General features: G+C 39.1%; 1 protein-coding gene across 1 annotated transcript; it reads right to left on the bottom strand.

The window, feature by feature from the left end:
• Nucleotides 1-34419: 34419 nt before the first annotated feature.
• On the bottom strand, nucleotides 34420-35718 carry LOC149211454 (F-box/kelch-repeat protein At5g15710-like). Its single transcript, XM_089388395.1, has one exon. It carries the CDS (start codon nucleotides 35716-35718, stop codon nucleotides 34420-34422), a length of 1299 nt encoding a protein of 432 aa, XP_089244521.1.
• Nucleotides 35719-144179: the final 108461 nt, after the last annotated feature.

Raw genomic sequence — 144179 nt, 5'->3', positions numbered from 1 at the left:
ACATGTTTTCTACTATTTGAAGAGGATTCATGACACTTCCATGCCCTCTCCAACTCCTCACCAGTCTCAAGACTCATCATTACACCTAATCTAAAGTATTAAATCACTTGCCTACCTCGCCCCATAGAAACCTCTACAAAACTGAGTTCATTCCCCGGATCCAAAACTGCCTTTCACATCTGATCCAACAAACCACCATAAAACTCAATCAAACTCCTCTGAGCACATACCTAGCCTAAAATTAGTCTTTATATCAGTCATCTCAAGCTTTATTGGCCATATTTTCTTGACATTGACAAGGAGAGAGCCCTCTCCCGACCTGGTAGGGCTAGCTACCAAGTTAAGCGTGGTTTGATGTTACCCTAGACCTGCCTTTCTTAGCCTGAGGTAGATTTAGGGCATAACATATTGGTGACCATACTGGGGAAGAAAATTTTGTTTGTTATTATTGTTTGCTTCATAGACTACATAAGGAGCCTGAAGTTAGCCAGGTAGCCTTCGAACTACTCTTGCTTTGCAAGTGCATAAGTAGATGAATGCTGCTTCAATTAATCTCCGGTTTAGTTTATGAAATGAACATCTGAACTGAAAACTATTATCCCAGTATCTTAATGCAAATCTAAACTTTCGGATGATGAGTTTAGAATTTGATAGGCTGACAAATTGGTAATGTCCATTTGATTTTTGGGAATAATTCAACACACTGGCTTCCAGACGATACACTAGGGCCAATCCTGATCCTAATCCTCCTCCCGTGTATGAAAACCCAAATCTCATTCCAAGAATTCTCCGGAAATCAAGTTCTGTGATACCGGTTTCAGATCTCATTCATGTCTAGTTGTTTTTGAATACCTTGAAGATCTTGAGTTTGATGAACATTTTGATCTATCGTTGTTTGAAACTAAATCTGAAAGTGCAGTTGGTTCTACTGTTCTAAATCCGGAGTTTGTCAAAGATCTTAAAACTGAAAGGGCTAATAGATCAATTGATGATTGTATCTTGAATCTTCAAACTTCCATTGTGGCTACAAATATTCCCAAGTTCTTAGAATTTGCATCCGCAACTCTTGGTTCATCTACTGTTGTATCTAGTTCAAAAATTCCTATTGAAACTCCTTTTATCCCCACCATTCCTTTGCAGCCCACCATATCTGATTAGAGACCCGTTGTCCCTTCTCCCCCATCAACCCCTTCAACATCTCAAACATCTCACATTTCTTCCCCTCCTTCTACACCTCATACACCCATTACATCGACTGCTATTGTTGTTCCAACTCCTCCTACATCCCCATGGCCAGTTTCAAATCCACCTAGAGCAATGGCTGCCCGATATGCACCTCTCGTTTTGCCACAAAACTTGGATGCTATGCCTGCTGATTACCAAAGTAAAATTCCATTGTTTGATTCTACCCAAAGTATCACAGTGCAATGGCATGTTGATAGGATGAACGATTTCTTTGACCTTCATGAGATAGATGAAGAAAATGTGACTATGATATTATTTGTACAAACTTTTGGAGGTGAAGTGTGAAAGTGTTTTAGAGCATTGCTAGCTAGGACTATCAACACATTGGTGGTTCTTCATAGACAATTTCTGGATCGTTGGGAGGTAAAGAAAAATCCACTCCAAATCCTTTCGGAGTATGAAAACATAAAAAGGAATGTTGGTGAAAGTGTCCAAGATTATTGTGTTAGATTCAATACTGTTTATAATACTATTCCTGCTGATATAAAGCCACCGATGGGGCTGGGTTTGATAAAATTTCCCAATGGATTTGATCCCTACATGGCACATCAATTGAGAGAAAGAGACTCGGCTACATTGGAGGATACGTAGAAAATTGCAGTGAGTGTGGAGGCAAATCTGCTAGCTAAGAGAGCTAGAGCGAAGACCGAGAAGAAGGTGACCATAAAGGAAGAAGCTTCTTCCTCAGATCATTTGCTTCGCAAGATTGAAAAGATGTTTGATAGATTAACTATTGCAGATAAGCCTGAGACACAGATCATAAATCCAAATTTTCGTGGTCAGCAGTACCCACAGTTCAGGATTAAACAATGAGAGCAAAGAGCATAAGACAAAACAGCACAACAGCAAGTTAAACCACCTTTACAGTAGAATTTTGTACATGGCCCAGAATCAGATGATGATGATAATCCGATTGGAGAGGAGAATCACTTTTTTACACCTGATGGTTTGCCAATTTATATCACGGAAGATGAGGAGTATTCAGAAAATCCAGCTGTACAAAAAGATGAAGATTTTATCTTAGCAAATGAAACAATCCTAGAAGAAGAATCAGATGAATATTAGAGGGGATATATGAATGCATTAACAACGCAGCAAAGACAATATTCTCTCAGGAGTAGGGATGTGCCGATCAATCCAATTCAAAAGTGGAAGGAAGCAACACCACCAAAGAATGATTCTCCAAATGTTCAGAAGAAAGGAAAGGAACCAGCAGATCCTACCTCTAGCAAAATGCAATCAGCAAATGAAAAGTCAAATCAATCAAGTGCAGCAAAGGAGAAGACTGAAAAGAAGGATGCTCCACTCAAAGAGGTAGAGAAAACTACAGCCTTTAACTTAGAGAATGAGATTGCTAAGTTAAAAGTGTCAATACCTTTGACAAAATTAATGAAGAATAGCAGTTATAAAGGTCAAGTGTCAAAGATTTTGAATATAGATCCCTCGTCTGGTATGGTTAATGTGGAGGATGACCAGCCCGAGCTTATCTTTGGTACGACATTAGAAGGCCAATATGAGGATAATGATGTAGCCCCTTTTTACATCAGCCTTAGATTGCATGATTATGTCTTGCACAATGCCATGTTTGATTCAGGAGCATCTCATAATTTGATGCCAAAGGCAATTATGGAAAAACTGGGTTTAGATATCACTCGCAAGTATCATGATATTTATTCCTTTGATTCTAGTAGGGTCAGATGTATTGGTCTCATTAAGGATTTGGTTGTCACTTTAGATCATATTCCAGCAAAGAATGTTCTCATGGATGTGGTTGTGGCCGACATTCCCCCTAGATTTGGCATGCTTTTATCTAGATCGTGGGGCGCAAAACTCAAAGGGACATTGCAGTTAGATTTCTCCTATGCCACTATTCCCGTGTTTGGTCAATTGAGGAAATTATATCAGGAGAAAAAGATGAAGTATATGATCACAAGCAACGAGAAACCTTTGAATCATCCAATTAATTATGTACATACAGATTTTGAATCTTTTGTTCTTTATTCTGACAATGGTTTTAATGATGTAAATAGTCAATTAGTTGAAGTTGAAGATATTCCAGAGATAACAAAAAATTTCAGAGCCGTACTTGATCAAGAGAGACAAAGGCTTGATAGTACCGCTGAATAGTCAACATTCCGCCAGCAGCAGAAAATTGATGGACAACAGCCAAAGGTAGAAGAGCAGGCAAAATTTCAGCATTTAGAAGATGAAGCTGGCTTGTGGAGTATGGACTATGATGGAGTAGTAGGTAAGGATGGTGCGGGAATTGGTATTTGGATACGTAGCCCTGTTTTCCTACCAAACAAAGTCCTGAGTAATGTAAGAGTTTGTTCATATAAATTGGCTTTTGATTGTTCCAATAATGAAGCTGAATATGAGGCACTGATTGCTGGTTTGAAAATCCTCAAGAAGTTGAATGCAAAGAGAATTTCAGTTTATGGCGACTCCAAATTAGTAACCAAACAAGTCAAGGGTGAATACCAAGCTAAACATCCTCGAATGAGGGCTTACCATAATGTGGTTTTAGATATTTTGAGGTTGTTTCCAGATTATACTTTGACATGTGTCCCTCGTGTACAAAATGTTATTGCAGATTCCCTTGCTACAGCTGCAAGTAACTTAAAGATCCCGATGAATTCAAACAATAAGTTTGAAATTCATGTGAAACATTGCCCAGATGACCCTGATAATCAAAGATATTGGCAGGTGTTTCAGGATGATAAAGAGATTGAAGAATTTCTGCAAAATGAAGGCAAATATAAAGACATTTTTATAGATGGTGAGCAAGATGATGGTGAACTAGACATAGAGGTAAATCAGATGGAAGTTTTGCAGCTGAAAGACAATGTTATCCCTAAAGGCCTTATACCTTTAGAGGAATTTTTTGATCAAGATGATGTAGCCTGGAAACCAAGTTTGGTGCCGACCGAGAAGGGAGTTGAGGATGTGAATATTGGAACAATCGAAAATCCAAAGATGGTGAAGTTGTCAAAAGCATTACCTCCTCAGGTAAAAGCAAAATACATTAGTTATTGTCTTCATTTTCTGATGTATTTGCATGGGACTATACAGATTTGAAGGAGTATGATAAGAGTATAATTCAGCATATCATTCCAATCAAGCCAAACCAGAAGCCATTTCGTCAAAAGTTGAGAAGTATAAATCCGAAGTTGCTACCATCAATAGATAAAGAGGTGAATTGATTGTACAAAGCTGGTATAATCATTCCAATAAGATTTTCATATTGGATCTCCAACTTGGTGCCCATGCGGAAGAAGACAAGTGAGATTAGATTATGCATTTATTTCATAAATTTGAATAAGGTGTCCTTGAAAGATAATTATCCATTGCCAAAAATGAACTACATACTCCAAAGAGTAGTTGGGGCATCTCATATGTTGCTAATCGATGGGTATTCTGGCTACAATCAAATTTTGGTCCATGAGGATGACAGGGACAAAACAACATTCACCACTCCATGGGGGATATTCCATTATGCCAAGATGTCATTCAGTTTAAAGAATGTTGGTGCAACATTTCAACAGGCCGTGGACATTGCCTTCGCAAATGAAAAAGATGTGTTTCTAGTAGTATATCTTGATGATTTGACTGTCTTTTCAAATTCAGATGAGGAGCATCTTTACCATCTGAAAATTGTCTTTCAGTGTTGTAGAAAATATGGCATATCTCTCAATCCCAAAAAGAGCTTGTTTGCCATGGACGAGGGAAAGCTTCTTGGTCACATAGTATCCAAGGAAGGCATCCACATTGATCCTGCTTGAGTGGAAGCTACTCATAAAATTGATTTTCCTCGTAGTAAGAAAGAGATCCAAGCATTTAATGGTAAGATGAAGTTCTTACGTCGTTTTGTGCCAAATCTAGTTGAACACTTGAGGGAGATTACAAATATGTTGAAGAAGGACAGTGTGGTCAAGTGGACTGAAGAAACCATGAAGTCTTTCAACCTGGTAAAGTTGGCTCTTTCTTCAGTTCCAATTTTAATTAGCCCAGATTATTCTCAAGATTTTATATTGTTTTCATTCGCTTCGGATCATACTATGGCAGCAGTTCTAATGCAGAAAAGAGACTAGCTTGAAAAGCCAATTGCCTTTTTCAGCAGGACAATAAGAGACACAACCTTAAAATATAACATTATTGAGAAGCAAGCTCTTGCCTTGGTGAAATATTTGAAAGATTTCCGGGTATATATTCTACATTCTCATATTCTTGCTTATGTCCCTAACATAGTCATCAAAGATGTTTTAGTACAAACAAATCCGGAAGGGAGACGAGGCAAATGGATTGCAGCTTTGTTAGAATATGACTTGGAGATTAAGCCAACAAAGCTAATCAAGGGCCAGGGTCTAGCAAAATTGATGGTGGAGTCTAATTTGCATGCCTTGTACATAAATCTGATTGCTGCTATGTTCGAAGAAGATGAAGATGGTTCACTTGTTCAGGTATCTGAAATTTTTCTCCATTCTCCTTGGTATTAAGATATTGTAGATGTTCTTGAACACCTTTCACTACCACCATAGATGGCCAAAAATAAAGGTAGAACTCTGAAACTAAAGGTTGCCAAATTTTGTATTATGAACAATGCACTTTATTGGAAAGATCCTGGAGATATTTTGCTGAATTGTTTGGTTGAGGAGGAAGTAAAACAGGTCATGGATGGTTTTCATAAAGGAGACTGTGGAGGTAACCTATTTTGGAAGACGATGGCTAACAAAATTTTGAGAGCGGGGTATTATTGGCCTACCCTTTTCGTTGATGTGTATAAAACTGTCACAAGTTGTCATGAATGCTATATTTTTTAGGGAAGGAGAAAGTTGCAGCCTTTACCTCTCAAGCCATTGGAAGTTAGTGCTCCATTTCAAGAGTGGGGCCTAGATTTTATTGGCGAAATTCATCCTACATCTTTAGCTCAGCACAAGTGGATCTTAACAGTGACATATTATTTCACAAAATGGATTGAGGCGATTCCCACCTGGCAGGCCACCGACTTGGTAATTATTTAGTTTCTTGAAAACAATATTTTGTCACGTTTTGGTTGTCCTAACAAATTGATTACAGATAATGCAGTAGCTTTCAAGTCCAAAAGGATGATTGATTTTTGTAGCAAATACAACATTACCTTGGGACATTCTACTGCATACTATCTGCAAGGTAATGGATTGGCGGAATCTTCAAACAAATCATTGGTCAACATCATTAAAAAGCTGTTGGAAACAAACAAAAAGAGCTAGCATAAGAAATTAGTTAATGCACTATGGGCATATAGAGTAAGTTAGAAGAAGTCAATAGGCATGTATCCTTTTGAGATTGTATATGGTGTTGACATGGTGTTCCCGACATATCTCTCAATCCTGGTTGTTAAACTTCTACAGGAAGCTGGCAGCGAGGAAGATCATTTACAGCGAAGAATAAACCAAATGATCCATTTACAGCGGACGAGAGAGGAATTTTTTTAGAATACCTTTAGGCTGCAAGATAGAATCAAGAAAATCTATGATCGGAAGGCAAAGGCGAATAAATTTCAGATTGAAGACATAGTGTTTAAATGGGATGCTAGAAACGAGGACAAAGGCAAGCATGGCAAGTTCGAGAATATTTGGAAAGGAACATACAAGATTGCTGCATATCGGGGTCAAAATGCCTTTCTACTGAAAGAAATGAATGGGGAAGATTGTCCAAGAGGGTCGGTCAATGGTTAGCTTCTCAAATGGTATAATCTTTGAGAAGTTTTATGTTGTCATAATTTGTCATTGTACATACCATTTTATTTCCTTCATTGCAAAGTGTGTACTGTCATCATTCAATCAGTTTGGGGCCTGAAGTGAAGGCTATGAAACTGAAGGTCTGACTTCAGTTTTTGGTTATTTAGTCTTGTATTTGAGTCAGTTTTCAGTCTTGTAATTGAGTCAGTTTTGAGTCAACATATTGGTTTTAGTTTGCTAAAGTTATTGACTCCATTTTGCCCAATGGAAGAGGCACTGGTCTACTTTCTAGAGATCTGTGGTTCTTGGCACCTCCCAGGAGCTACCATCCCCATTGGAGCCAATGTTAGCGTCGGTATCTTCATCCCTCCATCAGTGATCAAATTTCTCTTTTTGCATGCACAATAGGTGTCTCATCTGATCAGCTACATTCCATTAGAATCATGGATCATCTGATGGTAGTGGTTCATTATCAAAATTTCCCTCATGGTCTTACCTGCTGGCCCATTTTAACAAGTTTAGGTCATTTACTATCATTTTGTTTCATTTCATTTACCAAAATCATTTTTAGGGTTTTAGGTCTCATTAGGTCTAGGGTTTGTCACCATGGTCAACAAAATACTCAATAAAGGGTCAACAAGCACATGAGGAGGTCCAATAAGTTCAAAAAATCAAAATTTTCAATGATGTTATGATCAATAAGTGGTTTTTACCTCAAAACTCTGTTTTGAGGAAAAAACAAAGTTTTTATTTCTATGTACAAAATTTTATGTAATTTCAATTTTTTCTATATGTAATATGTTCATAGCTATTTCCCTAGCTTACCTTGCCAACTCTAGCCACTGCAAACTAAAAAAGAAAAGCATCAAATGCATCAGTGATCAAATGATTAAGAAAAGTCAATTTCAATGGAAAAATAGAGTTGAAAACAAAAAGTGACTTTGACATTAGAAAAGTGGGTTTGAGATGAGTAAAAATTTAAGGTCATTCATAATTAAAGTGAATGAGGTCCTCTTTATCATTTCATTGTGCAAAAATACTCTTAGAGAGAAAAAATCGCGATTTGGGAGCCAAGGAGACAAAACCCTGCTTTTCAAGGCAACTTGGTTTGGCGCTGTGCATTGAGCTGGTTGGGAATTTTGAGGAATGGCTTACATTTTTGGATTCCTCATCAAAAAATATGGAAACCCAGAAAATCTCATGAATTTTGGAGAAGGTTTGGGTCACCTAAAGGGCAAAAAACACCTAAAAAATGCCCTCTCTACCACTTTTTTGACCCACACGAAGCAGTCGTGGGAGAACTGATTTTTTAAAGGGCAAATGGACACCAAATCCAAAACTTCCACTTGTATTAGAAATTAGACAGACAAATATTTCCAACAAGCCATTTTGTAGCTAATTTGGTGAAGGGGAAGGCCTTCAAACTCAACTCGGAAAATGCGCTTCACATCAGGCAGATGGCACTGTGCATTAGGCAAAATTTTGCCAATTTTGCTCAAAAACTCTGTTTTTCATCTAGTTTTCTTCTAGTTTGACTTTTTCTCTCTTATGGTCAAGTTCATGATATGACATGATGTAAATTGATGTAATATGATGTAAAAATGATAAAAATTGACTTGATAAGGTAGATACATCAGTTGTAGGTGGTTTTGAGTTGAATGAATTAGTTTCCTAGGTTTTAGAGAGCAAACATCTTGTAGAACCCCTGCAAACTTCCTATAGAGGCTCACGAATGAGATTTCTCGATAGCCAAACTCGGTGAAACTCTATGGAAGGGTGTTAGGGACCCCTTAGACCCTCTCTGAACCTTCTTGACCTTTCCCAAGAATTTCTTCTTGCATATCCACCTCTTCACAACCCAAAAACAGTTAAATCATATGCATAATAACTCTGGAAACTTATTCAAAAATACAAAAAGATGTTTCTTTCAGATGTTAATGTAGAAGTAGCTTAGGTACATGTATTTACCTTCCTAGAAGTCAATGGCATTTCCTTCAGTAGTTTTCATCCTCTTCTTGGCATCAGTAGAGTTAGCTGGTAGAATTATGGTTTGCTAGGGTTTGCATTTTCTTTTAGCTTTTCACTGTCTTTCTGCAAGTAGATCAGCCTTCTTTAAAGTAGCTTTCATCCATCAATTAAAAAGCTTCTTATCAGAGCCCATATAAGTTGGCTTGAGCCCCTAGCGGACTTGTGCCAGCTGACCAAGTGACAGCTGCAGCAAGAGCTAGTACTTGTGCATACAGCACCGTCGCTTCCAAGTTTGTTACGAACTACCGGGTTGATAAAAGTAAAGAAGGGAGTCCCAGAAGTTGTATCATTATTGCTGCAATACTGGACCTCACCACCGCTTCTTAGCACCGTTGCTGGGTATAGACCGAAGGATGGACTCCTTTCATCTCCTTATAGCTCCAAGCGAAAGCATCTAAATGTTTGTTCAGTAAGCTACAGTGTACACAACTCCTTCTCCTGGGAAGGAGATAGGGAGGAGTTGATATTCAAATTTCTTTCGGGGCCAAACTCCACATTCTTAATTCTAGGAGAGATTGGATCATTCACACAGAGGTCCACTAAGGTGTTGGCTTGGGTATCCTCCACCAATTCCTCTAAGGAAAGTGCACTGGGAGGTGGATTCTGAATCAAGGTCTCAATCAAATAATCCTCGGTTTGAGGACCTCCCCTAGTGGTTTCTATGGTGCACAAGGGTGCAGAGCATACCTCATCCTCATCTCCTTCTTCCAGCCAGAGCAGTAAGTCATGTTCTAGCAGAGGCTGAGCAGGAGGGTATAGGACTAGCTGCTTGGACATAGGACCATTTTTGATGGTCATGTTTCCAGCTCGGCAACTGATGTAAGCATCTGCAGTGGCTAACCAAGGCCTTCCCAAAATGAAGGGGTATCTAGCAAGCTTTGCCTTTGGTTGAAGGACTAAGAAGTCCGCAGGATACTCCCATGAGTCAACTGAGACCAAGACATCCTCCACAATCCCTTCGGGAGTCACGGTGGAGCGATCTGCTAATTGCAGGACTGTTGAAGTCTTCCTTAAGGAACCCTGAAGGTTGAGTTTAAGCATGGTTTCCCTGGTCATCACATTAATGGCAGCCCCTAGATCAATCAAGGTATGGGGGATAATGGTGTGATTGATGTGGACATCAACTACAGTACTCCCAGGGTCCAAATACTTTGGATAGATTACTTGCCCCAACATTAGATCAGACAGTTGTCCTATGACATTGATTGTCGAGGCATCTCTCTTTCTCCTGCTTGGGTGCCTGAAACACTTCTCCTTAATCAATTTGTTGTATATCGGTACATCTTTGATGGCTTGGAGAAGGGGTATTTTCACACACAACTGTTTTAGTTCCCCTAGAAGTTCAGTCTCCTCTGGGTTTGGTTGTGTGGTTACTGTTAGTCGCTCAGGAAAGGGTGGAATGGATTTGGGTTCACTTTCATGTTTCTCTTCCTCATCCTCTGGGGGAGAAGGTTGGCGATCTGGAAGGGTCTTTCTGGATCACAGGTTGATCTCATGGATCTCCACAGCGTAGGTAGGAAATGTTGTTTCCCCAGTGTATACTTGTTGGGCCTGTCATTTGTTGGGGTTTGGGTTCGGTTGGGCAGGCATTTGGGGTTGTCTTGGAGGAGCAGGAGGTAATGGTTGTGGTTGAGCCAGTGGTGGAGGCAGAATGGCAGGAGGAGAGTTGTATTGGGGCCTCCACCCCGGTTGAGGTGCATTCCATTGAGGCTGTGGCTAGACATGTGAGTGAAACGAATGAGCAGTGGGTTGAGAATGGTATTGAGGTGGATAAGACCACGAAGGAGGTGCAAACCAGGAAGGATGAGCAGGGGGACCCCAAGAAGGCACGTGAGCAGATTGGTTGGGGCTATAATAAGCTTGGGATGTCCCTTGCATCCCCTACTGGTAAGGTCTAGGTCCATGCGGTATTTTTTGGTTGAGGAAGTAGAGAGGTTCAGTCGGTGCCTCAGTCACTTGGTACATGGCTTTTAATTCGGGAAAGGTTGGGCATTGGTTTGTAGGGTGGTTCTCCTCACAAACAAAACATACCTCCACTGAGTGCAATGGACACTCATTCTCAGGGTGCTTCCTCGTACATCTGGGACAGAAAATGGCCAAAGCCTTCTCAGCTTCCTCTTTATTTGTTGGATTCGGGAAGTATCAAGTTGCATGGAAATGGTCTGTCTCACCTCACTTTTGAGGTCTTCCAGCTGATTAGCAAACTCATGCTTGGAGAAGGTAGTACTAGCGGAAAGTGGATTCCCCCTACCTCTTTTCCGGGCTGCCCTAGAGTGGTTTCTAAACATAGTCTTTATATCCTCATAAGGTAGTTGGTAAATATCTCCTCCAGCTAGCATGTGAAGGGTATCTAGAAGGTCTTCAGGGACTCCTCGGAGCAGAACCAACTTTAAAGATTCAGGGTCAAGTGTGCACCTGGCCTGTTTATAGCTAAGTTGGAACCTTTCCTCATAGTCCTCTAGAGACTCATCATTTCCCATGGTCATCCGAAAGATTTCCCCCTTGGTTTCCTTTGACCTACAGTAATATTGGTATTTGTTGTTAAAGGCTTGTTGCATCTGAGCCCAAGTAGTGATACTGTTTCCAGGTAACCCCATGAACCAGCATAATGTTGCATCCTTGAGGGTAGAGGGAAAAAGTTTCAACTTTTGCTCATGTTCTGTATAGTCATAAGTTCGACAAAGGACAACAAACTCAAACAGGAAGGTATAAGGGTCTTCAGTGGTCAATCCATGGAAATGAGGTAAGGCTGAGGGACTTATGTTCTTCATTTTCATGTCCTCGTTAGTCTCTCGGATGGGGAAGGTACCTTCTATTCTCTCATCATCGTCTCTACATTTCTGTTGTCAGCCATAGTCTCACAAGGAATATTTTCTTGCTCTTCTTCTGTTATAGGATCTTCGTATATCTCAGAAGGTTCACCTATAGGTTCTTCTGGATCACTGCCACCAAAGAAGAGTGAAGGGTGACTTAGTGAAGTGGTGGGGGTGTTGGGTAGGAATTTTCCGGTATTATCTCTGTTCCTACGAGGCATGAAAGGACTCTGGGTTGTTGTTTCTTTTTTCTACTTGTACCTACAAAACTGAAACAGATGGAATTGCAACTAACTAAAATCTATCTTGCAGAAATGAAAATTCGGAATTGAAATGAAAGCAGGGAAAGACTAATCTATTTTGCTGAAATCAGATTGCGAGAAGGAAATACTAGACTACACTTGCAAAATTGAAATTCTATTCTACGCTTGCAAAATTGAAAGGTTAATCTACGAAAGCAGGAAATGTCTAGTTTACTTTTGCAGAAATGAAATTGTAGAATGGAAATGAAATAAACTACTTAGCAGAAGGCGAGAGTAGGAAAATAGAAGAAAAGCAGCAATCACAAATACTCTGACGCTTCCCCGACAATGGTGCTAAAAAGAGGTGGTGAGCTCCAGTATTGCAGCAATAATGCTACAACTTCTGGGACTCCCTTCTTTACTTTTATCAACCTGGTAGTTCGTAACAAACTTAGAAGCGACAATGCTATATGCACAAGTACTAGCTCTTGCCGGAGCTGTTACTTGGTCAGCTGGCACAAGTCCGCTAGGGGCTCAAGCCAACTTCTATGGGCTCTGAGAAGAATCTTTTTAACCAATGGATGAAAGCTACTTTAAAGAAGGCTGATCTACTTGCAAAAAGACAGTGAAAAGCTAAAAGAAAACGCAAACCCTAGGAAACCCTAATTCTATCAGCTAACTCTACTGATGGCAAGAAGAGGATGCAAACTACTGAAGGAAATGCCATTGACTTCTATGAATGTAAATACATGTACCTAAGCTACTTCTACAATAACATCTAAAAGAAACACCTTTTTGTATTTTTGAATAAGTTGCCAGAGTTATTATGCATATGATTTGACTGTTTTTGGGCTGTGAAGAGGTGGATATGCAAGAAGAAATGCTTGGGAAAGGTCAAGAAGGTTCAGAGAGGGCCTAAGGGGTCCCTAACACCCTTCCATATAGTTTCACTGAGTTTGGCTATCGAGAAACCTCATTCGTGAGCCTCTACAGGAAGTCTGCACGGGTTCTACAGGATGTTTGCGATTTTCTACAGGATGTCTGGAATTTTCTACAGGATGTTCAGAGATGAGGTTTTTGGTGGATGAATAGAGAGGGAAAGGTGAAGGAGTGAGTGTGGAGGTAGGGTGATGGTTGGAGATGGTCTAGAACTCAGCGGATGGAGTTGTGGATAGGTGTGGATGGCGGTATTTGGCTCAAATAAGACTAAAGCAATGTTACACACAAAACTAGGGTTATGAGAGCGAATGGCAAATAGGAGGCAAGGATTCTAAGCAAAGGGTGGAATGGATGGTTCTGATGGTGAATGAATAGATGAAGGAGTGGTACAGGTACTCTACAAGGTTCTTTTTCCAACTGATCCAATGAAGACCTGTAAATTCAAAATCCTAATTATGATGACCTAAATCTGCTAGCTGCCAATAAAGAGAATGGACAGAAGTGTGACCTGCAATGAAACCATGTATTTTGACTCATGCAACTAAGCAAATGAAAGTCTGATATTGCAACCAACTTATACACATGAAAATAAAACACTAGTGATTGCATGGCATGACAAGATTAGTGTTTTTGTGGGTAGCAAAGTTATCCTGATCCCAGCTCCAGATCCTACTGAAGGAGAGGTGAAACCAGAGATGTTTGATGGCCCTTTTCTTGAAGCTTTTTCCTCTTAACAGTTCAACAAAATCTGAGCATTCAAAAGTCTATCTAACCATTTACAGTGACCTATTTAATCAGCAAACTTTAACCTATTTAACAGAAATGTTTTTGCAAATGCATAAAGAACAACTAGCAATACATAGAGGAGGCCTTAACACTCGGGTTGGGCCCAACCCCAAGAGCTGCAGGCTCCTATAAAAGACTAAGATCTGATACCAAGTAAAGCTGCTTATCATTATTCAAAAAATAACCATCATAAGAAAGTTGTACAGCAGTAGCTACAATAAAACAGGCCGAGCAAAATGACAGCACTATAGTGCAAAAATAACAATGGTTCCAAAAGTAAAGTACGAAGGCTAAGGCCTTCCTATTTGTACAATACGAGGGGGCTAGCAGTCCTCCTAGATTCAAGGGACTCGGCTGTCCCAACTGCTAGTGAACAGTCACTCCTCCAAAATCTTCTTGGCTGCCTTTAAAACTCAGTTTGGTGGCCTGTGGAGCTCGATGTTGAGGGTGGAGATTTCGAGGAAGGCCATTTAATTGTTGAAATTTGGTACCGGAGGATAGGTGGTTCCCTTAGGCTTTGATCTTTGGCCTAGGGAAAAGTGTCCAAAAGAATTTAATTTTTCTCCTAAAGTGACTTTATAATTTTATAAAGTTAAATCTAATTTAAAAGTGACTTTAAGTGATAAAGTTACTAAGTCTAATTTTAAGTAACTTTTATAAAGTAAATGAAAAATTAGAAAGGAAAAGTGACTTTGGAAATAAATGACTAAGTGAGTCTTTATTAAAGTGGGGTGAATTAAAAAATAGAAAGTGAGATTTAAATGAGCATTTAATCTCAGCCATTGATCTAAATCTATTTCAGCCATTGGATTTAGAGATCACCCAAAAGTCACTTGGAGTTATATTAAAGGAGGAAAAGGAGGAAAAGGTCATTCATTCTTTCATGAGCAGATTGGGAGAAGGAGAGCAAGAGAGCAAGAGAGATTTCTGAGCAGGGAGGAGAAGGAGACAGCAGCTTGGCACACATTCCAAGGCAACAGTTGAGCAGATTTGTACCGCTGATTCAACACATAGTGAAAGGCAGATTTTTGCACAAAAATCGAGGAGCAGTTTGCTGATTTTTCTGCACACAAAACGGAGGTCGTACAGCATTTATTGCTTTCATGTTTGCTGTAATTTCCAGATTGCTGTGAGGCACGGGAAAGGAGATAAGTTGTAAATTTGCTTGCTGATTTTTGCTGAATAATTCTCACTGTAAAAAGGCAATTTTCAGAAATAAAGAAGAGCTCTCAAACAGGTTTTCCCCAAGAGTTGAGGGGGTTTTTCCAGGGTCAAGTTGACCAAAAATATCAGTGTTTTAATGTGTTTTAATGGCTGTTTTTTATTGTTGATTTTTAATTCTGCAATTTCCAGCATTCTGAAAAATTTCCAGAATTTGTGTTTTTAGCAATAATTTTTTTTTTAGTCTGTTAAATGTATGGTTATGGGAATGGGCATTTAACTACATGGGAGAAATAAGGAGAAACTGAAAACCGGGGTGGGAAAACAGAAATTTCTACATTAATGCAAGAGAAAACCTCCCTACGAATCCTCACCTCAAGCTTGGCTGTCAGCTGACCCATGATTGCTTGGTTTTTCTCAAAAATTTGTCCAAAAATCCTGAAATAACCACGTATTAGCCTCCTAGGTAGAGTGACCACCCTAACATAAACATACTAGGAAAACATGCATAATCTATGAATAATGGAGGATTGAACAAGGATAATTAGGCAAAATGAGCCCAATAGGTTACCAAATTTGGGGGCTCATCAGTCTCCTTCTTCATCCCCTTCATCATCACCCTGTCATCGCATGATTGAACATCTACAACTAAAATCCACTCATGACAATAAGATATCAATTTGAAAAACCCCTAGTCTAACATAATGCATAACAATCCATTAACTGAGTTGAAATGGGGTGAATGGTCGAGGATCATGCTTAGGGATTGTGTAGTTGCGTAGCTCAAAATCCAGGGTGAAGGACTGAGCCTTGAGGATGCACAATGGCAGTTTAGGCTAGTATGATTAGGTCAACTACACAATTGAGGGACTTAAGGAGGCAGGCTGAGGGTTTGAGCATTGCATTTTCCCACTGCACAGTTATGGAAGGAGAAGGTGGCTAGCTGATTACACAATTATGTAGTTAAGGACTGGCTGGAGAAGATAACTGTGAAGTTCTGGAGCTCAGGGGTTGGGCTTAAGCACAAAGATTACATAGGCACAATTCTAGGAGGAAGAGACTGTGCATTACATAGTGTCAAGAGGCAAGGTTGTTGATTGAGGACTGAGACTGCAAAGTGTACAGTTCAGGATGGCTGAATGAGGCTAAGTGGCCCGGTCAGGGAGTGGCTGAAGTGTTGGATAAATGAGATGGAGTTGAATAAAAGAAAGACTTGAACATGATCACACACTTATATTACTTGATGACACAATATGGAACACTCCAAACACATGAAAAACATACTTTTCCTCGATGCAAAAACTTTGCAATGACTTACCCAAACTGTGACACCAAAGATACACTTTACAATGATAGGGCATGACACTTGTGCGACATTGCTTAAAACTTTGAGAATGAGTGAGATACATGTTTACATGGTAACAAAAACCCATTAACATGAAGATCACCCCTTGAAAGAAAACAAAAGCATAGTGAAATGCAGTGCAACACTTGCCTAAGCTAAAAAAAGTCACTTTGATTTTCTTCAAAAGGAACGAGAATACTTAGAGAAAACATGTGCCATGACAATCAATTTTTGTGATAGCAACATGTAAATACGAAGTGGGCTCCGAAATTTAGATGTAGGCCAATGTTTTGGAGGGTGTTGTAACAGCGAAAACACTTGGCGACACACTAGTAGAATTCCATCTTCTCTTCCTTGGTTAATTATTTTGTGTAGGATACAGTTCTTTAGGGAGTATTGATTCATTTTTCATATTACCTCAATTTCCCCACTTATCCCATGCGTAACCTTAGTCCCCCTCATATCTTTTATCAGTTGAACACAAACATAAGGCCAACCATATCTCAATGTTTCGAATCAGAAGAGCCTAATATAGTTCGCGATCTTTAGTTTTTCAGAGTATAGTTTTTATCTCCGGTCTTGCTTTGTTACCGGAAAGCCAGTACACTAATCTGGTGGAGTCACTACAAGAACACAAGCATTTCTCTATTGCTTAGAGTCACTACCAGCAAGCCTAGAAAGTACCCCAATTGAGTTGCTTGATTCACCTCCTTGTGTAGGAAGCCTTTATCTTCTTTCACCCTTTATTTATGTATTTTATATAGGAATGTGCATAGGAACTTATTCATTTCACGAGTGGAATAGGGATCCCAACCTATTGAGGGAAGAAGAGGTTGTTCCTTTAGAGAATCATATATATGACCTCTGATTTTGGTTTTCTTGTTTAAATTCCCCCCTTGTCATTCTCTACTTGATTGAATAACTATGGGAAACATCGAGACATAATGAACTGAATATAGAAATTAGGTTTCCAGAATAGACATATGTATCATGGTTCGACACAAGGATCTCCCTATGCAAGAATCACATTTTCCATCAGAACATCATTGACCAAAATATGTAACCAAGATGAGGAAGAAGGGTCAATGTTTAACCAAATGTTGTCATTTCATAGACTCTTTTTAATTCAGCCACATGCATTGAAGCCAGAAAACATGTTTACACACCACACTTATTTACATGACAAAAAGAAATATAAACACAATAATAAATGAAAGAGAAAACATAAGAACATACTATGTACATAGAGTAGGGCATAACCATAGACCATTATTGAAAGTATCGTTTTAAATCTTAGCCATTAATAGGAAGAGAGTTAGTCTTCCCATACAAATATTGGAGACGATATGTGTGATGGAAAAGGTTCTTGTGCACGATATATGGTCCGATTCATAGAGATTGGGACTTAGTATGTTTATCTTTGCCTTTGTGGGCTTTATCCCACTTCAAGGCTAGGTCACCCACACTAAATTCATTTTTCCCTGAATACTTCTTGTCAAACCATCTCTTGATATGACTCTAATGGAGATAAAAAAATTTCTTTAGCTTTCCTTGTTTCTTCCTTTATTTTGAGATGGGTGTTTATCCTACTCTAAACCAATAGGCTAGGCTTACCCTGCAATTCTTGCGAAAGTTGAAGGGAAGGAAAATATATGTTTGGGGATAGGACAACTTCTTTTTTGTACACCAGGAATTAAGGAGACATATTCAAAGAAGGCTTAGGTGTGACACTGTCAACCCATAGGGTGTTCATCAGAGAAGAGTGCCAAATCCTTTGTTCAAAGAAAACAGTCTTTTTGATTATGCGAATGAGGTTTCTATTGGTTGAATCAACTAGACCATTTTCCTGTGGATCATAATTTGATCCACGAGGATCCTCAAACTGCTCCAAGTTCAAAGGTCTCAGTTGTTCCTAGAAATAGTGCCAAGATATAGAGCTCATTGTGTTGAATCTAGCAGTACGTTTAGTTTCTCATTTAGCCTCCAGATGAAGGAGAAATTTCTCGTTGAAGGTTATGGTGAATAGGTGAAAAAGGGGCCTTGCTAGCCATGTGGCATTCTTGTAGCTCGACACTTGATAATGGTCAAGTCAAAGTCGAGTTTAAGCAGATGGTGAGATTTTGGGTTCTAAAACCTAAACACTATGATGGACATTTATCTACATGGTGAGTATTAAGCCTATGCCTAGCACATTAATCTAAGGTTCATAACTATGGTTTAGAACCATATTCCAAGGGGGCGCAAATATATGGTTTACAAACTATGGTGGTAGGTGGGTTAAAAACTACATGCCAAAACTATATATTAAAAACCTAAATACCATGGTGGCGTAGTTTCAAATGTCAAACCTTATATTTAATATATATATATATATATATATATAGATATATATATATATATATATATATATATATATATATATATATATATATATATATATATATATATATATATATATATGTCACTATGGTGCAAATATATAGTAAATGGTGGGCGCAAAAATGTGATATGGTATAAACCTATGGTGCAAAAACATGTTGAATGACGCATATATCAAACCATAAATGATGGTAAAAAGGTTGGGCTTTCAAAAGGTTAACCATACCAAATCACAAAGAATAATAATAAGAAGAAGAAGAAACAATTTTAACGTCCACGAGGCTAAAGATAGCCTATGGGACATATTACTTCTTCATCTGATTGATGTATTCAACCCTTTTCTGTGAAGCTTCAAAATAAATGCTCCTAGCTTCTTGAGAAACCCCTCACTAAATAGATTATCCCAAGAGCTAGCTGCCATCATATCCACATAACTTTCCCTTTTGTCTTTGAAGGCCTCACATTCTAAAATGAAATGTTTTTTTGTTTCCACTTTTCCGGGAGAACAAAAAATGCATACTCTTTCCTCCCACCCTTCTTTTGGTCTTTTCCAACGCCCTCTTTCACAATGAAGTTGATGAGAATTAGTCCTTAACTGAGGAATAATAATTTTGGTTCTCCAAGAGATATTGGCATCTGTGTCCTTAACTGAGGAATAATAATTTTGGTTCTCCAAGAGATATTGGCATCTATGTATACCTTTGGTTGATGACTATGAGTGGGATTAAACACTTCAACATTGTACTTTTTCTTTCTTCCTAGCTCGTTATCCCAAGTAGGCTTGTGGAACTTATCCATTACAAAATATTTTATCTCTTTGTTGTTTACAGGACACACGTTCAAGAAAATACCCCATTTACTAAACTATTTGTTATTTTTCTGCATCCATTTTTTTTTCTTTTGCACAATCTATCATTAAAGACAAACTTAGGTCATCTACCCTCTTCCATTTTCTCAATTTTTTTTAAATACCTTATGACTCATACCATAGAAATTACTTCAATAGGAGCAACCCCTTTTCACTCAACAAGATGTCATAAGGAATTGCACTTTTAATCTTGAATATGTTTGTAATCAAACGCTTCTGAATTTTCTCAATTTGTCTCCACTGCATGTTGGATGTACTGCTGGCCCATAGTTCACAACCATAGAGAATCACGGGAATCACTAGAAGCCCAAAAAGAGTTTGAGTGGTGTTCCAGACCCATAACTCTGCCTCTCTACACCTATTTTCAAAAGCATAAATGCTTTCCAACCCCCCAAAGTTCTTTTCTTTCTATAATAATACTAGATTAGATTTTTCTTGAAGTCAATTATGAGGTATTTGTAATCTACAACTTCTTCCAGAATGTTTCCTTCAAAGTAGAACTTATGCTAGTTATGTATTCTTTTCTTAGAGAAAACCACTACTTTCGTTTTGCTGATGTTGAATTTCATCCCCACACTTCTATAAAAATTCTCAAGAGATAGTAAGTTCTCTTGCAAACCAAGAGCCGATTTAACAATCAGAATAAGGTCATATGCATACAAAAGAATCCTTATAACAAACTTTCCCAAATAGATACCATCACCCCCTTGTGAATTTAACCACTCCTCAAGCTTGTCGATATATAAACCAAAAAGGGTAGGAGATAGTGGGAAACCTTGCTTGACCCCGATATTTCTTCTAAAATTTTTAGAAATGCCTGGTGAAGTTCTAATTTTGACTTTCACCTCTTCATAGATCATATGCACAACTGCTCTAAAATGTTTAGTAAACCCAAGTTCCTCCATTCTGTGCCAAATCTTATCCCTAGGAATCGAGTCAAACGCTTTTTTGAAATCAACAAAGCAACAAAAGACTTCTTCCTTTTTCTCCCAAACTTTTTCAATGGTGTGCCTTAAAGTTATACAATGATCAACTGTGGAATGTTTAGGTCTAAAACAGGCTTTTCCTTTAGCACACTTATCTCTTTCTTCTACCCACTTTCTAATTTTATTTTCTAGAATGCTTCCAAATAGCTTTGCAAACAAACAGTTTATCATGATGGTCCTATAATTGGAGGGATTATTGACGTCACTGCTTTTGAAAAGAGGTATTGCTAGATTACTTGTCCAATCTGTTATCACAAAATCAGTACTAAGGGCTGCAACCAAGCAAGATTTTATGTAACTCTTTCAACCAGACTTTAGACTAAGGATTAGCCTCCTTAGTCAGAGAGGGCTCTCTCACAGACTTTTGATAAGAATCAATCACAACAACAGATGGCTAACTCTTCACACTTTTATGAAAATAAAGCTGGTTGGAAACACAAAACAACACTTCTTCCATTGGGCTCATGGAGTCATTCACTTCTGCAGTAAACTATTGATCACTTAATCATAGAAGCCAAGGCATATAACGTTTAACACTCAAAACATTTCTCCAAAAAACTCAACTCATAAATAAGCACAGGAAGTCTGAGCACTAGGTGAATTCAGAGTGATTGCATATTTAGTGAGCTGTAAAATACATAAAAGATAATGACAAAACCACACATGTTCTGAGCCATAAACATATAATGAATCTTGGGAAGAAAAAGTAACTCTTGTATTACTGTCAAAGTCTTCTTACACAAGCTGATAAAAACTCTGTTTTTTTATAAAATCTCCAACCCCTATTACATCCTAATCTGATCCCTTTATAGGAATCTATTCTTCTCTCTCTAGAATGGGCTCGAAGGCCCTATTAACTACTCCTACATGCTATTTAACTAATTCATTAATTACAAAGTGCTGAACTGTAATTACACAAAATCCTAATCAAACTAAAACACTAATTCCATTCTCCTCGTATGCTTGATTCTTCTTGGATCCTTGACAGCTGTCCTCCTCTTCGTTCAGCTGAGATGGCATAAGGGGGCATGAGATGGGCAATTAATGTCCCATGCTGGCGTTGAGCACCGAAAGCTTTGATCTGTTCTGTTTTGGCTGAGAGTAACCCTAAATTTTCGGTTCTGGTTCCCCATCACCGAATATGCAGCAGTTGACACCTTAAACCTTTAATAACCCAAGAATATAGGGTATTACCATGCTACTGATATGCTTATTGACATGCTGGGAGCTTCTCTGATGGACAAGTGTGCCAACCGAAACTTTTCATATGTAGCTCCCTCCAAAACCCTAATCACCAAAAATAAAGTGGCTTTATGACCGAAAACTCCAAACTTAAGTTAAAAGATTTCCCCTTTTGTTAAAGGTACACCTGGCATATGTTGATTGGCTGTAGCAGCTTCCTTCGATCTCTTTCAAGTCACTGAGGTGTTCTCTTCACAAAATTTTGATTCTGCCATCAAACTGTTATATGCGTTTCAAAAACACATCTACAGCAGTTTCGCAGTTTTCGTAGCGCGCTGCGAAACTGCGAAACTGTTTTAAACCATTTCACTTTCTCCTGAGATCTTACTGCTCAAAATGCAAACTGGCTTGTTCTGCGTTTAAATCCACACCTTCTGCTGGAGGAAAGCTATGAGCAGTATCACCAACAAGTATGACTCGATCATCACAACAGGAAAACTTTTCAGCAACTTTCATATTTATTCCCATCAACTTTCGCACAGTACTCCCTGTGGATGGTGTAAAGACCTTGGAGGATCCCTGAGAAAAATTGTTAGCATGAAGCAACCAGCAATTCTGCATTCTCCCCGAGACCATACTCAATCCAAAGCAGCAAAAAAAAAAACCTTTGTTTATCCTCTGTAGTCAAAGATACTCTAACCATATTCCTTTGGCTTAAATGGACATTTTCATCCGAGCATTAGCTGAGAAATCTTCAAGATTTAGCCGATAAGTAAGACCACCAAGAGTACCAACTGCAGTTTGCATCACTTTGTTCGGTGGTTGCTCATGTGTGTTTGTAAAGATGTCCCTTGTTGCGCTGACTGCCTTTGTTCCAGGGGGCCACACCAACAAGATAGTTTGGATTTAAGTATGGGGGATTTACGCAGTGCATTATATTAGATATCATTTTTGGGATTCAACTGCGTTAAGTAAGTCATTCAAACGTGTGACCATTTCCATGAGAGGTAGTCGTAACTGACTAATTTCTCATGATTTTTGAATAGTTCACTTAGCACTCATTGCATCGGGTGATGCTCACAGGGGTGAAGAAGTGGGATTGAAACTAGTGAAATGTGGAGAACGAATCACATAGCATCAATCATCACTTCCGGGGCTTGCACCCAGTAACCAGGACTTCCCAGGAGGTCACCCATCCCAGAACTCCTCTGGCTCAAGCGCGCTTAACTGTGGAGTTTTTCCCACAATCAAGCCCACTTAGCTTGCTACCCCATTTGCAAAACCTTAGCAAGTATTGTGCCTCATGAACCATTCAAGTAGAGATCCCTTGACTCTTTTTGAATTTAAGTATGGGGGATTTACGCAGTGCATTATATTAGATATCATTTTTGGGATTCAACTACGTTAAGTAAGTCATTCAAACGTATGACCATTTCCATGAGAGGTAGTCGTAACTGACTAATTTCTCATGATTTTTGAATAGTTCACTTAGCACTCATTGCATCGGGTGATGCTCACAGGGGTGAAGAAGTGGGATTGAAACTAGTGAAATGTGGAGAACGAATCACATAGCATCAATCATCACTTCCGGGGCTTGCACCCGGTAACCAGGACTTCCCAGGAGGTCACCCATCCCAGAACTCAATTGCTCAATTGCATCTGAGTTCTAGATAGTTTGGCTCAATTGCATCTGAGTTCTAGATACGATCATAAGGGTGATCTGGATATCGTAGGGGATCCTTACTTCTGGAACCAAGATTTATTCTTGCAGTAACCTTCAAGAAGAAATCTTCCTCAAAATCTGTTGCACACATTTAATCATTGAGAATGCGCAACTCCAATTGAAACATCTAAAACACACACATTAATACACTAGATGTTGCTCTCAAGATAATTTCTTCAACATATATATCTGTTGCAGTTGCAATTGTTATAGTGATTCAACGCGTGGTGTCAAGATAGAGGTCGAACTTTGGGTATAACTGCCATTTCACTCCAATACAAGGAACACTTAATCTCCAGCTTCTATAAATCTGCATATTCTTCAGCATGCTTGTTAATGCATGGGTGAAAAAACCAGACTCACTGGCCTGTAATTTCTGATATGGCATTTTGAATTTTTGTCCATAACTATTCCCTATCCGGTTTGAAGAGCAAATTTTGGTATATGAACCACCCAGAAAACAGAATTCCAACAAATTCAAATGCACTAGGAATAAGAGGAAGCTTGTCAATTGCTGCGATAAGTCCAGTTGAGGCCCAAAGCACTATCACAGCTGCAAAGCCCAGTCTACCAACGGTGAGTTTGTCATCAGTCTTTTCCCAAGCCTCTTGAACAGGTTTGAGGGCATCCTTCAATGGCTTCACTGGATCAATAGAGGTCTCCCCAGTAGCCATTGCAATTACTCTGCCTCTCCTTTTACCTAGGCGAGTGAATGATGTAGAAGAAACACCAGGCTGATCTGAACGGCATCTCAAAGATGACAGAGAAACCACGTGAGGCGAACAACGACTAGCCAATCTTCCTGCATTATGATATTAACACTGCTTCCAGATAGGTTATTTTTTCCATACAAGCCATGAAGAGAACTCTCTTCAAAGCATTCATCTTCAGAGTCGACAATTATGATGAATGACCCAGATAATTCTTTCGTGCTCTCAAATTGAACACCTTGAGGGGTATTGCAATTAGCACCAATACCACAGTCGGAAAGACCAGAAGTATTAATAGCTCGAAAATAAGAATCTTCTGGACACAAAATTCCATCTTTCTCATTGTAAGGAAATTTCGGGAGATGCAAAATCTTATCATCACCTTGATTTGGTGGAACAACATGCTCAGTCACCAGGCTATTATCTGAGATGGCTGATATACCCAAATTACTCTGATGCGGTATTGTGATTCAAATTAGGTAGTGTTCTCGTTGCATATGTTCCTTGCCTTCTGATTAAAAACATCCTTAGACTCTGCCACAAGGCTGGGCTTGCATTCTCCAGAAGACCGAAGAAATTGTCAATCAAAACATGCCACTACGCTCCCTACCAATCATTCTGCGCACTAAAATTAGCACCGTTTCCATTTCCTTGAGGATCCAATCCATCAAGATACCGACTATGTGGATGCATATAGGTCAACCAGATGGGCAACCCTATATCCTCCAGCGCCATTTGTATTATCACTTATGTTGGCGCCATACAAACAACCTGAAATGGCGGTTCCTATCGAAAAATGGCATTAAGGACACTAGACCTGTTCCTCCAGCTATTCCAACCTGCTCAGTCATGCTGGAGATGTCCATGATCAGCGAATCCCCAATTTCGTAGCGCTACCAGTGCAAGATATGAATCATGCGCTACGAAATCTCCTAAAAGAAGTTGCGCTGCGAAACTGCTAAAAAGGATTCATGCGCTGCGAAAACGCCTTGTCCTTTAAGCTAGGCTAAAAAATTTTGGCAACAGAATTTTCAGTGATAACACAATCTATGGGGATCCCTTGTTGTATGATGTTGTTGAAAATTTTTGTAATGTGAGGTGCAAGGATCTTTGAGTTCCACTTTAGATGTTCTTCTTGGAGTTCAACTAAGTCTTTTTCCTTTCCAACACCCAACTTCTTGATACCCATCTCTACCTCTTGCACTGTGTAATGGAAGCGAAGTGTGTTACATGGTGGATACAACCAAGTATGATGGAATAGGTGGCACAAGTGGTAGTCCAACACTATAGATGGATGGCACCTCCATACATAGTGGAGCAGTTCAGTGGTCATGCCACGAGTTCTACCACTATTGAATAGGTCTAGTCACCATCAGAGAAAATGGTTGTAGAACAACATGTAGGTGGTGGTTATGTGGCACGGAGTAGGTCGAGACTACCAGGGGTTAGGTGCCATGAGGCAAAGTCCTTTTTGACCACCAAGTCATTCACCAAAGATGAAAATGTCATGTCACAAGGTTGAATATTTGGGTTGACCGTAGGGTTATCACTATTCACCAAATGAAATATATTTTTTGCAAGCGTGCCACGAGAAGAACATTTGATACCACCCCCATAATTCATTAACCATATGTTTTTTATTTAATACTATGTGCTCGTTTTATGAATTGTATTAAAAAAATATATGGTTTGTAGACCATATAAAAATGCACCATACCATATGATGTGCTTTGTGGAATTTTTAATTTCCCCATGTAATAGGTAGTCCACCTAACCATAAACTACACACCATGTATAACCTGGGAGGTTTGACCCTGAAACCTGCCCAAGGCATTATAAAATGTTTTCCAGTGCGTGAGAGGCTAAGGGGATGAATAGTGAGTTTCAAAACAAAGTTTTATGTATGCCTCTAATTATTCGTTTAAGCATATCTTGGCCATCCTTGGGCCTTTCTTAGAATGAAGACATGCATTGGAAAGCTGCGATAGAGAGTTTCTTTTTAACAGTAACCAATAGTCCCTGTGTGCATAGTTCAATTGGTGAAATTCCATGTAAATAAACTTTTTGGAGCATTCCTAATATAACAAACGCCCATTGGAAGTGGACCCAGAGACGTAGTCCAAGAGGGACAAACTCCGTCAACAATGTTTGTTGTGTTTGTGTCTTTTATTGCTTATGTTCATTCTTAATTTCAGTTCTCAAAGCTTGATGTTTAAGGATTATTAACAAATTAATTTCCCTCTTTCATGCACTTCAATACAACCTTAGTTAATGTTGGTGGAATTGCGCAAATAATCAATCATGTCGATTTCAAATCATATTTTGGTATCAAAGCGAGGTTGATCATGTTTAAGCCGGATATTTGCCAATGTGAATGTTGACTAGATCTAGGTCGCAATGTGGGGAAGGGAAGCTTGAAGAGTTAAATCCAAAGATTGGAAATAAGAAAGTCTCACAAAATATGGCAGGTTCAAATGAAGGAGAAGCTCCTGAGATAAAGAGTGAGGAGGAATCTCAGTAGGTGTTCCTTAATATGCAAAGGATGATTGCAGAACTTTATGAAGACAAGAAGATTATAGAAGCAACTTCGTCGTCTAAAGGAATGAAAGAGAAAAAGGGCAAGGAAAAAGCTCATGGTATTGAACCTCCTTCTCCTTTATCTTCATCTTCTTCTTCTTCATCTTATGATCATTCAAGTTTAGGTTTAGATTCCGAATCAAAGAAGAAACATAAGAAATCTCCTTTCCTAAATCTTGATGTTAAATTTGAACTGCCCATATACGATGGTGAAATGAATCCTGAAAAGTTAGATAATTGGATTAAACAACTTGAAGTGTATTGTAGAATTCAAAATAGTGTTGATGATTCTACGAAAATTCAGTTAGCCACACTTAGAATGGGGGGAACAACTTTGATTTGGTGGGAAAGTAAAACTCAATTAGATTTGAGGCATAAAGGTAAAATTATATCTTCATGGTATAAGTTTAATAAATCTCTTAGAAATCAGCTCTATCCTTTAGGATATGTGCAATAGGATGTAATAGATTGGTAGCATTTGAGGCAAGGTAAAGGACAGAGTGTGCAAGCGTTTACACAAGAATTCAGGAAAAGGCATTAGCACTTGATTTTCCATTAAACACATGGGAAATTTTGTTAAAGTATATTGGAAGTTGGAATTCTTATTTGCAACATACATTGCTTATGTTTAATCCAACTGACTTTGATGAAGTATGTGTGCAAGCCATTAATATTGAATCAGGTGGTAAACCTTTTCAGTGGAAACCATTCAAGCAATTAGAACACAAAGACTCCAAGAAGGAAAAGGAAAAGGATAAGTTTAAAGGAAAGAAATCAACGAAAACTAAGAAATAAGGAGAAATAGCTACATGTACTCATTTTTAGAGGGCTAGACATGATGTGTCAAAGTGTTGGAAGCTTCATCTAGAACTTAAGCCCAAGAAGTTCCTTAAAGAGAAGGGTGAAATGAAGGCTAATGTTGTAGTCCAACAAGATTTGGGATCTAACTCCAATGGCTCCAATGACGAACAAAATATTACCACAATGTGTCTAACATGTATACTTTATGAAGCTAGTTCTAGTTCTACTTACTCTGCATCATCTTCAAAGACTAATAATGTGATTGATGAAAGAAGAGGGTTGAACTTTTTCACCTAAGGATTATTTCCAAGCACACTAAGACAGACACATTATTTAAAAAGGGATCATAAGAAAACTTAATATCTAAGGAACTAGTAAGGAAATTGGAATTGGAAACTAAAAATCATCCAAAACCTCATCCTTTAGGATGGTTGAAAGAAAACACTCAGATGCATGTCACAAAACAATGCCGATTAAAGTTTGCAATTACAACTAATTTTGTTGATGAAGCTAAGCTAGATGTGATTCCTCCAGATATATGTGGAGTTGTGTTGGGTAGTCCATATCTTTATGATAGACATGCCATTTTTCATAGAAGGGAGAATAAGTATCATATCTTTAAAGAAGGATTTGAATACATTGTCAGGGCACATAGAAGTAAGACAAACTTGGATTTAATCAATGCCAATTATTTGAAAAGGTTAATACATTCAAGTAAAAGGTATTTTCTCATGATTGTTAAAAAACAACCTAAAGGCAAGTATGATGCTTTTAAAGGGTGTGATTCTCAGTACAAGGACAAAATGGCTGAAATAGTAGATTCTTACAAATAATTGTTTAAAGAACCAAAAAGTCTCCTTCCAAAATGAGAAATACAACATGAGATTCAATTACTATTTGTTGCAGCTCTTCTTAATATTCGCGTGTATCATATATCAATCATGAAATTGGATTTAAGAAATGGCTATCATCATATGTGCATTGCTGATGCTTGGAAAACTGCATGTAAGACTAGACATGGGCTTTATGAATGGTTGGTTATGCCATTTGGTTTATGCAAGACTCCAACAACTTTAACGAGAGTGATCAATGATGTGTTTCATCCTTTTCTTGATAATTTTGTCATAGTCTATCTAGATGATATTCTTATTTTTAGTTCAAGTTTGGAAGAACATGTAAAGCATGTTAAACAAGTTTTTGATGTGTTGCAAAGAGAGAAACTGTATCTCAAACTTTCTAAATGTGAATTTGGGAAAACTTCCTTAGTATATCTTGGTTACATAGTTGGAGGATGTCATCTTAAAATAGATCCAACTAAAATTGATGTAATCATTAAGTGGAAAATACCTCAAAATGGGACAGAAGTTAGAAGTTTTTTGGGTCTAGTTCAGTATTGGAGGAAATTAATTTCTCATTTCTCTTTTATTGCATCATCAATTGATGCTTTAACAAGTTCTAAAGTTTCTTTCCAATGGGGAGGAAAAAAACAAAAATCATTTGATACTTTAAAGCAAAAATTGTGACAGCAACAATCTTAGCTTTGCCAGACCTTCAATAGCCATTCGAAATAGAAACTGATGCTAGTGGGTATGCAATGGGTGTATTTTTATTGCAGAAAGGCAAGCCTATTCATTTTCATTCAATTTTTCTTGTTAAGTAGTTACTAACTATCCAACATATGGTAAAGAAATGTTTGCATTAGTAGAAAGTGTTAAGAAATGGAAACATTATTTAATGGGTAAATAAACAATGATTCATACAGATCATTAGCCACTTCAATACCTTCAATCTCAAACAAAGTTGTAGTAGTCTCAAGGTGGAAGAAGTAAATTATCATGTTCATGACAAGTTATTATACCATCTTGGAAATTTGTGCATACCACAGGGAGAAAGAGCGCATGTGATCAAGGAAGCACATTCTTCTCGAGTTTTAAGGTAAGCACGTGCCTCAAATGCCTCCCGAACACATCATAAGCCAAACCCGTGCATTACCATACCTTCTCTATTCATTGCAGGTTGGTTATTTGTAAGCACGTGCCTCAAATGAATGAAACAATTGCTAAGTACATTAAAGGTTGTGTCATGTGTTCAACAAGAAAACCAAGCAATAGAAAGTAGGTTTGTATATGCCTCTTCTAGTTCCTTCTAGACCATGGGACAATATATCTATGGATTTTGTAGGAGGACTTCCTATGTCTAGAAAAGGGCATGATTATTTGTTTGTCATGGTTGATAGATTTAGAAAAATGTGTATTCTTGTTCCATGTAAAAAGAAAGTAACTGTTGAACAGACTGCACATATGTTCTTTTCAAATGTATGGGTTCATTTTGGGTTTCCTACTTCCATCATTTCATATCGAGACTCTTGTTTAATGGGAGAGTTTTGGTCGACTTTGTGGGGACTCATGGAAAATAAGATGAAAAAGAGCACAACTTTTCATCCACAAACAAACAGTCAAAGAGAGGTGGTGAACAAAACAATGGTACATCTTCTCAGGGGCTATTGTAACAAACATCCTAAGTTGTGGAATGAATCTTTGCACTATGTCCAACATGCTTACAACCGGGCCTTGCATTCTTCTACATGTAGATCTTCTCTTGAGACATGTTTTGGGTACCTGCCGAAATCACCAATGGACTTCATGTTTGGTGACGAAGTTCAGGAGGACGGACATGGAGATGCTGACAAAGAAATCAAGTTCATTTAAAGAATCTAGAAGACTCTTGAAGCAGTGCAGGATCAACTGGAGAAAAGTGAAGTCAAGTACAAAATGCGCCATGATAAGCATCGGGTGGATCATCACTTTCAGGTTGGTGATCAAGTATGGGTACACATTAGCAAAGAAAGGATGAAAGGTGAAGGTAAGAAATTTGAAACCTATCAGGTATGGTCCATTTAATATTATTTAAAATATTGGGCACAATGCATTCTAGTTAAATTTTCCTTCATATATGCACATATATTTAGTTGTAAATGTCGAAAATTTAAAGTTGTATGAACCTCCTATGATAATAGATCTAGAGGAAAATGTTCAAATTCCAACTTAGATGATTTTTTACCTAAATACATGACTGAGTTGCAGGAAGATACCATCTTAGATAGGAAGTTCCACACTTCCAAGTGAGGGGATGTTGAGTATTTTCAGGTGGGACTCAAAGGCATGAATCCAAGCAAGGCAAGGTGGATGGAGATCGGAAGGGTGGGGAGTTGTACCCTCACCTCATGTCTTCTTAAAGCCAAACTTTTGCTGTCCAAAAGTTCTAGTGGAGAGGAATGATCCAAGAGGATCCTCAAACTGCTCCAAGTTCAAAGGTCCTAGTTATTCCTAGAAATAACGCCAAGCTGTAGAGATCATTGCGCTAAATTTGGCGATACCTTCAGTTTATCATTTGGCCTTCAGATGAAGGAGAAATTGCCCATTGAAGTTTATGGTGAACAAGTGCAAAAGGGGCCTTGCTGGTCATGTGGCATTCCCGCAGCTCGACACGTGGCAATGATCAAGTGAAAGTCCAGTTTGAGCGCATGGTGAGATTTTGGGTTCCAAATCCTAAACACTATGATGGAAATTTACCTACATTGTGAGTATTAAGCCTATGCCTAGCACATTAATCTAAGGTTTAGAACTATGGTTTACAACCATATTCCAAGGGGGCGCAAATATATGGTTTACAAATTATGGTGGTATATGGGTTAAAAACTACATGTCAAAACTATATATTAAAAACCTAAATACCATGGTGGCGTAGTTTCAAATGTCAAACCTTATATTAAAAACTATAGATATGGCACTATGGTGCAAATATATAGTAAATGGTGGGCTCAAAAATGTGATATGGTATAAAGCTATGGTGTAAAAACATGTTGAATGGCACATATATCGAACCATACACCATGGTAAAAAGGCGGAGTTTCTAAAGGTTAACCATACCAAATCACAAATATATTACAAAGTGTAATGGAAGCGAAGTGTGTAACATGATAGATACAACCAAAGTCCGCTGGCACAGGTGGCAGTCCAACACTGCAGATAGAAGGCACCTCCATACACGTTGGAGCAGTTCAGCAGTGATGCCACGGTTCCGCCAGGGTTGAACAGGTCTAGTCACCGTCGGACAAAACGGTTGTAGAACAATGCGCAAGTGGTAGTTATGTGGCACGGAGTAGGTCAAGATCACTGGGGTTTAGGTGCCACGAGGCAGAGTCCTTGTTGACCACCAAGCCAATCACCATCGATGTAAATGCCATGTCATGAGGTGAATTTTGATACCACCGCCGTAATTCATTAAACACATGTTTTGTATTTGATACTATGCACCTGTTTTATGAACTGTATTAAAAATATATATGGTTTGTATACCATATAAAAATGCGCCATACCATATGATGCGCTTTGTGGAAGCTTTTAATTTCACTAGTCCACCTAACCACAAACTACATACCATGTATCACCCGGGAGGTTCGAACTTGGAACCTGCCTGAGACATTATGAAATATTTTCAAGTGCGCCAGAGGCTAAGGAAATGAATACTAAGTTTCTGAAAGTTTTATGTATGCCTGCCATTATTCGTTTGAGCATATCTTAGCCATCCTTGGGGGCCTTTTTTGAACAAAGACATGCGTTGGAAAGGTGAGATAGAGGGATTCGTTTCTACAGTAACAAAAAGTGAATGCATATGACAGGCACTTTTTGGAAGACCGGGAGCCATCAACAATGTTTGTTGTGTTTGCATCTTTTATCATTGTTATTCATTTTTAATTTAAGTTCTAAAAGTTTGGTGTTTAAGACTTATTAGCAAATTAATTTCCCTCTTTCATTCACTTAAATGCAACCTTAGTTAATGTTGATGGAATTGCGCAAATAATCAAACTTGTTGATTTCAAATCATAATTATATGAGTGTTTTAATATAGTACCATTTTCCAATGCAAAATCATAAAGTTTCAACAATGAAAAATACATTGCATTGTCAAAAACAAGTGAAGTCAGAACGCCAAATCTCGTAATGATATTTTTTCAAGGAAGTTGATGACTTCCTAATCATTCACTTGCTTGAGTGGAACTTCTTCTGTCCACCGTGTGAAGTAATATGTGGCAGTAAGAATATAAAAATGTTGCTTCAATGAATGTAGAAATATGTCACCGATAATGTCCAAACCCCACTGTTGAAATGGTTCTTCTACAACGATAGGCTACAACAAAGCGGCTGACTTCTTCCCTCGACCAGGATACTTTTAATAGACTAGAAAATTTCAGGCATAAGCATGAGAATCCTTGAATAGCGTGGGCCAATAAAAACTGTCCGGCATGACTTGATGCACCATAGTGTCACTCACAAAGTGTCCTTCAGTTGGTCCATCATGAAGGTCACACCACACCTTTTTTGAATTTGGTGTTTCTAAGAATTTGAGTGGGACTCCATTATGGTGCTTTCTAAAAAGCAACCCCATGTACCAACACGTAAAATAAATCTTTCAATCTAAATTCCCTCTTCTATCATGTGGATAAATGGAGAACTAGATATTCGTGAAAGGCAACGATGCAGAGAGGAATCAAAGTATTAATGTAGGATCACGCAAGTTCCAGAATAAAAAAAGCTTGGCTCAAGGGAGACTCTTGTGGGCCAAAATGGATATGTCTCTGTGGTGGCCTGTACAAATTATGGACCATTTAAGGACCGAATTAAAGGTGGATTTCTAGCTCTCTTTTATGGGAGCTGTATTTACGCTTGGGTAGACCCATTTGCACAAACTGAGTAAAGTTTTAAGGGTTCCAATCATTGTGCTTTTGAGAAGGCCTTGGAAGAGGATATGTTACTTCTAAGTTAGATTATGAAATCTTTCGTGGAGCCAATTGGAAATCCCAATCTCGAATAAGAATCATGCATCATCTTGGTCTTGCTGCTCCCCCTGATTCCCATTTTAATATCATGATACATATTCATTATTTTTGGGTTGTCATCTAGTGTGTAGTTTTCGGAAAATAATATGGTCAGTCGAAAACTGAAGGAAATCATCAATGGAACTTTGCCCTTTGGTTTATGATAAAAACAAATTTTCCTAGTTTGCAGGATAGTGTAATTTTAAGTGTCTGGGAAGAGTGAAAATCCTAGGATAAATTTTATATTTATCACATTTATTCTTGAGATATCACTTAACTTTAAAGATGTCAACCAGACAAAGAAAAGTGAACTTAAAATTTTGTCTTTGTCAATCGAACAGTGCAGTGCAACTCTGCTTATTTACTTTATCCTACTCTGTGTGGGTAGAAATACTTTGTGCAAACAAGGCAATTACAACTCAAAAAATTGATGGACAATTTAATAATACTTCGAGAAATGCCTATAAATGACTTTGAGTTTAGTTCAGAAAACATAACTATTTAAGAATACCTCCAGCAATACTAAAAATGACTTTAATTTTAATAGGGTTCGTGTTTAATGTAAACCACCATAATCATTAAATAAAAACTATGTAGGATACACCAAATGTCAAAACTATTAATAATTTAATAAAAAAATATTCTCATACTACGGGACACAATTGAGCTATTCATATATGAAAGAGACCTCGTCAGGACACAATTGAACTATTCATATATGAATGAGATCTCATCAAACTAAAATTAACTGAAACAAAATATTTAAAATTAACTGAAACAAAATATTTAATAGAAAAACCAATATGAAATATTTTAAACTCAAAATTCTAAATATCTAAGGACATTTTATTTTTGATAAACCAATCTGAAATCGCGTTTCACGGGACTTTGATAAGTAAGTTTAACTGAAACAAAATATTTAAAATTAACTGAAACAAAATATTTAATAGAAAAACCAATGTGAAATATTTTAAACGTCAAAATTCTAAATATCTAAAGACATTTTATTTTAGATAAACCAATGTGAAATCGCGTTTCACGGGACTTTGATAAGTAAGTTTGGTTCAACGTCTATAGCTCCATATTCGGCGGCCTTACTGAAGGGACAGCTGGGAAGCCAACTCCATGTGTTATCAATCAAATTGTAAGCAATGATATCATCAATTAAATTATAAGCAATAACATCTCTAGATCTGGATTGGGTATTCCCAAAGAGTGAATGTGCGAAACAAACGTGATGTCCAACTCCTCTGCAATCCCAACCTGAATAATACACTCGTCCAATTTTTGCCATCCATTCCCGGCAAAGGGAGGAAGGCATCTGTGCAATCTTCACCCATTCCCACGCTGGAGAGTTGGACAGAGGCACCCGGTGGCCCTCCTCACTGTTAAACTTGAATTCCCACACACTAATCACAGCCACGACCTCGCGCTTCCTTTGTCCACCAGCGTGTCGAACAGAAACAGAAACGTTGTTAGCAGAGATGACAAGGAGACGGGAAAGGCAAGTGATCATCCGCCAATGTAGAATGTCCTTGTGAAATTTCCGAGGGAATGGTGCAAAATGCATGGGAATGGGGTTGGGCGTTATTTCAGAACCGGTTCCTTCCTCTAAGGGAATGGTGAAACACCCGATACCACCCACTTGTCGCCCCGCATCTTTCCACAAACAGTGTGTGTAGAATGTTCCGTTGCAGTAGAAAAGCTTAGTGAATGTTTGGAACCTTACATTCTCTGGAAGGTATCCCGCTATTTTCCATCCTTTTTGGGACGGTTCGTAAATTTCCACCAACTGTTGTCTTCCCAGCGACCAGCGGGTCCCAACAGCTGCAACTTTGTATGTAGTGCCATTATCTTTCTCATCCACGACAATGCAATCTGAGTAGCGACTTGCCTGTGGGGCTGGAATTTCAACGAACGTCCGTGTATAAGGATTGCAGAGTCTGCGATAGTTATTAAAATAACCGAATTTTCCTCCCGTAACCAAGATGAGTCCTCCCACAGATTGTTTGAAATAACCGATATCTCGCCAGTCCCCGTCCTTAAGGAATGAAAGGTCAAGACAGGAGTTAATCCAGGTCCTTGTGTAAAAACAGAAAGCCATACATGGAGTTTTCATACTGAAATCGCACACAAGCAGCCGAGTCTGATTGCCGTTGTTGAGAGATGCCTCACCCCACCTGGTTAGGAAGTAGTTTGAAGAAAGAAAGTCGTTCCATTGCTTGCAAATCATGCGATAACTATGTACGAATTCCACCGGCATACGTGCACATATCTCCACTTGAAAGTCAAATGGCAATTCGTTCCACCATGAAGCCGCCTTTTCCATTTCCATATTTATAACTCAAGGGACCAATACAAATACAAAGTCGAGGAATAGTTAATGTATGAAATATGACTCCATATCTATATATATATATATATATATATATATATATAGCACAAGTATGAAGATTGAGTCTCATTGAAACAAAATATGGCAAGTCGGTTCAGAGCTTATGTTATGAATAGAAAGTACGCCGACTTCATATAGAAAAATATAATATTATAGATAAATGAAAAGAATCCGGCATTTATAAAATGTATTATTATAAAGGAAACAATAATTTTTCGTGATTAAATTTTCTTTTAATGGGTAAACTCACTGCCCGTATGTGCTAGGCTAATTTCTAGTTTTATTTATAAAATATTATTAATAATAAATAATAATAATTTATTATTATTATTATTATTTCTTAATTAATTATAAATGAATTAATTTATTATTCTATTTTTAATAGTAATGAGTATATTTTATTAGGTTTAATCAGTAATTTTATAGAAACTCTTGCCACTATTTTAGTAAATGTTACATGAGTCAGCATGTTTCGGGAGACTCAAACCCACCCCGGTTACTTGGGACATAACCATTCTGCAATCAAGCTGAAGAATGTAAATCCGATGGTGCAACCTATTAGAGGAATGGCAAGATATTGTCCAATCTATTGAAAATATTTCTTATTGATGTCAAAGGTTGTCCAAATTAAAGAGGAGATTACATAGTCAAAAACTAAACTGTGAGACATTTCCAACTGTATATGGCACTCCCTCTAATTCCATAAGAATAAAGAGATATGAAATATTTTGTTAAGATGACCCAAATAAAATACAAGTAGGATACATTTGGATACCCTATCTTTGAAGGAATTGTTACTCCAATTACTTAGCTCAAATGGGAGCATAGGATATATTATTGGAAAGATTATTCCATGGTGTAGGCTTTGAACTTTTATAAAAATTATTATAAACCTGAACCGCCACAACCAAGTTTCGAATTATAATTAAAAGACGATAGCTTATCCTTATATGAAAGGCCAAGTCCAAGCCTTCTTTTCTAATAGCCACTGAGACCTATGACTATATGTGTAATTGGCACTAGTGCGACCGAAATGATTAGCCCTTGGCAATTATACTATTCCCTCCTCACAATGCAACCACGCCATGAGACCTGGGTCCCTACTCTCTTTATTTGTCAGCGTATGCATGTCCCTCGAGCCATACATGTCCACAACCCTTTTATCTGTGGAGACATGTCACCCAACCTGTCCAAAGATGTGTGCAAACGGAATCCTCCAAGAGACACACTCCAAGGAAACTATCTAGAAGAAGCATCAAAAATGTGGAACTTGCACTGTTCATTTTTTTTTTTATTGGAGTTGTTAATAGATATAGGAAGCTTCACAAGTATGAGTTTTAATATATCAACTTTCTAGGTCCACTATCCAGATCCACTATCAAGACATGGAAAAAATGTGAAGAGCAAAGGAGAGATATATAGTGGGTACTTATGGTTAGGAATCCCTAGGGCTGAGTAGGGTCAAAATGTTTAATATAGATTAAGGTTGTATATTAAATAATAAGCCTTTGAGATATATAATAAAAATATATGGTAGAGATTTGTTTGTCCCTACAAATTTTTAGGAAGTCTAGATCAACTGCTCTTCTTTTAACTAATATTCTTAGATTTTCAAGTGAACAAACCTCATAGTGGATACCCCTTCCATATTGGGCTGAAATTGCAGTATTCATTTTTCTCTAATTCGAGTTGTTAATAGATATAGGAAGATTCATAGATATGAGAATTAATATCGATGTTTCAGAGCCACTATCTAAGTCCATTACCAAGACATGGACAAAATGTGAGGAGTAGAGGATAGATATATAGTTGATACATATGGTTAGGAAACCCTAGGGTCAAGTAAGATCAAAATATATAACATAGTTTGAGGTTTTATATTAAATAGTAAAACTTATAGATATATAATAAAAATTGATGGTCAAGATCTATTTGTCCCTATATGTGAAACTTGTTGGAAGACTTTAATAAAAGAAAACATGGTGTATGATGTTTAAAAATACTTAGCTTAGAAAGCATATTTTTATGGGAAGTGTCTTAGCACTTGCTTCATTCATGTCAGATCAAGAACACGTCTCTCTTATGAAATTATGAGTAGGAGTATTGCGCTTATAGTGAATAATGTAATGAAATTTCAAACCCTATATTGAGATCAAGGCTATAAACATGTCAAAACTAAATGTTGTTGAAAGTCATTGAAATATGATGTAGACCTATCCTCAAGTTTTGTTAGCACACGAAGGCTAGTTGGGAGTGTTTCTAGTCAACAATGGATAAGTTGTCTCTTTTTATTTCCTATGGTAAAATATCATTCAACCCTTGGTGTTAGAGGCTTTCAAGGATTCCTGTTTGTAAGGAGTTTTTTCAGAGAAGGGCTTCATGCGCCACACCTTGATCATTTACAAACAAACTTCTTCAATTTGGATGGAGGTTGTAGCATGACATATTAGTCCATCAACAATGTCAGACCTATAAACAATATCATAGTTGTTCACATGGTGTCTACAGGAGAACCATTGGTTTGGAGACCTTGTACATATAGATCTAAAATACTTATTGTATCCAACCTGTGCGCATGGTTATTATGAAGTGATAGTAAATTTTAACCCTAGGGATGACTTCTTTAAGTGGTAAAATTATGTTATAAATTCATATATACCTAGAACAGCTTACCATCACTAGTTTTTGGGGATGAATACCCAATTTTCGGGCAAGAAAATTCAGAAGAATCCTTAAATTTCAGAGGGACAAGTTAAGTCTCTTTTGAGAGATAACGTATTGGAGATAATCACAACAATTCTTTCAATGGGAGTACATATGAATGGAATTTGATCCCTTTTACCCGGAGCACAAAAACAAATTTATACTAGTTTGGGATATTAAGAGTTGTAGGTGGAAGGAATTTTATCATAATTTTGAATGTCATTGAGAATCATTCTCTACATATTAATACTAAAGATAATATATGAAGGTAAAATAATCGCATTGGTCTCTTTTACTAAAAATACAAAGGTTGGACAAATTGTTCAAAAGGAAAACAAAGTAAGATTTGGGAAGTGTTCAATTGAAAAGAGTGGAAACAATGCCATTAGAGTTATGAAGAATAAAATCATAGCAATGGCTATGTAATTTATTTATTTTTATGGGATTTTTATTGTTGGACAATGATTCATCAATTGACCAAGACTATTATTCCATGAGAGTATATATCAACATGTCCTCGAGCAATTGCTTGATGCATATAATTAAGTCAAATTGGGTGGTATTCTTAATAAACATATATTGTTGGGACCATTGCATAGTCGTTGTTATAGACATATTTGGGCACCGCAACCCCAATATTATATGTCCATAAATCAAGGGCTTCTATGTCCCTAAAAGCATTGTTTCATACCCTAAAGGAACAAGGTCAGCTGATTACATCATCTCCCAGAAGTTCTCCATGAAAAACTGCTCAGAACTGGTCCAAACTGGACCATCTCACCTGCTCCATGGTCAAAGTGTGATGCATCCCACCTAATGCACACGGGGGGTGTGATGCATACTGAAAAGCCTTTTTATGGGGTGCGATGGGTGAGAGTAGACAAATGGTAGAGAGAGTTTGGAAGATGGATGATCATGGAATCTTCCAGAAACTTCTCCTGTGACACTTGCCTCTCTGAATTTGCCCAGGGATGAGTAAGAGATCATGAAATATCCAAGTGGAAGTGAGAACTATCAAAGAAATGACACTAATAAAAAACCCAGAAGTTGACTCACCCACCTGCAAACATCTATATATGGATCCCTCATCCTAGAGATCCAGAGGCTGGAATTTTGCATCTTGTAAGGAAGTGTTGTTGGTTTCTCTGTGGAACATCATAGTGTTGGGTGATCTAGCTTTTCATGAGGTGAAGAAGGGATTTCATGCTGGGAGGATGGCGCTGGATTAGATCAATGGGTTGTAATCCTCTCTTCTACTACTTCTATCAATAAAGCTATTTGAGTTTTCCTCCATATTCTTGTATGTCTTTGAATGCTGAATTGATATATGCATTTGTATGGTCAATATATGTCTGATCCTATATTGTTTATGATTATAGATCTCTATGCTTTGATGGTATTATGCCACTTTGACTCTACAGGTGTTCTCTGAAGTGGGACAAGCGAGTAGGGAGTGGCAAATATTTGTTAAAGGGGAGAGGAAACAAGCAAGGAGCCAAGAGGAAGACTGAGGTTGGTACTCTTTGCTTCTCTCTCATCTATTTTTCATAAAGGAAAACACAAGTAACTTTAGTTTGTTTGTTTCTAAGATAGCTACCCGTCTTAGTGGGACTAACAGCTCTGAATGGACACTAGTTTTCCTGATAGCAAAATGGTGACTCCGCTAGGGAGCGAATAGCTTGTTTGCTTGTTTCTAGTTTGTTTACTTTATAAGCTATAGATGGAGCCTGAAGTTAAGCCAACTAGCCTTCAAACTGCTTTTGCTATGCAACTGCAAAGTAGATAAACGCTGCTTCAGTCAATCTTCGGGTTAGTTTATGAATTAAACATCTGACTTGCAAACATCCTGTTGGCATTATGATACATATGTTGTACTTGATGGCAACCCACTCATCTCAGATGATAAATTATAGTGCAGAAAAGTTCACGCACTTTCATGAAGATAAAAGTTTCTTTCATGTAGAGAAAATTTCACGCACTTTTATGAAGAGAAAAGTTTATTTCATGTAGAGAAAAGTTCACGCACTTTTATGCAGAGAAAAGTTTATTTCATGTAGAGAAAAGTTCAAGCACTTTTATGCAGAGAAAATTTTATTTCATGTAGAGAAAAGTTCACGCACTTTTATGCAGAGAAAAGTTTATTTCATGTAGAGAAAAGTTCACGCACTTTTATGCAGAGAAAAGTTTATTTCATGTAGAGAAAAAGTTCACGCACTTTCATGCAAGGAAAAGCGCGTATATGTTGGAGAACTTACCTTTGGTCCATGGTAGTTAGTCCTTGGTATTTGAACCTATGGTTTTGGACCATGGTACCTCGTCAAAAGTGTGTATATGTTGGAGAACTTACCTTTGGTCCATGGTAGTTAGTCCTTGGTATTTGAACCTATGGTTTTGGACCATGGTACCTCGTCAAAAGTGTGTATATGTTGGAGAACATACCTTTGGTCCATGGTAGTTAGTCCTTGGTATTTGAACCTATGGTTTTGGACCATGGTACCTCATCAAAAGTGTTGATCTCACGCACTTTAATGGTTGGTTCATGGTATTAGTCCGACAGTTTTTTGATCCTATGGTTTTGGTCTGTGGTATTGCATCCAAAAGTGTTGATCCCAAGTATTAAGCCAGTGGTATTGTGTTATTATGGTTTTGGACCGTGGTATTGAGAAAGGAATAAGGTTATAAAAGAGGAAGGAGATCATTTGGCAAAGCATCATCTGAATTATTGAATATCTGATAAAGTGCTAGATCTGGAATATTGTGATTGGGTTATAGTGCAGATCTGGATCTGAGCTAAAGAGAGATCTCACCGGTTGATGGAGAACAAGATCTAAGGATAGATCGGGATCAAATGGTTTGAAATGAACTATCTCTATATATTTGATTATGCTTATTCTAGATCTGTATATTGAAAAATGATCTGAACTGGGTATAACTTAAGTTTGAAATCGCTGCAAGTCATGTTTGAATATTTATAGATCTGTACGTGGGTTGGCTTTGGTGTAAGCGCGTATATATGCAGGTTTGGTTCATTGTAGCAGTGTATACAATTTGAGCTATGATATTTGAAGTCACAGGTGGTTCTGGTTGTTGATGGGTTCTGATGACAGTTTAAAGGTGTCAGTATTCTGCATATCCTGTTTGATTGATTGTGTTTAGCTTCAATATTGATGGATGAGAACTAATATTGGATCAGGATCATAATGACTCATATTTGTGTGTTCTGATGGACTAGATCTGGGTGCTAACACATATATTATCCTTGTATATGTATTGATCTGGTGTTTGGGTGATTCAGAAGATTGATTGATTATGTGCTTCAATGATATTAATGGGTCCAGTATGAAAATTGGATGAAACGTGGCCTTTCAGATTATGTGTTGTGCTTCAGGAATATCCAGTCTGAAAATGCATGAAACGTGGTACTTGGAGGAGAGAAGATTGTAGGTTGGTGCCTACATACTAGTATCTAAGCTAGTACAAGAGAAAAGGGGGTTGTAGCTCCCGTACTGGTATAAGACTGCACCAGTACTAATATTGTAAAAGGATTTTCTTATTAAGAAGAAGATTGAGATGATTTGCAGCAGGTGGTTTTCTCCCACATTGGGTTTCCACCTTATATCATGGTGTTCATGTGTGTGACTTATGTGTGATGATCTGTTCTATTTTACTGCACCAATTGACTGTTAATATGGTTGATAATGTTCTAATGCACTCATTAAGGATCAACTAACTGAATCATAAGAAGTTGTGGAAGTAGCATATATGAATCTGAATATGAAAATGAAAAAGTTTTATTAATGTAATAATACTGATTCACCCCCCCCCTCTCAGTATTATTTCCAACACATCCTAAGTGCCCTGGTGGTGGCTCAAGTAACCTCATTAGATCATCCCCTATGTTTTGTATTTACTGACTATTGTTAGCTCAACCTAAATCCCTGAACTAAGCTGCAAATTGTGACAAAAAACCAAGCCTCGTCTCATCCTTTTGACAGTTTGGATGCATAACACCTCCCCTATGTTGTAGGTGAGATGAATCCCTGTTTCCCTGTGTTATAGGTGCGATGATCAAATAAGATTTTTTCTGCCTCCAGATTTCGGTTTTTCTTCATTCTCTTCAGCTTTATTTAGGAGTTTTGTTGTCTATGATCAGTATACCACTGTTGAAACTCCCTTCCTTTGCATTATTCAACCTCCATTGTACAAAGAATTGTGAATGTTTTTATGTATTTTTCGCCATTTACAGTTATCATTTACAAATAGTAGCTTAATCGAACTTTCGTCTTTTGATTTGAAAGTGTCGCAAGTGTTGTTTTCATTCAAAGAAAAGAATCCTCCTCTTTTTGATAGTCGATTACACTGTTACTCTTGTATTCGATTTGAATTAATAGTATTTCAAGTGTCGAAAGCGGTTTTCAATTCAAAATCGCAAAGTGTCGTCCTTGTCTTCCTTTCGTCTTTTGAAAAGAAAATTGTTAGTACTATCACTTTGAATGAAAAGATAGTTCAGATTTGTACTTAGCATTCTTTTTGTCATTCACACATTAAGAAAGCGGAAAACAAATACATGCATGTGCATTTTCATTTAGACTACTTATGGAGATTGATTTAGGGCAATTCATCTTAGTGTGTGCTCTCTGCTCTATGTTGAAAGAATTTCGTTTCTCATTCCTTAGTAGCTAGGATTTTCATTGCAAAAAGAGAAATAAACGACTGTTTATCATATTAGATTGTATATTTAGGAGTTATAAATCTACATCACGCGGTGAACCTTAAAGGCAAACTTCTTAAGAAAGATCAACTGCAAAATAAATTTCAGTGAACATAAAAATGCTTTGGAACCTAACGCACAACATTTAGAAGTCTATGCTAGAGATATATTCCAATGTCGTAAAGCCTGGTAACTATCGCTTTCATCATAGGTTGGGTGATTCCTCCTCTTTGAGACGACAAGTGTGAGTACGGACTTGTGCTCCCACGTACCGTCGAGTATATATTGGGAGACCACAATAGGATATATCCTTTATCCTTAGGAAGCCATGTCTGCTGCCCTATCGATTGTAATGCACTGAACACAACATTCAGGAAGATTGACTATCGTACTATAAAAAGTATTCTACAGTTTTGCGATTGGTTTGGTAATCCTTTTGTCTAGATTTCTAGAGTAGTCACTTTCGTTCCTTTTCAGACTCCTTAACAGAAAAACTTCATCTGAGCACTTGTCAATTCAGGCCCATTAAAAATCGAAGGCGACTAGAGTCATCTTTAGCTTTTTCTCGACTCTTAAAAATTGAAAAAGCAAGTTGTGTCAAAGCGTCATAAAATTCATTTAATTCGGAATAACATTTTCCCCTTTTTATTTTGAGTTGATCAAGTTATCCACAATCATGGAAGAAAGTCAATCAAAACCCCATCGTTCGTGGAGACTAACGAGCCAACCGTCTTTGACTCTGGAAATGGAACCATTCTGGGCCAAGCGAACTCGTTTAACTGGGGCAAAATCTCTTGGTTTGTTTGAAACTTGTGTTCCAACATCCTCAGAGATTCCAGTTACTCCAACTATTTATGGTATCCCTGCCTCTATAGAAGAAGTTCCGCAGTTACAAGAGGACATTAGAACTGATCCTAGTGTAATGGTTAACACTTCTATTCTTGAATTGGCTCCATCTAGAGCTAATTCAGAAAGTGTCACCCCTACAACATTTGTCGTTGCAGTGTCTACACCTTCTTCGGCACTAGAAATATTTTACGGACCTGACGGTCTACCTCTTCCACCTAGACTAATTGCCATAGAAGAGATTACGAAGGATCTTCCATCCAGTACTCCATTGCATTTTGGAACTGGGATCCACCTATATCCTTCTACTTTAGAAGTTAGTCTCCCTTCATCACAAGTTCCTGTAGAATCGCTAGGAAGTCTTTTGGATAGACTCGATATGTCTAAACAACCATCGACATCTATGATTGTGTCATCTGATATAGCAGTAGTAGAACCTCCTGCCGCCACTTCGACAATGTTCGTTGGTATACCATTTGTTCCAACTAGCTCTCAACCACTAGATGAAGTCCACCCAGGGACTGTTTCGACAGTATGGTCTATTCCCGTTTGTTCGTCCGGAATAATATCTGGAATTTCTTATGTTGAGTCTCAGGAAATTGATCCTTCGCAATAGTATCAATTTGGGTAGTCCGGTCTCCAAAGGCCAATCTCTCCTTTGAGCACTACATTGCCGCTGTATGGGGGGTAGTATGCCCTTTCATTGTTCCCTCTGGGAGAACAACCATACGAGAGTTCACAACATAATTCAGGTCAAGTTGGAATTACATCCAGTGGTTGGGTGCCAATACTTCCTCAACAACCAAGAGTTGTATATTCAACACAACCAAGTCTACCTGTGTCGAATATCCCCACTACACTGGCTATTGTGATGGTATTACAAGTACAAGTGTTTCCTGTTGTATGCCAACCTCAAGTTTCTTAGGTCATAATAAAACAGCCTCTTGTCTCCATGACACAACCACAATCGCCGATTAGTGGCTCCTTAACTGGAGCGACTCAGGCTCAAAAGGGTACTATTACCCCTCATCTTGGTCAGACAACTAGTATTGGACAACATCAAATGGCTTCACAACCATGGCTAGTACAATATCAACAACCGCAATTCCAACAAGCTTACCAAGGACTTGAGAAACAAAGCTTTGCAGGTAATGGGCAGTCGTATATTCAAAACGGTCACCATCAATCATATCATAATGGTTATTCCCATCAACCTTATCAAATTTATCAACATCAAATACATTACGCTGGTATGCAAAGACCCACTTCTCAGGCGATCCCATCTTATCTTGGGTATGCTTCGCCAAACCTGAATCAATAGTTACCCTTCGTAGCAACTTTAGAATTACCAGATCTGAATCGGCTAACAAATGATCCAATTGCTTATGCCCCTTGGTGGCCGGAAATTCCTCATAAGATTCCGTCAAATATTCCTAAATTCAATGGAAATCTAAGTGAATATTCGTCGAATCATGTGATGACCTTTCATCTATGGTGTTCGTCCAACACTCTCAATGATGATTTGATTAGGCGTTGCCTTTTTCAACAAACGTTAACTAGTCCGGCAGCAAAATGGTACATCGAATTGCCTAGAGCTTCATTTGATAACTTCAACGCCCTTGCCACCACCTTTTTAACCCATTTTTAGTTACTGATAATGTATGGAACAGGAACAAATCTTCTTACCAATTTTAAGCAAACGACAGTGACTCACATATCTGATCATATTCATGAGTGGTGGTGTCATCGTCGAATGGTAAAAACATATGTTCCTAATCAACTCCCAGCTGAATGGTTTATTAAGTCATTGTTACCTTCTATTACAGAAGATGTGGCTAAAGGGGGGGTTCTCACTAAAGAGCAAGTCATCGCTCGTGCGCAATATCTAGACTTGATCTATACTCAGTCTAGCACGCTCTATGATAAAATCTTTGATGCTCCTAGACCAGAGTTTTCCGTTCCTCCTCCTCCTAAATCAAACAAAGAATCTCATGCTAGTGATGGCGTGATAGGCACTATAAGCACAAAAACCACAAAGGCTACATCTAAGAAAGCCCACACGGTTTCTGGTCAAAATGCAAATGAAGAACTTCTTACGTCGAAGGTTAATGCCGTGTCGAATGACAAGGGCAAAGACCCAAAGCAACGAGGGGGCAAGAAGAAAGGGAAAAGCAAAAAGAAGAAACAAGACGATTTGTCTACGGAAAAATCTTATGCAAACCCTTCTAGACAAAAGAAACTCAGTCATCCATGCTTTATATGTGATGAGGATCATTGGATGAAAGATTGTCCATATAAAGCTGAGGTTAAGAAATTATTCAAGAACTCAAAGACCTCAGCGGTATTGACTGATTTGTTTCCAAACCCATAAACCAATCTGGTTGCCAGCGACAATGCTTCCCCATCCCAAGTGCTTATGTTGTCCATTTCGAAACAGCAAAATGATGCTTTGATATTGACAAGGAATAAAGATTACGGGAATCCACAACTGTCGAACAACAAGACTACTGATCAACCTAGTAGTTCGACGACAACTTCGACCGAAGTTGTGCCACCCATCATTCTTGAGCTAACGATAAAGCCGCCAAAGGGAGTAGTACACAAATCGACATTTAATCCTCGTGCCAGAGCAGCACAGAATTATAATATAGTAGAGGACCTAGCTCAATTTCCGTCCACTATGTCGACACTTGAAGTACTACAAAATTGCCAGTCCCAAAAGCAGGCTCTATTATCAGCAATAGGTGGGATTGACCTAGCAGATTCCAATCTTGTGGCCTTTAATCATAAAGGATATGAACCTCAGTTACCAGCTCAACTCGCTTTCCTCATTCAAGTGAAAGCCCTCAGCAAAACTATTGATCGAACAATTATTGATGAGGGGGCATCTACATGTATTATGTCAATGAGTTGGTGGAAAAATTTAGGCTCACCACCCTTGTCGCGATCGTCAACAATGTTAAAAGCATTCGATGGATGAACATACACCCCGTACAGGATTTTAAGTAACTTACAAGTTGAACTAGGGGGGAAAACGGTAGAAATTGATGTTGATGTTATTGATGGAAACCTCGATTACAACATCCTACTGGGAAGGCCTTGGATTTATGCTATCGTTGTTGTTGTGTCGACATTCTTCAGAAAGATTGCATTTCCTTTTCAAGGAGGAATTACAATCGTCGACTAACAAAACTTTCTCCCCAACAGTTCACAAGTTACGGGAAGCATCCCGATGATCCACGGAAGCTCTCAATCGCTTCAAAATATTGGAGTAGGCATGCTAAAAGACCCTACATTGATGGGTACTTTTACCCTACCGCCTTCAAACAATCTGGCAGAAGTGGCCACGGTAGGAACCTGCAATATGGTATCTTCTATTTAGAGGATTTCCGAACATGATGTTAGCATGGATCATTGCCAGGTATTGCCTCCAAGCCCAATAGAAATATTGTAGCAATCAATGTTCTCAGCCTGGGTGGCAAACCCAAATCAATGCTCATCGAGTGTTTGGGTAGATAGGTCTAAGGAATATGGTACCTCTTCAGATCCTTGGTTGCATGTACATTCTACAGACGAAGGAATCATTCAGTCGATGATGATAAGAGAGGCACCATGGGAAGATTTCCACCATCATTCCCATCTTCCAGATTACAACGAAGATTCTTCCAGTGACCTTAATCATCCTTCAATTTTTTATTTCCTATCAAATACTGTAAATGCGGTGGATTCCGAGCGAAATCTATCCAATATTGAAGAAACTATCACCATAAATATCTCGACCAAACCAAATGTTGTAGAGAATATTCATGTCAGCAAATCTTGTTCTTCATCAGAGCTGGAAGTATATTACGCTCTCTTTCGCGAGTTTAGAGATGTCTTTGCATGGTCATATGAAGAAATGCCAGGCATTGACTCAAGCATAGTTTAACACGAGATTAAGATGTATCCAGATGTCAAACCGGTACGACAATGGCTTCAACAGGTGCACCCGAAGAAAGCTGCTGCCATTAAGGCAAAAGTTGAGAAACTTTTACATGATGGTTTCATTTACCCGGTTCCTCTAACTGATTGAGTATCGAATATTGTTCCTGTGGCAAAAAAGCAAGGAACAATTAGAGTGTGTGTCAATTACAGGGATGTAAATCAAGCTTGTCTAAAGGAAAACTACCCTACGCCCTTCATCGACCAGATAATTGATGAATGCGCCGGATGTGAAATCTTTTCATTTATGGATGGATTTTCCAAGTATAATAAAATAAATATCCGCCCACAGGACCAGTCGAAGACTACATTTATTTGTCTATGGGGCACATTCGCGTACCGTAAGTTACCTTTCGGTTTAAAGAACGTAGGGGAAACCTTTCAGAGGGAAATGAATTATGCCTTCCATGACATCAAGAACATTGTTCAACCATATCTCGATGATCTTCCGGCTCATTCGTGAAGGCAGACTGATCATTCGCAGCATTTGAGAGCTATATTTCTACGTTGCCGACACTACAAGATACGACTCAATCAGCACAAGTGTGTGTTTTGTGTTGGTTCTGGTCGTTTACTTGGCTTTGTGGTTTCAAAGGACGGGATTCGTCTCGACCCATGTAAGGTTCAGGCAATCATCGATATGCTTCCACCTTCAAATTTGCTTCAGATTCAGAAACTCCAAGGGAAAGAAAACTTTCTGAGGAGGTTCATTCCAAATTACGCTGAACTTGCTAAAGGTTATACGCGTCTTTTGAAAAAAGAAGTTCCCTTCAACTGGGATCAGGTGGTGCAAGCTTCCTTTGATGCTCTAAAGGAATCCCTAATAAAAGCATCATTAATGTATGCTCCTGACTATCAAAAAGACTTTAACCTGTATCTAGCTGCAGTAGATACAACCATCGCGATGGTTTTAGTTTAAGAAGACAACGGAATTGAACATCCTGTCTCTTATTTAAGTCAAAACTTAAATGATACAGAAAGCAAGTACTCCTATGTTGAAAAGTTGGCTCTTTCAGTTGTTCAAGCAATACAGAGATTTCGAAACTATATCCTCTTTCGCAAAACTACCATTTTTTCATATTGCAACCCAATGACTTACATTCTATCGCGTTAGTTGCTTGGGGTCAAATATTCGAAATGGATAGCTATTTTGCAAGAGTTTGATTTGGAATTCGTAAAATCCAAATCAAAGAAATATCTGGTTTTCATGGAGTTACTATGCGACTTCCCATCGTCGTCTAATGATTGTACATCCAAATCATCAATCGTGGATGAATATTTGTTTTTGATATCATCAAGCGATCTGTGGTATGGAGATGTAATCATCTATCTCCAAACCCAAACATATAGGCCTAATATCTCTCGCTCAGAACAATGACGTACTTGATACCAAGAAAAAGACTACATGATCATCGGTGATACACTTTATTGTCGTGGTATCGATATAGTCCTGCGAAGGCGCCTCACCCATGAGGAGGTCGAAAAAGTCCTGAATGACTATCATTCAGGCACGTGGGGGGGGCATCAATCTGGTTACGCTACGGCACAAAAGATTTTACGAGCAGGTTACTTCTAGTCAACAATGTTCAAAGATTTCATAACCACAGTCAGAAGTTGCCATGCTTGTCAAATCTTCGACCACAAAACCAGAATACCACCCGCACCTCTGCATCCAGTAGTTGTTGTTGGGCCATTCACCAAATGGGGCATAGATTTCATGACATGTAACCCCACCTCGGCCGGGGGCATGGGTACATCATAGTCGTAGTTGACTACTTTACAAAATGGGCCGAGGCGATGCCTACATTAAACAAAAGCGGTGAAACGGCTACTCTTTACTTTTTCAATCATGTAGTCTCCAGATTTGGTGTTCCAAAAGCTATAGTCATAGATATGGATCGCATTTCCGCAATCACATGATGGTTGAATTGGTTGCCAAATTAGGACTGTCCCACGACAGCTCTACTCCGTATTATCCGCAAGCTAATGGGCAAGTTGAGGCGATCAACAAAGTCCTAGAGCGCATGCTGCAAAGGATGATTGGAATCCATAAACAAAGTTGGAACCTAATCCTGTACTCGGCCTTGTGGGCATACCAGACATTGGTGAGAAATGTGATCGAATTTACACCCTTTCAGCTGGTGTATGGCCTAGAAGCAGTCTTACCAGTTCAGTGTGAAATTTCATCTCTTAAGCTCGCAGTCGACGTTCTCCCCGGAACTTCAGAGGAAGAGGCTCATTTCTTGGAATTAATCCAACTGGATGAAACCCGTCGTGACGCCACCTTGGCTAACGAAGCGCATAAGAAACGAGTCAAGGCACAGTTTAACAAGAATGTCAAGCCCCGTGTCTTCTCAGAAGGCAACCTGGTCTTACTTTACGATCAGGAATTCGACAAATTGGGAGCAGGTAAGTTCTAGTCTTTGTGGATGGGTCCCTATATTGTTAAGCATGTATTAGGAAAAGGAGCCTACGAGCTAGTATATTACGATGGGATTCCACTGTCGCAACCCCAAAATGGGTTGTACCTTAAGCGTTACTATGCTTGACTAAGCATAGTAATCTCTTCATATGCTTTTGTTACATTTTTGTTTTCGTTAAGAGTAATCGTTTTGGTTAGGTAATTAACTTTTGCATTTGTTGCAGATGTTGAACCTATTGGAATCATGTGTTGGATACGTCGACGGAGCAAGTCGTAGTATGCAGAACCTATCTTCTGCAGCTTGGGGCATATTTGATCCAAGCGGAAAGTTAGTGAGTTTCAGAGGGGTTTGTATTGGTCGGTCAACGAACAACATCGCTGAATATAGTGCATTGATAGAGCTCCTCTCTAATGCCATCGCGCATGGCATATGCCAACTTGTCATCAGACTAGACTCACAACTTGTCATTCTACAGCTTACTGGCATCTATTCCGTTTGGAATCCAGCTATCTATCGCATGTTCCTAAGGGTCAAGATTTTGGAAAGGTAGTTTGATTCTATTCAATATCAACACATTTCCAGAAACTTAAACACATTAACTGATTCATTAGCAAATTATGTGTTAGATAGACATTTGCAACATTTATGAAAGAAAAGCATTTCATCAACATTTGCATCAGGATCATATAACTTAACCAAAATAAAGCTCCGAAAATCAAAAATATATATAATTGTTTATAGTTTTTCACATAATGTTCTGTGTCCAGGACAAAATCAGTCATACGACCCAAAAACTCAAAAAATACAAGGAAGCATCCTAGACTAATGGTGCTTGTGATAACAAGTCACCGCCTGTGCAATCATGTGTAAGAGCCTAGTCCATCGGCTCGGCACGCCAGTGGTATGGCGCTGTAATCTCAGAGGTAACTCATTGGTCCTCACATCCTAGATACCAAGGGTGAGACCCTCGATCTGATCCTGCAATACTGCAAGGGTCTCGGCTACGTCCAGATCGCGAAGGACAACCCTCCCTATAGCCTCTCCCACTGGAATGGTAGCTGCTACTCTCGAGCGCACTGCTGGTCACACTAGTCCGATATCTGCACGAACACATGAGTTTGGATTAGTCTTGATAATATTTAAAAAGCACAAGAACATTATAAAAGCAATGAATAGAGATATGGTCAGATATTTTTACCTATGACACCCCACTAGTCACCAGCTAACAGCACCAAATCTGGGTCACCCCGGAAATCCATCCCGTCATATGGATACTCGGCATAAACCATCTATTGACGGTTGAACCACTCAAAGAAGGCATCAGAGAATGAAACCTATGATTGACCAGCATGTCTTGCCATAAGGTCAACCCATCTCTACATCTGTGGCTTAGTCGGTGGTGGCAAACCGAGTGAAATGTATTGTGGCTGCATTAGTGGGATCTTCTCCAAGGCGAAAGCAGTCAGAATAGAACCATAACCAAAGTTCTTGGATCTTTTGTTTTTCACCTTGGTAAGTTGTTCTTTTATCATTGGAAGTACTGCATCACACCAGTTGAATACCTTTGGTTCAAGGCATTCCAAGGCATACTGCATATAGGACCTGTTGGCTAAGTGAAGAGTTGCACTGCCAGCTAATCTAGCAAAGGTGAATAAGATAGTCCTTAAGGACTAGTCAGTGACATCTATAATACTAATCTTGCCGTCCTTGCTCAGCTAAGATCCATCTCTACAGTATCGGTGAATATAATCCCTCATGGATTCGCCCCCATGGGCAAAACCCAATAGTGAGAGAGGGGCACCACGCCTCGATAAACCGGTCAAAAAGTAGATGTCCTCAACAATCAAAGGGATGAATTTGTCTCTAATCTAGAACACTTGGTTTGTAGGATCCCATGCATCGAGGAAATATTGCAACAAGTTGATTTGTTGCCTCATGCTAGGTATGTGGAAAAACTTGAGCAAGCCACAGTTCCACAATGCAGTTACCATACCCGGATCATGTAAGGCAACCATGTCCTCTTCTTCATGCTCGCATTCACACCATGTAACGACCATCTTTCTCCGATTAATATTTGAAAAACAAACAAGAGAAGAATTAGGATCCTAATTTGGCAAAAAATAGGTGAAATTTCCATTAAAAATCAGTGCAAAAACTTTCCTCCTTGCACCCATCGCACCCTAGCTGTGTACTGGGTGGGATGCATATTGATTGGCCAATGGCTAGCCTAGTATGCATCGCACCATTCGATGTATACTAGGTGCGATGGGGAAAGAACGAAATGTTTAAACCCGAGAGGCTCAGATAAGCAGGAAAACATGCTCAGAATTCAGAAAGGAAAGAATGCAATAGAAGAGCTCAGGTTTAGTTCCTACCTAGTCCAGACGGCGCTAAAAATTGTCCACAGAATCTCTCAGAATCAGCTGATTGAAATTGAGGGGGAAAAGCACCTCTAAAGCTCCAACAATCCCAAATTCAAATGAAATGGTAAAATGAGGGGTAAAAACCACTTTTAAGTTACTTTTCACGTAATTTGAGTAAAGTATTAGTTTTTCAACTCATTTTTCAAGCATGTATTCTCATTTCCAATTAGTTTGATGGAGAAATTGAATAGGTAGTACGACCGTCAAGGGAACATAGTGTTAACGGTGAATCGAGCATCTCTGACAATTATCACGAGCAGTTTTATGCGAAGTTCGAGCTCGTTAAAAAATAAACCTAGCAATGAGCATATGTTCCACCATAGTTTAAGCTCATTAAAAAATGAACCCACCTTCAGTAAATAACCATTGCAATCTCATTATTATTAGCTTTTGAGCCTTGGTCGTGTTCTTACCATCACCTCCACTCCTTTTTAGCCGATCATATACCTCCATTTGAATGTTTACCCCTTTTGAGGAACAGTTGTGACGAGTGATCCTGTTAGCCACCTTCTTTACACTGCCATGATTGAAAAGTTCAAAACCTTACCTGGAACCAGCTGATATCCAAAATCATCACTCGTTCCTCAAAAAACGAGTCTTCTTTAAGCTCTTTTCATCTTACTCAAAAAATATGAAAATATTGCCAAGCAATTGGCCTCTCCAGCTCGTTAAAGTGATTGGAAGTGCCATCCCTCCTCTAGATTTTAATCTTTTTGGACCTGAGAGATTATTGCACAAAAGAATCGAGCGCTTATGTTTTTTGGCTCATTAAAACTATTGAAAAGTCATCCCTTTCGTATTATTTTATACTTTTTCGGACTTAAGGGATTATATTATGAAAAAGCATTGCTACTTTTTTCAGACTCTCTAAATTTGAAAAGGACTGAGTTTTCTTTATCGTTAAACTCGTTAAAACAATAGCGACAAACTTGTCCATGCAGACAAGAACGAGTTTCACTGTCGCTAGGCTCGTTAAAACATTGCGACATGTTTTCTTGAAGGGTAAATTATAGAACAAGCATATGTTATCCTCCTCAAGCTTGACAAAAATAAAGAGGTACTGGTCAGAAATGACTGGGGAAAAATTGGGAAGAAAACCTGACGAAACTTTATTGGTAGCAGGTCACTCTTGAACATGACACTTTCACTCCATCACCATAATTGAGTCGAGTTGGGTTATTCCGTTCATCGATCATATCACCATTGGTCCACTGTACCATCCATTTTTTGGGGTTAATGCTACCAATCCATTTTAGTGTCACCGATATGTTCAACAGAAGTTGCTCAGAGAATTCACCAACCTAGCTTGTGTCTCATCCATTGCAATGCCTTCACCTTTCATTCTTTCATGACCGCCACCCTGAACCTTGTATCATCAGATCGTTTTCACCTCCACAAAATAATTTGCTCCGTTCCGTGTCATAGATGTGGGATTCATTAAGGCCCTCCTATGATGGGTCACTTCTTGTCGACATCAGCTCATTATCCAAGAAGTTGACTTAGGAACAACCCTTTTAGTACTTTGAAGCTTGCATACCTCAATGGCAAGTTTCTCACTTCCGGCGACACATTTACATCAATGGCCTTCGACCGAAACATTTTACGTGGTGTTCGATGCTAAGTCCAATTTTCACACCACGTGAATTGTACTGCTGTACCTTGAGGGTCATCATCATTATCGGTGATTCCTCTCACGCCTATTAATAGCTTACATCATTGGTTGGTAATTAGGCGATGTCTTTCCATGTTCGACTTCAGAACATCCTTTCACATGGATCGACCTGTACTTCAGGTGAAGATTAAATGAGTTTGAAGACCCCGGATCTAGTTTCATCCATCCGGGCTGTGATATATTCAGGAAAATAAAGACATCAAATGTACATCATAGCTGCACAGATGATCATCCAAGCTAAGGGATGATGGCTCTACCAGAATCATCAGTCTGCCATACAGACGATTGTCTGTCCAATGTACATGAAAATGAATTTATAAAGTTGAGCATGGGAATGACTACCTCAACTAGATCATGAAAATATTATGAAGATAATGTATTGTATTGAATCTTATTACAGGTCACCTTCTAGTTTGAAAAACCTCAGACTCTCATGATAAAGCATTTCACCCGACATCAAAAGATTTACGACCTCATGCTTTAGGGGGCAACTGTTATAGACATATTTGGGCATTGTAACCCCAATCTTATATGTCCATAAACCAATGGCTTCTAAGTCCCTAAAAGTGTTGTTTCATACCCTAAAGGAACAAGGTCAGCTGATTACATCATCTCCCAGAAGTTCTCCATGAAAAATTGCTCAGAACTGGTCCAAACTGGGCCATCTCACCTGCTCGATGGTCAAAGTGTGATGAATCCCACCTAATGCACACAAGGAGTGCAATGCATATTGAAAATCCCTTCTATTGGGTGAAATGGGCGAGAGTAGACAAATTCCAGAGATAGTTTGCAAGATGGATGATCATGGAATCTTCCAGAAACTTCTCATGTGACACTTGCCTCTTTGAATTTTCCCAGCGATGAGTAAGAGATCATGAAATCTCCAAGTGGAACTGAGAACTATAATAGAAATGACACTAATCAAAAACCCAAAAGCTGAGTCACCCACTTGCAAACATCTATATATGGATCCCTCATCCTAGAGATTCAAAGGCTGGAATTTTGCATCTTGTAAGGAAGTGTTGGTTGTTTCTCTATGGAACATCATAGTGTTGGGTGATCTAGCTTTTCATGAGGTGAACAAGGGCTTTCATGCTGGGAGGATGGTGCTGGGTCAGATCAATGGGTTGTAATTTTCTCTTCTACTACTTCTATCAATAAAGCTATTTTAGTTTTCCTCCATATTCTTGTATGTATTTGAATGTTGAATTGATATATGCATTTGTATGGTCAATATATATCTGATCCTATATTGTTTATGATTATAGATCTCTATGCTTTGTTGGTATTGTGCTACTTTGACTCTACAGGTGTTCTTTGAAGTGGGACAAGCAAGGAAGGAGTGGCCAAGATCTGTCAAAGGGGAGAGGAAACAAGCAAGGAGCCAAGCGGAAGACTGAGGTTGGTACTCTCTGCTTCTCTCTCATCTATTTCTCATGAAGGAAAACACAAGTAACTTTAGTTTGTTTGTTTCTAAGATAGTGACTCGTCTTAGTGGGACTCGCAACTCTGAATGGACACTAGTTTTCTGGATAACAGTCGTGGATGAATTTTTATAGTTGCATCAATTATACAGAATACAAGTAATCTTGTCCAATCTACCATTATGGAAATACCTAGAGAAACCATAATTATTATGACTATTTTACCCTAAATGTCAAAGGATAGACTGATAATTTCAATCATGTTAATTCTTACATGTTCTCACTTCCATGCCTTAGTATTACTTAAGGAGTGATAAAACTCACTATAATGCAGTATCATTTTCCTTCCTTTCATAGTTCAAGAATCACTAGTAATGAAACCAATGATATGTCGTATGGAAGGCCTATTCCTATGTATAGAAATTGCTAGAAAGTTTTAAAGGACACACTATTGTATGAAGTAGGGGTCTCTTTTACATCAAGATACATAATTAAATTATCCATTAAAGGATATACGTATTTGTTCAAGCACCTAGGGATTCAAAAAGAATTTGCTTCAATAATTTTAGGGTCATCCTTGAGGCATATTCAATAATGCTAGGGTTTCATCATCTTGAACAACGGTACGATTTTATCATTGACATCAATGAAAATTTTTTCGAGTAGCTAGAAAGGACATATAATCCCAAGAATTTTTGGATTGGTAAGAGTTTGCATTCAGTTGGTCCCATAGGACACATCACCCTGAAGCTTCTTCCCTGAGAGTTTTCGAATGATGTGCAAGTGAAAAAGTCCTAGGGTGAATAGACGATGAGACAAGGGGGCATGCAAGTGGTAGGGATAAACAACAAGGTGGCATGTGGATGGAAGGGCCCAACAGTGAGATGGCACCTTTTGGTCCCAATAGGGACATGTAACCTTGGAGGTTTTTCCACAAGAGTTTCCAAAGGAGAGATGGGGAAATTCCCTTCCCATTGCCATTAAAACTTCACATCCTCATTCCATAATTTTTATAAAAAATCCTTTCAAATACGAAGGCCCAAGACCCCTTACTTCTACGTACAAGTGACATAAACCAAAGGTCACATGGTGGATTTTCATTGGAACATAGGATGGTGTGGAGCATAGGTGGGATGATGATGTCAACAAAGATGATATGGAAAAAATATTCAATGAGACAGATCATGCTAATTTAGCATTTTCATGCTCCTAAGTGGGACAAAAATTATTTGCATGTGGTACCACTTAGAGATGCACAAAATGAGTTACATGTGGTACAATTTAGAGTTGGATATGTGGTAGTAGTAAGCATGTGGTGCATTAGTCGTAGACGACACCACCTTGGGGGTCTTAGGTGGAGGATGATGAGAAATGCTTGAGATTTCTACATCTCGGGGAATGGGAATATTTCCTAACATGTTACAGCTCAAGGTTTTTGTCCCGAGATTTTTTTCAAATGATGTCACCCTAGTGATGATGTCACACAAGAATTATTTGAAGGGGTACCATATGAAATAGATGGGGAGATTGACTTCGGGATAAAACTATTTACAACATTTGAAATTGGTATCCCAGATGGTTCTTGAAGAATTATCTTTTCAAAGGAATGGGACCACACAGGACCAAGTGGAACCAGTCTAGGGTAGGAGGAAAGAGTATGAAAACCAATTATTTTCTTACCCTAGACAAGGTGGGGGAAAGGATTAAAGAAAGGATTTTCATTTAAAGGTGCTGAATTGATCCTATGAGGCACTAGATTGGGGATGCTAGGGAAAAGTTTGATCTTGGATATAGGGCTTGGATTTTCTCACAACTCCGCCATTGGAATGGCCTCAAATTTGGAGGAGGTATCGAGGAGATACTGATGTAGGAGATGCTAGGAGATAAAACTTTTTGGAGGGATAATTTGTGAGGAAAATGATGCCCTAGATGAACCAATTTGGTTAGACCTAGGAAAAGGTGAAAAATGTATGATTTTAGGTGACAACCTCTTGGTAGATCAGTGCCTTAGTCTTGGGATAATGGAGTCTATGATAAATTTGAGTGAGTATATTTGGTTCTTAATCAAGGAGGCCTCAAATCCACTTCGCTAGACTTTTAGGTCAAAGAGAAGAAAATCTTGCAACTTTTATACTTCGATGTGAAAAAGCTGATGGCTTATCAAGATAAATTCATTAATAGAATTACCCCTAGGAGATTTCATTCACATTATATGGCTGATACTTTGAGAGATTCTATAATAGAGACAAAATTCCACAATTTGAAGCAGTAAATGCATGAAACAATTAGCCCTAAGAATATAAAAAATCCCATTCCATTGTATATGACGAATTAATACAAGAATAACATTTAAATCATGTACTTACATGTAATAGAATATATCCAAAAATCCATAATTTGAAAAGAGAGAAGCTCCAACATTAGATAGAACAAATGCACACATCAAAATTCATCCGTTTAGATGATGAGAAAATGAAATAATCATATTTATACACTAATGAGGAGTTCGAATTAGTCTCCTTAGCTACATAAGCCCTCCAAATAAAATAATGTGCTAATATTCTAACTTTTGGTGACAAGCCCACCAAACTAACTCAAAAATGAGATATTATGCCTCTTAAGAGGTTAGATGATGAATAATACATATCATATAGCCTTATAAGAGGGCCAATGAGGTGCATGGGTTCCATAATGAAGAGTAGGACCCTCAAAATTGATGGAAAAGGGATTGGCCCCTTGTTATCCAAACAATAAACCTATGGTACTCCCAATGGGTGTGGGGGCACAATAATAACCTCATGGGTCTCCAAATGAAGTTGAAGATGCCTGTAGATAACATGCAAGGGCTCTAATGAGGGTTTAGGGGGTGCCACATTATCCTACAAGTCGTGGGTCAGCTACCAAGTGCATGGTGAATTGGAGGGGCCGGTTGGGCAAAGGTGAACCAGGTGCACCTTCTTCGTCCAATGGGATTTTCTCGAGCATCTCTGACCATCATTGGGGATCCAAGGAGTTTTCTCTACTATTGTGGAGGCCCATGGTTCTGAACACACACCCTACATGTGCCATTGTATCCCTATGGAGGATTAGGACCCTGTATAGGGATACCAAACCTAAGATGGAGACCATCTGCAACCCTACATAAGGTTGAATGTGTCCTAAAAAATGGAACTACAAAAAAAGGGGGCCTTAACCCGCGACTAGAAATGTCGGCGGGTCCGCTCCTTAACATTCCACAGTGCCGATCTCCATTTCTCGTTCTCCGATCCTGAAACCTGATCGCAATCAGGTTCAATGCCAATTACCTGATTTCTGATTTGTTTATCGGCGATTTTTCCATCGGCATATCGGCCATCACTTTTTCATCCGCCTTTGACCTCTCTGACATGCAATCGTTGATCGCATCTGCGCCATCAATATTGAGCCTCGATTCGACAGTTGTGATTTAATTCACATTTCTCTATCACCACTTCTCATTAGCTAGTTCCGATAGGCTTAGTGGGTCATAACCCACATGCCTCAAAATTAATTTGTTAAGGAAATAGGATTTTGATTAACCCAAAAATTTCATTCCCATCATGAATGAAGTAGGGGATGAGAAGGGGAAGCCTCGAGAGACATGTTAGGGTAGAAGGGTAGATAATAAAAGGGAACCCCACACTTGGGTTTATAATGTATAGGAGGGGGATATCGTTGTACATGAGGTGTGTTACACAGTAATTTGTCACTGCTTTTACTTCAGTCTCCCTGCTGTGTCATGGGTCCAAAACCATGCATGCTCTTGACCCCCTGAATGCCAAATGACCCACTTTGCCAAAGTTTCCTGTATCAGCGCGACTGTATAAAAAATAAACGTGCTTATGAGCGCACCCAAATAAAAGGTGTGCGATGTCATCGTGGAAGTACATGTGTTTCCCACGCTGATCCAGTTTGGGCGAGTTTGTTCTAACAGTCGGCCTTCCAGATGGTTCTAGGGCTGGTTGTTGGTCTTGGTTATGTCGCCCTCCCTTCTTTGGCATACCTGCTTCGTCATTTGAGCCACCTTCCATGGAGATAAGCTCATCTTCCCACCATTCATGGAGACTCCTTCTCCTATTTAAGCCTCTACCATTGCTATCAGCTGCTAGTTTGGAACTCTTGGCGTTTGGAGTGTTGTTGATAGTGTTGTGAGCTTAATAGATAGCTGGTGTGCCAAGTGTGGGTTTGTTATAGAGCTTGAGGAAGGTTGTAAGGTGTTTTGATCTTGTGTGAGGCTTGTGAGTGAGAGAGGCTTTGTGTTGGGAGATCTACCTCCAAGGGTGAATGCTTAAGGAGCATGCTGGCTGGACCCTCTTGAGAAGGCTTGTGACGTCAAGACCTGGGTTGTAAGCTTACTCTATTTTACAGTTAATACAATCAATGATTTTCTCCTATATCTTATATGTAATGTATTGGATAGCTCATGATTTCTTGACCTTGTGAGTAAATAGTTCTTTGTTATTATCCAGTTATGCGCTTTGTTGTATTTCCTTGCCTTGTTTCAGGTTGATTACTCATTTGGAGAAGGAAGCTGAAGCTGGAACGACGTAAAGGATCTTCACCGTCCACCGGTTGAGGTAGGCCTCTAATTCGAACTATTTAAGGAGAATTGTTGTTGATTTGTCTTGTTTGTGACTAGACCCACTCTAGGGCTAGAGGGGTTGCCTCTGTCCACAGAGGGAACACTTTCCGGTTTCACAAGGTGCCTCAACCTTGATTTTTCCACCCTTATTTATATGTCTTGTGCTTTTTTACGTTTTTCTTTGATTAACTTCTTTGGGCTCAAGGGGTAACAAAATGATGCATAATATATAGCAATGAATTTCCCCTTTTCAGGTAGGGTGGTTCGTTTCCCACAAAGGGTTGGGACAATCCTGGGTTCCTATATGATGAAGGAGGGTCATAGAACTTGTAGGAATTGGGGTGATGCCAATGATGATGGGGTAGAGCTCATGTATTGGCTTTTTCCCATGTGTTAAATGTGTATGTCCCGACCATATTAGCATTTTTTTGGTACATTTTCCTGTTGAATGTGGCCAAAAATACTTTTGTTTTTATTTTTAGCAGCATCGACATTTGGGCATCAATCTAGGCCTAACCCAAGGTGTGGGTAAGGGGATGAGGTGAGATAACCCTATGTGGACCCAGGTGGGAGAAATGATGAATGGGGTGATAACACTAGTAGAAAATGACTAATTAATTACTAAAAAAGTGACTAAATGCTGCATATAAACGACTATTTTTCGGTTGATGATCAATAGTAGCTAATTTACAGTATCTTATAACGCGACTATCTTTTAGTGATTTTTAGCTTAGTCAATAATTGGTTATCTCAATTTTATTGTCTAGTAATATATTTAGTCATTAATTTAGACATTAAGTTAGACATTAATTTAGTCATTAATTTAATCATTGATTTGGTCATTAATTATCACAATTAATGACTAAATATACAACAAATATATTGCTAAAATATCACCCGAAAAAACTAATTAATGACCAAATAAATATGACCAAAATGTTAGTCGTGTTATAAGATACTGTAAATTAGATACTAATAGTCATATATATGCAAATTTTAGTCATCGTTTGAAACCAATTAATGACCAAAGATATATGACTAAATTTTGTTCATGTTATAAGATACTGTAAATTAGCTACTAATAGTCATATATATGCAAAATTTAGTAATCATTTGTAATCATAAATTTATCATTTGCATTAATCATTTATATTTTTTGATAGTATCATATTCATTATATAAATTACTATTTTAGTAGTTTATATTCATTTCATGTATTTTCATTAACAATCTTTATAAGCAACTAATTTAGTCTTATATTCATTTTATGTGTTCATCATTAATAAACATAAACTCCTAATTTAGTATTTTTAGATTGATTTTATGTTTTCATTATTAATCAACATAAATTAATTAGCATGATTTTGCAACTAAATTAAAAAATAAAAATAAAAAAATTAACATACCATGTAGATGTTCATCCAATAAGTAGGTCCCAACAACTGCAACTTTGTATGTAGTGTCATTATCTTTCTCATCCATGACAATGCAATCTGAGTAGCGACTTGCATGTGAGGGCAGAATTTCAACGAACGTTCGTGTATAAGGATTGCAAAGTCTGCAATAGTTTTTAAAATAATCAAATTTTTCTCCTGTAACCAAGATAAGTCCTCCCACAGATTGTTTGAAATAACTGATATCTTGCCAGTCCCCGTCCTTAAAGAATGAAAGGTCAAGACAGGAGTTAATCTAGGTCCTTGTGTAGAACCAGAAAGCCATACATGGAGTTTTCATACTGAAATCGCACACAAGAATTCGAGTCTAATTGTCGTTGAGAGATACCTCACCCCACCTGGTTAGGAATTAGTTTGAGGAAAGAGAGTCATTCCATTGCTTGCGAATCATGTGATAACTATGTATGAATTCCATCGGCATGCGTGCACATATCTCTGCTTGAAAGTAATTTCGCAATTCATTCCACCATGAAGCTGCCTTTTCCATTTCCATATTTATAACTCAACGACACCAATACAAATAAAAAGTCAAAGAATAGTTAATGTATGAAATATGACTCCAACTATATATATATATATATATATATATATATAGCACAAGTATGAAGATTGAGTACATTGAAACAAAATATGGCAAGTTAGTTTAGAGCTTATATTATGAATAGAAAGTACGCCGACTTCATATGAAAAAATATTAAATTATAGATAAATGAAAATAATCCATCATTTAGAAAATGTAATATTATAAAGGAAACAATAATTTTTTGTGATTAAATTTTCTTTTAATGGGTAAACTCACTGCCAGTGTGTGCTAGGCTGTTTTCTAGTTTTATTTATTTATTTATAAAACATTATTAATAATAAATTATAATAATTTTTTATTATCCTTATTTATTAATTAATTATTCTATTTTTAATAGTAATGAGTATATTTTCTTAGGTTTAATCAGTAATTTTATAGAAATTGTTACCACTATTTTAGTAAATGTTACATGAATCAACATGTTTCAGGAAACTCAAAACCACCCAAGTTACTTGGGACATAACCATTCTGCAATCAAGCTGAAGAATGTAAATCCGATGGTGCAACCTATTAGAGGAATGGAAAGATATTGTCCAATCTATTGAAAATAGTTCTTATTGATGTCAAAGGTTGTCCAAACGAAAGAGGAGATTACATTTGAGACATTTCCAACTGTATATGGCACTCCCTCTAATTCCATAAGCATAAAGAGATATGAAATATTTTGTTAAGATGACCCAACTAAAATACAAGTAGGATACATTTAGATACCCTATCTTTGAAGGAACTGTTACTCCAATTACTTAGCTCAAATGGGAGCATAGGATATATTGTTGGAAGGATTATTCTATGGTGTAGGCTTTAAACTTTTATAAAAATTATTTTAAACCTGAACCACCACAACCAAGCTTTGAATTATAATTAAAAGAGGATGGCTTATCCTTATATGAAAGGCCAAGTCCAAGCCTTCTTTTCTAATAGCCATTGAGACCTGTGACTATATGTGTAATCTTCACTAGTGTGACCGATATGATTAGCCCTTGGCGATTATACTATTCCCTCCTCACAATGCAACCACGGCATGAGGCCTGGGTCCCTACTCTCATTATTTTTTAGCTTCTACATGTCACCCGAGCCATACTTTGGTGCACAACCCTTTTATCTGTGGAGACATGTCACCCCAACCTGTCCAAAGATGTGTGCAAAGGGAATCCTCGAAGAGACACACTCCAAGGAACGAGAATTATTCCTATCAAATAATTTTCCTGGACTTCGTCAAATATTGTCCCCAACCCATTTTAAAAGTGCGAGTAAGTCCTTTATATTTGGGAGGAGTTAGTGGTATTCTCATCCCACTTCACTCAACTCATTCCATGTAATTGGCTTCCATGTCACCTTGGCCTTCTCTATATTGGTGCACTTCCACCTCTGCCTTGTGCTCATAGCCCTGATGAATTCCTTGATGTCCTCCTTTTTCAATCACCTAGACGAAGAACTCCCAGGACACATCACCCTCACGCTCTCCCTTAATGGTTCTTTTGAGGTGACTCTAGTTCTGTTACACCAATGATTGTCAACTGATAGACTCTAACTGGAACTCAAGAAACTAAGTATTGTGCGGCCTGCTTGTGTACTTCATTCTCAACTCTATTAATTTTTGTTGTCTCTCCTCTATGACTCCTACAAGCCTCCAACTCACGCAATCATAAAAGAATAGTCCAGTTATTCCTGCCTTTGGTTACGAGGATTAAATCCAAGTCCCCGACAACACTCTCACACACAAATATGTGTGTGTGTGTGTGTGCGCACAATTAAGGAATGAAAATAGAGACTCAAAAAGGGCTAGTTTACAAGTTCTTTTTATACAAAAATCACTCTAATTATTTGTATTAAATCAATCATTAATTCAATACATCACTATAGCTCGCTCTCTATCCAAACTAATATTGATACATTCTTCCAAAAATTCCTTGCATTTGCCTCCATTTTCGTTCTGCAAATGGGCGCATGTTGAGCATATGTTCCAGATCTTCCATGTGCTAATGACAAAGATAGTAAGGGAAGGGCCCTGAAATCCCCTTTTCTAGAGTAGATCCTAGGTTAGGATCCTTCCTTTACTAACCAACCATAAGAAGTGGGTTACCTTTGTCCACCATCCTCCCTTCCATATTTTTTTCCATATTATATTATGTCTATCCTGGGCTTGCCCTACTTGAAGGTCATATGCTTCTTTGAAGGTGAAGGTTCCTTTTGTATTATGCCCCAATCTCAAGATGTCAGAATCGTCTCGAACCATTAATTGTCTCAATCTCAGTTCTTTGCCTAACTTTGTCCATTATTTAGTCTCAATGGTCTGGCATCAATCTTCCTTCCTTTTCCATTGTCTCCAGCCTCCCCCCTCCTTGTTCTTATTTCCAGAACTGTTCTACCAAATGAATATTCCTATCTCTAGTGTATATATATATATATATATATATATATATATATATATATATATATATATATATATATATATATATATATATATATATATACCTAAGGTCTTTCCTTTGTATCTTTCGTTCTCTTTGTTTCCATGAGTCATGCGAAAATATTGTTGTTTTTCCATTGCGGATTTCCCAAAAAGCATGTTGGTTGATGAGGTTCTTGTTTTGGGCTGCCAGATTCCACACTGTCAATCCTTTAGGAGGGTATGTATATCATATAATATCCTTGGCTCTCTCCCACATGTCATATTTTCTTTTACGTATTTTCTTCCAGAGATCTCCCCCCCTGCACCCTCTATCCATCTCCACCATAATTTCGCGCACATAACTTGATTTAAAGTATATGGATTTTTGAGGCCTAGCCCTCCTTCCAATTTATATTTCATAGGCCTTGCCATGATACCGAAGCCATTTTATAACTTGTTGATCCCCTCCCCGTAGGAATATTTTAAAAATGTCAACCATTTTGGAGCACACTCCTTTCAGGGTAGCCATACCAGATAATTGATAAATGGGTATCGATTGAAGCACTGCTTTGAGAAAAATTGTCCTGCCTACTAAGTTAAGCAATGAAAAAGCCCAACTGCTTAGCTTTCCCTAGAGCTTCCGGAGGATCAATCGCTAGTAGGATGTATTTAGGGAATTATCAGATAGGGGCATTTCTAGATATTTGGATGGGAGGTTCCTCGTGCCAAACCCCAGGATCCTAGAAAGGTAGGTTCGGACATTCACCTGAGTATTAAAAAAGAATATATATGATTTGTCGTTGTTTATCTTCGTCTTTGAGGCCTCCTTGAAGGTGTTAAGAATCTATTTTATTCTCCACACTTCTCTTAGGGAAACCTAACATAATAGAATGATATCATCCATGAATTGCTGGTGAGTAATGGCTAGGTCATTACCCCAAATCCTAAGGCCACTAAGCCTAGAGTCCCTGACATCATTTTTGATAAAAACACCTAGTGCTTCCATAACAAGAATGAAGAGAAAAGGAGATATTGGATCTTCTTGCATTAAGCCACATGTTGGGTTGAAAGTGGGGGTAGGAGTCCCATTCAGTAAGATGGAGATAACAGGGGAAGATATCATGGCATAAATCAATTTTATCTATCGTTGATCAAAGCCATTGGCTTTAAGGATACCATTCAGGTAGGCCCTGTTAGCGTTGGTATCTTCATCCCTCCATCAATGATCAAATTTCTCTTTTTGCATGCATAATAGGCGTCTCATCTGATCATTTGCATTCCATTAGGATCATGGGTCATCTAATGGTAGTGGTTCATTATCAAAATTTCCCTCATGGTCTTTACCTGTTGACCCATTTTAACAAGTTTAGGTCATTTATTGTCATTTTGTTTCATTTCATTTACGAAAATCATTTTTAGGGTTTTAGGTCTCATTAGGTCTAGGGTTTGTCACCATGGTTAGAAAAATGCTCAATAAAGGGTCAGTAGGCACATGAGGGGGTCCAATAAGTTCACGAAATTAAAATTTTCAATGATGTTATGATCAATAAGTGGTTTTTATAGTTTTTATTTCTATGTACAAAATTTTATGTAATTTCAATTTTTTCTATATGTAATAAGTTTAGAGCTGCTGCCCTAGCTTACCTTGCCAACTCCAGCCACTACAGACTAAAAAGGAAAAGCATCAAATGCATCAGTTATCAAATGATTAAGAAAAGTCAATTTCAATGGAAAAACATAGTCCAAAACCAAAAGTGACTTTGACATAAGAAAAGTGGGTTTGAGATGAGTAAAAATTTAAAGTCATTCATATTTAAAGTGAAGGAGGTCCTCTTTATCATTTCATTGTGCAAAAATACTCTTAGAGAGCAAAAATCGCGATTTGGGAACCAAGGAGACAAAACCTTGCTTTTCAAGGCAACTTAGTCTGGCGCTGCGCATTGAGCTGGTTGGGAATTTTGAGGAATGGCTTACATTTTGGATTCCTCATCAAAAAATATGAAAACCCAAAAAATATCATGAATTTTGGAGAAGGTTTGGGTCACCTAAAGGGCAAAAAACACCTCAAAAGTGCCCTCTCTGCCACTTTTTTGACCCACACGAAGCAATCTTGGGAGAATTGATTTTTGAAGGGGAAAATGGACAACAAATCCAAAAATTCCACTTGTTTTAAAAAGTAGATAGACAGATCTTTCCAACAAGACATTTTGGAGCTAATTTGGTTAAGGGGAAGGCCTTCAAACTCAGCTTGGAAAAGGCGTTGCGCATTAGGAAAATTTTTGCCAATTTTGCTCAAAAACTTTGTTTTTCGCCTAGTTTTCTTCTAGTTTGACTTTTTCTCTCTTATGGTCAAATTCAGGATATAAAATGATGTAAATTGATGTAATATGATGTAAAAGTGATAAAAATTGACTTGATAAGGTAGATACATCAGTTGTATGTGGTTTTGAGTTGAATGAATCAGTTTCCTAGGTTTTAGAGGCAAGCTGTTCCACTGCCTATTTTTGTGTTCCTAGCTTAGATATGGTTGAAACCACCCCTCTTCTCATGGATTCGACCCCTGATCAATAGCACATGTGGTTTGTAGGTCTATATCATGCGTTTTTTCAACCATTTGTAAAGGTTGGACTCTTGTGAATGCTTTGAGCACTATTGTACATCATCTCTACAGTTTGGCAAGGAAATAGACCAGGGTTTGCAGCATTTTATGGGATTCTTGTGGAAAGGTGATTTAGTATTATTTTCTCCTCTGTGAATCAAGTTATCATATGTTTATGTGTGCCATTATCTCTCTCTTTTCTGCTTAACTAAATGAATCAAGTATAAAGGTGGAAATCATCGATGTTGCAGTGCTCTACCTTAGGGTTTATTTAACTTTACATGTTTTCTACTATTTGAAGAGGATTCATGACACTTCCTTACCCTCTCCAACTCCTCACCAGTCTCAAGACTCATCATTAAACCTAATCTAAAGTATTAAATCACTTGCCTACCTCTCCCCATAGAAACCTCTACAAAACTGAGTTCATTCCCCGGATCCAAAACCGACTTTCACATCTGATCCAACAAACCACCATAAAACTCAATAAAACTCCTCTGAGCACATACCTAGCCTAAAATTAGTCTTTATATCAGCCATCTCAAGCTTTATTGGCCATATTTTCTTGACATTAACAAGGAGAGAGCCCTCTCCCGACCTGGTAGGGCTAGCTACCAAGTTAAGCGTGGTTTGATGTTACCCTAGACATGCCTTTCTTAGCCTGAGGTAGATTTAGGGCATAACATATTGGTGACCATACCGGGGAAGAAAATTTTGTTTGTTATTGTTGTTTGCTTCATAGACTACATAAGGAGCCTGAAGTTAGCAAGGTAGCCTTCGAACTACTCTTGCTTTGCAAGTGCATAAGTAGATGAATGTTGCTTCAATCAATCTCCGGTCTAGTTTATGAAATGAACATCTGAACTGAAAAGTATTATCCCAGTATCTTAATGCAAATCTAAACTTTCGGATGATGAGTTTATAATTTGATAGACTGACAAATTGGTAATGTCCATTTGATTTTTGGGAATAATTCAACACACTGGCTTCCAGACAATACACTAGGGCCAATCCTGATCCTAATCCTCCTCCTGTGTATGAAAACCCAAATCTCATTCCAAGAATTCTCCGAAAATCAAGTTCTGTGATACCAGTTTCAGATCTCATTCATGTCTAGTTGTTTTTGAATACCTTGAAAATCTTGAGTTTGATGAACATTTTGATCTATCGTTGTTTGAAACTAAATCTGAAAGTGCAGTTGGTTCTACTATTCTAAACCCGGAGTTTGTCAAAGAGCTTAAAACTGAAAGGGCTAATAGATCAATTGATGATTGTATCTTGAATCTTCAAACTTCCATTGTGGCTACAAATATTCCCAAGTTCTTAGAATTTGCATCTACAACTCTTGGTTCATCTGTTGTTGTATCTAGTTCAGAAATTCCTATTGAAAGTCCTTTTATCCCCACCATTCCTTTGTAGCCCATCATATCTGATTAGAGACCCGTTGTCCCTTCTCCCCCATCAACCCCTTCAACACCTCAAACATCTCACATTTCTTCCCCTCCTTCTACACCTCATACACCCATTACATCGACTGCTATTGTTGTTCCAACTCCTCCTACATCCCCAAGGCCAGTTTCAAATCCACCTAGAGCAATGGTTGCCCGATATGCACCTCTTGTTTTGCCACAAAACTTGGATGCTATGCCTGCTGATTACCAAAGTAAAATTCCATTGTTTGATGCTACCCAAAGTATCACAGTGCAACGGCATGTTGATAGGATGAACGATTTCTTTGACCTTCATGAGATAGATGAAGAAAATGTGACTATGAGATTATTTGTACAAACTTTTGGAGGTGAAGTGCGAAAGTGGTTTAGAGCATTGCTAGCTAGGACTATCAACACATTGGCGGTTCTTCATAGACAATTTCTGGATCATTGGGAGGTAAAGAAAAATCCACTCCAAATCCTTTCCGAGTATGAAAACATAAAGAGGAATGTTGGTGAAAGTGTCCAGGATTATTGTGTTAGATTCAATATTGTTTATAATACTATTCCAGCTGATATAAAGCCACCAATGGGGCTGGCTTTGATAAAATTTCCCAATGGATTTGATCCCGACATGGCATATCAATTGAGAGAAAGAGACTCGGCTACATTGGAGGATATGTAGAAAATTGCAGTGAGTGTGGAGGCAAATCTGCTAGCTAAGAGAGCTAGAGCAAAGACCGAGAAGAAGGTGACCATAAAGGAAGAAGCTTCTTCCTCAGATCATTTGCTTCGCAAGATTGAAAAGATGTTTGATAGATTAACTATTGCAGATAAGCCTGAGACACAGATCATAAATCCAAATTTTCGTGGTCAGCAGCAACCACAGTTCAGGATTAAACAATGAGAGCAAAGAGCACAAGACCAAACAGCACAACAGCAAGTTAAAACACCTTTACAGTAGAATTTTGTACATGGCCCAGAATCAGATGATGATGATAATCCAATTGGAGAGGAGAATCACTTTTTTACACCTAATGGCTTGCCAATTTATATCACGGAAGATGAGGAGTATTCAGAAAATCCAACTGTACAAAAAGATGAATATTTTATCTTAGCAAATGAAACAATCCTAGAAGAAGAATCAGATGAATATTAGAGGGGATATATGAATGCATTAACAACGCAGCAAAGACAATATTCTCTCAGGAGTAGGGATGTGTCGATCAATCCAATTCAAAAGTGTAAGGAAGAAACACCACCAAAGAATGATTCTCCAAATATTCAGAAGCAAGGAAAGGAACCAGCAGATCCTACGTCTAGCAAAATGCAATCAGCAAATGAAAAGTCAAATCAATCAAGTGCAGCAAAGGAGAAGACTGAAAAGAAGGATGCTCCACTCAAAGAGGTAGAGAAAACTACAGCCTTTAACTTAGAGAATGAGATTGCTAAGTTAAAAGTGTCAATACCTTTGACAAAATTAATGAAGAATAGCAGTTATAAGGTCAAGTGTCAAAGATTTTGAATATAGATCCCTCGTCTGGTATGGTTAATGTGGAGGATGACAAGCCCGAGCTTATCTTTGGTACGGCATTAGAAGGCCAATATGAGGATAATGATGTAGCCCCTTTTACATCAGCCTTGGATTGCATGATTATGTCTTGCACAATGCCATGTTTTATTCAGGAGCATCTCATAATTTGATGCCAAAGGCAATTATGGAAAAACTGGGTTTAGATATCACTCGCAAGTATCATGATATTTATTCCTTTGATTCTGGTAGGGTCAGATGTATTGGTCTCATTAAGGATTTGGTTGTCACTTTAGATCATATTCCAGCAAAGAATGTTCTCATGGATGTGGTTGTGGCCGACATTCCCCCTAGATTTGGCATGCTTTTATCTATATCGTGGGGCGCAAAACTCAAAGGCACATTGCAGTTAGATTTATCCTATGCCACTATTCCAGTGTTTGGTCAATTGAGGAAATTATATCAGGAGAAAAATATGAAGTATATGATCACAAGCAACGAGGAACCTTTGAATCATCCAATTAATTATGTACATACAAATTTTGAATCTTTTGTTCTTTATTCTGACAATGGTTTTAATGATGTAAATAGTCAATTAGTTGAAGTTGAAGATATTCCAGAGATAACAGAAAATTTCAGAGCCGTACTTGATCAAGAGAGACAAAGGCTTGATAGTACCGCTGAATAGTCAACATTCTGCCAGCAGCAGAAAATTGATGGACAACAGCCAAAGGTAGAAGAGCAGGGAAAATTTCAGCATTTAGAAGATGAAGTTGGCTTGTGGAGTATGGACTATGATGGAGTAGTAGGTAAGGATGGTGCGGGAATTGGTATTTGGATACGTAGCCCTGTTTTCCTACCAAACAAAGTCCTGAGTAATGTAAGAGTTTGTTCATATAAATTGGCTTTTGATTGTTCCAATAATGAAGCTGAATATGAGGCACTGATTGTTGGTTTGAAAATCCTCAAGAAGTTGAATGCAAAGAGAATTTCAATTTATGGTGACTCCAAATTAGTAACCAAACAAGTCAAGGGTGAATACCAAGCTAAACATCCTCGAATGAGGGCTTACCATAATGTGGTTTTAGATATTTTGAGGTTGTTTCCATATTATACTTTGACATGTGTCCCTCATGTACAAAATGTTATTGTGGATTCCCTTGCTACAGCTGCGTGTAACTTAAAGATCCCGATGAATTCAAACAATAAGTTTGAAATTCATGTGAAACATTGCCCAGATGACCCTGATAATCAAAGATATTGGTAGGTGTTTCAGGATGATAAAGAGATTGAAGAATTTCTGCAAAATGAAGGCAAATATAAAGACATTTTTATAGATGGTGAGCAAGATGATGGTGAACTAGACATAGAGGTAAACTGGATGGAAGTTTTGCAGCTGAAAGACAATGTTATCCCTTAAGGCCTTATACCTTTAGAGGAATTTCTTGATCAAGATGATGTAGCCTGGAAACCAAGTTTGGTGCCGACCGAGAAGGGAGTTGAGGATGTGAATATTGGAACAATCGAAAATCCAAAGATGGTGAAGTTGTCAAAAGCATTACCTCCTCAGGTAAAAGCAAAATACATTAGTTATTGTCTTCATTTTCTGATGTATTTGCATGGGACTATACAGATTTGAAGGAGTATGATAAGAGTATAATTCAGCATATCATTCCAATCAAGCCAAACCAGAAGCCATTTCGTCAAAAGTTGAGAAGGATAAATCCGAAGTTGCTGCCATCAATAGATAAAGAGGTGAATTGATTGTACAAAGCTGGTATAATCATTCCAATAAGATTTTCAGATTGGATCTCCAACTTGGTGCCCGTGCGGAAGAAGACAAGTGAGATTAGATTATGCATTGATTTCAGAAATTTGAATAAGGTGTCCTTGAAAGATAATTATCCATTGCCAAAAATGAACTACATACTCCAAAGAGTAGTTGGGGCATCTCGTATGTCGCTAATCGATGGGTATTCTGGCTACAATCAAATTCTGGTCCATGAGGATGACAGGGACAAAACAACATTCACCACTCCATGGGGGACATTCCATTATGCCAAGATGTAATTCAGTTTAAAGAATGTTGGTGCAACATTTCAACAGGCCGTGGACATTGCTTTCGCAAATGAAAAAGATGTGTTTCGAGTTGTATATCTTGATGATTTGACTTCCTTTTCAAATTCAGATGAGGAGCATCTTTACCATCTGAAAATTGTCTTTCAGTGTTGTAGAAAATATGGCATATCTCTCAATCCTAAAAAGAGCTTGTTTTCCATGGACGAGGGAAAACTTCTTGGTCACATAGTATCCAAGGAAGGCATCCACATTGATCCTGCTTGAGTGGAAGCTACTCATAAAATTGATTTTCCTCGTAGTAAGAAAGAGATCCAAGCATTTAATGATAAGATGAAGTTCTTACGTCGTTTTGTGCCAAATCTAGCTGAACACTTGAGGGAGATTACAAATATGTTGAAGAAGGACAGTGTGGTCAAGTGGACTGAAGAAACCATGAAGTATTTCAACCTGGTAAAGTTGGCTCTTTCTTCAGTTCTAATTTTAATTAGCCCAGATTATTCTCAAGATTTTATATTGTTTTCATTCGCTTCGAATCATATTATGGCAGCAGTTCTAATGCAGAAAAGAGACTAGCTTGAAAATCCAATTGCCTTTTTCAGCAGAACAATAAGAGACACAACCTTAAAATATAACATTATTGAGAAGAAAGCTCTTGCCTCTGTGAAATCTTTGAAATATTTCTGGGTATATATTCTCCATTCTCATATTCTTGCTTATGTCCCTAACATAGCCGTCAAAGATGTTTTAGTACAAACAAATCTGGAAGGGAGACGAGGCAAATGGATTGTAGCTTTGTTAGAATATGACTTGGAGATTAAGCTAACAAAGCTAATCAAGGGCCAGGGTCTAGCAAAATTGATGGTGGAGTCTAATTTGCATGCCTTGGACATAAATCTGATTGCTGCTATGTTCGAAGAAGATGAAGATGGTTCACTTGTTCAGGTATCTGAAATTTTTCTCCATTCTCCTTGGTATTAAGATATTGTATATGTGCTTCAACACCTTTCACCGCCACCAGAGATGGCCAAAAATAAAGGTAGAACTCTGAAACTAAAGGTTGCCAAATTTTGTATTATGAACAATGCACTTTATTGGAAAGATCCTGGAGATATTTTGCTGAATTGTTTGGTTGAGGAGGAAGTAAAATAGGTCATGGATGATTTTCACAAAGGAGACTGTGGAGGTAACCTATTTTGGAAGACGATGGCTAACAAAATTTTGAGAGCGGGGTATTATTGGCCTACCCTTTTCGTTGATGTGTATAAAACTGTCACAAGTTGTCATGAATGCTAGATTTTTTAGGGAAGGAGAAAGTTGCAGCCTTTACCTCTCAAGCCAGTGGAAGTTAGTGCTCCATTTCAAGAGTGGGGCCTAGATTTTATTGGCAAAATTCATCCTACATCTTTAGCTCAGCACAAGTGGATCTTAACAGTGACATATTATTTCACAAAATGGATTGAGGCGATTCCCACCTGGCAGGCCACCGACTTGGTAATTATTTAGTTTCTTGAAAACAATATTTTGTCACGTTTTGGTTGTCCTAACAAATTGATTAGAGATAATGCAGTAGCTTTCAAGTCCAAAAGGATGATTGATTTTTGTAGCAAATACAAAATTACCTTGGGACATTCTACTGCATACTATCTGCAAGTTAATGGATTGGCGGAATCTTCAAACAAATCATTGGTCAACATCATTAAAAAGCTGCTGGAAACAAACAAAAAGAGCTAGCATAAGAAATTAGTTAATGCACTATGGGCAGATAGAGTAAGTCAGAAGAAGTCAATAGGCATGTCTCCTTTTGAGATTGTATATGGTGTTGACATGGTGTTCTCGACATATCTCTCAATCCCGGTTGTTAAACTTCTACAGGAAGCTGGCAGCGAGGAAGATCATTTACAGCGAAGAATAAACCAAATGATCCATTTACAGCGGACGAGAGAGGAATTTTTTTAGAATACCTTTAGGCTACAAGAGAGAATCAAGAAAATCTATGATCGGAAGGCAAAGGCGAATAAATTTCAGATTGAAGACATAGTGTTTAAATGGGATGCTAGAAACGAGGACAAAGGCAAGCATGGAAAGTTCGAGAATCTTTGGAAAGGAACATACAAGATTGCTGCATATCGGGGTCAAAATGCCTTTCTACTGAAAGAAATGAATGGGGAAGATTGTCCAGGAGGGTCGGTCAATGGTCGGCTTCTGAAACGGTATTATCTTTGAGAAGTTTTCTGTTGTCATAATTTTTCATTGTACATACCATTTTATTTCCTTCATTGCAAAGTGTGTACTGTCATCATTCAATCAGTTTGGGGCCTGAAGTGACGGCTATGAAACTGAAGTTCTGACTTCAGTTTTTGGTTATTTAGTCTTATATTTGAGTCAGTTTTCAGTCTTGTAATTGATTCAATTTTGAGTCAACATATTGGTTTTAGTTTGTTAAAGTTATTGACTCCATTTTGCTTGATGGAAGAGGCACTAGTCTACTTTCTAGAGATCTGTGGTTCTTGGCACCTCCCATGAGCTACCATCCCCATTGGAGCCAATGTTAGCGTCAGTATCTTCATCCCTCCATCAGTGATCAAATTTCTCTTTTTGCATGCACAATAGGTGTCTCATCTGATCAGCTACATTCCATTAGGATCATGGATCATCTGATGGTAGTGGTTCATTATCAAAATTTCCCTCATGGTCTTTACCTGCTGGCCCATTTTAACAAGTTTAGGTCATTTACTGTCATTTTGTTTCATTTCATTTACCAAAATCATTTTTAGGGTTTTAGGTCTCATTAGGTCTAGGGTTTGTCACCATGGTCAGCAAAATACTCAATAAAGGGTCAACAAGCACATGAGGAGGTCCAATAAGTTCACAAAATCAAAATTTTCAATGATGTTATGATCAATAAGTGGTTTTTACCTCAAAACTCTGTTTTGAGGAAAAAACAAAGTTTTTATTTCTATGTACAAAATTTTATGTAATTTCAATTTTTTCTATATGTAATATGTTCATAGTTGTTGCCCTAGCTTACCTTGCCAACTCTAGCCATTGCAAACTAAAAAAGAAAAGCATCAAATGCATCAGTGATCAAATGATTAAGAAAAGTCAATTTCAATGGAAAAACAGAGTTGAAAACCAAAAGTGACTTTGACATTAGAAAAGTGGGTTTGAGATGAGTAAAAATTTAAGGTCATTCAAAATTAAAGTGAATGAGGTCCTATTTATCATTTCATTGTGCAAAAATACTCTTAGAGAGAAAACATCGCGATTTGGGAGCCAAGGAGACAAAACCCTGCTTTTCAAGGCAACTTGGTTTGGCGTTGTGCATTGAGCTGGTTGGGAATTTTGAGGAATGGATTACATTTTTGGATTCCTAATAAAAAAATATGGAAACCTAGAAAATCTCATGAATTTTGGAGAAGGTTTGGGTCACCTAAAGGGCAAAAAAACCTAAACCATGCCCTCTCTACCACTTTTTTGACCCACACGAAGCAGTCTTGGGAGAACTGATTTTTTAAAGGGCAAATGGACACCAAATCCAAAAATTCCACTTGTCCTAGAAAGTAGACAGACAAATATTTCCAACAAGCCATTTTGGAGCTAATTTGGTGAAGGGGAAGGCCTTCAAACTCAGCTTGGAAAATGCGCTTCACATCAGGCAGATGGCACTGTGCATTAGGCAAAATTTTGCCAATTTTGCTCAAAAACTCTGTTTTTCACCTAGTTTTCTTCTAGTTTGAATTTTTCTCTCTTATGGTCAAATTCATGATATGACATGATGTAAATTGATGTACTATGATGTAAAAATGATAAAAATTGACTTGATGAGGTAGACACATCAGTTGTAGGTGGTTTTGAGTTGAATGAATTAGTTTCCTAGGTTTTAGAGAGCAAACATCCTGTAGAATCCCTGCAAACTTCCTATAGAGGCTCACGAATGAGGTTTCTCGATAGCCAAACTCGGTGAAACTCTATGGAAGGGTGTTAGGGACCCCTTAGGCCCTCTCTAAACCTTCTTGACCCTTCCCAAGCATTTCTTCTTGCATATCCACTTCTTCGCAGCCCAAAAACAGTTAAATCATATGCATAATAACTATGGAAACTTATTCAAAAATACAAAAAGATGTTTCTTTCATATGTTAATGTAGAAGTAGCTTAGGTACATGTACTTACCTTCCTAGAAGTCAATGGCATTTCCTTCAATAGTTTTCATCCTCTTCTTGGCATCAGTAGAGTTAGCTGGTAGAATTATGGTTTGCTAGGGTTTGCGTTTTCTTTTAGCTTTTCACTGTCTTTCTGCAAGTAGATCAGCCTTCTTTAAAGTAGCTTTCATCCATCAGTTAAAAAGATTCTTATCAGAGCCCATAGAAGTTGGCTTGAGCCCCTAGCGGACTTGTGCCAGCTGACCAAGTGACAGCTGCGGCAAGAGCTAGTAATTGTGCATATAGCACCGTTGCTTCCAAGTTTGTTACGAACTACCGGGTTGATAAAAGTAAAGAAGGGAGTCCCAGAAGTTGTAGCATTATTTCTGCAATACTGGACCTCACCACTGCTTCTTGGCACCATTGCTGGGTATAGACCGAAGGATGGACTCCTTTCATCTCCTTATAGCTCCAAGCGAAAACATCTAAATGTTTGTTCAGTAAGCTACACAACTCCTTCTCCTGGGAAGGAGATAGGGGGGAGTTGATCTTCAAATTTCTTTAGGGGCCAAACTCCACATTCTTAATTCTGGGAGAGATTGGATCATTCACACAGAAGTCCACTAAGGTGTTGGCTTGGGCATCCTCCACCAATTCCTCTAAGGAAAGTGCATTGGGAGGTGGATTCCGAATCAAGGTCTCAATCAAATAATCCTTGGTTTGAGGACCTCCCCTAGTGGTTTCTATGGTGCACAAGGGTGCAGAGCATACCTCATCCTCATCTCCTTCTTCCAGCCAGAGTAGTAAGTCATGTTCTAGCAGAGGCTGAGCAGGAGGGTATAGGACTAGCTGCTTGGACATAGGACCATTTTTGATGGTCATGTTTCTAGCTCGGCAACTGATGTAAGCATCTACAGTGGCTAACCAAGGCCTTCCCAAAATGAAGGGGTATCTAGTAAGCTTTGCCTTTGGTTGAAGGACTAAGAAGTCCGCAGGATACTCCCAAGAGTCAACTGAGACCAAGACATCCTCCACAATCCCTTCGGGAGTCACGGTGGAGTGATCTGCTAATTGCAGGACTGTCGAAGTCTTCCTTAAGGAACCCTGAAGGTTGAGTTTAAGCATGGTTTCCCTGGTCATCACATTAATGGCAGCCCCTAGATCAACCAAGGTATGGGGGATAATGGTGCGATTGATGTGGACATCAACTACAATACTCCCAGGGTCCAAATACTTTGGATAGATTACTTGCCCCAACATTAGATTGGACAGTTGTCCTATGACATTGATTGTCGAGGCATCTCTCTTTCTCCTGCCTGGGTGCCTGAAACACTTCTTATTAATCAATTTGTTGTATATCGGTACATCTTTGATGGCCTGGAGAAGGGGTATTTTCACACACAACTGTTTTAGTTCCCCTAGAAGTTCAGTCTCCTCTGGGTTTGGTTGTGTGGTTACTGTTAGTCGCTCAGGAAAGGGTGGAATGGATTTGGGTTCACTTTCCTGTTTCTCTTCCTCATCCTCTGGGGGAGGAGGTTGGCGATCTGGAAGGGTCTTTCTGGATCACAGGTTGATCTCCTGGATCTCCACAACGTAGGTAGGAAATGTTGTTTCCCCACTGTATACTTGTTGGGCCTGTCAGTTGTTGGGGTTCGGGTTCGGTTGGGCATGCATTTGGGGTTGTCTTGGAGGAGCAGGAGGTAATGGTTGTGGTTGAGCCGGTGGTGGAGGCAGAATGGCAGGAGGAGAGTTGTATTGGGTCCTCCACCCCGGTTGAGGTGCATTCCATTGAGGCTGTGGCTAGACATGTGAGTGAAACGAATGAACAATGGGTTGAGAATGGTATTGAGGTGGATAAGACCACGAAGGAGGTGCAAACCAGGAAGGATGAGCAGGGGGACCCCAAGAAGGCACGTGAGCAGATTGGTTGGGGCTATAATAAGCTTGGGATGTCCCTTGCATCCCCTACTGGTAAGGTCTAGGTACATGCGGTATTTTTTGGTTGAGGAAGTAGAGAGGTTCAGTGGGTGCCTCAGTCCCTTGGTACATGGCTTTGAATCCGGGAAAGGTTGGGCATTGGTTTGTAGGGTGGTTCTCCTCACAAACAAAACATACCTCCACTGAGTGTAATGGACACTCATTCTCAGGGTGCTTCCTCGTACATCTGGGACAGAAAATGGCCAAAGCCTTCTCAGCTTCCTCTTTATTTGTTGGATTCGGGAAGTATCAAGTTGCATGGCAATGGTCTGTCTCACCTCACTTTTGAGGTCTTCCAGCTGATTAGCAAACTCATGCTTGGAGAAGGTAGTACTAGCTGAAAGTGGATTCCCCCTACCTCTTTTCCGGGCTGCCCTAGAGTGGTTTCTAAACATAGTCTTTATATCCTCATAAGGTAGTTGGTAAATATCTCCTCCAGCTAGCATGTGAAGGGTATCTAGAAGGTCTTCAGGGACTCCTCGGAGCAGAACCAACTTTAGAGATTCAGGGTCAAGTGTGCACCTGGCCCGTTTATAGCTAAGTTGGAACCTTTCCTCATAGTCCTCTAGAGACTCATCATTTCCCATGGTCATCCGAAAGATTTCCCCCTTGGTTTCCTTTGACCTACAGTAATCCTGGTATTTGTTGTTAAAGGCTTGTTGCATCTGAGCTCAAGTAGTGATATTGTTTCCAGGTAACCCCATGAACCAGCATAATGTTGCATCCTTGAGGGTAGAGGGAAAAAGTTTCAACTTTTGCTCATGTTCTGTATAGTCATAAGTTCGACAAAGGACAGCAAACTCAAACAGGAAGGTATAAGGGTCTTCAGTGGTCAATCCATGGAAATGAGGTAAGGCTGAGGGACTTATGTTCTTTATTTTCATGTCCTCGTTAGTCTCTCGGATGGGGAAGGTACCTTCTATTCTCTCATCATCGTCTCTACATTTCTGTTGTCAGCCATAGTCTCACAAGGAATATTTTCTTGCTCTTCTTCTGTTATAGGATCTTCGTATATCTCAGAAGGTTCACCTATAGGTTCTTCTGGATCACTTCCACCAAAGAAGAGTGAAGGGTGACTTAGTGAAGTGGTGGGGGTGTTGGGTAGGAATTTTCCGGTATTATCTCTGTTCCTACGAGGCATGAAAGGACTCTGGGTTGTTGTTTCTTTTTTCTGCTTGTACCTACAAAACTGAAATAGATGGAATTGCAACTAACTAAAATCTATCTTGCAGAAATGAAAATTCGGAATTGAAATGAAAGCAGGGAAAGACTAATCTATTTTGCTGAAATCAGATTGCGAGAAGGAAATACTAGACTACACTTGCAAAATTGAAATTCTATTCTACGCTTGCAAAATTGAAAGGTTAATCTACGAAAGCAGAAAATGTCTAGTTTACTTTTGCAGAAATGAAATTGTAGAATGGAAATGAAATAAACTACTTAGCAGAAGGCGAGAGTAGGAAAATAGAAGAAAAGCAGCAATCACAAATACTCTGACGCTTCCCCGACAACGGTGCTAAAAAGAGGTGGTGAGCTCCAGTATTGCAGCAATAATGCTACAACTTCTGGGACTCCCTTCTTTACTTTTATCAACCCGGTAGTTCGTAACAAACTTAGAAGCGACGGTGCTGTATGCACAAGTACTAGCTCTTGCCGGAGCTGTTACTTGGTCAGCTGGCACAAGTCCGCTAGGGGCTCAAGCCAACTTCTATGGGCTCTGAGAAGAATCTTTTTAACCAATGGATGAAAGCTACTTTAAAGAAGGTTGATCTACTTGTAGAAAGACAGTGAAAAGCTAAAAGAAAACGCAAACCCTAGCAAACCCTAATTCTACCAGCTAACTCTACTGATGCTAAGAAGAGGATGCAAACTACTGAAGGAAATGCCATTGACTTCTAGGAAGGTAAATACATGTACCTAAGCTACTTCTACAATAACATCTGAAAGAAACATCTTTTTGTATTTTTGAATAAGTTGCCAGAGTTATTATGCATATGATTTGACTGTTTTTGGGCTGTGAAGAGGTGGATATGCAAGAAGAAATGCTTGGGAAAGGTCAAGAAGGTTCAGAGAGGGCCTAAGGGGTCCCTAACACCCTTCCATAGAGTTTCACTGAGTTTGGCTATCGAGAAACCTCATTCGTGAGCCTCTACAGGAAGTCTGCAGGGGTTCTACAGGATGTTTGCGATTTTCTACAGGATGTCTGGAATTTTCTACAGGATGTTCAGAGATGAGGTTTTTGGTGGATGAATAGAGAGGGAAAGGTGAAGGAGTGAGTGTGGAGGTAGGGTGATGTTTGGAGATGGTCTAGAACTCAGCGGATGGAGTTGTGGACAGGTGTGGATGGCGGTATTTGGCTCAAATAAGACTAAAGCAATGTTACACACAAAACTAGGGTTATGAGAGGGAATGGCGAATAGGAGGCAAGGATTCTAAGCAAAGGGTGGAATTGATGTTTCTGATGGTGAATGAATAGATGAAGGAGTGGTACAGGTACTCTACAAAGTGCTTTTTCCAACTGATCCAATGAAGACCTGTAAATTCAAAATCCTAATTATGATGACCTAAATCTGCTAGCTGCCAATAAAGAGAATGGACAGAAGTGTGACCTGCAATGAAACCATGTATTTTGACTCATGCAACTAAGAAAATGAAAGTCTGATATTGCAACCAACTTATACACATGAAAATAAAACACTAGTGATTGCATGGCACAACAAGATTAGTGTTTTTGTGGGTAGCAAAGTTATCCTGATCCCAGCTCCAGATCCTACGGAAGGAGAGGTGAAACCAGAGATGTTTGATGGTCCTTTTCTTGAAGCTTTTTCCTCTTAACAATTCAACAAAATCTGAGCATTCAAAAGTCTATCTAACCATTTACAGTGACCTATTTAATCAGCAAACTTTAACCTATTTAACAGAAATGTTTTTGCAAATGCATAAAGAACAACTAGCAATACATAGAGGAGGCCTTAACACTCGGGTTGGGCCCAACCCCAAGAGCTGCAGGCTCCTATAAAAGACTAAGATCTGATACCAAGTAAAGCTGCTTATCATTATTCAAAAAATAACCATCATAAGAAAGTTGTACAGCAGTAGCTACAATAAAACAGGCTGAGCAAAATGACAGCACTATAGTGCAAAAATAACAATGGTTCCAAAAGTAAAGTACGAAGGCTAAGGCCTTCCTATTTGTACAATACGAGGGGGCTAGCAGTCCTCCTAGATTCAAGGGACTTGGCTGTCCCAACTGCTAGTGAAAAGTCACTCCTCCAAAATCTACTTGGCTGCCTTTAAAACTCAGTTTGGTGGCCTGTGGAGCTCGTTGTTGAGGGTGGAGATTTCGAGGAAGGCCATTTAATTGTTGAAATTTGGTACCGGAGGCGAGGTGGTTCCCTTAGGCTTTGATCTTTGGCCTAGGGAAAAGTGTCCAAAAGAATTTAATTTTTCTCCTAAAGTGACTTTATAATTTTATAAAGTTAAATCTAATTTAAAAGTGACTTTAAGTGATAAAGTTACTAAGTCTAATTTTAAAGTAACTTTTATAAAGTAAATGAAAAATTAGAAAGGAAAAGTGACTTTGGAAATAAATGACTAAGTGGGTCTTTATTAAAGTGGGGTGAATTAAAAAATAAAAAGTGAAATTTAAATGAGCATTTAATCTCAGCCATTGATCTAAATCTATTTTAGCCATTGGATTTAGAGATGACCCAAAAGCCACTTGGATCACCCAAAAGTCACTTGGAGTTATATTAAAGGAGGAAAAGGAGGAAAAGGTCATTCATTCTTTCATGAGCAGATTGGGAGAAGGAGAGCAAGAGAGATTTCTGAGCAGGGAGGAGAAGGAGACAGCAGCTTGGCACACATTCCAAGGCAGCAGTTGAGCAGATTTGTACCGCTGATTCAGCACATAATGAAAGGCAGATTTTTGCACAAAAATCGAGGAGCAGTTTGCTGATTTTTCTGCACACAAAACGGAGGCCATACAGAATTTATTGCTGTCCTGTTTGTTGTAATTTCTAGATTGCTATGAGGCACGGAAAATGAGATAAGTTGTAAATTTGCTTGCTGATTTTTGCTGAATAATTCTCACTGTAAAAAGGCAATTTTCATAAATAAAGAAGAGCTCTCAAACTGGTTTCCCCAAGAGTTGTAGGAGGTTTTTCCAGGGTCAATTTGACCAAAAATATCAGTGTTTTAATGTGTTTTAATGGCTGTTTTTGATTGCTGATTTTTAATTCTGCAATTTCCAGCATTCTGAAAAATTTCCAGAATTTGTGTTTTCGGCAATATTTATTTTTTTCAGTCTGTTAAATGTATGGTTATGGGAAAGGGCATTTAACTACATGGGAGAAATAAGGAGAAACTGAAAACCGGGGTGGGAAAACAGAAATTTCTACATGGTATCAGAGCTTGAGTACTGAAGGGCAGTTTGGGACAGCAAAATGAAAAATTACAGTTGCTGATTTTTCACTCAGAAAATTCCAGCAAGCTGATTTTTTCATAAACATCAGTTTTATCTTTACTACAGCAGTGCTATTTTTCAGTTTTAGGACAACAGGATGTCATTGGGATTGAGGGTGGAGGATAGGTTGGATGGGCATACAAATTACAGTGTTTGGAAGGAGAGAATGCAGAGTATCTTTGAGGAGGCAGAAGTCTGGGATATCATGGTGCATACCGCACAGAACCCTGTTGTTGTGCCCACTGATGTTACTCAGTTGGCTGAGTATAAAAAGAAGAACAATAAGGGTAAGAGGCTGATTCTAGACGGAATCAAAGACCATTGCATTCCTCATGTGAGAGGAAAGAGCAATGCCCATGAGATGTGGACAGCATTGTCTAATCTCTGCCAGAGTACCAATGAGAACCGAAAGATGGACCTGAAGGAGAAGCTGAAGAACATTAAGATGGGTAATGATAGTGCAGCTGGATATCTCACAAAGATTACTAATGTGAGAGATGAGTTGGCAGCGATTGGAGAGGCCATTCCACCCACTGAGTTGGTGCGGATTGCAGTGAATGGCCTCCCCCGTTCATGGTTGAACTTTGCTGATGGGGTTTGTGCACGTGAGACCCTTCCCACATGGGAGAGGTTTTGGGATGATTGCATTCAGACAGAGATCAGGAAAGGTCAGCTTGGGGTAGCCAAGCCAGTTGAGCAGGATGAGGATGTAGCACTGGTGGCAAGAGGCAATAAAGGCAAAGGGAAGAAGCAGGCTTCCACAAGCAGTGGTGGGGGCAAAGGCAAAGGTAAAGGTAAACAGGGGAACACACAGAAGGACTATTCCAAGGTGAAGTGTTGGAATTGTCAGAAGATGGGACACTATGTAGTTGTGTGTCCGGAGAAGAAGAAGAAGAAGGGGAAGAACCAGGATGTGGCAGCTTCAGCAGAGATTGAGGACTTTGCTGGTCATTTTGACCGGGAGTTTGCGTTCACTACATGTGAGTCCTCTATTGCAGGATCACCTACCACACAGGTTCAGAGGGAGCATGCTTTTCCCTCGATTAGCGGAGCATCTTCAGGTATCTGGTATGTGGACAGTGGGGCTTCACGTCATATGACAGGAGTCCGTGAGTACTTCTCAGAGCTTTCAGAGAGTGGCACTGATATTGAGGTAGTACTCGGTGATGACAGAGTTGTTAGAGCAGTCGGGGTGGGGACAGTGACATTTCAGAGGGAGTCCAAACCTCCCTTGAAGGTGTCAGAGGTTCTTTATGTGCCAGGGATGAGGAAGAACCTCATATCCGTCTCAGCTTTGGAGGACAGAGGATATGAGGTACTGTTCAGGGGAGGACAGGTGTTGATGTATCCCAGGGGCGCTCCAGTTGATTCAGCTAGAGCGATAGGTGTACGCCATGCAAAGGTGTACAAGTTTGCATTTCAGCCCCTTTTGGCATTGAGCAGTAGTACCGACAGCAGAGCTAGCAGTTCTGAGCTGTGTGAGATTTGGCACCGCAGGATGGGACACATGTATCATGGAGCCTTGAGGACATTGCGGGAGATCAATACAGGTGTGCCAGATTTCAGTACTGATCACTTTGATACTTGCAGAGGTTGTGTGATGGGCAAGTTTGCCAAATCCCCTTTTCCCAGCAGTGACAGCAGAGCGACGGGGATACTTGATTTGATTCATTTCGATGTGAGCGGTCGGATGTCTCATGTTTACTTGAGTGGATATGAGTACTATGTGTTATTCATTGATGATCACTCCAGGAGGACCTGGATTTATTTTTTGAAGACCAAGAGTGAGGTCTTCAAGCGGTTTCAGGAGTTCAGAGCTCTTGTGGAGACTCAGATAGGTCAAAAGATCAAGTCCCTGAGGTCGGACAATGGAGGAGAGTACACCCTTAGAGAGTTTGTTGACTATTGTGCGGAGGCAGGCATTAGGAGGGAGTTCACTGTTCCTTACAACCCCCAGTAGAACGGGGTTGCAGAGAGGAAGAACAGATCCATCATAGGGGCTGCCAAAGCCATGTTACATGATCAGGGGTTGCCATTGTTCTTGTGGGCAGAGGCCTGCAACACAACTGTTTACTTGCAGAACACGAGTCTGCATCGTGCCTTGGGGCACATGACTCCGGAGGAGGCTTTCTCTAGGAAGAAGCCTGATATTGGTCATCTTCATATCTTTGGATGCATTACATACTCCTATATACCCAAGGAGAAGAGGACCAAACTAGAGCCCACCGCAGAGAAGGGTATCTTTGTGGGCTACAGTGAGACCTCAAAGGCCTTTCGGATTTACATTCCTGCACAGAGGAGAGTTATTGTCAGACGGGATGTGAAGTTCGAGGAGGACAAGGCCTTTAGGAGGTCACGGGAGTTAGAGTATCTGGATCAGCCAGACCCTCAGCAGCAGTTGAGTCAGTCGCAGGGATCCAGTGGGCAGGGATCAGAAGGATCAGGAGGTACATCTATGAGGATGTCAGGTCCGTCAATGAGAAGTGGCTCATCGAGCCAGAGGGGTGGTGCTCCGGGCAGCTTGCAGAGCAGTTCATAGAGAAGTTCACTAGGGAGTCCACTGATGGACAGTTCACACGGTACCTCAGCTTCTACAGGTTCAGGTGCAGGCAGGAGGACAGCAGACAGACAGTCAGGAGTTCAGGCTACTGATGGTGATGAGGAGGAGGAGTTTCATTCTCCTATGGGAGAAGCATGCTCAGGGAAGAGAAAGCCCAAGTGGCTTCATGACACCTTGAGAGATGCCACATCTGTTGCTGAGCCGAAGAGGCCGGTCAGAGAGAGTAGACCACCTGAGAGGTTTTGTAGCTATATGGCGATGGTTACCAACATCCTTGACTCTGAGCCTTCTAGCTATGAGGAGGCAGCTAGCCAGCAGGTTTGGAGAGAGGCCATGCAGGAGGAGTATTCTTCTATCATGAAGAATGATGTTTGGGAGGTGGTGCCGAGGCCTGAGGGCAAATCCGTGGTTACTTCCAGATGGCTTTACAAGGTAAAGCATGCTACAGATGGCAGCATTGAGAAATTCAAAGCAAGGTTTGTGGCTAGAGGGTTCTCTCAGGTAGAGGGAGTTGATTATGAGGAGACCTTCGCTCCCGTGGCTCGATATACTTCGATCCGCTCCATTATATCGATAGCAGCAGAGATGGGTTGGAAGATCCACCAGATGGATGTGAAGACCGCATTTCTCAATGGCTTCATACAGGAGGAGGTGTACATTGAGCAGCCACAGGGCTTTGAGGTGCATGGGAAGGAGTCCCATGTGTGCAGACTAAAGAAGACCCTTTATGGCCTGAAGCAAGCTCCCAGAGATTGGTACTCCAGGATAGCTACATATTTGCAGGGGATGGGTTTCACAAAGAGTGAGGCGGATCCGAACCTTTACTTTATTGTGATTGGTGAGGAGCCTCTCATTCTGGTGCTGTATGTGGATGACTTGATCATTACAGGTGCAGAGAGACTCATAGAGCACTGCAAGAGAGATCTTGCGGCAGAGTTTGAGATGAAGGACATCGGCTTGATGCATTACTTTTTGGGCTTGGAGGTGTGGCAGGAGGAGGGGCATTTCTTCCTGGGGCAGGGGAAGTATATTGTCGACATCCTTAGTAGATTCCACATGGAGGATTGTAGACCCATGTCGACACCAATGATCACCAACTGGAAGAAGCTTCATGCTTCGGATTCCGAGTTGGTGGATCCCACATTGTACAGGCAGCTGATTGGTTCATTGATGTATTTGGTCAACACTAGACCAGATATCTATTTTGCAGTCAACACGATGAGTCAGTTTATGTGTGAGCCTAGGAAGGCTCACTGGGTGGCTGCAAAACACATTTTGCGGTACTTGCAAGGGATAGTGGATTATGGTCTGGACTACAGGCAGGGAGATGGAGTGAGATTGGCAGGGTACACTGATTCTGATTGGGCATGTTGTGCTTCTGATAGGAAGATCACTTCAGGGTATTGTTTTAGGTTGGGTTTAGCAGTAGTGTCATGGTTCAGCCGGAAGCAGCAGTCAGTAGCACTGAGTTCAGCGGAAGCAGAGTATATGGCAGCCAGTCTAGCTAGTTGTGAGGCTATCTGGCTTCGCAAGATGTTGTTTGGCTTATTTCGTCAGCCGTTGAGACCTTCAGTGATTTACTGTGATAATCAGAGTTGCATTAAACTCACGGAGAATCCAGTATTTCATGACAGGTCAAAGCATATTGGAATCAGATATCATTTCATCAGAGACTATGTTCAGAAGGGAGTTGTGAAGCTTGAGTATATTTCCACTGATGAGTAGGTTGCAGATATCCTTACCAAAGCCTTACCACGGGGCAAGCATGTCTACTTCAGAGACAAGATGGGTGTGGTGAGGAACACCTTCCTCGGTAAGAGGGAGTGTTGAAATTTGATACCGGAGGACAGGTGGTTCCCTTAGGCTTTGATCTTTGGCCTAGGGAAAAGTGTCCAAAAGAATTTAATTTTTCTCCTAAAGTGACTTTATAATTTTATAAAGTTAAATCTAATTTAAAAATGACTTTAAGTGATAAAGTTACTAAGTCTAATTTTAAAGTAACTTTTATAAAGTAAATGAAAAATTAGAAAGGAAAAGTGACTTTCGAAATAAATGACTAAGTGGGTCTTTATTAAAGTGGGGTGAATTAAAAAATAGAAAGTGAGATTTAAATGAGCATTTAATCTCAGCCATTGATCTAAATCTATTTCAGCCATTGGATTTAGAGATCACCCAAAAGTCACTTGGATCACCCAAAAGTCACTTTGAGTTATATTAAAGGAGGAAAAGGTCATTCATTCTTTCATGAGCAGATTGGGAGAAGGAGAGCAAGAGAGCAAGAGATATTCCTGAGCAGGGAGGAGAAGGAGACAGCAGCTTGGCACACATTCCAAGGTAGCAGTTGAGCAGATTTGTACCGCTAATTCAGCACATAGTGAAAGGCAGATTTTTGCACAAAAATCGAGGATCAGTTTGCTAATTTTTCTGCACACAAAACGGAGGCCGTATAGCATTTATTGCTGTCCTGTTTGCTATAATTTCCAGATTGCTGTGAGGCACGGGAAAGGAGATAAGTTGTAAATTTGCTTGCTGATTTTTGCTGAATAATTCTCACTGTAAAAAGGCAATTTTCAGAAATAAAGAAGAGCTCTCAAACTGGTTTTCCCCAAGAGTTGTAGGGGGTTTTTCCAGGGTCAAGTTGACCAAAAATATCAGTTTTTTAATGGCTGTTTTTGATTGCTGATTTTTAATTCTGCAATTTCCAGCATTCTGAAAAATTTCCAGAATTTGTGTTTTCAGCAATATTTATTTTTTTTCAGTCTGTTAAATGTATGGTTATGGGAATGGGCATTTAACTACATGGGAGAAATAAGGAGAAACTGAAAACCGGGGTGGGAAAACAGAAATTTCTACATTAATGCAAGAGAAAACCTCCCTACGAATCCTCACCTCAAGCTTGGCTGTCAGCTGACCCATGATTGCTTGGTTTTTCTCAAAAATTTGTCCAAAAATCCTCAAATAACCACGTATTAGCCTCCTAGGTAGAGTGACCACCCTTATTCGTTTAAATAACATAAACATACTAGGAAAACATGCATAATCTATGAATAATGGAGGATTGAACAAGGATAATTAGGCAAAATGAGCCCAATAGGTTACCAAATTTGGGGGCTCATCAGTCTCCTTCTTCATCCCCTTCATCATCACCCTGTCATCGCATGATTGAACATCTACAACTAAAATCCACTCATGACAATAAGATATCAATTTGAAAAACCCCTAGTCTAACATAATGCATAACAATCCATTAACTGAGTTGAAATGGGGTGAAAGGTCGAGGATCATGCTTAGGGATTGTGTAGTTGCGTAGCTCAAAATCCAGGGTGAAGGACTGAGCCTTGAGGATGCATAATGGCAGTTTAGGCTAGTATGATTAGGTCAACTACACAATTGAGGGACTTAAGGAGGCAGGCTGAGTGTTTGAGCATTGCATTTTCCCACTGCACAGTTATGGAAGGAGAAGGTGGCTAGCTGATTACACAATTATGTAGTTAAGGACTGGCTGGAGAAGATAACTGTGCAGTTCTGGAGCTCAGGGGTTGGGCTTAAGCACAAAGATTACATAGGCACAATTCTAGGAGGAAGAGACTGTGCATTACATAGTGTCAAGAGGCAAGGTTGTTGATTGAGGACTGAGACTGCAAAGTGTACAGTTCAGGATGGCTGAATGAGGCTAAGTGGCCCGGTCAAGGAGTGGCTGAAGTGTTGGATAAATGAGATGGAGTTGAATAAAAGAAAGACTTGAACATGATCACACACTTATATTACTTGATGACACAATATGGAACACTCCAAACACATGAAAAACATACTTTTCCTCGATGCAAAAACTTTGCAATGACTTACCCAAACTGTGACACCAAAGATACACTTTACAATGATAGGGCATGACACTTGTGCGACATTGCTGAAAACTTTGATAATGAGTGAGATACATGTTTACATGGTAACAAAAACCCATTAACATGAAGATCACCCCTTGAAAGAAAACAAAAGCATAGTGAAATGCAGTGCAACACTTGCCTAAGCTAAAAAAAGTCACTTTGATTTTCTTCAAAAGGAACGAGAATACTTAGAGAAAACATGTGCCATGACAATCAATGTTTGTGATAGCAACATGTAAATACGAAGTGGGCTCCGAAATTTAGATGTAGGCCAACGTTTTGGAGGGTGTTGTAACAGCGAAAACACTTGGTGACACACTAGTAGAATTCCATCTTCTCTTCCTTGGTTAATTATTTTGTGTAGGATACAGTTCTTTAGGGAGTATTGATTCATTTTTCATATTACCTCAATTTCCCCACTTATCCCATGCGTAACCTTAGTCCCCCTCATATCTTTTATCAGTTGAACACAAACATAAGGCCAACCATATCTCAATGTTTCGAATCAAAAGAGCCTAATATAGTTCGCGATCTTTAGTTTTTCAGAGTATAGTTTTTATCTCCGGTCTTGCTTTGCTACCAGAAAGCCAGTAAACTAATCTGGTGGAGTCACTACAAGAACACAAGCATTTCTCTATTGCTTAGAGTCACTACCAGCAAGCCTAGAAAGTACCCCAATTGAGTTGCTTGATTCACCTCCTTGTGTAGGAAGCCTCTATCTTCTTTCACCCTTTATTTATGTATTTTATATAGGAATGTGCATAGGAACTTATTCATTTCACGAGTGGAATAGGGATCCCAACCTATTGAGGGAAGAAGAGGTTGTTCCTTTAGAGAATCATATATATGACCTCTGATTTTCGTTTTCTTGTTTAAATTCCCCCCTTGTCATTCTCTACTTGATTGAATAACTGTGGGAAACATCGAAACATAATGAACTAAATATAGAAATTAGGTTTCTAGAATAGACATATGTATCATGGTTCGACACAAGGATATCCCTATGCAAGAATCACATTTTCCATTAGAACATCATTGACCAAAATATGTAACCAAGATGAGGAAGAAGGGTCAATGTTTAACCAAATGTTGTCGTTTCATAGACTCTTTTTAATTCAGCCACATGCATTGAAGCCAGAAAACATGTTTACACACCACACTTATTTACATGACAAAAAGAAATATAAACACAATAATAAATGAAAGAGAAAACACAAAACATACTATGTACATAGAGTAGGGCATAACCATAGACCATTATTGAAAGTATCGTTTTAAATCTTAGCCATTAATAGGAAGAGAGTTAGTCTTCCCATACAAATATTGGAGACGATATGTGTGATGGAAAAGGTTCTTGTGCACGATATATGGTCTGATTCATAGAGATTGGGACTTAGTATGTTTATCTTTGCCTTTGTGGGATTTATCCCACTTCAAGGCTAGGTCACCCACACTAAAGTCATTTTTCCCTGAATACTTCTTGTCAAACCATCTCTTGATATGACTCTAATTGAGATAAAAAAATTTCTTTAGCTTTCCTTGTTTCTTCCTTTATTTTGAGATGGGTGTTTATCCTACTCTAAACCAATAGGCTAGGCTTACCCTGCAATTCTTGTGAAAGTTGAAGGGAAGGAAAATAGATGTTTGGGGATAGGACAACTTCTTTTTTGTACACCAGGAATTAAGGAGGCATATTCAAAGAAGGCTTAGGTGTGACACTGTCCACCCATAGGGTGTTCATCAGAGAAGAGTGCCAAATCCTTTGTTCAAAGAAAACAGTCTTTTTGATTATGCGAATGAGGTTTTTATTGGTTGAATCAACTAGACCATTTCCCTGTGGATCATAATTTGATCCACGAGGATCCTCAAACTGCTCCAAGTTCAAAGGTCTCAGTTGTTCCTAGAAATAGTGCCAAGATATAGAGCTCATTGTGTTGAATCTAGCAGTACCTTTAGTTTCTCATTTAGCCTCCAGATGAAGGAGAAATTTCTCGTTGAAGGTTATGGTGAATAGGTGAAAAAGGGGCCTTGCTAGCCATGTGGCATTCTTGTAGCTCGACACTTGATAATGGTCAAGTCAAAGTCGAGTTTAAGCAGATGGTGAGATTTTGGGTTCTAAAACCTAAACACTATGATGGACATTTATCTACATGGTGAGTATTAAGCCTATGCCTAGCACATTAATCTAAGGTTCATAACTATGGTTTAGAACCATATTCCAAGGGGGCGCAAATATATGGTTTACAAACTATGGTGGTAGGTGGGTTAAAAACTACATGCCAAAACTATATATTAAAAACCTAAATACCATGTTGGCGTAGTTTCAAATGTCAAACCTTATATTAAAATATATATATATATATATATATATATATATATATATATATATATATATATATGTCACTATGGTGCAAAAAAAAAGTAAATGGTGGGCGCAAAAATGTGATATGGTATAAACCTATGGTGCAAAAACATGTTGAATGACGCATATATCAAACCATAAATGATGGTAAAAAGGTGGAGTTTTCAAAAGGTTAACCATACCAAATCACAAAGAATAATAATAAGAAGAAGAAGAAACAATTTTAACGTCCACGAGGCTAAAGATAGCCTATGGGACATATTACTTCTTCATCTGATTGATGTATTCAACCCTTTTCTGTGAAGCTTCAAAATAAATGCTCCTAGCTTCTTGAGAAACCCCTCACTAAATAGATTATCCCAAGAGCTAGCTGCCATCATATCCACATAACTTTCCCTTTTGTCTTTGAAGGCCTCACATTCTAAAATGAAATGTTTTTTTGTTTCCACTTTTCCGGGAGAACAAAAAATGCATACTCTTTCCTCCCACACTTCTTTTGGTCTTTTCCAACGCCCTCTTTCACAATGAAGTTGATGAGAATTAGTCCTTAACTGAGGAATAATAATTTTGGTTCTCCAAGAGATATTGGCATCTATGTCCTTAACTGAGGAATAATAATTTTGGTTCTCCAAGAGATATTGGCATCTATGTATACCTTTGGTTGATGACTATGAGTGGGATTAAACACTTCAACATTGTACTTTTTCTTTCTTCCTAGCTCATTATCCCAAGTAGGCTTGTGGAACTTATCCATTACAAAATATTTTATCTCTTTGTTGTTTACAGGACACACGTTCAAGAAAATACCCCATTTACTAAACTATTTGTTATTTTTCTGCATCCATTTTTATTTCTTTTGCACAATCTATCATTAAAGACAAACTTAGGTCATCTACCCTCTTCCATTTTCTCAATTTTTTTTAAATACCTTATGACTCATACCATAGAAATTACTTCAATAGGAGCAACCCCTTTTCACTCAACAAGATGTCATAAGGAACTGCACTTTTAATCTTGAATATGTTTGTAATCAAACGCTTCTGAATTTTCTCAATTTGTCTCCACTGCATGTTGGATGTACTGCTGGCCCATAGTTCACAACCATAGAGAATCATGAGAATCACTAGAAGCCCAAAAAGAGTTTGAGTGGTTTTCCAGTCCCATAACTCTGCCTCTCTACACCTATTTTGAAAAGCATATATGCTTTCCAACCCCCCAAAGTTCTTTCTTTCTATAATAATACTAGATTAGAATTTTGTTGAAGTCAATTATGAGGTATTTGTAATCTACAACTTCTTCCAGAATGTTTCCTTCAAAGTAGAACTTATGCTAGTTATGTATTCTTTTCTTAGAGAAAACCACTACTTTCGTTTTGCTGATATTGAATTTCATCCCCACACTTCTATAAAAATGCTCAAGAGATAGTAAGTTCTCTTGCAAACCAAGAGCCGATTTAACAATCAGAATAAGGTCATATGCATAAAAAAGAATCCTTATAACAAACTTTCCCAAATAGATACCATCACCCCCTTGTGAATTTAACCACTCCTCAAGCTTGTCGATATATAAACCAAAAAGGGTAGGAGATAGTGGGAAACCTTGCTTGACCCCGATATTTCTTCTAAAATTTTTAGAAATGCCTGGTGAAGTTCTAATTTTGACTTTCACCTCTTCATACATCATATTCACAACTGCTCTAAAATGTTTAGTAAACCCAAGTTCCTCCATTATGTGCCAAATCTTATCCCTAGGAACCGAGTCAAACGCTTTTTTGAAATCAACAAAGCAACAAAAGACTTCTTCCTTTTTCTCCCAAAATTTTTCAATGGTGTGCCTTAAAGTTATACAATGATCAACTGTGGAATGTTTAGGTCTAAAACATGCTTTTCCTTTAGCACACTTATCTCTTTCTTCTACCCACTTTCTAATTTTATTTTCTAGAATGCTTCCAAATAGCTTTGCAAACAAACAGTTTATCATGATGGTCCTATAATTGGAGGGATTATTGATGTCACTGCTTTTGAAAAGAGGTATTGCTAGATTACTTGTCCAATCTATGGGGATCCCTTGTTGTATGATGTTGTTGAAAATTTTTGTAATGTGAGGTGCAAGGATCTTTGAGTTCCACTTTAGATGTTCTTCTTGGAGTTCAACTAAGTCTTTTTCCTTTCCAACACCCAACTTCTTGATACCCATCTCTACCTCTTGCACTGTGTAATGGAAGCGAAGTGTGTTACATGGTGGATACAACCAAGTATGATGGAATAGGTGGCACAAGTGGCAATCCAACACTATAGATGGATGGCACCTCCATACATAGTGGAGCAGTTCAATGGTCATGCCATGAGTTCTACCACTATTGAATAGGTCTAGTCACCATCAGAGAAAATGGTTGTAGAACAACATGTAGGTGGTGGTTATGTGGCACGGAGTAGGTCGAGACTACCAGGGGTTAGTTGCCATGAGGCAAAGTCCTTTTTGACCACCAAGTCATTCACCAAAGATGAAAATGTCATGTCACAAGGTTGAATATTTGGGTTGACCGTAGGGTTATCACTATTCACCAAATGAAATATATTTTTTGCAAGCGTGCCACGAGAAGAACATTTGATACCACCCCCATAATTCTTTAACTATATGTTTTTTATTTAATACTATGTGCTCGTTTTATGAATTGTATTAAAAAAATATATGGTTTGTAGACCATATAAAAATGCACCATACCATATGATGTGCTTTGTGGAATTTTTAATTTCCCCATGTAATAGGTAGTCCACCTAACCATAAACTACACACCATGTATAACTTGGGAGGTTTGACCCTGAAACCTGCCCAAGGCATTATAAAATGTTTTCCAGTGCGCGAGAGGCTAAGGGGATGAATAGTGAGCTTCTGAACAAAGTTTTATGTATGCCTCTAATTATTCGTTTAAGCATATCTTGGCCATCCTTGGGCCTTTTTTAGAATGAAGACATGCATTGGAAAGCTGCGATAGAGAGTTTCTTTTTAATAGTAACCAATAGTCCCTGTGTGCATAGTTCAATTGGTGAAATTCCATGTAAATAAACTTTTTGGAGCATTCCTAATATAACAAACGCCCATTGGAAGCGGACCCAGAGATGTAGTCCAAGAGGGACAAACTCCGTCAACAATGTTAGTTGTGTTTGTGTCTTTTATTGCTTATGTTCATTCTTAATTTCAGTTCTCAAAGCTTGATGTTTAAGGATTATTAACAAATTAATTTCCCTCTTTCATGCACTTCAATACAACCTTAGTTAATGTTGGTGGAATTGCGCAAATAATCAATCATGTCGATTTCAAATCATATTTTGGTATCAAAGCGAGGTTGATCATGTTTAAGCTGGATATTTGCCAATGTGAATGTTGACTAGATCTAGGTCACAATGTGGGGAAGGGAAGCTTGAAGATTTAAATCCAAAGATTGGAAATAAGAAAGTCTCACAAAATATGGCAGGTTGAGAAGCTCCTGAGATAAAGAGTGAGGAGGAATCTCAGTAGGTGTTCCTTAATATGCAAAGGATGATTGCAGAACTTTATGAAGACAAGAAGATTATAGAAGCAACTTCGTCATCTAAAGGAATGAAAGAGAAAAAGGACAAGGAAAAAGCTGATGGTATTGAACCTCCTTCTCCTTTATCTTCATCTTCTTCTTCTTCATCTTATGATCATTCAAGTTTAGATTTAGATTCCGAATCAAAGAAGAAACATAAGAAATCTCCTTTCCTAAATCTTGATGTTAAATTTGAACTGCCCATATAAGATGGTGAAATGAATCCTGAAAAGTTAGATAATTGGATTAAACAACTTGAAGTGTATTGTAGAATTCAAAATAGTGTTTATGATTCTACGAAAAATCAGTTAGCCACACTTAGAATGGGGGGAACAACTTTGATTTGGTGGGAAAGTAAAACTCAATTAGATTTGAAGCATAAAGGTAAAATTATATCTTCATGGTATAAGTTTAATAAATCTCTTAGAAATCAGCTCTATCCTTTACGATATGTGCAATAGGATGTAATAGATTGGTAGCATTTGAGGCAAGGTAAAGGACAGAGTGTGCAAGCGTTTACACAGGAATTCAGGAAAAGGCATTAGCACTTGATGTTCCATTAAACACATGGGAAATTTTGTTAAAGTATATTGGAAGTTGGAATTCTTATTTGCAACATACATTGCTTATGTTTAATCCAACTGACTTTTATGAAGTATGTGTGCAAGCCATTAATATTGAATCAGGTGGTAAACCTTTTCAGTGGAAACCATTCAAGCAATTATAACACAAAGACTCCAAGAAGGAAAAGGAAAAGGATAAGTTTAAAGGAAAGAAATCAACGAAAACTAAGAAATAAGGAGAAATACCTACATGTACTCATTTTTAGAGGGCTAGACATGATGTGTCAAAGTGTTGGAAGCTTCATCTAGAACTTAAGCCCAAGAAGTTCCTTAAAGAGAAGGGTGAAATGAAGGCTAATGCTGTAGTCCAACAAGATTTGGGATCTAACTCCAATGGCTCCAATGACGAACAAAAGATTACCACAATGTGTCTAACATTTATACTTTATGAAGCTAGTTCTAGTTCTACTTACTCTGCATCATCTTCAAAGACTAATAATGTGATTGATGAAAGAAGAGGGTTGAACTTTTTCACCTAAGGATTATTTCCAAGCACACTAAGACAGACACATTATTTAAAAATGGATCATAAGAAAACTTAATATCTAAGGAACTAGTAAGGAAATTGGAATTGGAAACTAAAAATCATCCAAAACCTCATCCTTTAGGATGGTTGAAAGAAAACACTCAGATGCATGTCACAAAACAATGCCGATTAAAGTTTGCAATTACAACTAATTTTGTTGATGAAGCTAAGCTAGATGTGATTCCTCCAGATATATGTGGAGTTGTGTTGGGTAGTCCATATCTTTATGATAGACATGCCATTTTTCATAGAAGGGAGAATAAGTATCATATCTTTAAAGAAGGATTTGAATACATTGTCAGGGCACATAGAAGTAAGACAAACTTGGATTTAATCAATTCTAGTTATTTGAAAAGGTTAATACATTCAAGTAAAAGGTATTTTCTCATGATTGTTAAAAAACAACCTAAAGGCAAGTATGATGCTTTTAAAGGGTGTGATTCTCAGTACAAGGACAAAATGGCTGAAATAGTAGATTCTTACAAATAATTGTTTAAAGAACCAAAAAGTCTCCTTCCAAAATGAGAAATACAACATGAGATTCAATTACTATTTGTTGCAGCTCTTCTTAATATTCGCATGTATCATATATCAATCATGAAATTGGATTTAAGAAATGGTTATCATCATATGTGCATTGCTGATGTTTGGAAAACTGCATGTAAGACTAGGCATGGGCTTTATGAATGGTTGGTTATGCCATTTGGTTTATGCAAGACTCCAACAACTTTAACGAGAGTGATCAATGATGTGTTTCATCCTTTTCTTGATAATTTTGTCATAGTCTATCTAGATGATATTCTTATTTTTAGTTCAAGTTTGGAAAAACACGTAAAGCATGTTAAACAAGTTTTTGATGTGTTGCAAAGAGAGAAACTGTATCTCAAACTTTCTAAATGTGAATTTGGGAAAACTTCCTTAGTATATCTTGGTTACATAGTTGGAGGAGGTCATCTTAAAATAGATCCAACTAAAATTGATGTAATCATTAAGTGGAAAATACCTCAAAATGGGACAGAAGTTATAAGTTTTTTGGGTCTAGTTCAGTATTGGAGGAAATTAATTTCTCATTTCTCTTTTATTGCATCATCAATTCATGCTTTAACAAGTTCTAAAGTTTCTTTCCAATGGGGAGGAAAAAAACAAAAATCATTTGATACTTTAAAGAAAAAATTGTGACAACAACAATCTTAGCTTTGCCAGACCTTCAATAGCCATTCGAAATAGAAACTGATGCTAGTGGGTATGCAATGGGTGTAGTTTTATTGCAGAAAGGCAAGCCTATTCGTTTTCATTCAATTTTTCTTGTAAAGTAGTTACTAACTATCCAACATATGGTAAAGAAATGTTTGCATTAGTAGAAAGTGTTAAGAAATGGAAACATTATTTAATGGGTAAATAAACAATGATTCATACAGATCATTAGCCACTTCAATACCTTCAATCTCAAACTAAGTTGTAGTAGTCTCAACATTATAGATGGATGGGTTTTTTTGAAGCAATTAAACTTAGTAATCAAGTATAAGAAAGGTACACCAAACAAAGTAGTTGATATGTTGTCAAGACCATCTTTGAATGCTTTAGTTATACTTCAAAACAGTTCTTTAGCACGTGAAAGTTACATTGAACAATATGCCGAAAATATTGATTTCAAATATGTTTGTGAATCACTAACTCATGGTGCTCAGGTGGAAGAAGTAAATTATCATGTTCATGACAAGTTATTATACCATCTTGGAAATTTGTGCATACCACAGGGAGAAAGAGCGCACGTGATCAAGGAAGCACATTCTTCTCGAGTTTTAAGGCATTTTGGTGTAGGTAAGACAGTGGCACAATTACAAAGGTATTGCTACGTGCCTCAAATGAATGAAACAATTACTAAGTACATTAAAGGTTGTTGCATGTGTTCAACAAGAAAACCAAGCAATAGAAAGTAGGTTTGTATATGCCTCTTCTAGTTCCTTCTAGACCATGGGACAATATATCTATGGATTTTGTAGGAGGACTTCCTATGTCTAGAAAAGGGCATGATTATTTGTTTGTCATGGTTGATAGATTTAGAAAAATGTGTATTCTTGTTCCATGTAAAAAGAAAGTAACTGTTGAACAGACTGCACATATGTTCTTTTCAAATGTATGGGTTCATTTTGGGTTTCCTACTTCCATCATTTCATATCGAGACTCTTGTTTAATGGGAGAGTTTTGGTCGACTTTGTGGGGACTCATGGAAAATAAGATGAAAAAGAGCACAACTTTTCATCCACAAACAAACAGTCAAACAGAGGTGGTGAACAAAACAATGGTACATCTTCTCAGGGGCTATTGTAACAAACATCCTAAGTTGTGGAATGAATCTTTACACTATGTCCAACATGCTTACAACCGGGCCTTGCATTCTTCTACATGTAGATCTTCTCTTGAGACATGTTTTGGGTACCTGCCGAAATCACCAATGGACTTCATGTTTGGTGACGAAGTTCAGGAGGACGGACATGGAGATGCTGACAAAGAAATCAAGTTCATTTAAAGAATCTAGAAGATTCTTGAAGCAGTGCAGGATCAATTGGAGAAAAGTGAAGTCAAGTACAAAATGCGCCATGATAAGCATCGGGTGGATCATCACTTTCAGGTTGGTGATCAAGTATGGGTACACATTAGCAAAGAAAGGATGAAAGGTGAAGGTAAGAAATTTGAAACCTATCAGGTATGGTCCATTTAATATTATTTAAAATATTGGGCACAATGCATTCTGGTTAAATTTTCCTTCATATATGCACATATATTTAGTTGTAAATGTCGAAAATTTGAAGTTGTATGAACCTCCTATGATAATAGATCTAGAGGAAAATGTTCAAATTCCAACTTAGATGATTTTTTACCTAAATACATGACTGAGTTGCAGGAAGATACCATCTTAGATAGGAAGTTCCACACTTCCAAGTGAGGGGATGTTGAGTATTTTCAGGTGGGACTCAAAGGCATGAATCCAAGCAAGGCAAGGTGGATGGAGATCGGAAGGGTGGGGAGTTGTACCCTCACCTCATGTCTTCTTAAACCCAAACTTTTGCTGTCCAAAAGTTCTAGTGGAGAGGAATGATCCAAGAGGATCCTCAAACTGCTCCAAGTTCAAAGGTCCTAGTTATTCCTAGAAATAACGCCAAGCTGTAGAGATCATTGCGCTAAATTCGGCGATACCTTCTGTTTATCATTTGGCCTTCAGATGAAGGAGAAATTGCCCATTGAAGTTTATGGTGAACAAGTGCAAATGGGGCCTTGCTGGTCATGTGGCATTCCCGCAGCTCGACACGTGGCAATGATCAAGTGAAAGTCCAGTTTGAGCGCATGGTGAGATTTTGGGTTCCAAATCCTAAACACTATGATGGAAATTTACCTACATTGTGAGTATTAAGCCTATGCCTAGCACATTAATCTAAGGTTTAGAACTATGGTTTACAACCATATTCCAAGGGGGCGCAAATATATGGTTTACAGATTATGGTGGTATATGGGTTAAAAACTACATGTCAAAACTATATATTAAAAACCTAAATACCATGGTGGCGTAGTTTCAAATGTCAAACCTTATATTAAAAACTATAGATATGGCACTATGGTGCAAATATATAGTAAATGGTGGGCTCAAAAATGTGATATGGTATAAAGCTATGGTGTAAAAACATGTTGAATGGCACATATATCGAACCATACACCATGGTAAAAAGGTGGAGTTTCTAAAGGTTAACCATACCAAATCACAAATATATTACAAAGTGTAATGGAAGCGAAGTGTGTAACATGATAGATACAACCAAAGTCCGCTGGCACAGGTGGCAGTCCAACACTGCAGATAGAAGGCACCTCCATACACGTTGGAGCAGTTCAGCAGTGATGCCACGGTTCCGCCAGGGTTGAACAGGTCTAGTCACCGTCGGACAAAACGGTTGTAGAATAATGCGCAAGTGGTAGTTATGTGGCACGGAGTAGGTCAAGATCACTGGGGTTTAGGTGCCACGAGGCAGAGTCCTTGTTGACCACCAAGCCAATCACCATCGATGTAAATGCCATGTCATGAGGTGAATTTTGATACCACCGCCGTAATTCATTAAACACATGTTTTGTATTTGATACTATGCACCTGTTTTATGAACTGTATTAAAAATATATATGGTTTGTATACCATATAAAAATGCGCCATACCATATGATGCGCTTTGTGGAAGCTTTTAATTTCACTAGTCCACCTAACCACAAACTACATACCATGTATCACCCGGGAGGTTCGAACTTGGAACCTGCCTGAGACATTATGAAATATTTTCAAGTGCGCCAGAGGCTAAGGAAATGAATACTAAGTTTCTGAAAGTTTTATGTATGCCTGCCATTATTCGTTTGAGCATATCTTAGCCATCTTTGGGGGCCTTTTTTGAACAAAGACATGCGTTGGAAAGGTGAGATAGAGGGATTCGTTTCTACAGTAACAAAAAGTGAATGCATATGACAGGCACTTTTTGGAAGCGGACCGGGAGCCATCAACAATGTTTGTTGTGTTTGCATATTTTATCATTGTTATTCATTTTTAATTTAAGTTCTAAAAGTTTGGTGTTTAAGACTTATTAGCAAATTAATTTCCCTCTTTCATTCACTTAAATGCAACCTTAGTTAATGTTGATGGAATTGCGCAAATAATCAAACTTGTTGATTTCAGATCATAATTATATGAGTGTTTTAATATAGTACCATTTTCCAATGCAAAATCATAAAGTTTCAACAATGAAAAATACATTGCATTGTCAAAAACAAGTGAAGTCAGAACGCCAAATCTCGTAATGATATTTTTTCAAGGAAGTTGATGACTTCCTAATCATTCACTTGCTTGAGTGGAACTTCTTCTGTCCACCGTGTGAAGTAATATGTGGCAGTAAGAATGTAAAAATGTTGCTTCAATGAATGTAGAAATATGTCACCGATAATGTCCAAACCCCACTGTTGAAATGGTTCTTCTACAACGATAGGCTACAACAAAGCGGCTAACTTCTTCCCTCGACCAGGATACTTTTAATAGACTAGAAAATTTCAGGCATAAGCATGAGAATCCTTGAATAGCGTGGGCCAATAAAAACTGTCTGGCATGACTTGATGCACCATAGTGTCACTCACAAAGTGTCCTTCAGTTGGTCCATCATGAAGGTCACACCACACCTTTTTTGAATTTGGTGTTTCTAAGAATTTGAGTGGGACTCCATTATGGTGCTTTCTAAAAAGCAACCCCATGTACCAACACGTAAAATAAATCTTTCAATCTAAATTCCCTCTTCTATCATGTGGATAAATGGAGAACTAGATATTCGTGAAAGGCAACGATGCAGAGAGGAATCAAAGTACTAATGTAGGATCACGCAAGTTCAAGAATTAAAAAAGCTTGGCTCAAGGGAGACTCTTGTGGGCCAAAATGGATATGTCTCTTTGGTGGCCTGTACAAATTATGGAACATTTAAGGAGCGAATTAAAGGTGGAGTTCTAGCTCTCTTTTATGGGAGCTGTGTTTATGCTTGGACTTGGGTAGACCCATTTGCACATCCTGAGTAAAGTTTGAAGGGTTCCAATCATTGTGCTTTTGAGAAGGCCTTGGAAGAGGATATGTTACTTCTAAGTTAGATTATGAAATCTTTCGTGGAGCCAATTGGAAATCCCAATCTCGAATAAGAATCATGCATCATCTTGGTCTTGTTGCTCCACCTGATTCCCATTTTAATATCATGATACATATTCATTATTTTTGGGTTGTCATCTAGTGTGTACTTTTCGGAAAATAATATGGTCAGTTGAAAACTGAAGGAATTCATCAATGGAACTTTGCCCTTTGGTTTATGATAAAAACAAATTTTCCTTGTGTCTGGGAAGAGTGAAAATCCTAAGATAAATTTTATATTTATCACATTTATTCTAGAGATATCACTTAACTTTAAAGATGTCAACCAAACAAAGAAAAGTGAACTTAAAATTTTTGTCTTTGTCAATCGAATAGTGCAGTGCAACTCTACTTATTTACTTTAAATCCTACTGTGTGTGAGTACAAATACTTTTTGCGGACAAGGCAATTACAGCTCAAAAAATTGATGGAAAATTTAATAATACTTCGAGAAATGCCTATAAATGACTTTGAGTTTAGTTCAGAAAACATAACGATTTAAGAATACCTTCAACAATACTAAAAATGACTTTGACTTAATTAGAGTTCGTGTTTAATATAAGCCACCATAATCATTAAATAAAAACTATATAGAATACATCAAATGTCAAAACTATTAATAATTTAATAAAAAAATATTCTCATACTACGGGACACAATTGAGCTATTCATATATGAAAGAGACCTCGTCAAGACACAATTGAACTATTCATATATGAGATCTCATCAAACTAAAATTAACTGAAACAAAATATTTAAAATTAACTGAAACAAAATATTTAATAGAAAAACCAATATGAAATATTTTAAACTCAAAATTCTAAATATCTAAGGACATTTTATTTTTGATAAACCAATCTGAAATCGCGTTTCACGGGACTTTGATAAGTAAGTTTAACTGAAACAAAATATTTAAAATTAACTGAAACAAAATATTTAATAGAAAAACCAATATGAAATATTTTAAACGTCAAAATTCTAAATATCTAAAGACATTTTATTTTTGATAAACCAATCTGAAATCGCGTTTCACGGGACTTTGATAAGTAAGTTTGGGTCAACGTCTATAGCTCCATATTCGGCGGCGGCCTTACTGAAGGGACAGCTGGGAAGCCAACTCCATGTGTTATCAATCAGATTGTAAGTAATGATATCATCAATTAAATTATGAGCAATAACATCTCTAGATCTGGATTGGGTATTCCCAAAGAGTGAATGTGCGAAACAAACGTGATGTCCAACTCCTCTGCAATCCCAACCTGAATAATACACTCGTCCAATTTTTGCCATCCATTCCCGGCAAAGGGGGGAAGGCATCTGTGCAATCTTCACCCATTCCCACGCTGGAGAGTTGGACAGAGGCACCCGGTGGCCCTCCTCACTGTTAAACTTGAATTCCCACACACTAATCACATCCACGACCTTGCGCTTCCTTTGTCCACCAGCGTGTCGAACGGAAACGTTGTTGGCAGAGATGACAAGGAGACGGGAAAGGCAAGTGATCATCCGCCAATGTCGAATGCCCTTCCTCAATTTCCGAGGGAATGGTGCAAAATGCATGGGAATGGGGTTGGGCGTTATTTCAGAACCGCTTCCTTCCTCTAAGGGAATGGTGAAACACCCGATACCACCCACTTGTCGCCCCGCATCTTGCCCCAAACAGTGTGTGTAGAATGTTCCGTTGCAGTAGAAAAGCTTAGCGAATGTTTGCAGCCTTACATTCTCCGGAAGGTATCCCGCTATTTTCCATCCTTTTTGGGACGGTTCGTAAATTTCCACCAACTGTTGTCTTCCCAGCGACCAGCGGGTCCCAACAGCTGCAACTTTGTATGTAGTGCCATTATCTTTCTCATCCACGACAATGCAATCTGAGTAGCGACTTGAGTGTGGGGCTGGAATTTCAACGAACGTCCGTGTATAAGGATTGCATAGTCGTGTGTATAAGGATTGCAGAGTCTGCGATAGTTATAAAAATAACCGAATTCTCCTCCCGTAACCAAGATGAGTCCTCCCACAGACTGTTTGAAATAACCGATATCTCGCCAGTCCCCGTCCTTAAGGAATGAAAGGTCAAGACAGGAGTTAATCCAGGTCCTTGTGTAGAAACAGAAAGCCATACACGGAGTTTTCATACTGAAATCGCACACAAGCAGCCGAGTCTGATTGCCGTTGTTGAGAGATGCCTCACCCCACCTGGTTAGGAAGTAGTTTGAAGAAAGAAAGTCATTCCATTGCTTGCAAATCATGCGATAACTATATACGAATTCCACCGGCATACGTGCACATATCTCCACTTGAAAGTCAAATGGCAATTTGTTCCACCATGACGCCGCCTTTTCCATTTCCATATGATTTACCCTATATGGACCATACCTGACCTGTTGGAACCCTCAACAACCAATCTTTTCTTTATTCAATGCGCGTTTCTCGGGATCCACCGGAACAACCTCAAAATACCAAGCTTGTTCTGAGGGTACCTGCCCGATAGCCTTATAATCGCACAAGGTGGAACAATATATACCCATACCCAATTACTTATGAGATATCTTATGCGCTTGCTGGGGTCGGAGGCACTTTGAACATTTATTTGTCTCAACTTTTGAAGCCTACACGATGAATTCATGGTAGTTTACCTATACTCAGAACCTTTAGTATTAACCTTACCTTTACGCGTACTCCTGGATCAATTACTTGAACTTAGAGAGCACCATTCACATAGAGCATTGCTTCATACAGCATTCACCAGCGTTTGAAAACACTTACGCCGCCTTTTCCATTTCCATATTTATAACTGAAGGGCACCAATACAAATACAAAGTCGAGGAATAGTTAATGTATGAAATATGACTCCATATCTATATATATATAGCACAAGTATGAAGATTGAGTACATTGAAACAAAATATGGCAAGTCGGTTCAGAGCTTATGTTATGAATAGAAAGTACGCCGACTTCATATAGAAAAAAATAATATTATAGATAAATGAAAAGAATCCGGCATTTATAAAATGTATTATTATAAAGGAAACAATAATTTTTCGTGATTAAATTTTCTTTTAATGGGTAAATTCACTGCCGGTATGTCAATGTGCTAGGTTGTTTTCTAGTTTTATTTATAAAACATTATTAATAATAAATAATAATAATTTATTATTATTATTATTATTTCTTAATTAATTATAAATGAATTAATTTATTATTCTATTTTTAATAGTAATGAGTATATTTTATTAGGTTTAATCAGTAATTTTATAGAAACTGTTGCCACTATTTTAGTAAATGTTACATGAGTCAGCATGTTTCGGGAGACTCAAACCCACCCCGGTTACTTGGGACATAACCATTCTGCAATCAAGCTGAAGAATGTAAATCCGATGGTGCAACCTATTAGAGGAATGGCAAGATATTGTCCAATCTATTGAAAATATTTCTTATTGATGTCAAAGGTTGTCCAAATTAAAGAGGAGATTACATAGTCAAAAACTAAACTGTGAGACATTTCCAACTGTATATGGCACTCCCTCTAATTCCATAAGAATAAAGAGATATGAAATATTTTGTTAAGATGACCCAAATAAAATACAAGTAGGATACATTTGGATACCCTATCTTTGAAGGAATTGTTACTCCAATTACTTAGCTCAAATGGGAGCATAGGATATATTATTGGAAAGATTATTCCATGGTGTAGGCTTTGAACTTTTATAAAAATTATTATAAACCTGAACCGCCACAACCAAGTTTCGAATTATAATTAAAAGACGATAGCTTATCCTTATATGAAAGGCCAAGTCCAAGCCTTCTTTTCTAATAGCCACTGAGACCTATGACTATATGTGTAATTGGCACTAGTGCGACCGAAATGATTAGCCCTTGGCAATTATACTATTCCCTCCTCACAATGCAACCACGCCATGAGACCTGGGTCCCTACTCTCTTTATTTGTCAGCGTATGCATGTCCCTCGAGCCATACATGTCCACAACCCTTTTATCTGTGGAGACATGTCACCCAACCTGTCCAAAGATGTGTGCAAACGGAATCCTCCAAGAGACACACTCCAAGGAAACTATCTAGAAGAAGCATCAAAAATGTGGAACTTGCACTGTTCATTTTTTTTTTTATTGGAGTTGTTAATAGATATAGGAAGCTTCACAAGTATGAGTTTTAATATATCAACTTTCTAGGTCCACTATCCAGATCCACTATCAAGACATGGAAAAAATGTGAAGAGCAAAGGAGAGATATATAGTGGGTACTTATGGTTAGGAATCCCTAGGGCTGAGTAGGGTCAAAATGTTTAATATAGATTAAGGTTGTATATTAAATAATAAGCCTTTGAGATATATAATAAAAATATATGGTAGAGATTTGTTTGTCCCTACAAATTTTTAGGAAGTCTAGATCAACTGCTCTTCTTTTAACTAATATTCTTAGATTTTCAAGTGAACAAACCTCATAGTGGATACCCCTTCCATATTGGGCTGAAATTGCAGTATTCATTTTTCTCTAATTCGAGTTGTTAATAGATATAGGAAGATTCATAGATATGAGAATTAATATCGATGTTTCAGAGCCACTATCTAAGTCCATTACCAAGACATGGACAAAATGTGAGGAGTAGAGGATAGATATATAGTTGATACATATGGTTAGGAAACCCTAGGGTCAAGTAAGATCAAAATATATAACATAGTTTGAGATTTTATATTAAATAGTAAAACTTATAGATATATAATAAAAATTGATGGTCAAGATCTATTTGTCCCTATATGTGAAACTTGTTGGAAGACTTTAATAAAAGAAAACATGGTGTATGATGTTTAAAACTACTTAGCTTAGAAAGCATATTTTTATGGGAAGTGTCTTAGCACTTGCTTCATTCATGTCAGATTAAGAACACGTCTCTCTTATGAAATTATGAGTAGGAGTATTGCGCTTATAGTGAATAATGTTATGAAATTTCAAACCCTATATTGAGATCAAGGCTATAAACATGTCAAAACTAAATGTTGTTGACAGTCATTGAAATATGATGTAGACCTATCCTCCAATTTTGTTAGCACACGAAGGCTAGTTGGGAGTGTTGCTAGTCAACAATGGATAAGTTGTCTCTTTTTATTTCCTATGGTAAAATATCATTCAACCCTTGGTGTTAGAGGCTTTCAAGGATTCCTGTTTGTAAGGAGTTTTTTCAGAGAAGGGCTTCATGCGCCACACCTTGATCATTTACAAACAAACTTCTTCAATTTGGATGGAGGTTGTAGCGTGACATATTAGTCCATCAACAATGTCAGACCTATAAACAATATCATAGTTGTTCACATGGTGTCTACAGGAGAACCATTGGTTTGGAGACCTTGTACATATAGATCTAAAATACTTATTGTATCCAACCTGTGCGCATGGTTATTATGAAGTGATAGTAAATTTTAACCCTAGGGATGACTTCTTTAAGTGGTAAAATTATGTTATAAATTCATATATACCTAGAACAGCTTACCATCACTAGTTTTTGGGGATGAATACCCAATTTTCGGGCAAGAAAATTCAGAAGAATCCTTAAATTTCAGAGGGACAAGTTAAGTCTCTTTTGAGAGATAACGTATTGGAGATAATCACAACAATTCTTTCAATGGGAGTACATATGAATGGAATTTGATCCCTTTTACCCGGAGCACAAAAACAAATTTATACTAGTTTGGGATATTAAGAGTTGTAGGTGGAAGGAATTTTATCATAATTTTGAATGTCATTGAGAATCATTCTCTACATATTAATACTAAAGATAATATATGAAGGTAAAATAATCGCATTGGTCTCTTTTACTAAAAATACAAAGGTTGGACAAATTGTTCAAAAGGAAAACAAAGTAAGATTTGGGAAGTGTTCAATTGAAAAGAGTGGAAACAATGCCATTAGAGTTATGAAGAATAAAATCATAGCAATGGCTATGCAATTTATTTATTTTTATGGGATTTTTATTGTTGGACAATGATTCATCAATTGACCAAGACTATTATTCCATGAGAGTATATATCAACATGTCCTCGAGCAATTGCTTGATGCATATAATTAAGTCAAATTGGGTGGTATTCTTAATAAACATATATTGTTGGGACCATTGCATAGTCGTTGTTATAGACATATTTGGGCACCGCAACCCCAATATTATATGTCCATAAATCAAGGGCTTCTATGTCCCTAAAAGCGTTGTTTCATACCCTAAAGGAACAAGGTCAGCTGATTACATCATCTCCCAGAAGTTCTCCATGAAAAACTGCTCAGAACTGGTCCAAACTGGACCATCTCACGTGCTCCATGGTCAAAGTGTGATGCATCCCACCTAATGCACACGAGGGGTGTGATGCATACTGAAAAGCCTTTTTATGGGGTGCGATGGGTGAGAGTAGACAAATGGTAGAGAGAGTTTGGAAGATGGATGATCATGGAATCTTCCAGAAACTTCTCCTTCTGAATTTTCCCAGGGATGAGTAAGAGATCATAAAATATCCAAGTGGAAGTGAGAACTATCATAGAAATGACACTAATAAAAAACCCAGAAGTTGACTCACCCACCTGCAAACATCTATATATGGATCCCTCATCCTAGAGATCCAGAGGCTGGAACTTTGCATCTTGTAAGGAAGTGTTGTTGGTTTCTCTGTGGAACATCATAGTGTTGGGTGATCTAGCTTTTCATGAGGTGAAGAAGGGATTTCATGCTGGGAGGATGGCGCTGGATTAGATCAATGGGTTGTAATCCTCTCTTCTACTACTTCTATCAATAAAGCTATTTGGGTTTTCCTCCATATTCTTGTATGTCTTTGAATGCTGAATTGATATATGCATTTGTATGGTCAATATATGTCTGATCCTATATTGTTTATGATTATAGATCTCTATGCTTTGATGGTATTATGCCACTTTGACTCTACAGGTGTTCTCTGAAGTGGGACAAGCGAGCAGGGAGTGGCAAATATTTGTTAAAGGGGAGAGGAAACAAGCAAGGAGCCAAGAGGAAGACTGAGGTTGGTACTCTTTGCTTCTCTCTCATCTATTTTTCATAAAGGAAAACACAAGTAACTTTAGTTTGTTTGTTTCTAAGATAGCTACCCGTCTTAGTGGGACTAACAGCTCTGAATGGACACTAGTTTTCCTGATAGCAAAATGGTGACTCCGCTAGGGAGCGAATAGCTTGTTTGCTTGTTTCTAGTTTGTTTACTTTATAAGCTATAGATGGAGCCTGAAGTTAAGCCAACTAGCCTTCAAACTGCTTTTGCTATGCAACTGCAAAGTAGATAAACGCTGCTTCAGTCAATCTTCGGGTTAGTTTATGAATTAAACATCTGACTTGCAAACATCCTGTTGGCATTATGACACATATGTTGTACTTGATGGCAACCCACTCATCTCAGATGATAAATTATAGTGCAGAAAAGTTCATGCACTTTCATGAAGATAAAAGTTTCTTTCATGTAGAGAAAATTTCACGCACTTTTATGAAGAGAAAATTTTATTTCATGTAGAGAAAAGTTCACGCACTTTTATGCAGAGAAAAGTTTATTTCATGTAGAGAAACGTTCACGCACTTTTATGCAGAGAAAAGTTTATTTCATGTAGAGAAAAGTTCACGCACTTTTATGCAGAGAAAAGTTTATTTCATGTAGAGAAAAAGTTCACGCACTTTCATGCAAGGAAAAGCGCGTATATGTTGGAGAACTTACCTTTGGTCCATGGTAGTTAGTCCTTGGTATTTTAACCTATGGTTTTGGACCATGGTACCTCGTCAAAAGTGTGTATATCTTGGAGAACTTACCTTTGGTCCATGGTAGTTAGTCCTTGGTATTTGAACCTATGGTTTTGGACCATGGTACGTCGTCAAAAGTGTTGATCGCCGCTGACTCTGCTGCCTGTTCCGCCTGTGTGATTTGTTCGTCCCACTTATTGAAGAGCAGTTCCTTATGATTCTCATTAATCTTGGGTGCCCCTGCTCTTTTCCCTTCCTCGTCATTTTGCCAAGCCAGATATTCTGTTACTCTTCTGTTGGCTTGGTCATAGTCATTCCGCAATTCCACCACCTGGCTGGTGATCTTGTCGCTTAGCTCACAAAAATGCCTCCACTGTGATATTCTGCGCACCATATCTTCATGTTGCTATGATAGTTGGTCGTTCAAGCCGATGGACTCTGAAATAAACTCTGCCAGCTTGGGTTCATCCTTGTGCATTTATTGCGCCGAGTGCAGCTGCTTTTCTTTTTCTTCAATACTTCTTTGGTGGCTCACCTGCATCTGGCGAAAGTCTTCTTGTAGCTTTTCAAGCTGCTTGGAGGCTTCAGCGTTCACATTGTAGGAATTTACAGGGTAAGTTCCACAGAAAGAATACCAAAAGGACACCGCTCACAACCAGATCTCAAATCAATACACCAATATTTTTGACGTGGTTAAAACCCTCAGAGTGCAAGGAGGGAAACAGTCCACAGCCTGTCCCAACGTGGGTACTACAGGCAATTTATTAATCAAAGAATGAAAATTTACATAAGCTTCTCTCATGCACGGATTACCCGAACAATGACCCTCCATGCGCTTTAAATAGAACTCATGGACCAATCGGGTGTCAAGCCACGGATCAAGTGTCGGTAATACCGAGGTGAGAGTGAACCGTCGGATCACTACATATCGTGACCGTCGGATTGTAAGTTACAAAATGTACAACGGTAAAGAAACACACTTTACCTAACTCTAATCTAACTCTATACTAGACCAAGTTGAACTTAACTATATCCTATGTGTCGGAATATCCTAACATTCCCCCTTAAGAACAACTTGGGATAGGATTGAAGGATTTACAAATATGACACAATAGAAGAAGGAAGGAGGCACTAGAGCCTAACCCCCCTTAGTGACAACTTCCTGAACTCCAAGCATATATCGAAGTTTAGTGAACTTCGCCTCTGTGAGAGCCTTTGTGAAGATGTCTGCAACCCGATCATCTGTTGGACAATATTGCACTTCAAGAACATGGTCATGAATGAGCTTTCTGATGAAGTGCATGTGTAGTTCAATGTGTTTGCTGCGCTGATGCTGGACTGGATCTTTGCATAGCTGAATGGCACTTTGATTATCACACCAAAGTGTGGTTGGATGCTGCTGCTCAAAGCCAAACTCTGATAGGATCTGACGAAGCCACAAGGCTTCCTTACTAGCTTCCACGGCACCACGATACTCTGCTTCTACTGACGAAAGAGAAATGGCAGCCTGTTTCTGACAAGCCCATGTAATAGGTCATGAACCAAGAGTGAAGACATAACCGGCAGTAGACTTCCGATCATCAGGGTCACCAGCCCAATCAGAATCAGTGAAACCAACTAACAGAGGAGCTGCGTTGGCACTGTAATGAATCCCAAACTGTACTGTACCTCAAACATAACGAAGTATTCTTTTAGCTGCTTTCCAATGACTTTCATGGGGGTTTTGCATAAAACGAGCAACAAGGCCAACAACAAAGGAAAGATCAGGACGAGTATGGGTTAAATACAAGAGTTTTCCGACAAGTTGACGGTATAAGGTAGAATCAACTTCAGGAGAAGTACAAGAGACTGAAAGTTTGACTCCGGACTGAAAGGGAGAAGGGGCTGGCTTACAGTCTTCCATGTGAAAATGACGAAGAATATCACAAGCATACTTGGACTGGGAAAGGAAAATACCCTCTTGGGATTGCAAGACTTGAAGACCGAGAAAATAGTGTAAATGTCCTAAGTCTGTCATTTCAAATTTCTTTTTAAGGCTGGACTTCACATGGTTTATAAGGTTGGGATCACTACCAGTAAGAATAAGATCATCAACATAAAGAACAAGGATGATAAGAGAGTCGCCCACTTTCTTGGTGTAGACAGTATTGTCAGAATGACACCTAGAAAAGCCAGATTCTAAAAGAAAGTTATCCATTTTGGCATACCAAGCCTGAGGAGCTTGCTTGAGGCCATAAAGGGATTTCTTAAGTCGACAAACAAGGCTGGAGTCTATTTGTATGAAGCCAATGGGTTGTTCCATATAGATTTCTTCCTGCAAGTCCCCATGCAAGAAGGCAGATTTAACATCCATCTGATGGACTTCCCATTTTAAAGAGGCAGCAAGGGAAAGAACAAGGCGGATAGAGTTCATTTTGGCAACGGGGGAGAAGGTTTCAGTGTAGTCAATGCCTTCAACCTGTGAAAAGCCCTTAGCAACGAGACGAGCTTTATGTTTATCAACTTTCCCATCTGGTCCATACTTGGTTCTGTAAACCCATTTACATCTAACAAGTTTGCGTCCCTTTGGTAGAGGAACAAGATCCCATGTATCATTTGTCATTAATGAATGATATTCTTCATTCATAGTTGCTTCCCAATGTGGATGGCCTGAAACTTCTGCAAAAGTGTCAGGATCATGATTTACTGGAGCTTGAGCCAGTAAAGAAGAGGCTCTTTCAAACTGAGAACGTGTACGTCGCTGATCTGTAGGATCACCGGCAAGATCACCTGCTGCATCCCGAGTGGCACGGACCCATCTTGGAAGTTGAGGATCCTAAGAAGGTGGGGGAGGATTATCATCCTCGCTTTCATCATCTGAAGAAGAAAGGTTTTCAAAAGTAGAAGAGATAGGAAGAGGTGGCACATCCGCCGGACTAGGCTCGCAGGACGATTTATTTTCATCAAATTTTACATCTCTTCTAATGATAACATTTTTGGACTTAAATGGAATAAGTCTATAACCTTTTACATCTTCAGAATATCCAACAAAAGTACATTTCTCACTCTCAGGTTCTAAAGCTTTATGCTTTTCATCTGGAATATGGGCCCATGCTTCACTTCCAAACACACGAAAGTGACTTACATCTGGTTTAATGGAACTCCAAGCTTCTTCCGGAGTGATATTCTCTAGAACCTTAGTAGGAGTGCAATTGATTATATAATTTGCACAATTAATTGCTTCGGCCCAAAAACTAAGACTGAGTCCTTTAGATTGCAGCATACAATTAGCCATTTCCTTTAAGGTGCGATTTTTCCTTTCAGCTACACCATTTTGTTGTGGAGTGTATGGAACAGTATGTTGCATTTGAATTCCATTTTCGGTGCAAAAGTTGATGAATGTGTTTTTAACATATTCTCCACCATTATCAGTTCTTAGCTTAAGAATTTGATGTCCATATTGTTTTTCAACAAAGGCTTTGAAGGCCAAAAAAGTGTTAAATACTTCGCTCTTGAGTTTTAAGAAGTATACCCAAGTGCGTCTGGAGAAATCATCAATGAAAGTTAAGAAGTACTTGCAGCCAGAGAATGAAGCAACAGGAAGAGGACCACATAAATCACTGTGCACAAGCTGTAAAGGGGCTGAGGCGTGCCAAGAGGCACGTTTGTCAAAACTGTCCTGCTGATGTTTTCCGAGTACACATCCGGAACAAACACCATCTCTGCAAGATACCATAGGAAGACCTGTCACCATATTTTCTTTACATAGATGCTGAAGGGAGCGATAGTTTAAGTGACCAAATCGCTCATGCCAAAGTTTGCTCACTTCATCATTATGAGCAACAAATACTGAGGGAAGATTGGATGACCCAAAGTTGTGAAACTTATACAACCTTTTGGAATCATCAGCAAGACCAGTAGCTAGAATCTGTTTAGGATCTTTTAGATCCTTGATTACAACATCATGAGGTGAAAATTCAACAATTTTACCTTCACCTGAGTGAGTTATCTGATAGACAGATAGAAGGTTGCAGGATAAGGTTGGAACACATAATACATCATTAAACTGACCATTGTCTAGATGAACAGTTCCAGTCCCTACAACATTAAGAGATCTATCATCACCAATATATATATTTTTGGTGTTACAATCATTTAAAGAAGAAAACATGGCTTGGTTTTTGGCCATGTGACAAGAGGCTCCAGAATCAATGAGCCACTCATGAGAATGAGAAGAAGAAGAAGATACATTTAATGCATAACCAGACTGAGATGATTGACAATGAGATGCAGAAAGTGCCATTCCGGAAGTTGAAGTTGAAGTAGGCTCCACATGGATGTTATGTTTCTTCATTGTGGCTTCCAAGGCTTCCATCTTCTTAAAGCATTTAGATTCTAAGTGGCCATCTCGATTACAAAAGTTACAATGTCTATCAGTCTTCTTCCATTTGTTTTTATTGGTCTTATCATTTTGCTGAAATGATCTTTCATTTTGAGGCTGAGATGGTTTAGGACCATTCTTTTGAGGATATGACTTCTTAGGATTCTTTGAATTTGGTTGCTGCTGGGCGGCTAACACTTTCGTGGAAGAGTTTCCAAGATTAAGAAGACCAAGGTGTAAGAGTTTTTCTTGTTCTCTTATTAAGGAATCACAAAAGGAGTCAAAGGAAGGGGCCTTGTAGTCTTGTCCTTGACAAATGAAAGCTTCCCTTGTAGAATGGAAAGTGGAAACAAATACAGAGTAGGTTGGTCCCAACTTAGTAAGGATGGAATAAATAAGGTTACCATCTTCTTTCTTAACTTTAACACCTTCCAAGAGATATCTAAGGGTCTTGAATTTGGACAAGAAATCTTCAATGCAAGAAAAATTATTAGGATCCAAAGTAAGCAGCTCATTTTCAAGTTGATGGGCTCTAATTTCATTTTTAATCCCAAAAACTTTAGCAAGTTTTTCTAATGCTTCATGAGGAGTCTCAAGTCCTGTAATGTGGAATCTAAGATCAGGAGAAATAGACATCCCTATAAAACCACGTGCTTGATCTTGTCTATTTTCCCATTTTGCCGCCTTGTCTTCATCTTTTGGTTTCTTCTCTTGGTTTGTGGCTATTCTGAAGAGACCTTTACTTCTAAGTAAATCTTCCATGTATTCTACCCATTGGAAGTAGTTAGTGCTGTCAAGAATGACTTGGCATGGAATTTCCATTTAAAAAAAAATGAAGCTGAAGATGCTGAAAGTAAGTGTTCCAACGGATAGATCTCGAAAAAATAGGCGGTTTTAAAAAAAACGGCTCTGAAAAAGGCTTCCGGATGAAGAAGTTATGGCTTTTTGAAAAAAATTGTTGACGTTGCCGGCAAAGTGCGCGAATGTGCGGGAATGAAAAAATCCGCTTTAAAAAAAATCTCAAAGTTAGCTTTAGCCGAAAAACTAAATATTTTTCTCAATGTTTCTGATTTTCCGAGATCATACTAAGGTGCAGGGAAAAGAGCATACGCATGAGAAAAATCCTTCCTTTCTGTTTCTGATTTGCCCAGATCGCACAGAGTCACAGGGCAAAGAGCATACGCAGAAATGAAAGGTATAGATCCGGTTAAAAAAAAAGGCTAAATAAACTGAGACCGAAATAAGCAGAGAGAAAATAACAGTAAACTGCAAAAGAAACACTGTATACCTCCCGATCTGAAAAATGACGCAGCTAGGGCTACCGGAAACCTTTTTGCGTGAAACGAAAGGGGTTCCTCACTGGAACAGATGCTCCGAGCGCAACAGAGCAGTCCTCTTGGCCCGAAAGCAGTCAAAAACAATAGATCTAGGAAACGACAGCCGCATGCAATTCTACCGGCTTCAGATTTGGATCACCAACGGACGCGGCCCTCAGATAGCTCTGATACCATGTAGGAATTTACAAGGTAAGTTCAAAAGAAAGAATACCACAAGGACACCGCTCACAACCAGATCTCAAATCAATACACCAATATTTTTGACGTGGTTAAAACCCTCAGAGTGCAAGGAGGGAAACAGTCCACGGCCTGTCCCAACGTGGGTACTACAGGCAATTTATTAATCAAAGAATGAAAATTTACATAAGCTTCTCTCATGCACGGATTACCCGAACAATGACCCTCCATGCGCTTTAAATAGAACTCATGGACCAATCGGGTGTCAAGCCACGGATCAAGTGTCGGTAATACCGAGGTGAGAGTGAACCGTCGGATCACTACATATCGTGACCGTCGGATTGTAAGTTACAAAATGTACAACGGTAAAGAAACACACTTTACCTAACTCTAACCTAACTCTATACTAGACCAAGTTGAACTTAACTATATCCTATGTGTCGGAATATCCTAACACACATTGGCTTGTTGCAACTGTTGTTGCAGCAATTGTATTTGACTCTCGCGTTCTTTTAGAAGTTGCTGAACTTCAGAAGCCTTATCGATAGTCGCAGAAGCGTATGCTCCTGCAATCTGAGACAATTTCGTGAGATTGTCGGTTGGATTGTTATTCGGGTCTTTCCACAAGACATCTAGGTGTTCAGCATTTTGAGATAGAGCGTCTTCGAGCTTTCTTTTCTTTCTTTGTCTCCTTACAACTTCCCTGTGCTGTGGGCTGTAGAATACGTCCAGTGGAGGGATCTCTTCTACGCTAAGTAGAAGTTCTGAGGATGGAGCGATAGGAAGATGCTCCATTTCTGCGGTACTACTGACTATGGTTGAGAAGACCTCTTGCACCACCTGTGTATTGCTCACAGGTGTTTTCGGGGCTTGGCCTTCAAGATTAATTAGTTCATTGAAGGTCTCCCATTCTTTATCTAGTTCTGCTGTAACTAGAGGTGCTTCGGTGACGGGAGGGGGAACTTCTCTTGGTGGCGAGGCGGAAACTTGCTGCTGAGCCATCGAACTTGACTGAGCCGTGTCCTTGATTGTTTCTTCGTTCTTGTCTTCTTTGTGGACGGACTCTTCAGGATCTGGAGATATTTCTTTTACGGCGCTGGAATCAGATTTGGAGGCGTTGGAGTGTTCACTGAGGCTGATGCTCGGAGTCGGTTCTCTGCTAGCTACTCGCAGTCTCTCTAGTGGAACATTAACCAGCCTTCTTTCTCTATACAACGTGAATTTCTGGAGGTCGTCCGGGGACAACCTTGACTGATCTTCCTCCAAAACTTCTTCGAGCGATTTCTTGCCCTGAAAGAGATCGTCGAATAGATCTTTTTGCCCAGAGAACACACTTATCCTGACATTAGTTGTAAATTCCTGGGCCACCTTATTTGGGTCAAATGGCCTTGGTGAGAATTTAAATAGTTGGAGACACGTCACATTCTCCACCTCGCCAAAAGCGTGTCCCACATCGAATAAAGAGAAGGCCCCACATGTGACTGGGAATTGAGGCCAAATGGCTTTATTTTTGTTCTTTAGATCTTTAGTTAAACCGCCTTCAGAATAAGTCTGATAAGCGATCTCTCGGGCCAACAATTTATCTGGGATGTACAAGGGTAGGACATGAGGAGGTGTTGTGCTTCCAAAAACTCGGATGTAGGTAAACCATTCTTCCCCAAACCATCTTGCGATGGGGGTGATATCAATTTGTGCCTCGGGAGAGCACCTTGGGGGGTCTTTATCGTATATTATCCTATGTATGGGCAACATAAGCCCATGACAAATCTGGTAAAAATGGGGGGCGAACTGGGAATCCCACAAGATTTTATGATAGACATGAATAGGCAATGGGTCCTGGGTAGTCCATTGCCAACCCATAGTAGGGAATTTTGATACATGACAGACAGAGTCCATTATATAGGCAGACAAATAAAAAGGAGGATAGAACCTTTGGGAGAAGGATCTCTTAGAACGATAGTGGAGAACTGCGGTGTATAGAGTGTCAGAAAGGATTTTGGCCCAATCTACTATCTCGGAGTTAGTCACGGCATCAATTAACGGTAGCCATTCAGATGGAAATTTATTGATATCGGGCTTACCAAATAGCCTACAGAGCATGGCTGCAGCAAAACAATACGGAGAGGTAAGAGAACCAGTGCTATACATACCGTTCTTATCTTTTTTCAGTGGTTCATCCCTTTTTGACCATTCCTTGGTAGTGTCTGATAGGTCCGGATTCTCTGCTGCGAACTTCCTAACAAAATCTGCATTATAGGTCGTTTGCGGTTCAGAAAGGTGATACATGAGTTTCAGGTCTTGAGCCGCGAACGATCCCACGAGCCCATGTCCTTTGACTTTGAACTGCCTATGATGCAACTCTGCATCATCTAAAATCCACTTGATCATGTCTGTATACGGTAGGATCTTCGGCCTTGCCGCTATTCTGTGGAGGAAAGAGCACGCTAGGTCTTCCAGGGATGCTTCTGAAGGACGTGGTGCATCTGCGACAGCAGCAGTTGCCTTGATTATTCTAGGGTTCTCTTCTTCTAACAGCCTATACATGCCTTCCCATGTGGAAATGCCTGCATCTTTATTGCATGCGGTATCTGTGTAGAGGGGCGCCATCTCCTTGGTCTTTTCCCTTGTCTCTGAGCTCTGAGCTTTGTTCTTCTTCCCCATCTCGCTTATCGTTTCTGGTTGATTTTGCCTTCGCACTTTGCTCCTGCAGGTTATGAGTAAAATGGAAAGATTGATCAGAAAGGTGATGGGAGAGTTTTAAATGCAAGAGATAAATCAGATACGCCACCTTACGTGAAGCAAATCCGCATTAAGGCACGCGTCTTTATGCCACTTAATAACTGACAACTAATTCATTACTAACATTAAAAGCGCATAATTTCCAAGTCAGGTTATAGTAAGTGGATTTTCTTTGGGTGGCGTGCTCAAAGGAGTCGTACTAAGGTGCTTTTAAGACTTGCCAACGTATCCTTGCATGTCGCGCGATCGCAAACGGTTGTGATCGCAACATCGCAGATCGCAATATCGCAGATCGCAACGATTCAAATGTTTGCCAACGTACCCTGCCTCATTTCTGCGATATGCGATCGCGCGATCACAACATCGCAGATCGGCGGACTTGTAAGCTTTTCTTTATGGATGCTAGTGTATTGCGATGCGATGTTGTTCACTAACACCGAGGTGATGTGCATATTGGCTTTTAGAGGGGAAACGAAGGCGTTTCTTTAATTTTCGTGATGCGACCTTAAGATTTGCTTTTATGGACACAGGTTTAGGCTTAAGTCGTCCAAGAAACCTTTCCTAAGCTTATGCTTGTAATTTCAAAAGAAATCTTTGTTTTTTCGAAAATTAACTAAGGGTCCCCATTCATTCTAGCATCGTGGCCGATACTAGTTTGAACGAGGGGGGTTGTTGCTGGCCACAACAATTGGCGATTCACTTGGGAGAACCAGTTATCTCTGCTCTTTTTCTATTGACGTTTTCAGATCTTCTCAAAAATTTTCTCAGGGAATCCGAACTTTATTATAAAAAGATAAAAACAAGCAATACTTTAAAGCGTCAATGATGTTTTGTCTTCGCCCCATTCTATTCCAATTACCTGCATTCTCAGGTTGTTTTCGAGTTCAGATCAGTTATTGCTTGGTTTTGTAAAACATAAAAAAATAAAGTGTTCTCTATGTATCAGCCCTTTTTAAAGAATGTCCCTTTGTCGCAGGTAGAGCCACTGCTGCCAGCAGGCGTCCATAGCCTCGACAGGGTTACCTATTATCCAGGAATGATCCTTTATCTTGCTTCAGGTTTTCGCAACTTTTTCAGAAGGATTATCCCTTTCTTGATGCTTTTTTTTTTTTTTTTTTAAAGAACAATGTCTTGGCTTGGTGGCCAAATTATGACACAGTCATTCACTTGATTTACACTTTTGCTGAACAAGCTGGCTCATGATGAGACCCCTTGTCTTTTGATCGCAACAATCTTGAGTCGTTGCCCTGTTTTGGTAGACAATTTTGGCAAAGTCAGCAAGTTATAATATCTATGATCATGATAAGTCGACTCGTGGTGAGACCTCTTATTCTTTGAGATATAGCATCTTTTTAGGTTATTCTCCTGAACGTTGCGTTTTCCTTTAGCAGGGAGGAAGTCAAATTCTCTTTCCTTAAGAAAGTTCTGGACGACAATGATAGGGCTACTTTTGATAATGGCTGTTTTCACAAAGAATCTTTATTCTAATATTGATACCTTTCATTGTGCTGATCTAAAACGAATTTCTCACCGAGATAGCTTTCTTTAAAATTTTCTGGGTTTGAACTTTAACATCATCTCCGGGTTAAAGATCTATTGACAATAAAGACTGAATTCCCACAAGCTTAGTTGTTCACAAGAGCCGAAATTTCAAAATCTTTAACAGAGACAAGGTTTCTTCAGTAAACATCAAATAATGTTTAGCCAGAACAAACTTATTTGGGATAGGCAATTATTATCTAAAGTCATGTAGAGAATACAACTGACTTTGCCTATCATTATTGGAAGCAAAACTAATAACCTAGCTAAACTATTCTTACTCCTACTCTAAATATATACAGGAAATAACTAGGTAAAATGATATTTCCAATGGAACCAGCGATTCATTATTATTCCTAGCCGTATGAATCTTCCAAGCATTAGTAAAAAGAATTGAATTCCTCTTGGATCGAAATTGTTGGCTAGAGAATAATAACCCATAAACTCAATTGGAATTCTGCCTGGTTTTATTTTCTCATGATAGGTTCTTTCCAACTGGGTACCTATTGGATCATAGAGATTGAGATAGATTTCTTTTGTAGATCGGTGATCGTTCAATAGGAGGGATAACAAGCCAAACTGTGAAATGGGTTTCTTAACCTCAACAGCTTGTAACCCGTAGTTTGTTGACGTTAAGTTTTCAACGATTTCGTTTGAAATGAAAGTGTTTATATATAAATCGCTGAAATCTAATCTATCAAAAATTCGAAAATCTAAATAGGAATTCTATTTTGTACAAGATGAACGTGAGTGAGAAAGAAATGATTGGGTATGTATACACATAGTGGCGTCACACGTCTGGGAGTTACTTGTAACTTTTTCCTTTTCACAAGAACTGGCCGGGTTTTTTGAATCAGGACTTAAATCATGATTGCGAACAGGGATGGAGCTTTCTTCTTGGTATGAATCGTAGATAGGAGCATCATCTTGGATAGTAAAATTATTCAAATGAGATTTCGCTTTGAGATGAGCGTTAGATGGAATAGTTTCTGATTTAAGACGTTTCTTATGATCTGACCCTAGTTGAGTTACTTGTGACAACTCAATATCATCACAATTATCAAAGCAACTATCACGAAAGACTTTACAGTTTTCCCTAGGTTCCTCTTTTTCATTGTATATTTTCAGACAAGGGAGATGAGGCAGCTCTCGTTTGATATGAATCGTAGGCTGTGTTAAAGTGGTCTCTTTTTTTTGGAAACCCAGTGATGTTTTGTTTGAATAACCCTTTGTTGGAATATACTTGATATCATGGGGGAGAAGATCGTCATTACTAAAAACATCGGGGTAAAGAGAAAAATGCGAATCTGGAACAATGCATTTAAAGACATTAAATAAATCTCGTTCATCAAGTTCACTATAAGTATCGGGCCTTAGATCGTACCTTTTTGCGTCGATATTTTTTGAAAGAGAAACAAAAGGTGGATCTAACCTTGGAATCAGCATTTGTTGATCTGAGATGATATTGCCTGACTTTATGTTAAAGTCGTCTTCTAGTGCTAGGGTATTTTCCCTTCTAGTACTTTCGCCTTCGTTTTCTGATGGTAGAGCATGCAGAACTCCTAGACTAAATTCTGTTTGGTCAGGTACAGGAGGTAGGAAATACTCATCATAATCTGAAGGTTCTTCATCTGTGAGCTCATCCTCGAGATCATACTGTAGACATTTAAGGTGAAATCACATATTGAAATCCCTTACAGGTTCGTCTTGTTTCCGCAGATAGTCGATTTCATCGTATACCTGGTCGTATTCATAGCAATCAAATTCCAAGATGAAAGTTCTAACGAATTGGTCCCAGCTGTGGATTGATGCAACTGGGAGGTTTCTGCACCATCTTCTAGCTTTCGCTGTGAATGTAAGAGTAAAAATCCTGCACAAAACGCCTTCGTCAATTTTTTGAATATCAGCATTTGAAACTCTTTGAATGAACTGCAGGGCGTGATGAAATGCGGAAGAATTATTCTCACCATTGAATTTTACCTGAGATAATAGCCTTACCACATGTGGTGGAGTGTTGGAAGAGGCAGGAACGTGGATGCAACTCCAGATGGGAATTCTGTAAGCAGACATCCTTTTCCAGGATTTCTAGTTTAAAAACATTCCAACAGACAATATGCTCAGGCCCTCCTTCTAGCGCCAGAAGTGTTGAGGGCCCTGAAGTCGGGTCAACAACAAAGGGGATACCCACCCGGTCCGGAACCTGGTTGGCGACTCCTTACCCGTTTGGAGTAGCGGGTCCGACTGGGGATAACGGGACCAACTTCCCGATGCATGGGATGTGTGTGTGTGTGTGTGTGTAGAGTTTGATTATGTTGGTTCTGGAAGCATTCTAAAACTACTGTAAATCTAACTTGCAAACTAACTCTAAGCTACTAAAATCTAGTGGAAAAAACATACAGAATCTACACTAACCCGGGATGTATCTTTTCCATTATGCAATCTAGAAAGATTTCATACAATAACTGGTAATAAAGATTATTCAGCTATCATAAGAATATAAACCATGTGAGATGAACTGTTTTGCATAAGAAGTTACACAAAACAATTGTGAACAGGCACATTGCATAATCAAATCATTAGCATGTTAATCATAAATCAATAAGTCCACTGTACAGAAGTGCCAAATGATAACCCATGTGTTCATACATTAACATGCAAACAATATCAGCTATATATCGCTCTAGGAATACAAACAGGAATTAATCAAGAGATAAAAGTACCATTTATGACTAATTCTTACTCACAGACTTCAAGCAATAACGATCTACCTCTACTTGCTCTAATATCTACCAAGAGTACAAAAGTGCAACATCAGTAGCAGACATTAAGACACAAACATAAATAAATCTCGATCCTTCCATTCATCAAAAACCTCCTCTGAGGGTGCAGAAGTGCATGTTCTGAGGACAAGTTTTTTGACAAATTTCTGGACCCTTCTCCAATGCAATGAGAAGGGTTGAAATACTACTATCTAATCCTAATAATAGTATTATTACAAAATTTAGGACACGGTTCTCAAATGACCGCCCTTTTTCTAATTCAGTAAAACAAAAAAAACAAGAAAAAACAACTTTCTAAATAAAATTACTTCTTAATTTGGTCTCTGAAATTGCAGTTTTCAAGCATGGGCTTGAGAAGAGTCGGTTGGCCGACTTCTGTGTTTAACTGGGCTGTGAAAATGGCATCCATAAGAGCTGGCGCTACTTTCTCGGCCGTGTTCATGATGCACCTTAGTGTCATGCATTGGCTGTGGGGCTTAACTAAGTAAGTCCAGTAACTTTCCCAGTTTAGTCTAGCCAATGTCTGAATTGTCTTCCCGTTTGCCTGTGCCTTCTGCTTCCATTCTGCCTCCAGCTGTAACGCGCTTGGTAAGTACCCCGGGGTGGACTCTGAAATCAAATTGGCCCTGTGTAAATTTTCATTTACACAATCGATAAGTATGCTTGCCTGTGTCGTCGCTGACTCTGCTGCCTGTTCCGCCTGTGTGATTTGTTCGTCCCACTTATTGAAGAGCAGTTCCTTATGATTCTCATTAATCTTGGGTGCCCCTACTCTTTTCCCTTCCTCGTCATTTTGCCAAGCCAAATATTCTGTTACTCTTTTGTTGGCTTGGTCATAGTCATTCCGCAATTCCACCACCTAGCTGGTGATCTTGTCGCTTAGCTCACAAAAATGCCTCCACTGTGATATTCTGCGCACCATATCTTCCTGTTGCTGTGATAGTTGGTCGTTCAAGCCGATGGACTCTGAAATAAACTCTGCCAGCTTGGGTTCATCCTTGTGCATTTCTTGCGCCGAGTGCAGCTGCTTTTCTTTTTCTTCAATACTTCTTTGGTGGCTCACCTGCATCTGGCGAAAGTCTTCTTGTAGCTTTTCAAGCTACTTGGAGGCTTCAGCGTTCACATTGGCTTGTTGCAACTGTTGTTGCAGCAATTGTATTTGACTCTCGCGTTCTTTTAGAAGTTGCTGAACTTCAGAAGCCTTATTGATAGTCGCAGAAGCGTATGCTCCTGCAATCTGAGACAATTTCGTGAGATTGTCGGTTGGATTGTTATTCTGGTCTTTCCACAAGACATCTAGGTGTTCAGCATTTTGAGATAGAGCATCTTCGAGCTTTCTTTTCTTTCTTTGTCTCCTTACAACTGCCCTGTGCTGTGGGCTGTAGAATACGTCCAGTGGAGGGATCTCTTCTACGCTAAGTAGAAGTTCTGAGGATGGAGCGATAGGAAGATGCTCCATTTCTGCGGTACTACTGACTATGGTTGAGAAGACCTCTTGCACCACCTGTGTATTGCTCATAGGTGTTTTCGGGGCTTGGCCTTCAAGATTAATTAGTTCATTGAAGGTCTCCCATTCTTTATCTAGTTCTGCTGTAACCAGAGGTGCTTCGGTGACGGGAGGGGGAACTTCTCTTGGTGGCGAGGCGGCAACTTGCTGCTGAGCCATCGAACTTGACTGAGCCGTGTCCTTGATTGTTTCTTCGTTCTTGTCTTCTTTGTGGACGGACTCTTCAGGATTTGGAGATATTTCTTTTACGGCGCTGGAATCAGATTTGGAGGCGTTGGAGTGTTCACTGAGGCTGATGCTCGGAGTCGGTTCTCTGGTAGCTACTCGGAGTCTCTCCAGTGGAACATTAACCAGCCTTCTTTCTCTATACAACGTGAATTTCTGGAGGTCGTCCGGGGACAGCCTTGACTGATCTTCCTGCAAAACTTCTTCGAGCGAGTTCTTGCCCTGAAAGAGATCGTCGAATAGATCTTTCTGCCCAGAGAACACACTTATCCTGAAGTTAGTTGTAAATTCCTGGGCCACCTTATTTGGGTCAAATGGCCTTGGTGAGAATTTAAATAGTTGGAGACACGTCACATTCTCCACCTCGCCAAAATCGTGTCCCACATCGAATAAAGAGAAGGCCCCACATGTGACTGTGAATTGAGGCCAAATGGCTTTCTTTTTTTTCTTTAGATCTTTAGTTAAACCGCCTTCAGAACAAGTCTGATAAGCGATCTCTCGGGCCAACAATTTATCTGGGATGTACAAGGGTAGGACATGAGGAGGTGATGTGCTTCAAAAAACTCAGATGTAAGTAAACCATTCTTCCCCAAACCATCTTGCGATGGGGGTGATATCAATTTGTGCCTCGGGAGAGCACCTTGGGGGGTCTTTATCATATATTGTCCTATGTATGGGCAACATAAGCCCATGACAAATCTGGTAAAAATGGGGGGCGAACTGGGAATCCCACAAGATTTTATGATAGACATGAATAGGCAATGGGTCCTGGGTAGTCCATTGCCAACCCATAGTAGGGAATTTTGATACATGACAGACAGAGTCCATTATATAGGCAGACAAATGAAAAGGAGGATAGAACCTTTGGGAGAAGGATCTCTTAGAACGATAGTGGAGAACTGTGGTGTATAGAGTGTCAGAAAGGATTTTGGCCCAATCTACTATCTCGGAGTTAGTCGCGGCATCAATTAACGGTAGCCATTCAGATGGAAATTTATTGATATCGGGCTTACCAAATAGCCTACAGAGCATGGCTGCAGCAAAAAAATACGGAGAGGTAAGAGAACCAGTGCTATACATACCGTTCTTATCTTTTTTCAGTGGTTCATCCCTTTTTGACCATTCCTTGGTAGTGTCTGATAGGTCCGGATTCTCTGCTGCGAACTTCCTAACAAAATCTGCATTGTAGGTCCTTTGTGGTTCAGGAAGGTGATACATGAGTTTCAGGTCTTGAGCCGCGAACGATCCCACGAGCCCATGTCCTTTGACTTTGAACTGCCTATGATGCAACTCCGCATCATCTAAAATCCACTTGATCATGTCTGTATACGGTAGGATCTTCGGCCTTGTCACTATTCTGTGGACGAAAGAGCACGCTAGGTCTTCCAGGGATGCTTCTGAAGGACGTGGTGCATCTGCGACAGCAGCAGTTGCCTTGATTATTCTAGGGTTCTCTTCTTCTAACAGCCTATACATGCCTTCCCATGTGGAAATGCCTGCATCTTTATTGCATGCGGTATCTGTGTAGAGGGGCGCCATCTCCTTGGTCTTTTCCCTTGTCTCTGAGCTCTAAGCTTTGTTCTTCTTCCCCATCTCGCTTATCGTTCCTAGTTGATTTTTCCTTCGCACTTTGCTCGTGCAGGTTATGAGTAAAATGGAAAGATTGATCAGAAAGGTGATGGGAGAGTTTTAAATGCAAGAGATAAATCAGATACGCCACCTTACGTGAAGCAAATCCGCATTAAGGCACGTGTCTTTATGCCACTTAATAACTGACAACTAATTCATTACTAACATTAAAAGCGCATAATTTCCAAGTCAGGTTATAGTAAGTGGATTTTCTTTGGGTGGCGTGCTCAAAGGAGTCGTACTAAGGTGCTTTTAAGACTTGCCAACGTATCCTTGCATGTCGCGCGATCGCAAACGGTAGTGATCGCAACATCGCAGATCGCAACGATTCAAATGTTTGCCAACGTACCCTGCCTCATTTCTGCGATATGCGATCGCGCGATCGCAACATCGCAGATCGGCGGACTTTTAAGCTTTTCTTTATGGATGCTAGTGTATTGCGATGTGATGTTGTTCACTAACACCGAGGTGATGTGCATATTGGCTTTTAGAGGGGAAACGAAGGCGTTTTTTTAATTTTCATGATGCGACCCTAAGATTTGCTTTTATGGACACAGGTTTAGGCTTAAGTCGTCCAAGAAACCTTTCCTAAGCTTATTCTTGTAATTTCAAAAGAAATCTTTGTTTTTTCGAAAATTAACTAAGGGTCCCCATTCATTCTAGCATCGTGGCTGATACTAGTTTGAACGAGGGGGGTTGTTGCTGGCCACAACAATTGGCGATTCACTTGGGAGAACCAATTATCTCTGCTCTTTTTCTATTGACGTTTTCAGATCTTCTCAAAAATTTTCTCAGGGAATCCGAACTTTATTATAAAAAGATAAAAACAAGCAATACTTTAAAGCGTCAATGATGTTTTGTCTTCGCCCCATTCTATTCCAATTACCTGCATTCTCAGGTTGTTTTCGAGTTCAGATCAGTTATTGCTTGGTTTTGTAAAACATAAAAAAATAAAGTGTTCTCTACGTATCAGCCCTTTTTAAAGAATGTCCCTTTGTCGCAGGTAGAGCCACTGCTGCCAGCAGGCGTCCATAGCCTCGACAGGGTTACCTATTATCCAGGAATGATCCTTTATCTTGCTTCAGGTTTTCGCAACTTTTTCAGAAGGATTATCCCTTTCTTGATGCTTTTTTTTTTTTTTTTTAAAGAACAATGTCTTGGTTTGGTGGCCAAATTATGACACAGTCATTCACTTGATTTACACTTTTGCTGAACAAGCTGGCTCGTGATGAGACCCCTTGTCTTTTGATCGCAACAATCTTGAGTCGTTGCCCTGTTTTGGTAGACAGTTTTGGCAAAGTCAGCAAGTTATAATATCTGTGATCATGATAAGTCGGCTCGTGATGAGACCTCTTATTCTTTGAGATATAGCATCTTTTTAGGTTATTCTCCTGAACGTTGCGTTTTCCTTAGCAGGGAGGAAGTCAAATTCTCTTTCCTTAAGAAAGTTCTGGACGACAATGACAGGGCTACTTTTGATAATGGCTGTTTTCACAGAGAATCTTTATTCTAATATTGATACCTTTCATTGTGTTGATCTAAAACGAATTTCTCACCGAGATAGCTTTCTTTAAAATTTTCTGGGTTTGAAATTTAACATCATCTCCGGGTTAAAGATCTATTGACAATAAAGACTGAATTCCCACAAGCTTAGTTGTTCACAAGAGCCGAAATTTCAAAATCTTTAACAGAGACAAGGTTTCTTCAGTAAACGTCAAATACTGTTTAGCCAGAACAAACTTATTTGGGATAAGCAATTATTATCGAAAGTCATGTAGAGAATACAACTAACTTTGCCTATCATTATTGGAAGCAAAACTAATAACCTAGCTAAACTATTCTTACTCCTACTCTAAATATATACAGGAAATAACTAGGTAAAATGATATTTCCAATGGAACCAACGATTCATTATTATTCCTAGCCGTATGAATCTTCCAAGCATTAGTAAAAAGAATTGAATTCCTCTTGGATCGAAATTGTTGGTTCTCATGATAGGTTCTTTCCAACTGGGTACCTATTGGATCATAGAGATTGAGATAGATTTCTTTTGTAGATCGGTGATCGTTCAATAGGAGGGATAACAAGTCAAACTGTGAAATGGGTTTCTTAACCTCAACGGCTTGTAACCCGTAGTTTGTTGACGTTAAGTTTTCAGCGATTTCATTTGAAATGAAAGTGTTTATATATAAATCGCTGAAATCTAATCTATCAAAAATTCGAAAATCTAAACAGGAATTCTATTTTGTACAAGATGAACGTGAGTGAGAAAGAAATGATTGGGTATGTATACACATAGTGGCGTCACACGTCTGGGAGTTACTTGTAACTCTTTCATTTTCACAAGAACTGGCCGGGTTTTGTGAATCAGGACTTAAATCATGATTGCGAACAGGGATGGAACTTTCTTCTTGGTATGAATCGTAGATAGGAGCATCGTCTTGGATAGTAAAATTATTCAAATGAGATTTCGCTTTGAGATGAGGGTTAGATGGAATAGTTTCTGATTTAAGAAGTTTCTTATGATCTGACCCTAGTTGAGTTACTTGTGACAAATCAATATCATCACAATTATCAAAGCAACTATCACGAAAGACTTTACAGTTTTCCCTAGGTTCCTCTTTTTCATTGTATATTTTCAGACAAGGGAGATGAGGCAGCTCTCGTTTGATATGAATCGTAGGCTGTGTTAAAGTGGTCTCTTTGTTTTGGAAACCCAGTGATGTTTTGTTTGAATAACCCTTTGTTGGAATATACTTGATATCATGGGGGAGAAGATCGTCATTACTAAAAACATCGGGGTAAAGAGAAAAATGCGAATCTGGAACAATGCATTTAAAGACATTAAATAAATCTCGTTCATCAGATTCACTATAAGTATCGGGCCTTAGATCGTACCTTTTTGCGTCGATATTTTTTGAAAGAGAAACAAAAGGTGGATCTAACCTTGGCATCAGCATTTGTTGATCTGAGATGATATTGCCTAACTTTATGTTAAAGTCGTCTTCTGGTGCCAGGGTATTTTCCCTTTTAGTACTTTCGCCTTCGTTTTCTGATGGTAGAGCATGCAGAACTCCTAGACTAAATTCTGTTTGGTCAGGTACAGGAGGTAGGAAATACTCATCGTAATCTGAAGGTTCTTCATCTGTGAGCTCATCCTCGAGATCATACTGTAGACATTTAAGGTGAAATCGCATATTGAAATCCCTTATGGGTTCGTCTTGTTTCCGCAGATAGTCGATTTCATCGTATACCTGGTCGTATTCATAGCAATCAAATTCCAAGATGAAAGTTCTAACGAATTGGTCCCAGCTGTGGATTGATGCAACTGGGAGGTTTCCGCACCATCTTCTAGCTTTCGCTGTGAATGTAAGAGTAAAAATCCTGCACAAAACGCCTTCGTCAATTTTTTGAATATCAGCATTTGAAACTCTTTTAATGAACTGTAGGGCGTGATGAAATGCAGAAGAATTATTCTCACCATTGAATTTTACCTGAGATAATAGCCTTACCACATGTGGTGGAGTGTTGGAAGAGGCAGGAACGTGGATGCAACTCCAGATGGGAATTCTGTAAGTAGACATCCTTTTCCAGGATTTCTAGTTTAAAAACATTCCAACAGACAATATGCTCAGGCCCTCCTTCTAGCGCCAGAAATGTTGAGGGCCCCGAAGTCGGGTCAACAACAAAGGGGATACCCACCCGGTCCGGAACCTGGTTGGTGGCTCCTTACCCGTTTGGAGTAGCGGGTCCGACTGGGGATAACGGGACCAGCTTCCCGATGCATGGGATGTGTGTGTGTGTGTGTAGAGTTTGATTATGTTGGTTCTGGAAGCATTCTAAAACTACTATAAATCTAACTTGCAAACTAACTCTAAGCTACTAAAATCTAGTGGAAACAACATATAGAATCTACACTAACCCGGGATGTATCTTTTCCATTATGCAATCTAGAAAGATTTCATACAATAACTGGTAATAAAGATTATTCAGCTATCATAAGAATATAAACCATTTGAGATGAACTGTTTTGCATAAGAAGTTACACAAAACAATTGTGAACAGGCACATTGCATAATCAAATCATTAGCATGTTAAGCATAAATCAATAAGTCCACCATACAGAAGTGCCAAATGATAACCCATGTGTTCATACATTAACATGCAAACAATATCAGCTGTATATCGCTCTAGGAATACAAACAGGAATTAATCAAGAGATAAAAGTACTATTTATGACTAATTCTTACTCACAGACTTCAAGCAATAACGATCTACCTCTACTTGCTCTAATATCTACCAAGAGTACAAAAGTGCAACATCAGTAGCAGACATTAAGACACAAACATAAATAAATCTCGATCCTTCCATTCATCAAAAACCTCCTCTGAGGGTGCAGAAGTGCATGTTCTGAGGACAAGTTTTTTGACAAATTTCTGGACCCTTCTCCAATGCAATGAGAAGGGTTGAAATACTACTATCTAATCCTAATAATAGTATTATTACAAAATTTAGGACACGGTTCTCAAATGACCGCCCTTTTTCTAATTCAGTAAAACAAAAAAAACAAGAAAAAACAACTTTCTAAATAAAATTACTTCTTAATTTGGTCTCTGAAATTGCAGTTTTCAAGCATGGGCTTGAGAAGAGTCGGTTGGCCAACTTCTGTGTTTAACTGGGCTGTGAAAATGGCATCCATAAGAGCTGGTGCTACTTTCTCGGCCGCGTTCATGATGCACCTTAGTGTCATGCATTGGCTGTGGGGCTTAACTAAGTAAGTCCAGTAACTTTCCCAGTTTAGTCTAGCCAATGTCTGAATTGTCTTCCCGTTTGCCTGTGCCTTCTGCTTCCATTCTGCCTCCAGCTGTAACGCGCTTGCTAAGTACCCCGGGGTGGACTCTGAAATCAAATTGGCCCTGTGTAAATTTTCATTTACACAGTCGATAAGTATGCTTGCCTGTGTCGCCACTGACTCTGCTGCCTGTTCCGCCTGTGTGATTTGTTCGTCCCACTTATTGAAGAGCAGTTCCTTATGATTCTCATTAATCTTGGGTGCCCCTGCTCTTTTCCCTTCCTCGTCATTTTGCCAAGCCAGATATTCTGTTACTCTTCTATTGGCTTGGTCATAGTCATTCCGCAATTCCACCACCTGGCTCGTGATCTTGTCGCTTAGCTCACAAAAATGCCTCCACTGTGATATTCTGCGCACCATATCTTCCTGTTGCTGTGATAGTTGGTCGTTCAAGCCGATGGAATCTGAAATAAACTCTGCCAGCTTGGGTTCATCCTTGTGCATTTCTTGCGCCGAGTGCAGCTGCTTTTCTTTTTCTTCAATACTTCTTTGGTGGCTCACCTGCATCTGGCGAAAGTCTTCTTGTAGCTTTTCAAGCTGCTTGGAGGCTTCAACGTTCACATTGGCTTGTTGCAACTGTTGTTGCAGCGATTGTATTTGACTCTCACGTTCTTTTAGAAGTTGCTGAACTTCAGAAGCCTTATCGATAGTCGCAGAACCGTATGCTCCTGCAATCTGAGACAATTTCGTGAGATTGTCGGTTGGATTGTTATTCGGGTCTTTCCACAAGACATCTAGGTGTTCAGCATTTTGAGATAGAGTGTCTTCGAGCTTTCTTTTCTTTCTTTGTCTCCTTACAACTGCCCTGTGTTGTGGGCTATAGAATACATCCAGTGGAGGGATCTCTTCTACGCTAAGTAGAAGTTCTGAGGATGGAGCGATAGGAAGATGCTCCATTTCTGCGGTACTACTGACTATGGTTGAGAAGACCTCTTGCACCACCTGTGTATTGCTCACAGGTGTTTTCGGGGCTTGGCCTTCAAGATTAATTAGTTCATTGAAGGTCTCCCATTCTTTATCTAGTTCTGCTGTAACCAGAGGTGCTTCGGTGATGGGAGGGGGAACTTCTCTTGGTGGCGAGGCGGCAACTTGCTGCTGAGCCATCGAACTTGACTGAGTCATGTCCTTGATTGTTTCTTCATTCTTGTCTTCTTTTTGGATGGACTCTTCAGGATCTGGAGATATTTCTTTTACGGCGCTGGAATCAGATTTGGAGGCGTTGGAGTGTTCACTGAGGCTGATGCTCGGAGTCGGTTCTCTGGTAGCTACTCGCAGTCTCTCCAGTGGAACATTAACCAGCCTTCTTTCTCTATACAACGTGAATTTCCAGAGGTCGTCCGAGGACAGCCTTGACTGTGCTTCCTGCAAAACTTCTTCGAGCGATTTCTTGCCCTGAAAGAGATCGTCGAATAGATCTTTTTGCCCAGAGAACACACTTATCTTGACGTTAGTTGTAAATTCCTGGGCCACCTTATTTGGGTTAAATGGCCTTGGTGAGAATTTAAATAGTTGGAGACACGTCACATTCTCCACCTCGCCAAAAGCGTGTCCCACATCGAATAAAGAGAAGGCCCCACATGTGACTGGGAATTGAGGCCAAATGGCTTTCTTTTTGTTCTTTAGATCTTTAGTTAAACCGCCTTCAGAACAAGTCTGATAAGCGATCTCTCGGGCCAACAATTTATCTGGGATGTACAAGGGTAGGACATGAGGAGGTGTTGTGCTTCCAAAAACTCGGATGTAGCTAAACCATTCTTCCCCAAACCATCTTGCGATGGGGGTGATATCAATTTATGCCTCGGGAGAGCACCTTGGGGGGTCTTTATCGTATATTATCCTATGTATGGGCAACATAAGCCCATGACAAATCTGGTAAAAATGGGGGGCAAACTGGGAATCCCACAAGATTTTATGATAGACATGAATAGGCAATGGGTCCTGGGTAGTCCATTGCCAACCCATAGTAGGGAATTTTGATACATGACAGACAGAGTCCATTATATAGGCAGACAAATAAAAAGGAGGATAGAACCTTTGGGAGAAGGATCTCTTAGAACGATAGTGGAGAACTGCGGTGTATAGAGTGTCAGAAAGGATTTTGGCCCAATCTACTATCTCGGAGTTAGTCGCGGCATCAATTAACGGTAGCCATTCAGATGGAAATTTATTGATATCGGGCTTACCAAATAGCCTACAGAGCATGGCTGCAGCAAAACAATACGGAGAGGTAAGAGAACCAGTGCTATACATACCGTTCTTATCTTTTTTCAGTGGTTCATCCCTTTTTGACCATTCCTTGGTAGTGTCTGATAGGTCCGGATTCTCTACTGCGAAATTCCTAACAAAATCTGCATTGTAGGTCGTTTGTGGTTCAGGAAGGTGATACATGAGTTTCAGGTCTTGATCCGCGAACGATCCCACGAGCCCATGTCCTTTGACTTTGAACTGCCTATGATGCAACTCCGCATCATCTAAAATCCACTTGATCATGTCTGTATACGGTAGGATCTTCGGCCTTGCCGCTATTCTGTGGAGGAAAGAGCACGCTAGGTCTTCCAGGGATGCTTCTGAAGGACGTGGTGCATCTGCGACAGCAGCAGTTGCCTTGATTATTCTAGGGTTCTCTTCTTCTAACAGCCTATACATGCCTTCCCATGTGGAAATGCCTGCATCTTTATTGCATGCGATATCTGTGTAGAGGGGTGCCATCTCCTTGGTATTTTCCCTTGTCTCTAAGCTCTGAGCTTTGTTCTTCTTCCCCATCTCGCTTATCGTTCCTGGTTGATTTTTCCTTCGCACTTTGCTCCTGCAGGTTATGAGTAAAATGGAAAGATTGATCAGAAAGGTGATGGGAGAGTTTTAAATGCAAGAGATAAATCAGATACGCCACCTTACGTGAAGCAAATCCGCATTAAGGCACGCGTCTTTATGCCACTTAATAACTGACAACTAATTCATTACTAACATTAAAAGCGCATAATTTCCAAGTCAGGTTATAGTAAGTGGATTTTCTTTGGGTGGCGTGCTCAAAGGAGTCGTACTAAGGTGCTTTTAAGACTTGCCAACGTATCCTTGCATGTCGCGCAATCGCAAACGGTAGTGATCGCAACATCGCAGATTGCAATATCACAAATCGCAACGATTCAAATGTTTGCCAACGTACCCTGCCTCATTTCTGCGATATGCGATCGCGCGATCGTAACATCGCAGATCGGCGGACTTGTAAGCTTTTCTTTATGGATGCTAGTGTATTGCGATGCGATGTTGTTCACTAACACCGAGGTGATGTGCATATTGGCTTTTAGAGGGGAAACGAAGGCGTTTCTTTAATTTTCGTGATGCGACCCTAAGATTTGCTTTTATGGACACAGGTTTAGGCTTAAGTCGTCCAAGAAACCTTTCCTAAGCTTATGCTTGTAATTTCAAAAGAAATATTTGTTTTTTCGAAAATTAACTAGGGGTCCCCATTCATTCTAGCATCGTGGCAGATACTAGTTTGAACGAGGGGGGTTGTTGCTGGCCACAACACAACTATGAATGGACACTAGTGTTGTGTGTGGAGCATGATTGTTCAGAGGTCTTTGTTTCAGCCAGATGTATACCCCTGGAAGTTTGTACACCCCTCCACGTGGGGGGTGCGGGGGGGACTTGTCCCCCCTCGCGGGGGTCTGGGGGCTAGCAGTCCCCCGGGGGGGCTCGGGGGCAGTGCCCCCGAAGCTAAAAACAAATGTAAAATTGCCTTGTAAAAGTATAGTAATTTCTAGTCAATCTGGGCCGTTCATTAGGGATATGATTTGACGGTAGAACTTATGTTTAGTTTAGGGTTTTTTTCCCTAGAAGGCAACCCCTCTCTTTGTATGAGGGCATTGTATTTTGAGGCTGTGTGATAGATGTGTATTCTGAGAGCGAGAAACAGAGAGGTGAGATTGTGAGAGAAAACATAGGATATTACAGAGGATTTGTTGTAGGTTGTGTCTCTTCATTTTGTTGGATAATAGAAAGGAAGGACTGGCTGTTCGGGGTGGACGTAGCCCAAACTGGGTGAACCACGTATATCTGTGTCTCTCTTGTTTTATGTGTTCTTTGTGTTTATATTTCTGCAATATTTTATGTGTTCCATTGCTCCGTAATATATAATTTTCTAACAACTAGTTTTCCTAATAACAAAATGGCGACTCCACTGGGGAGTGAATAGCTTGTTTGCTTGTTTCTAGTTTGTTTACTTTATAAGCTACAGATGGAGTCTGAAGTTAAGCCAGCTAGCCTTCGAACTACTTTTTCTATGCAACTGCAAAGTAGATAAATGCTGCTTCAGTCAATCTCCAAGTTAGTTTATGAATTAAACATCTAAATTGCAAACATCCTAAGTGCCTTGGTGGTGGCTCAAGTAACCTCATTAGATCATCCCCTATGTTTTGTTTTTATTGACTATCGTTAGCTCAGCCTAAATACCTGAACTAAGCTGCAAACTGTGAAAAAAAACCAAGCCTAGCCTCGTCCTCGTACCATCGCACTATCTCCTTTTGATAGTTTGGATGCATCGCACCTCCCGTGTGTTGTAGGTGAGATGCATCCCTGTTTCCCTATGTTATAGGTGCGATGATCAGATAAGACTATTTCTGCCTCCAGATTTTGGTTTTTCTTCATTATCTTCAGCTTTATTCAGGAGTTTTGTTGTCTATGATCAGTATACCACTGTTGAAACTCCCTTCCTTTGCATTATTCAACCTCCATTGTACAAAGAATTGTGAATGTTTTTATGTATTTTTCGCCATTTACAGTTATCCTTTACAAACAGTAGCTTAATTGAACTGTCGTCTTTTGATTTGAAAGTGTCGCAAGTGTCGTTTTCAGTCAAAGAAAAGAATCCTCCTCTTTTTGATAGTCGATTACGCTGTTACTCTTGTATTCGATTTGAATTAATAGTATTTCAAGTGTCGAAAGCAGTTTTCAATTCAAAATCGCAAAGTGTCGTCCTTGTCTTCCTTTCGTCTTTTGAAAAGAAAATTGTTAGTACTGTCGCTTTGAAAGAAAAGATAGTTCAGATTTGTACTTAGCATTCTTTTTGTCATTCACACATTAAGAAAGCAGAAAACAAATACATGCATGTGCATTTGCAATTAGACTACTTGTGGAGATTGATTTAGGACAATGCATCTTAGTGTGTGCTCTCTGCTCTATGTTGAAAGAATTTCGTTTCTCTTTCCTTAGTAGCTAGGATTTTCATTGCAAAAAGAGAAATAAACGACTGTTTATCATCTTAGATTGTATATTTAGGAGTTGTAAATCTACATCACGTGGTGAACCTTAAAGGCAAACTTCTTAAGAAAGATCAACTGTAAAATAAATTTCAATGAACATAAAAACGCTTTGGAACCTAATGCACAACATTTAGAAGTCTAGGCTAGAGACATATTCCAGCGTCGTAAAGCCTGGTAACTATCGCTTTCATCATAGGTTGGGTGATTCCTCCTCTTTGAGACGACAAGTGCCAGTACGGACTTGTGCTCCCACGTACCATCGAGTATATATTGGGAGACCACAATAGGCTATATCCTTTATCCTTAGGAAGCTGTGTTTGCCGCCCTATCGATCGTAATGCACTGAACACAGCATTCGGGAAGATTGACTGCCATACTGTAAAAAGTATTCTGCAGTTTTGCGATTAGTTTGGTAATCCCTCTGTCTAGATTTCCAAAGTAGTCACTTTCGTTCCTTTTCAGACTCCTTAACAGAAAAGGTCCATCTGAGCACTTGTCACTTCAGGCTCATTAAAAATCGAAGGCGACTAGAGTCATATTTAGCTTTTTCTCGACTCTTAAAAATTGAAAAAGCAAGTTGTGTCAAAGCATCATAAAATTCATTTAATTCGAAATAACATTTTCCCCTTTTTATTTTGAGATGATCAAGTAATCCGCAATCGTGGAAGAAAGTCAATCAAAACCCCGTCATTCGTGGAGACTAATGAGTCAACCGTCTTTGACTCTGGAAACGAAACCATTCTGGGCCAAGCGAACTCGTTTAACTGGGTCAAAGTCTCTTGGTTTGTTTGAAACTTGTGTTCCAACATCCTCAGAGACTCCAGTTACTCCAACTATTTCTGGTATCCCTGCCTCTACAGAAGAAGTTTCACAGTTACAAGAGGACATTAGAACTGATCCTAGTGTAACGGTGAACACTTCTATTCCTGAACCGGCTCCATCTAGAGTTGATTCAGAAGGTGTCACCCCTCCAACATCTGTCGCTGCAGAGTCTACACCTTCTTCAGCACTAGAAATATTTTACGGACCTGACAGTCTACCTCTTCCACCTGGACTGATTGCCATAGAAGAGATTACGGAGGATCTTCCATCCAGTACTCCATTGCATTTTGGAACTGGGATCCACCTATATCCTTCTACTTTAGAAGTTAGTCTCCCTTCATCACAAGTTCCTGTAGAATCGCTAGGAAGTCTTTTGGATCGACTTGATATGTTTGAAAAACCATCGACATCTAGGACTGTGTCGTCCGATACAGCATGATGTTAGCATGGATCATCACCAGGTATTGCCTCCAAGCCCAACAGAAATATTGTATCAATCAATGTTCTCAGCCTGGGCGGCAAACCGAAATCAATGCTCATCGAGCATTTGGGTAGATAGGTCTAAGGAATATGGTATCTCTTCAGATCCTTGGTCTCATGTACATTCTACAGACGAAGGAATCATTCAGTTGATGATGATAAGAGAGGCACCATGGGAAGATTTCAACCATCGTTCCCATCTTCCAAATTACAATGAAGATTCTTCTAGTGACCTTAATCATCCTTCAGTTTTTGATTTCCTATCAAATACTGTAAATATGGTGGATTTCGAGTGAAATCTGTCCAATATTGAAGAAACCATCACCATAAATATCTCAACCAAACCAGATGTTGTAGAGAATATTCATGTCGACAAATCTTGTTCTTCATCAGAACTGGAAGTATATTACGCTCTCTTTCACGAGTTTAAATATGTATTTGCATGGTCATATGAAGAAATGCTAGGCATTGACTCGAGCATAGTTGAACACGAGATTAAGATGTATCCAGATGTCAAACCGGTATGACAACGGCTTCGGCAGGTGCACCCGAAGAAAGCCGCTGCCATTAAGGCAGAAGTTGAGAAACTTTTACATGCTAGTTTCATTTACCTGGTTCCTCTAATTGATTGGGTATCGAATATTGTTCCTGTGACAAAAAAGCAAGGAACAATTAGAGTGTGTGTCGATTACAGGGATGTAAATCAAGCTTGTCCAAAGGAAAACTACCCTACGCCCTTCATCGACCAGATAATTGATGAATGCGCCAGATGCAAAATATTTTTGTTTATGGATGGATTTTCTGGGTATAATCAAATAAATATCCGCCCACAGGACCAGTCAAAGACTACATTTATTTGTCCGTGGGGCACATTCGCGTACCGTAAGTTACCTTTCAGTTTAAAGAACGCAGGGGCAACCTTTCAGAGGGCAATGAATTATGCCCTCCATGACATCAAGAACATCGTTCAACCATATCTCGACGATCTTCCGACTCATTTGCGAAGGCGGACCGATCATCCACAACATTTGAGAGCTATATTTCTACGTTGCCAACACTACAAGATACGACTCAATCCCACAAGTTTGTGTTTTGTGTCGGTTCTGGTCGTTTACTTGGCTTTGTGGTTTCAAAGGACGGGATTCGTCTCAACTCATGTAAGGTTCAGGCAATCATCGGTATGCCTCCACCTTCAAATTTTCTTCAGATTTAGAAACTCCAAGCGAAAGCAAACTTTCTAAGGAGGTTCATTCCAAATTACGCCGAACTTGCTAAAGATTATACGTGTCTTTTGAAAAGAGAAGTGCCCTTCAACTGGGATCAGGTGGCGCAAGCTTCCTTTGATGCTCTAATGGAATCCCTAATAAAAGCATCATTAATGTACGCTCCTGACTATCAAAAAGACTTTAACCTGTATCTAGTTGCAGCAAATACAACCATCTCGATGGTTTTAGTTCAAGAAGACAACGGAATTGAAAATCCTATCTATTATTTAAGTTGAAACTTAAATGATACAGAAAGCAAGTACTCCTATGTTGAAAAGCTAGCTCTTTCAGCTGTTCAAGCAGTACAGAGATTTCGACACTATATCCTCTTTTGCAAAACTACCATTTTGTCAGATTGCAACCCAATGAATTACATTCTGTCGCGTCAGTTGCTTGGGGGAAAATATTCGAAATGGATAGCTATTTTGCAAGAGTTTGATCTGGAATTCGTAAAATCCAAATCAAAGAAATCTCTAGTTTTCACGGAGTTACTATGCGACTTCCCATCGTCATCCAACGATTCAACATCCAAAGCATCAATCGTGGATGAATCTTTGTTTCTGATATCGTCGAGCAATCTGTGGTATGGAGATGTAATCATCTATCTCCAAACCCAAACATATAGGCCTAATACCTCTCACTCAGAACAATGACATACTTGATACCAAGCAAAAGACTACATGATCGTCGGTGATACACTTTATCGTCGTGGTATCGATACAGTCCTGCGAAGGTGCCTCACCCATGAGGAGGTCGAAAAAGTCCTGAATGACTGTCATTCAGGCGCGTGTGGGGGGCATCAATCTGGTTACACCACGGCATAACATATTTTACGAGCAGGTTACTTCTGGTCAACAATGTTCAAAGATTGCATAACCGCAATCAGAAGTTGCCATGCTTGTCAAATCTTTGACCACAAAACCAGAATACCACGCGCACCTCTGCATCTAGTAGTTGTTGTTGGGCCATTCACTAAATGGGGCATAGATTTCATGACATGTAACCCCACCTCGGCTGGGGGGCATGGGTACATCATAGTCGCAGTTGACTATTTTACGAAATGGGCCGAGGCGATGCCTACATTAAACAACAGTGGTGAAATGGCTGCTCTTTTCTTTTTCAATCATGTAGTCTCCAGATTCAGTGTTCCACAAGCTATAGTCACAGATCATGGATCGCATTTCCACAATCACATGATGGTTGAATTGGTTGCCAAATTAGGACTGTCCCACAACAACTCTACTCCGTATTATCTGCAAGCTAATGGGCAAGTTGAGGCAATCAACAAAGTCCTGAAGCGCATGCTGCAAAGGATGATTGGAGTCCATAAACAGAGCTGGCACCTAATCCTGTACTCGGCCTTGTGGGCATACTAGACATCGGTGAGAAATGCGACCGGATTTACACCCTTTCAGTTGGTGTATGGCCTAGAAGCAGTCTTACCAGTTCAGTGTGAAATTTCATCTCTTAAGCTCGTAGTCGACCTTCTCCCTAGAACTTCAGAGGAAGAGGCTCGTTTCTTGGAATTAATCCAACTGGGTGAAACCCATCGTGAAACCACCTTGGCTAATGAAGCGCATAAGAAATGAGTCAAGGCACAATTTAACAAGAATGTCAAGCCCCGTGTTAACACTCAGGTTGTCCCTAAGCTCCTTAAGGGATACGGCCGAGGTAACCACAAACCAATCTTTGGACTGCAGGTCCTAGCCTACCTGCAATCAGAGAGGGCTCTCTCTTTATAATTTAACTTTGTTTTGGGTTGATTTTAGGCTAGTTATGATGTTATTGGGTTTTTTTTTTATTTTCGTGGGATGATTGATGTTTTCAAGTAGGAAGGCATGCATAGTTTGAGAGGTTCAAACCATTGGGCATGGAGTCATGGAGTAGGGTTGCTGGTGCGTTTTCTTGGTCACAAGAGGAATATAGAGCAGGATAGCTACACATGAAACAACATTCAAGCTAGATTAAAGATGGAATGAAGGCTAAGGAATGAAAGGCAACTAAGAATCTCTCATCCGGCTTAACAGACGGAAGGTGAGTAAATTGTATCTAGGAACAGTCAAGAATTCCTAAATAAAAATTACAAATGAATGAAATAGAGAAAATATGAGCCATGAGGAATTCATATTCATGCCTAAATCAGAAGAAAACATATAGAAGTCACAGAAATTGAGCATAGAGTGCAGCCAAGAAAATTCTAAGCTAATCTTTCTTTCTGTAACTTAGATGGCGATATATGTATGATATAAGCATATATGAAGTGTAAACAGAGGTCAGAAACACTTATTGGGCCATGTAGCAGCACAAGAATTCTAAAGTTCACTCTTCAGCCATTAAGAACACAACAGACAATCTATTCTCCAAGCTTTCAGCAGTCTTTGATTATAGAAGTTCTCAAACATACAGTGCGAGTCTCTCTTCAAGTAAATCAACCAACCAACCCTTTAAACAATGCAGAGGGTGGTTTAAATAGGGAAATATGTACAGACCAGATCTCTTAGAAGATCTCAAGGGAAAAATATCTCAAAAAATCTATAAAACAGATCTTAAACAAATCTGATGAAATGAGTCCTTCTAACCTAACATATGCTTGAAATAAATGCCTAAAATACCTACATGAGCTGCGCAGGGGACAGCAGCCCCAAAAATGGATTAATATAGTCCTTTTCCGCTATGTGCTGGCTCTTTATCAAAACTGTGCATTGGGACTTGCAGCGTTTTCACTCATATGGCTTAAATGCATGTAAATCTACCTTGGTGAGCCTTAAATGGCTCCTTAACTACTTTCTTGACTTTGTTGGAGGCCTTTATTTCCCATCTGCTTTGGAAATAAAGATTTCCAATGAAAAAACCTTCACTGATACTCTTTTCCGCAACATCGATATTCTTTGACATGAACCTGGGCCTTTTCCTTCTGCTAATACACTTTGACTATCCCATCGCCTCTTTATCTGCCAATTTAATGCAAAAATAACTACTGAAATGATTTATGTGGCCTTTGGAATGCTATCGGTGCTTGGCCGATCAAAATAATGCTTAATCTGGAGAAAACTGCCAAACAGAGGAGGATCTGCAACCTGATAACTGTGCTAAGGCCGAGACTGGCTTTCTGAAGCAAAACTAGGCTTTGGAGCAATCCAAAATGGCTTAGAAATGCATGATTTTCTTTAACTAGAGCCAGGTGCAGGTGCTGGAAGAAATCCTGTGAAAAATGGCCATTTTCCTTTTACACAGCCAAAGACCCATTTACACGCAAAAATCGCGAAAATTTGGAGCGGGAGCGACACTGTAGATTTGCTTAAATCCTGGCCGTTGGATCGCGCGAAGGCAGATCCAACGGCTGGCACTAAATCGGCGATCGGCGGATGGCGGAACCGGACACATAAAACCTCCGATGAGCGATATAGTCTGCGGACCCGAAATCCCTTCAAAACTCTTTTTTATAGCTTTTCGGGCCCCGAAAAGGAGTGTACAGTACTACCCCTTTTCGGACCCGACACACATTAGGCTCTGCTTTATTGTATGTCGGCTCCGGAATATCAGAGCACTCCCTCTTCGCTGTACAAAGGGCTCCTTTCGGACCCGAAATCTTTACATGCCGCACTTTATAACTTTTCAGCTCCGCCAGTCGGAGCCATATATGGGGTTGCAACTAAATCATGGCCGTTGATCTGAGGACCCGATCCAACGGCTCCCGATAAGTCGGAGCATCGGCGATCGGCGGGGGCATTGTAATATGGGCGCAGGACTCTTTCAACCGTCGATAGCGATATCGCATCGACGGTTTTCCATCAGAGCAATGCATATATATGGGCCAACTCTTTTCGCTGTGGCCTCCGACAGCGATATCGCGTCGGAGGGAGGGGATGTGGATCGGAGAAGGGCTTGAGGCAAGCGATGAAGGTTTTTATGATCGGAGGAAGGTTTTTTCACCGAAAAGAGGGTTTTTATGATTCGGCAAAGGGTTTTTAAGGTCTTTGAATGGTTTTTGGGTGTTATAAAGAGTCTTTAAGGCATCAGAAGGGGCCCGATAGCCTAAAAAGAGGGATTTCATGCCTTGGAAGGAGTCCAAAGGCACTTAAGAGGAGTTTATGTGTTTTGAGAAGGGTTTTGAGCCTTGAAAAAGGTTAAAACATGGCTAATGGAGGGTTTTGCCCATTGAAAGAGGGATTTTATGAAGAAATAGGGGCTTTTATGCATTGGAAGGAGGGTTTAGTGCATCAGAAGGGTTGTTAATGCTTTTGGAAGGGGTCCAAAGCATAAAAAGGATGGTTTTGTGAAGCAAAAAGGGGTTTTATGCTTTTGAAAGGGGTTTTATGCATAGGAATGAGTCCTAATGCATTTGGAAGATGGTTAAGGAGAAAAATAGGGTTCTTGCCAAGTTTCGGGCAAACTTAGCAATTCCCAAGCATGCTTATGGTTATTTTTCAACCAGAGGGAGGGGATATGTACATAGGGGAGATATTTAGCATATTTTTAGTAGGGGGGGGGAGGGAAATAGATAGGGATTTACATAATAGAGTTAGAAGTTAATGTGAAAATGACAAGAAAGCACTAAGTTTAGAGATCTTAGGCTATTAAAAGGGGAAAATGACTCATAGAGTGAATAAGAGTAGATCTAAGCAAAGTAGACCTTTACTTAGGCAAATAATATGAAAAATGATGAAATTAAGAGATGTCAAGCAGATCTTGACCTCTTTAGGGGAAGTTAGTGAATGATTTTGGGAAGAGGAAGAAGGGGAAGTTAGACATGCCCCGCTTGAGCTGCCCAAATTAAAAAACTGCCTCATATTTGTGATCTGAATAGATATAACACTTGAAAACATGAAATGGATCACAATTCTTTATTGTGAAATCCTTCAAAAATGGAACTTTTGCAGCATGGAAAAGATGAACATTTTTGGCACTTCCACTGTCAATCATGAAATATGAACACCTATTGCAATAGGAGGCTAACACCCCGTGTCTTCTCAGAAGGCGACCTGGTCTTACTTTACGATCAGGAATTCGAAAAATTGGGAGCAGGTAAG

This window comes from Pinus tabuliformis, chromosome 1_1 (assembly GCF_031772625.1).
Source record: "Pinus tabuliformis cultivar Carrire ecotype Pingquan chromosome 1_1, CPIR1, whole genome shotgun sequence".
In the NCBI taxonomy this organism is placed as follows: domain Eukaryota; kingdom Viridiplantae; phylum Streptophyta; class Pinopsida; order Pinales; family Pinaceae; genus Pinus; species Pinus tabuliformis.
This window is presented reverse-complemented; position numbering and strand designations above follow the sequence as displayed.

Bases quoted from the DNA above. Each gene is read 5' to 3' on its own strand.
- LOC149211454 (XM_089388395.1), bottom strand. From the start codon at position 35,718: ATGGAAATGGAAAAGGCGGCTTCATGGTGGAACGAATTGCCATTTGAC.